The sequence below is a fragment of the Onychomys torridus genome, chromosome 1 (genome assembly GCF_903995425.1).
Source record: "Onychomys torridus chromosome 1, mOncTor1.1, whole genome shotgun sequence".
Lineage (NCBI taxonomy): Eukaryota > Metazoa > Chordata > Mammalia > Rodentia > Cricetidae > Onychomys > Onychomys torridus.
This window is the reverse complement of record NC_050443.1, coordinates 305,270-447,226: the sequence shown is the minus strand read 5'-3', so window position 1 is coordinate 447,226 and position 141,957 is coordinate 305,270. Positions and strand designations below refer to the sequence as shown.

General features: G+C 48.8%; 4 protein-coding genes across 10 annotated transcripts; all 4 read right to left on the bottom strand.

Annotated features, from left to right (window-relative positions):
* Positions 1-5,857: 5,857 nt before the first annotated feature.
* On the bottom strand, positions 5,858-29,285 carry Cacng8 (calcium voltage-gated channel auxiliary subunit gamma 8). 2 transcript variants are annotated; one of them, XM_036186648.1, is made up of 5 exons: positions 28,782-29,285; positions 25,626-26,087; positions 10,829-10,912; positions 9,860-10,000; positions 5,858-7,277 (listed from the first exon to the last, which is right to left on the bottom strand). In XM_036186648.1, the coding sequence occupies exons 2-5, from the start codon at positions 25,801-25,803 to the stop codon at positions 6,520-6,522; spliced, it is 1,161 nt and encodes a 386-aa protein (XP_036042541.1). In that variant the 5' UTR covers positions 25,804-26,087; positions 28,782-29,285; the 3' UTR covers positions 5,858-6,519. The 2 variants fall into 2 exon arrangements, with proteins under 2 accessions (XP_036042541.1, XP_036042549.1); XM_036186656.1 differs by lacking the exon at positions 28,782-29,285 and adding an exon at positions 27,967-28,054.
* Positions 29,286-47,291: 18,006 nt separating this feature from the next.
* Positions 47,292-79,781, bottom strand: Cacng7 (calcium voltage-gated channel auxiliary subunit gamma 7). Its single transcript, XM_036199353.1, has 6 exons — positions 79,678-79,781; positions 76,082-76,306; positions 74,790-74,876; positions 74,296-74,436; positions 48,865-49,010; positions 47,292-48,156 (listed from the first exon to the last, which is right to left on the bottom strand). The coding sequence occupies exons 2-6, from the start codon at positions 76,275-76,277 to the stop codon at positions 47,899-47,901; spliced, it is 828 nt and encodes a 275-aa protein (XP_036055246.1). The 5' UTR covers positions 76,278-76,306; positions 79,678-79,781; the 3' UTR covers positions 47,292-47,898.
* Positions 79,782-81,616: 1,835 nt separating this feature from the next.
* Prkcg (protein kinase C gamma) lies at positions 81,617-110,429 on the bottom strand. Its single transcript, XM_036194214.1, has 18 exons — positions 109,989-110,429; positions 109,604-109,635; positions 108,625-108,707; positions 103,165-103,276; positions 102,871-103,002; positions 101,550-101,706; positions 100,243-100,377; positions 99,850-99,937; positions 99,526-99,555; positions 94,316-94,468; positions 93,413-93,601; positions 90,061-90,152; positions 89,913-89,975; positions 88,727-88,865; positions 84,714-84,794; positions 83,719-83,826; positions 82,748-82,888; positions 81,617-82,563 (listed from the first exon to the last, which is right to left on the bottom strand). Exons 1-18 carry the CDS (start codon positions 110,156-110,158, stop codon positions 82,375-82,377), a joined length of 2,094 nt encoding a protein of 697 aa, XP_036050107.1. The 5' UTR covers positions 110,159-110,429; the 3' UTR covers positions 81,617-82,374.
* Positions 110,430-115,715: 5,286 nt separating this feature from the next.
* Myadm (myeloid associated differentiation marker) lies at positions 115,716-125,265 on the bottom strand. Of its 6 annotated transcripts, XM_036176132.1 has the most exons (5): positions 124,989-125,265; positions 124,201-124,269; positions 123,624-123,909; positions 121,084-121,171; positions 115,716-117,587 (listed from the first exon to the last, which is right to left on the bottom strand). In XM_036176132.1, the coding sequence occupies exon 5, from the start codon at positions 117,583-117,585 to the stop codon at positions 116,629-116,631; it is 957 nt and encodes a 318-aa protein (XP_036032025.1). In that variant the 5' UTR covers positions 117,586-117,587; positions 121,084-121,171; positions 123,624-123,909; positions 124,201-124,269; positions 124,989-125,265; the 3' UTR covers positions 115,716-116,628. The 6 variants fall into 6 exon arrangements, with proteins under 6 accessions (XP_036032025.1, XP_036032023.1, XP_036032029.1 ...); XM_036176130.1 differs by lacking the exon at positions 123,624-123,909; XM_036176136.1 differs by lacking the exon at positions 123,624-123,909 and having other exon boundaries at positions 124,201-124,265.
* Positions 125,266-141,957: the final 16,692 nt, after the last annotated feature.

Here is a 141,957-nt window from a genome sequence, read left to right as displayed (position 1 = left end):
CCAAAGTAATAATTGCTTGGATTCCATTTCCCTCTTCTCCCCTCCCCTACATCCCCCAATGCTGGATCAAGGCTTTTATCTCTTAAATCGGACAGAAGTCACCTCTTAACTGAGCTTATCACCACTGTCCATTTAACATATCTTTTTCCAGCTCTCAGCAGCACTGGGCACAGATGGCTGACTTCTTGCTTCATAAAACATTGTGTACTTTTCACCCTTCTTCCTTTTGTGCTAGGGATTGAACCTAGGGCAAGTGTTCTAGCCCTGAGCCACACCCCAGCCCCTCACTGGGGGATTCTAGGCAGGGGCTCTACCACTGAGCCACACCCCCAGCCCCTCATTGGGGGATTCTAGGCAGGGACTCTACCACTGAGCCACACCCCAGCCCCTCACTGAGGGATTCTAGGCAGGGGCTCTAGCCCTGAGCCACACCCCAGCCCCTCACTGGGGGATTCTAGGCAGGGGCTCTAGCCCTGAGCCACATCCCAGCCCCTCACTGGGGGATTCTAGGCAGGGGCTCCACCACTGAGCCACACCCCAGCCCCTCACTGGGGGATTCTAGGCAGGGGCTCTAGCCCTGAGCCACACCCCAGCCCCTCACTGGGGGATTCTAGGCAGGGGCTCCACCACTGAGCCACACCCCAGCCCCTCACTGGGGGATTCTAGGCAGGGGCTCTACCACTGAGCCACACCCCAGCCCCTCACTGGGGGATTCTAGGCAGGGGCTCTACCCTTGAGCTACACTTCTTTTGCCCTGTAAGAGGGTCTGCCTTGCCGGGCGGTGGTGGCACACGCCTTTAATCCCAGCACTTGGGAGGCAGAGCCAGGCGAATCTCTGTGAGTTCGAGGCCAGCCTGGGCTACCAAGTGAGTTCCAGGAAAGGTGCAAAGCTACATAGAGAAACCCTGTCTCGAAAAACCAAAAAAAAAAAAAAAGAGGGTCTGCCTTTCTGTTTACCCCCAGGTCACTTCCTCTCATAGAGATGACTTAGGTGTTCCCAAATTTCTAGACCAGAGTCATAACTATCCACATTACCTTTCAAAGTTATCCCATTCTGCGGCATTAAATGTCTTCTATGTGCTGATGTTACTAAACTTGCATTTCCAGCCCTGACCTCTGTACCACTCTCATAACCAACTGGCTACCTGATACCCTGACTTGGGTTTCCAGAGGCATCACCAAATGGGCATGTCCAAAAGAGAACCTTTGACTCCTCCCACCGAAAACCTGTCCAATATACAGCAGTGCAACTTCACCTCAGACTCCTCTCCTCTTTTTATCTTGGCTTCTTGATGTCCCCAGGCCCCCAGGCCTAGCTCATCATCGCTGTAGACACTGTCAGTAAAATTCCATGCCCATTATTCTGACTCCCCCTTTTGATTTCGTTGTTGTTGATACAGAGTCCTGTGTAGCTCAAGCTGGCCTTGAGTTCCTGATCCTCCTACCTCCATCTCCCAAATACCTGAGCCACCATGCCATTTATACAGGGGTGAGGATGCAGCAAAGGGTCTCCTACATACTGGGGAAGTGCTGAGTTACATCCTCAGGCCCTCCAGGTTTGTTTGGAAGACAGAGTCTCATGGAGCCAACCTTGAACTCCCTCCTTCTGTGAAATCACTCCCAGCACAGTAACAGGATTCTGTTATTGTTTTGTTTAAATGAAACTATGACCCCCGGCAGGCCTGTGCGTAAAGCTCTCCAGGTGTTTCCCATCAGAGCTGGAACAGAATTTTTTTTTTTTTTTGGCCAGTACTACAAAGACTCATCAGTCTTTTGTACCCTGTGCTTTGGAATTTGTGTGCAACTTGTTCATCCTTGTTCACACCCATCATCTCAAGTGGTGTGTCTTGAATGGCTCTGCCTGTCATATTCGGTTACCTGTCATATACAGAGGTTACCATATCCTCTGTAGCTTTGGTAGTCGGTTGAGAAAGTCTCATGTGCAGCTCACTGTTCCTACCTCAGTTTCTGGAGAGCTGAGGTTTTTAGGTATGCACCAGCATTCCTAGCTCCTGCTTTTCTTTCTTTATAAAACATCTCATGTATCCCAGGCTAGCTCAAATTGTTTTTGTGGCCCACTTCTGATCCTCCTGCCTCCATCTCCCAACTCCTGGGTTTCCACATGTGCAGGCATCACCACACAGTTGATGCAGTGCTAGGGATTGAACTCAGGACCCTGTGAATTCTAAACAAGCTTGCCACCTTCTGAGCCACACCCCCAGCCTCCTGCTTAGCCTTTATTTATGGACCTTAGTATTTACTGCTTGCCCCCTTGGAGAGGTCCCCAAACAGCAGACCCTCATCTACTTGTTACTTGCTATAATTTGAATGTGAACTATCGAACAGGGGATATTAAGAATTCGGTTTTAGATTGTTGGGCTTTGGGGAAGTGACTGGATCCTGAAGGCTCAATCAATGGGTTAATCCCTTCGTGGGTTCATACGGTGGCTTTATAGGGAGGTAGTGGTGAAAGCAGAGGGTGGGATGAATTAAGGAAGTTACTTGGTGTGCCTTAGGAGGCCGTCTGGTCCCAAACCATTCTTCTCTCTGCTGCCTGTCTACCATAGATAGGGTAAAGGGTCTCTTCAGATGATCTAGGACAGATTGCTGCCCCCCCCCCTCATACCAGTGATTGACTAGCTCCTCACACATGGTAGGCTCTACCACTGAGCCACACCCTAGCCCCTCACTGGGGGATTCTAGGCAGAGGCTCTACCACTGAGCCACACCCCAGCCCCTCACTGGGGGATTCTAGGCAGAGGCTCTACCACTGGACTATATCATCAACCTTCTCTTTGCTTTTTGTTTGGAAACATGGTCTCACCAAGCTGGCCCTGAACTCAGTATGCCAAGCAAGCTCTCCTCCTCCTTCCTCAGCTTCCTGAGGTCTATACCACCAGGGCTAGTGTACAGAGTGTTTCTCTTTTCCTAATTGTATGTGCACGTATGCATGTCCCGTGTGCATGAGAGAGAGGGGAGAGAGTGGAAAGAGAGGAGAGAACTCACATGAACTTGTTTGAGGTGGTATATCCATGAAGATCAGAAGAGGGTGCTGGATACCCTGGGTCTGGAGTTATAAGCCACTTGATGTGGATGCTGGGATCTGAACTCTGGTCCTCTGACAGAGCTGTAAACATTCTTAACCACTGAACCACCCCTCCAGCCCAATATTTCTCTGATGTTAAAATAAAAGATAGGCAGTGTATGGCAACACACCTTTAATCCCGGCACTCAGGAGGTAGAGGCAAGCCTCTGTAGGTTCCAGGCCAGCCTGATCTACAGTGATACCCTGTTCAAATAAAAATCAATTTCTTGAAAGATAGGAAATAGCCTGTTCCTCTATGCCTCGTTGACTTCTTACCTGCCTCTGCCAGGATTTGGTTTTCTGTTCCTGTTTTTTGTCTTTGCAACTTCTTACCTTTGGTTGTCAAGCTTTCATCGACCACCCTATGCTTACTCCTCTCTCCTCTCAGGGCCTCCTCTTTTGTCTTTGCCTCTGTCTCCGCCCTCCCTCCTCACCTATCCCTCATTTCACGCCTTCTCCGGCCCACTCCCTACCTCCCTTTTGCTCTGGGTTTGACCTTTGGACTACAGATCCCATCATGCCTCAGGACAGCTGTGTCTTCCATGTTTGTCTCTTTCGCCTCACGTCTCACTATGTCCAGTCTCTTTACCAGTCACCCTCCCTACACCAGCACCCCACCTCACCCCTAGTGCCGCTAATGTATATTCCTTTCCCCGTTCGTTTCCCAGCATCCCTTGCTGAACTGCCCTCTCAGACTTCCTCCCAGGTCCCTGACTCAGCCTCCCCACCTTTAATTCCAGTTCCATCTGAGCCCGGGAGCAAATTTCTCTCCACCTTCTTCTCCCCACCCCCCTTTCTGGACAGTGTTGAACACAGGCTGGCCTCAGGCTCACTATATAGCTGAGGATGTCTTTAACATCTGATCCTCCAGCTTACACCTTCCAAATGCAGGGATTTCAAGCACTCCTTACCATACCTAGTTTATATGATGCTGAGGATGGAACCCAGGGCATCATGAATGCTCCGAAGGACTCTCCCACCTAAGCTACATTCCCAGCTCTTCCTTTACATTTTCTGGAGTCAGCTTCTTAGCCTGGGGCAGCCTCAAATTTACAGTCCTCCTGCCTCAGCCTCAGAAGTACTTAAGATGACAGGTGTGTGCCATTCCTGAGGACTCCCAAAGCAGATTTCTCCCACCCAGCCCCTATGCTTTTCTGCCCCAGTCTACCCCTCCTGTTCTCTCACACTGCCACTTATTGGTACCATTGCTAATCACTTTTCCCCTCATGCCCTCTGAGCCTGTTTTCCCTTCAGCTTGGAAGCCCATTGAGGCAGGGCAAAAAGAAAAGCATGCTTAATTTCCAGCATCCCTAAGTACAGGGCTAGTGTGCAGACCTCAGGGATTATTTGCTGAGCCAATGAAACCAGTAAGTACCTCTCTCTGCCTGCTGAGTGACTGCCAGGTCCCTCCGCTTGTGTCTACCCCAGAACCCCAACCCAGTTCAGCCCCGCTGTCATTCTCTCACTCCCCTTAGAAGTCCTGGCCCCTCAGCCTGGGACTCAGGTCACTGTTAAGACTCTGGTGTGTAGCTCCTCCACTACCTCACCTCCCAGGTTTGCAATTGGACTTCAGCATCCCAGAGTCATCATCCTTGTCCCGCCCCCACCCCCACCTCCCGCACATCATGCTGTCTCGCTTCTATGGGGTTCTTGCCCAAGTGGGTTTCATCTCCATCAGCACATATCAGACTCCTGCTGGTCCTTTAAATGCAGACATCACATACTCTAGGATGTTCTGTTTCCCTCTGCACATATGTGGCGGTGGGTCACTCTGTCCTGTGTTCTCAGGTGACCACTGCGACCCTGATATGGCACTCAATGGCCTTCCTGGATCGCATGTTTTGGACACTGAAAGCAGAACAGTGATCTGTCACCCCCCAGATCTCAACTCACACAGCACAGAATGGTAGTAGTTCAGAGTCAGTAGGTGAGTGGCTGAATGAATGAATGGAAAATGACCTCAGCCTCCCTGGACTCCTGAACATCAAACACTGAGAGTATTCTGCCTCCCACAAGGAGCCTTTGCCTCTTCACTCTTACCTCTGAGTCCCTGTCTCTGTGCTCCATTCCTGCTTAAAGCCACTTCGTGGCCTCCATGTTGACTTATAATAAGTCACTTAGGAGTCCTGAACCAGTTTGTCTGCAGACTCTGTCTTCACTCAGCCTTAGCTGGCTCACTATGCTTCGGGACACCCTGGAAGCTGCGTCCTGTCCCAGGACCTTGGTGTGTTAAATTCTCTGCCTGGGTCACCTCACTCCAGGTCTGACTAGCTAGTATCGTTCTTTGTCAATATACTTGGCTGAGTTAATTACCCTAGCTTCGAGCACTCTGAAGCATCTCATATTCACCCCCACGCCACCCCACCCCACCCTGGGCATGCCTTTTGAAAACTACAGGAGTCTCATAGTCCAGGCTTGCCTCAATCTCAGCGTGCAGCCCGGGGTGGCCTTGCTTGAACCCGATCCTCCAGCTTTCATCTTCCATTTCCCAAGGGCTGGAATTACAGGTGGGCACCACTACACCCAGTTTATGGAATGCTAAGGATGTAACCCAGGGCTTGTGTTATGACAGCACTCTATGAACTGAGAGCTAAAGCCCCAGCGGGTCTCTACATTTCTACGTCTCATTTACTGGGTAGGTACATGATTCTGTGATTAACGGCCGTCTCATGTACAAGATGTAAACTCTCTGAGGACACCAGGGACCCTATTTTCTTCCCTCGTGTACTATGCCTAGCGGTTGCGCGCGCACACACATAAAATTTCCAGGAATGGATGAATGGATGCGCCTGCGTTTATGTCCCCTCCTCCCTAGCACCGCCTTCTGTACCCATCACCTGGTACATAGTAGGTGCTTAATAAGCCCTTGTCGAAAGATGAGTGAAAAAGTGAACTAAATGTCAGCGCGTCCTTCCCTCGGCCTTTGCCTTCTGCTGGCCTGTCTCTTTATACAGAACATGTGTATATATAGTTGTAGATGTAACTCTATATTCATGTGTTATGAGCCCCTCTCCAGGAGTTGGGCTGGGCTGGGCTGGGAGTCCCTCCCTTCCCTCCCCCCGCCCCGCCCCCACATGCACACAGCAAAACATTTAAAAAGAAAACATCTCAAAACTGCAAAAAACACCACGGCCCTCCCTCCCTCCCTTGAAATGCCCCCCACACAAAAATAAAACACAGCGCTCCCACGCCAGAGCCCCTTCTCCCGTCCCGTCCCCCTCCCCAAGGGTCCCTGCTTCGGAGCGTGACCGGGCTTCCCACGCCCGAGGGTAGAGGGTGCGGAGGGGCGCGGGGAGGGGCTAGAAGGCCCAGCGGTGTCCAGCGCGCTCGCGGGGATAGAGCTGGGGGGCACCCCGATCCGGCGGCCTCGTTGCACGCGCGCCCGCGCACGCGCCCCGGACGCGCCCCCCGGCTCCCCGCGAGGGCGCGCGCCCCTACACGGGCGTGGTTTTCCTGTTGAGCGTGTTGGTGTTGGATGCGGCGGCCTCTTTGGACAGGGTCCCAGGCGCGGGCGCTGCAGGAGCGGGCGGCGCGGGCGCGGGCGCAGCGGGAGGTCCGGTGACCGTGACCGTGACGCCAGACGCCGCCTCCTTGGGGAAGGCGTTGTGCAGCGTGAGGAAGCCCGCTGCGCTCCCGCGGTCCCGCTCGGCGCCCGCCCCGCCGCCCCCCGTGCCTCCGGCCGCCCCGCCGTAGGCGCCCACACCGCCGCCGCCGCCTGCCCCGGCGCCCGCCAGCCCCGCAGCCACGCTGCCCTTGGACGGGTCGCGACTGAGCGTGTACATGGAGATGTCCGTGGAGGCGAAGCCCGGGCCTCCGGGGCCGCCGGGAGACGCGTCCCGCGACGGCGATGCCTCGCTGGAGCCTCGGGAGCTGGAGCGGGAGCGGCGGCGGTAGCGGAAGCGGTAACTGGGCAGACGGAGGATGGCCGAGGGGCCGCTCCCGCCACTGCCGCCCGCGCCGCCGCCGGCCTTGAGCAGGTCCGAGCGAGATTGGCAGTGCGCCTCGCGGCTGCGCTCGATGTAGATGTTGACGGCCAGCACGCCGATCACCTCGGCCAGGATGAAGGACAGCCCGCCGAAGTAGAAGGACCAGCCGTAGGAGTAGTGGTTTTTCTTCTCCTCGTCCCTCTTGGGGCCCGGCTCGCCCGCGTTGGCCGATATGTACACGATCACCCCGATGATGTTGCTCAGGCCTGGATGGAGATGGTCATGTGGGAGCCTCGAGGCCGCTGCCGCCAGGGCCCGAGGTCCCCTGGCTGTCTTAAGCCCCTTGGAGTCTAAACCGGGGCCTCCCCTGGGCCAGGCTCCATCCCAGGAGTCTAAGCCGGGTTCCCACTAGGTTAAACCACACCTCAGGAGTCTTAAGTCCTGCCCACCTGGTCTAAGCCCCACCCCATTGGCCTAAACCCCTCTGAGGAGTCTAAACCCGCCCCTGTTCCCACCGGGTTAAATTCTACTCCAGCAGTCTTAGCCTTGCTAACTAAACTCCACCCACGAACTTAAGCCCCACCCATACTGGACTAAATTCTACCCTAAGAGCCTAAGCCCCACTACTACTGGTCTGAACTTCACCCCAAGTACCATTACAATGGGCGAACTCCACCTCAAGAATCTAAGCCGGCCTCCTGTAGTCAAAACTCCACCCGAGGAGTTCAAGCTCTGTTCCCATTGGCCTAAGCCATCTTCAGGAATCTAAGCCTTCCCTACCCTCATTGGTCTAAACCCCCACTTCGGAAATGTAATTAAGCCCCTTCCCCATTGGCCTAAAATACTTCCCTTGGAGGTCTGGCCTCTGCCGTCTGTGTTAACGCCACCACCACCCCCACTTAATCTTGGCCCCACCCTTACCTGGCCCTGGCCCCTTCTCTGTGTACCAGTTCCACAGGCCTTACCTACATGGGTCTAGATTGCACCCCTATGTGGCCAAGGCCTTGCCCCCAAGACTCAGACCTTACTTTGGAGAGTCCTGACAATGGCTGAGAACAGCCCATCCCTGTCCTAATGACCTTGCTTCCTCCCGCGGCCTAGGTTGAACACCCCTAGGAAGTCCAGGTTCTGCCCCTTCTTGTCTGGCCTCATGGCTCCAAACTCTGCCCTAGCACATCTAAGCCCAACACTGACTGGTCTCAAATCTACCCTTGGTGATGTAGTCCTAGGCTTGGTTTGCAGGTCCTGTCCAAAGTATAAACCCGTGTTTTCCACTGCTTCCTCCCTGGGCTCCTTTTTGCTGCTAATGACGTAATCCCTCTTTAAATCTCTAGGCTCCGCCCACTGCTGACCTACCTCTCCCTGCACTATGGAGTGCTGACCTAGGTAACAAGTCTAGTCCGCTCTCGCCAGTCTTACGTTTGCTTTTACTAGGATAAACCTCCCTTCTGCTCCCGGCCCAACCTCCAGTTTTCTAATCCCCAGGCCCTCTGCCGCACACCTCTCCTGGACCTAACCAGCTCCTCCCTGTGCAGGTCTCGACCACCCCTGTCCACAACACACACTCTGCTAGTTAAATATGTTAAAACTTCCTTCTAGGATTGTAAGCCCTGCCCTTATTAATCCAATCTCCACCGTGGTGGGAGGAAGCTAAATCCTGTTACCCATTGGTCTAAACCATCCTGGGGATCTAAAGCAAGCCCCATTTCCATTGGTCTAAACTACATCCCTGTGTAGAAGGGAGCCTTTTCTGCCTTCTACCCCACTCTCCAGCCCTAATCTTACCCTTAGCGAGTGGGTCTGAGCTCTGCTCCATAAGATTCATTATCCTGGTGTCTGCTACCCTAGGCCAGTTTTATTTGGGGTGGGGGATGTCTTTATTTTGATATTTTTTCACAAAGCCTAGGCAGTGCTCAAACTCTTCATGTAGCGGAGGATGACCTTGAACTTCTGATCCTCCTGGATTACAGGCAGGCATTACACTTGGGGTTGTATGTGGCTGGGGATGGGACCCAAGGCTTTGTGCACACTATCGACCCAGTCACATGCACAACCCAAGGCCCTAGCTCTTGCGGTAACCAACTCTACATTCTGGCCTTGGTCTAGCTTCTGTCTTGCGTAACCTCTCTCCTTTTGAATTTTCCAGAAAATGGCCTTCCTCCTCAAACAGACAAAGCCTAGTCTTGCCCACCTTCAGTTTCAGTTTCCAAGGCCTAGAGCAGTGGGTCTCCACCTTCCTAATGCTGCGACCCTTTAATACAATCCCGAGTGCTGTGGTGACGCCACCACCCACCCACCCCCGCACGCACACTCGCCATGAAATTGTTTTTGTTGCTACTTTATAACTAATTTTGCTACCGTTATGAATCATAATGCAGGATATCTGATATATGACCCCTACGAAAGCATCATTCAACCTCTCAAAGGGTCTCGACCCACAGAGAGGCCTAGAGGTTTTTCTTAGGACCAGCCCCTTTTAGTATCCACCCAGGTCAATGTCTTCCTCTTCAGTCCCTGTCTTCCTAAGGCCACCTCCCTATCCTTAGACGCCAAGTGTCTCAGGTCCCCGCCTCCATCCCAGACGTCTCCTTTAGTTCTCCAGGACAGCTAGGGAACTCCCCTCCTTGCCTCCCACTTTACCCACAGACGCTAGTCTGGGCAGGCGCAAACTAAACCTAAACCTACCGTACCGAGCTAGAGGTAGTGCATCATGGGAGGAGCCTAGGAAAGCTCCGGTCCCCAGGGGGCGCTTGGGGCAGGATGGCTTTTCAGTCGCATGCGCCCATGCACACGCAGCCACCCACGCGCGTCCGTGGGTAGCCCGCCGCCCCTTCCCTCTGCCTCTCACCTGCTGCCACGAACAGGATCCCCGCGCCCAGGATGATGTTCCTTTTGGACTTGTAGACGCGGGAGGCAGCCACGCACACGCCCCCGAGCAGCAGCAGGATGGCGCTCAGGATCGGAAAGATGCTGGAGGCCCGGACCACTCCTGAGGGAACGGAAGAATAGAGAAGGAAGGAGAGGAGAGAGCGAGGGCGGTCAGGCGGGCCACTGCGCCCCGGGCCCACCGCGCCTCCTGCCTGCTTCCCTCTTTGCTTAGTTAAATTTAGTTCACTAATTCTGCCTCTCTGGTTCTTTTCTTTTTTGTCTCATTTTCCCTCCTGTTTTTAAAGTTTCTTTCTTTGCGCGCCCCCCATCTTCTCTCCCTTCTCTCTGCACCTTTATCACGTTTCTCTTTCCCACTCTTCATCCCTCTGTCTTCATCCCTCTTCCGCCTGTATCTCCATATTTCATCCCTCTCCCCCTCGCTGTGTGTACGTCCTTCTCTATCTCCCCTTGTTTTGTTTCTCCCTCTCCACTCGTTCTTTCCCACTCGTTCCTACAACCTTGGATGATCAGATTCTGTTATTTCTGAGCTTGATTAAAGCAGCCAATCATAATTAAGCCTCTGCTACGTTCTCAGGATCACAGCCCAATCGCAGCATAGGCTTCCCCGGGGGAGTAGTCCGGCCCGGCCGCAGATTGCTGGACCAGAGCAGCAGCCAATCTACAACTCTTTACTATATAAAGTTGCCCGGCCATAGACATCGAACGACCAATCATCACCCAGGATCCCCCGCTGGGCCTGCCCCTCTGGTCCAGGGAGCAGAGCATCTGGACCTGGATTGGTCGGGAAACTAATACAGGGTAGTGAGGTCCAAGCTCCGCCCAGTCCCCTTCCTCTGCCCCTCTACTTCCGAGCACTTGTACCATCCTTCCTCATCCCACCTGGATCCCCGGACCCCTCCACCCCCCCCCCCACCCCACCCCCACGTACGGAGCAGGTACTCCGCGCTGTCGTGGTCGTAGTCCGTGTCCTCCGGGAAGTGGTTGATCTTCACGCAGACACCTCTTTTCAACCCTGGAGAAGGGGGTGGGGACGGTGGGATCTTCAGAGGTTGGGACGGGCAACCTCAGTGTTCTGAGAAGACCCTCCCCTTCTCAGACGCACACCCCCAGACCCCAAGATATGAGGAGCAAGCCACTAGGTACCCTATTCCATGGTGTCTGTTTCAGTTCCTGCCTCCAGGTTCCTGCCTTGAGTTCCTGCTCTGACTTCCCTTCATGATGGACTGTAAGCTGTAAGATGAAATGAACCTTTCCCTCCCTGAGTTGCTTTTGGTCATGGTGTCTTATCACAGCACTACAAACCCTAGACACTATCCATTGTCCAGATGTGGAAAATAAGGCACAGAAAGGCTCAGCAAATCAGCACTGATGGCTGAAGGAAGCAGAACTCACACCAACGTGTTCAAACACACACCACTGAAGTGCCAGCATCTGGCGTGTCCATCAATGCATGTCCATCTTCTCAAGCACTGTCTCACCTATAGTACATGCTTAATAAATACTTGCAATGGGGGCTGGGTATGTAGCCCCAAATGATAGAGTGCTTTCCTGATATGTACAAGGCCAGAGGTTCTACCCCAGCACAGCATAAACTGGGTATTGTGGTGTACACACGTCTGTATTCTTCGCACCAGGAAAGAGAGAGGCAGGAAATTTAGAAGTTCAAAGTTGTCCTCAGTTACATAGCAAGTTAGAGACTGGCCTGTACTATAAGACAGGAAAAGGTGGGGGGTGGGGAGGAATGGACTTGTAATGAAAGAATGAGTGAAGAGGCCAAGATGAAAATAAAAAGTGTTTGGGGGCCAGCAAGTAGGCTTGGTGGATAAAGGAGTTTGCCACCAAGCCTGGCAATCTGAGTTCCATTCCCAAGACCCACATGGTAGAAGGAGAAAAACAACTCCCAACGTTATCCTCCAAAATTCAGATGTTCACTATGGTGCACATTCTCAAAGGTGAACACACAGGCATGCACACATACAATCAGTAGATAGATAGATAGATAGATAGATAGATAGATAGATAGATAGAAAGATATAATTCAAAAATTCTTTAAAAGATGTCAGAGAGCCGAGCGGTGGTGGCGCACACCTGTAATCTCAGCACTCGGGAGGCAGAGGCAGGTGGATCTCTGTGAGTTTGAGGCCAGCCTGGTCTACAAAGCGAGTTCCAGGACAGACTCCAAAGCTACAGAGAAACCCTGTCTCGAAAAACAAAACAACAATACTAACAAAAAAAGTCAGAGACCAGAGAGATGGCTCAGCAGATAGAGCATGTTGTATTTTTGCAGAGGACCTGAGTTCTATCATCCAACACCCACATCTAGTAGATCACAACCACCTGTAACTCTGGGGGAATCTGATGCCCTCTTCTGGCTTCAGTGAGCACTGCACTCACATGCACATACACAGACACACCTAAATTTAAAAAACATATCCAAAACTGGGCGGTGTTGTCCCATGCCTTTAATCCCAGCACTTAGGAGATGGAGGCAAGCAGATCTCTATGAATTGAAGGCCAGCCTGGTCTACAGAGAGAGTTCCAGGACAGCCAAGATGGTTACACAGAGAAACTCTGTCTTGTAAAACAAAGAAAACAAAAAACCCATATACTCATTGTCACTAATCATTAGGGAAACACAGACAACTATAATGAGATTCTGTCTTCTGGTTTTGTTTTTGTTTGGTTTGATGAAGAAGAGTCTCACTATGTAGCAGGGCTGGTCTCAAATTCATCATCTCCTCTCCTGAGTGCTGGGATGCTAAGTGTGCAGTACCACGCTCAGCCCAAGATACCATCCTGTCATCTGGGATGGCAGAGGGCAGAAAATCAGGTAATGAGTGTTGGCAAAATGTGGAGAAACTGGAAAATTGTGTACACTATTGGCAGGAATAAAGTGTAGTACAGCCACTGTGGGACACAGTATAATGAAGATGGGCCTCAAAAAGTTGAAAAATAGGGGGCCTGGAGAGAGGACTCAGTAGTTCAGAGCACTTGCTGCTCTTGCAAGTGACCTGAGTTCAGTTCCCAACACCAACATGGCAGTTCACAACCGTCCCTAACTCCAATTCCAGTGGATCCCATGACCTCTTTGGACGGCTGAGGGCACACATAATGCTACATGACCCAGCAGCTCCACTTCTGGACTTCAACTTGAGAGAACTGAAAACAGCAATGTAAAGGGGAATTAATGCTCTCATGTTCTTAGCAACATTCATGTAATCTCAGCATCTAGGAAGTGGATGTAGGAAGATCAGGGATTCAGGATCATCCTAGACTACATTTTGAGTCAAGGACAGTCTCGGCTACATAGTACCTTGTAAAAAGGTGAGAACAACCCAAATTCTCTTCTAAGATGAATGCACAAGACAAAGCAAATGTAATGTATACTCAGCCCTTAAAAAGGAATTATACTGGACTGGAGAGATGGCTCAGTGGTTAAGAGCACTGGCTGTTCTTCCAGAGGTCCTAAGTTCAATTCCCAGCAACCACATGGTGGCTTACAACCATCCGTAATGAGATCTGGCACCCCCTTCTGGCCTGCAAGCATACATGTAGGCAGAACACTATGCACATAATAAATAAATAAATGAATCTAAAAAAAATTATACTGATGATGAAGATCAGTGCCTAGAGTGTTGGTCTAGCACACCAGAGGACCTGGGTTTGGTTTCCCAGAACCTCCTAAAGCAGGATGATGACACATAAGCCTGTCATCCCCGGAAGAGCACCATGAGTTCAAGGTCATCTTAGCCAGCTCCTGACTCACCTGGGCTACTACCCAAGACTGTTTTCAAACCCACTCCAAGCGGGGCACGGTGGTGCATGCCTTCCTACTACTCAGAGGGGTAGAGGTGGGAGTATCTCTATAAATGTGAGGCCATCCTCATCTACATAGTGAGTTCCAGGATAGCCAGGGTACACAGACAGACCTTGTTTCAAAAACACAAAACAAAGGAACAACCTCAAACAAGCAAAAAAAAAAAAAAATCAAAACAACCACAACAGCAAATTTCATTCTAAAAATGAAATCGTGACGTGTATGAAACTGTCACAATTAAACCATCATTGTGTATCATTGGTATTTGCTAATTTAAAAAATAAAAGTTTTTAAAGTGAATTATGAAACTTGCTACAACATAGCTGAACTTCGAGGTCATGATGCTATGTGAAATCAGTCATCCACACAGACAAAAACTGTATGATTTGGCTGTTGAGATGGCTCAGCCTGTAAGCCACCACGCCTTAGAATCCGAGTTCAATCCCAGGGACCCACATGGTTAAAGGAGAAAAAATTACTCCACAAAGTTGTCCTCCTGCTTCGTGCCCATGATTGGTACAGGCATACTCACCCACCCACATACACACACATATACATAAACACTAAGAATAAATTTAAAGCCAGGCGGTGGTGGCGCACGCCTTTAATCCCAGTATTCAGGAGGCAGAGGCAGGCAGATCTCTGAGTTCGAGGCCAGCCTGGGCTACAGAATGAATTCCAGGAAAGCCAGGACTATACAGAGAAACCTTTTCTCAAAAAAAAAAAAAAAATCATAAAACAGAAAACGAGGAATAAATTTAAAGTGTAATAAAAATTTCCATGTGACACCCGGGGAAACCAAACTCACAAACACAGGAAGTAGAATAGTAGTGACCAAGAGGAGGGGAGGGGGTCGAGAAAGGTTTGATGAATGCCTTTCAGTTTTTACAAGGTTCTGAGGTGTTGTGGAGATTTGTTATAGAACGACTGCACTCAGCATTACTGATCTGTGTGCTTAACAAGGAGTACGATTGTACTAGGGATGTAACTCAGTGGGTAGAGCACCAGTCTGGCATACCGAAGGACTGGGGTTCGATTCCCCAGGAATCAGGAAGATGGGCCATTCAAGGTCATCCACAGCCTCAACCTGCTCCTGGCCTACCTGGCTGTGTGAGACCTTGTCTCGACGCAAAGCAAAGCAAAACACCACCGTAACAGAAAACGAGATCACTGCTCTCTCTGAACAGAGAGATGGCTCAGTAGGTGAAAGTATGTGCGGTGTAAACCTGCCAGCCTGATTTGATGCCCAGAACCCGTGTAACAGGCCAGATGCAGCTGCACACATTTGTAATCCCCACACTATGGTAGGGAGATAGGAGATGGAAACAGGAAACCACCCAGAAGTTCACTGGCCAGCTAGCCTAGACTATGCACCATGGCAGAAACAAGAAAGACCCTGTATCAGCAAGGTAGGGAAGAACCAATTCCTGAAGGTTGCTCTCTGCCCTCCACTCATGCATCATGACATGCTTCCAGTATGGAAGCAAGCAAGAACACATGTACATATACACACACACAAACACAAATAAGTAAGTAAACTTTTTTGAAACAGGGCCTCAACTCTGTAGCCCTGGTTTTCCTGGAACCCACTGTGTAGACAAGACTGGTCTTGAACCCACAGAGATCAGCCTACTTTTGCTTCCTGAGTACTGGGATTAAAGGCTTCTACCACTGCATCCTTAAGTAAATATTTTTAAATTAGTAAGATGATAAATTTATAACATGTATACTTTGACCCTATTTAGAAAGAAGGAAAAAATGTCTTCTGAATGTAAATTCTCTCTTCCTCCCTTCCTCTCCCTCTCTCTACCCTTCCCTCTCTTCCTCTCCCTCCCTCCCTCCCTCCCCCCCCCCCCCCGTGTGTGTGTGTGTGTGTGTGTGTGTGTGTGTGTGTGTGTGTGTGAGTGAGTGAAGGTCAGAGGTCAACTCTGGGTGTCTTCCTCAATCACTCGCCACCTTATTCTTTAAGACAGGGTCTCTCCCTGCACCTGGAACTCATCAATTCAGGTAGGCTGTCTGGCTAACAAACCCTAGACCCTCCTATCTCTGCCTCCCCAGTGCTGGGATTCTAGTGCTATGTCCATGGGTGCCAGGGATCTGAACCCAGGTCCCAGAGCTTGTGTGGCAAGCACTTAGACAATTGGGCCATCTCCCCAGCTCCTAAATGGTAAATCTTGTCCATCAGCACACCCACGACGGTGCACTGGGTTAAGATGATGGTCTCAGGTTTCCACCTCAGAATGGTAAGAGTCACGTAAGTCTGGTCACTAAAACACACCGAAGGCTGGGCACATAGTTCAGTTGGCAGGGTGCTCAGCTAACTTGAACAAAGCCCTGGGTTCCATCACCAGCACTGTACAAACCAATCGTGTTCACACACACCAGCACTCAGGAGGTACAGAAGAACCACCAAGAAGAGCTCAACCCATCCTCTGCTACACGCCAAGTTCCAGGCCAGCCTGGGATACTTCAATGGTGCTAATGATCAACTGGGCACCTAGGAGGCAAGCCTCTGGGAATAGCTATGAAGGGTTGTCTAGATTAGGGTTAGCCTCCAAGAATATCTGTGAGGGATTTCTGAATTAAATTGATGTAGGAAGACCTGTCTAATTGTGGGTGGGACCACTTCCTGAGCAAGAGATCCTGAACTATAGACAGTGAAGACGGCTCGGCAGGAAAAGGTACCTTCTGTCAAGCCTGGTGACCTGGTTTCCATACCAGGAATCCATGTGGTGGATGGAGAGAACCGAGTCTGACCACGTCATCCTCTGACCTGCACACATGCTCCATGGTGTAAATTCCCCTCCACCCAAATGTAAAGAAACAGACAGACAGACAGACATATGTAATGGGAGAGATCGAGATGAGCACTAGCATGCATGTGTTAATCCATTGCTCTCCGCTCCTGACTTTGGCTGAGATGTGATTAGCTGCCTTCCTGCCTTAAGCCCCCTCCATGACGATGATGATGGACTGAAGCCAAGAGTTGAGGCAAATGAATAAACTTTGCACCCCTTAAGTTGATTTTGTTGAGTATTTTGTCACATCAGATGGGAAGCAAAACCATGAGGTTCTGCCTCAAAACAGGGGGTCATGGATGGGACCTGAGCAAAATGGCTTGGGGTAAAGGCACTTACCACCAAGCCTATTGATCCAAATTTGATATCCAGGGCTCACACGGTGGGAGAGAACTGGCTCCTTCAAGTCGTCCTGACACACTCATGCAAGCACACACAAAGGCAAATTAAAGAATCTAACACATTGTCAGTAACAATACCCTCTCTGCTAACCACGTACCTGTCACTGCTGAGCATTTGACAAGGGGTTCGTTAACTTACTCAATTCTCTGCACAACCCTCTAAAGTATACCATGACAGGCTCATCGTTTTATAAACGAGGAAACGGAGGCACGGGGTGCTGAAGAAGCTGCCCACCTCACACAGATGCAGCATCCTGGGGAGGAGGTTCAATCACAGCCAGGTTTTGGAGGTCACAGAACTCAGGCTCTGAGCCAACTTCTCTGGACTCCCATCCCAGACCTGCCGAGTCCCAGCAATGCAGCTCTAAGGAAACAGAATGCCTCTGAGCCGCAGTCTCCCCACTGAGAAATGAAGATGATACTGTGGCTTTATAAGTTTCTGGTGAGGTTTCAGAGACATGAAACACAGGTCCTGTGATGGTTACAGAATGTACCAATTTCTAGGACCTGAGTCCAGTAGGCGAGGAACTTTTTAAAGATTTTTATTTATTTGTTTGTTTGTTTATTCATTCATTCATCCATTTATTTTGCCAGGTGTTCGTTTTTGTTGTTGTTTGTTTTGGACAGGGTCTTTCTACAAAGCCTTGACTGTCTTCAAACTCACTGTGTAGACCAGGCTGTCTTCAGACTCACAGAGATTCGCCTGCCTCTGTCTCTGCTTCTCAAGCTCTGGGATTAAAGGCGTGAGCCACCACACCTGGCCCAGATGTATTTTATTTTTAATTGGGAACTGGTAGTTATGTGCACACGAGTACCCCTGAAGGCCAGAACAGGGTTTCAGATCTCTTTTGCACTGGAGTTACAGTCATGAGCCACCTGACAGGGATTCTGAGAACTGAACTCTGGTCTCCTGGAAGAGTAGCAAGTGATCTTAACTGCTGAGCCATCTTTCTAATCCTGGGCTAGATAGGAGCTTTTCATGTACAGGGATGTCCCTGAGTCTCTACATCTCCTTCCCTGTGCCCAGGACCAGCCTAACAGACAATGTTGTAATGGTTAAGGGCAGCGCACAGCCGTGGACAGGACACGTGAAAAACAGGTCCAGCACACTTCGTCCTTCACATGCCTCACACTGTGGGTGCCCCAGCCTGAGTCACTTTCCTTTCTCAGGCCTCCAGCTTGCAGATCTGACAAACAGGAGCCATAATAATACCTTCCCTGTGGCACAATTGCAAAGACTCAATGAGATAATAAGGCAGGCAGAGTGCTGAACGCGGGGATTTGCAGAGTCAGCAGCAATAAATAGGGCCGTGGGTCCAGGCTGTTGAATCCCCAGAGAGGATCTGGGAGTGTAGCTGAGAGTTCTCGGGAAGGGGCTGGAACACAGCTGTCCAGTGTGGGTACCACCACCTCAATGCAGCAACAGACATGGGTTATGAGGGGGAAATCCACTGGACTTCATAAAAAGAGGACATGAGGGGAGCAAGGTTTCTCATGGATTACATGAGATATTTTGGTCACACTTGCTTAAATATTAAGTTCACCTGTTTTGGGGTTTTACTGCTGGGAATCAAGCCCAAGTGAAATACGAGGGAGCCCCACTAGTAGATTCTAGGCAAGCACCCTACCACAAAGCCCCACTCTGAGCCTTTCACTGGTGGATTCTCGGCAAGCGCTTTACCATTGAACCACACCACCAGGCCCCTCACTGGTGAATTCTAGGCAAGTGCTCTACCACTGAGCCACCCCACTCCACTCAGCAACCAACCCCTCATTGGTGGGTTCTGTGCAGGTGATTTACCACTGAACTTTGCCCTCAAGCCCTCACAGAAGTGGGAAGGTCTAGGTAGTTGCCCTACACTGAGGCATACCCCCAGCGCTGCCTGCTCCTTTTTGTTTGTTCTAAGGCGTCTATTAGGAAAAAATTAGTTATATATACCTAATATGTTAGGTTTCTGTTGGGCAGTGCTGACTGCTGAGGGAGGAAGGATTCTGGATTTAATCCCTTGAAATAAGAAGAAAACAGTAAGAAGTAAACAATAGTACCTGGGTGGGCAGCACCTGATGGCCTCTGAGCTCTTCACTCATACCAATGCAGACTCCCCCTGACCTTGTGAATAAGAGATTATTTGGGGGGCTGGAGAGATGGATCAGTGGTCAAGAGCACTGGCTGCTCTTCCAGAGGTCCTGAGTTCAATTCCCAGCACCCACATGCTGGCTCACAACTATCAATAATAGGATCTGACTCCCTCTTCTGGCATGCAGGTATACATGCAAAGCACTCAAACATAAAATATAAATAAAAGATTTTTTTAAAGACATAACTATGATCTTCCTTTTGTAATAATGGAAATGAAAATGCAAAAGTTGAAATATACGTACAGCCCAAGGTCACACTGCTCTCAGTGGCAGACGAAAAGCAAGCCCCCTCTGTCTTATTTTAGAGTTTATGCCTCAAGGCAAAATTCTATAACATTTCAGATGTCACACAGGAAGATGAGTCTGAGTCCCAGAATTCCCAGACCCACTCAAGGTCCACCTTCTACGCATCTCAATACCCAGGCAGCTGGAAGCTGATGTTTTGTTGCTTTGTTCTGGACCTAAGTTTCAATCCAGTTGCTACAATGTGTTAACTGTGTGACTCTGGGCGAGCTGCGGTGCTTCTCTGAGCCAATGCCGGTGATGACGGTAGCTCTTTAGCAGGGTTATTTGAGTGACACATGAATGGCAGGTACAGTAACAGTCAAGTCAGCCTTCACAAGCTAGCTCCATGACACACTAACCTCCTTTGGCTTACAGCATACCCACTTCCCCAGTTTAAACTCAACATCCGATCCTTTCTCATCTCTCCTGCGATGCATTTCTCTAGCTCCCTCATGCTTTAACCCTTTGTGAGAGTTGGTTTTATTTGTCAGCTGGACACAACCTAGAGTCACCTGAGAGTCACAACGAGGGATTGTTTAGACAAAGTTGGTGCTTGGGCATGTCTGTGGAGAATCGTCTTGATTGGTTTAATTGAGGTGGCAAGATGTGCCCACTGTGGGTGGTTCCATTCCCTGGGCTTGAGGTCCTGGGTTGTATGAGACAAAAACTGAGCACTACTATACTATGCAAGCAAGCAGCAGCATGCATTCATTTGTCTCAGCTCTTGTGATGTGATGTGTGGATGTGATGTGAAGAGCTATTTGATTTCCCCGCAACAAACCACTGTAAGCTGGTCCAAGTGTGGGAGAGCCGACCCTGAGGGTATGAGAGCAGGAGAACCGTCCCGCCCCTTGCTCATCCCTGGAAGGGGTGAACCAGCTGGTGCAATGCTGAAGAGCTCATCCTGGTGGTAAGGAGCAGGTGGAGCTGGCAGGCTGACCAACCCTGCAACTACTCAGGCCCATTGATGATCTGTGGGAGCAAGTGAAGGGACTGGTCCTGTGGGTCCAAAGCTGCAGGATCTCCACAGCACAAGGCAACAGCAGGCTATCCAAGAGGAGTCCCAGTGAGAGCCCAGGTTTGATAGTGTAGCAGAAGCCAGAGGCCTCAAACCAGACCAATGACTCTCTGCAATGAACACTTGCAAGTAGAGATATGTGGACTAAAGGGTTTATTGTGTGACTCACTGTGTCACCCTCCAGCTTCCACAACGAGATTTTTTTCCTTTTTTCCATTTTTTCTTTTCTTTTTTCTTTTTATCCCCCTCTTAAATTTCATTTTATTGTTGGGGGAGGTTGCAGGGGCCAAGGATGGATACAAAGGGATGGGGAAAGGAATGGAATGGAAATGCATGATGTGAAAGACACAAAGAATAAATAAAAAGAAAGTTAAAAAAAAGATGAAAAAGTTTCTTTCTCCTTTAAGTTATTTTTTGACAGAGTATTTTATCATAACAACAGAAATGAAATTAGAACACCTTTTGACTGTCTTTTTTTTTCCTTTTGAGGCAAGGTCTTGCTATGTAGCGTAGGCCCATCTGGAGCATGGATCCTGCCTTGGAGATCCTGCCCCCAGAGTGCTAGGATCATAGGGTTGGGCCATCCGGCCTGGCTTCCAGTGATTTTTGTCTGATTGTTCTTTTGCTGTTTGAATGTGGTTCTAAGGAACACCACTTCCATTGAGACAGGGCCTCTCGCTAGAGGCTAGGCTGGCCAGCAAGCCCCAGCGATGCCTGAGTCTCTACCTTCCCAACGCTGGGATTACAAGCACTTGCCACCCTGTCTGGCTTTTTTGTGGGGAATTTAACTCAGGTCCTTGTGTTTGCAAAGCAAGCACTTTATGAACTCAGTCGTTGTAGTTCTTCTTTTTCTCTTAGGTAACTCTGGTCCACTCATGCACTGATGCTCAGCACATTGACATCTCCAGCCAGGCTGCTTCCCTGACCCCAGCCTTCCATCCACATCTCTAACAGGCTGAAACAAGAGGAGGGAAGGACGGCAAACGGAACAAACCTAACTGAGGACGGCTTCTTCAGTTTCTAAAGGACGGAGAAAGTGTCAAGGGGGAGGGGTGTCCTGGCATCTGAAATTCTGCCAGACCTTTTGACATAGACCTTTTATTACTTCTACTTGGGAGGCTGAGGCAGGAGGATTGCAAGTTCAAGGCCAGCCAGGGAAACTTGGTGAAACTTTGTCTCAAAATAAAAAGAAAGATGGGGATATAGCTGAGGAATAAAGCGCCTTCCTACTACGCATGAGGCCCTGGGTTCAATCTACTGGGGGAAAAGCTAGGTATGGTGATTCATACCTGTAGTCTCAGGACTTAGGCTGCTGAGGCAGGAGGACTGCTGGGATTGAAGGTTAGCCTAAACTGCATCACATAGTCCTCTCAAAAGCAAAAAAATGATAAGCTAGGTGTGGGGACTCATGGCGTGATCCCAGCGTTTAAGAGACAGAGACAAGAGGATCTTGTCTCGGCCCATAAAATGGCTCCCTGGGTCAAGGTGCTTGCTGTCACATCTGAGTTCTACCCTGGAACTCACATGGTAGGAAGAGAAAAGTAGCTGCCATGAGTGGCTGCTGACTTCAATCTATGTGGCCACGGCATGCATGCATCTCTCTCTCTCTCTCTCTCTCTCTCTCTCTCTCTCTCTCTCTCGCACACACGCACGCACGCACGCATGCACACGCACTAAATAAATATAATAAAAATAAAATTAAAAGAGACTGCATAGACTTCTTATTTAAAAAACAAAGTCCAGCCTTGGCTACATAGCAAGTTAGAAGCCAGCCTAGGCTCCATGAGACCCTATCTCAAAAAGCCCAAACAAACAAAACACACAAAAAGAAGAGACGGAGATGGAGGAGCGGAGAGAAGGAAGGAAGAAGGGGAGCAAAAAGCAGAAGAGCAAAGCCGAGATCATGAAACTCAAACGCTGGTGTCCATGAATGATGCTCAGCTGGACGGCAGCCACACTCAGGTGGAGCATGGGTGTTTTCAGTAGCAGCGGCCACACCGACCCTGTGCTCCACAGAAAGCCTGAAACAATTACCGTTCTGCATGCTGTAAGCCCTTCAGGAATGCTGCCTCTCCCATCACAACTTTTATTTCTTAGCAAACATTCTAGATCTGACATGCTCACAACTGAGCCGGTGATATCCCTCCTTGATCATGAGAGAAATAAGAGAAAACAAAGGAATTTAAACAAAATGCCCGCTCTTCCATCTCATGAGCAGGCGTCCCTCATTGACAAGTGCTCTGGTCAAAGCTTCGTCATCACATGGGATTTCTCACCTAAGGTGATTTTTTTTTTTTTAATTCCCCAGGGGAATGTAGATAATGTATGGAGACAATTTACAATTTTGGTTGTCACAACTGTTGGGGGGTGGGCGGGACTAGACAGAGAATAGAGAAGCAGATCAACATCCTACGGTGCACAGCTCAGCCTCCGCCACACAGAATTCTCAGTTCCAAAATGTCACCAGGGCTGAGGTTCAGAAACCCCGCCTCCAAGACAGCCCTTATCCTCTCTCTCTCTCTCTCTCTCTCTCTCTCTCTCTCTCTCTCTCTCTCTCTCTCTCAGATCCCACAGTTGCTCCATCAGCAATGCCTTCCAACGGGGAACTTTGGAATATACTGTGAATTCAAACCACAGCTCCCAATTCTCCATTTCTACCCTTCCTGTAGCCATTTCTCAAAGCAACAGCAAGAGCCATCCTGTTAGAACTTCAGCCAACTCCCATGGCTTCCCTACTCCAGAGCAGTCAATGGCTCCCACTTCCAAGCAAAAGCTGGATCTTCTGTGGGATACACATGAATCTGTGACATCAAGAGCCTGTTATCTCCTGACCACACATTCCTCTCTCCTCCACTTGTGTCCCAGCCACACTGGCCTCCCATTGGCAGCCAAACGCAGATTCATGATCACCTCAGGGCCTTTGCAACTACTATTTCCACAGCCCATACACCCATGTGTCTCCAACTTCACTTCTTTCAGGCCACCAAGCAATGTTAACTGCGATGTGAAATGCCACCCAGCCTCCTTGATTAACTCACATGTATAACCCTGATATCTCCCTCTCTCCGTTTCTGCTTTTTCTATTTATTTCCGTTAGTCTTTCTCTCTCCTTGCAAAGCAGAAGATACTTAAAGTCAGATATTTGTATGTGTTTGGGCCCCTTATTGCTCTTGAGCCAACAGGGAGAACCTGGGGGCCATGGAGATGGCTCAGTGGGTAGAGACGCTCGCTTCCAAGCCTGACAACCTAAACTCAGTTCTATGAACTTACATGGTGGAGGGAGAGAAATGACTCCCACAAATTCTCCTCTGATATCCACCTGTACACTGTGATACACATTCAGCCCATACTGATACATACACACAAAATTAAAAGGTATAGAGCCTGCTACACAGTTTAAAGCCAATAAAAACTGGTGGATGGATAAATACATGGATAAATGAGTGAGTGAATGAATGGATGGATGGCACACACTGTCATGGAGGGTTCGATTGCAAACTCCCATAGTTGGCTCCGTACTTCATGCCTGGTCAGACCAAAAGAGTGGACGTGAGTGACATGTCCCCCTGGTGGGGGTGGGGGTAACAGAGAACAGGAGAGATGTGGGATGACAGTGAGCAGAGGTGACTGTGACAGCTGATTGACTTTGTAACCAGATCTGAAAAAGTGTCTGCTACTCGTATCGGGCCAGTAGGGGTCAGTTCTGAACACCGGCCCTGGGAATCAGATCTTCTGTGAAAGCTCGCCAGAAGGCAGAAAGCAGTTCTTTAGGGAGCAGTCTTGCTGCTTTGAATCGTTGGTGACTGACTTTGGTTTCCCAGTATGAAACATTTCACAGACTCATCTTCAAAGCCCACCCATTCTTTACTTGAGGTGAGAGGAGTCAGGGGCAACAGAGAAAAAAAAAAAGTGTAAAAACTTCAGCTATTGGTGGTAAGGCAGGAGCTTCCAGGCTGCTGGTCTACTCCTCGATGCCACAGATGAGCGCATAGAGGTTCAGAAAGGTGGAAGGATAGGGGTCACAGGGTAAGGCACCCAGAGTCCTGCTTCCCAGCCCAACACCTCTATACGCATGAAAGGCACACCTGAAATGTGCAGGAGAGAATTACTGGCGTGGAGGGTGGGCTAGAGAAGGAGCTGAAGGGGGAGACAGTGTGTGTCCTGGACAAGAGGGGCCGGGCAAGGAGATAGGTTTGAGCCTGAAAGCAGCAGAGAAAACACTTGGAGGGAGAGAAGGAGTCAGAGACAAAGAAGCACCCCAGGAGTCTGCTGAGGAAGGCATGAGGCCGTGAGGATGAGGTAGAACTGTCCAAAAGAGAACTAGAAAGACCAGGACGTGAGCTTGGGAGAAGTCCTGTGGGGAGAGCAGCTACCGGCTGCAGATGAGGAGAGGAAGACCTCCAAGAAGGAGGGTGAGGAAGAAGGACCAGAGGAAGTCAGAAGGCATAGCTCTGTTTCAGTTCTGGGAACCCACAGAGCCAACAGGAGAGTGACGACAGGGAGAAGGGGCAAGAATGGTCAGGGCTGGTGAGATGGCTCGTGGGTGAAGGTGCTTGCTGCCGAGTGGGACAACCTGAGTCCCATCCCTCCTGGGACCCACACAATGGAAGGAGGTTATTAACGCCTTCAAGTTGCCTTTTGACTTGCAGATTCACACTGGAACTTGCACACACTAGATAAAGACAGATAGGTGGCAGACAGACAGACGACAGACAGATGATAGATGGGATAAGAAATATTTAAGGGGGCTGAAGAAGTGACTTAGCGGTGGAGAGCACTCCCTGCCCTTCCAAGAGACCAGAGTCCAGTTCCCAGCACCCATATCACACAGCTTACAACTTTTTAATGACTCTTAAATCCAGGCACACATGGATACTTGAACACATGCACGTGTGCAAAACACTGACACACACAAATACATATATGGCAATTCCACATGGCTCACAACCATCTGTAACTCTAGTTCCAGAGGATCCGACACCCTCTTCTGATCTCAAAGGTCACCGAGCATGCACGTGGCACAGAGTTGAAACTGCAGGCAAAGCATCCATACCCATCATCAAATAAAATACAAAATCAAAATCAACAGAGAAGCCCAGAAGAGGGTTGGGAGGTAGCACCGAGGAATGCGTGGAATCATAGTACTTCCAGCAGGGAAGCTCGCCCCTGGAGACCTTGGGATGGAGACTCACAACACACTAGCCGTCAATTTGCTGGAGGCACAGGCTTCAGCGAGGGTGGCCAGCCAGGGCCTTCCTGCACCCTACCTTCCAAGCAGCATATCCGCCAGAGACCTGAGTGTGTGAGGCCCCCAGGGTCCTTCTTCTCCGAGGAGCCGCTGCCCCCACGGTGGGGCGGTCCATCATCACCTGCGGTGAGGTTGGTGGTATTGCAGATGAGAGCTCGTGTGTAGAGCCAGTAGTCAGTGCTGATGGCGATGGTCATGAGTCCAAAGGCTGCGAAGGCGCCTACGGTGGTCAGCAGTACCTGAACGCCCTTTTCGCACCACAAACCCCTCTCTTCATTCCAACGTTTCAATGACTCCAGTTTGACCACGGGCAGCCGGGGGGCCGTGGGCCACCACCGGGGCAGCGGAGGTGGGGCCGTGCCTGCGGCTGGGGGGGGTCACAACACAGGCAGAAGCGGGGGGCCTCGAGGGGCCAGAGGGGGGGGGGGCAGCGAGCAGGTGGCTGCAGAGGCGGAGGTCAGAGTGAAGCCATGGTCTCCAGCTGGTGGGGGCAAGACAGAGGGAGTTAGTTCTGTGAGACGGCCTCTTTTGAGGGGAGAGCCAAAACGGCTTTCCTGCTAGACTCTACTGAAAGAGAGTCCACAGACTCAGAGGTCATGACCCAGCACCCTCCATTCCTCTCTTGTGATCACCATTGTCCTTTTGGGAAGCCAACTCTGGGTTCAAACGCCACTGTTATCTCCTCCTAAGAAGGCCCTTGCCTCTGCTCACTCCTTAGTTTTCCCGGTCCCATTACCAGCCTTCTCATATACAGTAACACACACACACACACACACACACACACACACACACACACACACACAGAAGGACCACTGCTCAGGAAAAGCCTATTCTTAGGTCTCCAATTTTGCCTCTGGGACTCCAATTTAGGGGCCACAGTGTCGCTGGGGAAGTAGCTGGTGGGAGTTGGCCTAGCATGGATAAAGCCCTGGGTTTAATCCCAACCAGAATATAAATGGGACAGAATCCCAGCACTCAGGAGGTAAAGGTAGGAAGATCAGCTCAAGGACATCCTTGGCTACATAGCAAGCTGAAGACCAGCCTGGATTACTGGACACCCCCACCTAAAGGAAAACAAACAAAAATTGCCCACTAATTCCACGTTTCTGTTTTTATCCTCCTTGACAGAATACCTCCCTCCCCTAAAGTTTCCGGTTTTGTCACTCACCGACACCTGGCATATCTCCTATAATTTCCTCTACTTAGGAAAAATAAATCTCCCAATCCCTTTAAAAAAAAAAAAAAAAAAAAAAAAACCTTCCCAAGTGAGCCTCACTAGTCACAGGAGTCCTAACACCTCCCCCATTTCCTCTACATAGGCCTGGTGTCTCAGGATTGGCCTTACCACCTTGGACACATCTTTAATGTGCAAGAGGATTAAATAAAGATTCTGATGCAGGACTCCTACCCGAGAAATCCCAATTTAATGGGGCTGAGAAGTAGTCAATCACCTAGGGTGTTTAAAAAGCTCCATGGGGAATTTCCAAATCCCCTAGATTCTGGAAGATGCATATATGTCCTAACTCTGTCATATAGATTCTCACAGTCCCTCCTGTACCCTCGTGCCTCATTCATCCACCTCCCTTCCAACCCCAGCGCCCTGCTAGGTTTTTGACTCAAAGAAAACTCTGCACTTAGTCTTGCTTAAAAGTGTTTGGAACCTGGCCTCTGCTCTCCCTACAACTCACACACACTCATCCTTCCCGTTGCTCTCTCCTCCATTAAGAAAAATTTGCTCTGTGAGCTTCACAAGGTTTCCCACTACAGCCATCGCTTCCTCCAGACCCCAATTTCCTCCCATTCAGAAATGTTCTAATAGCTAACCTGTCCGAAAATATGATCACCCTCCCCTGTTCTGCCCAGCATGCCTTGGCTCTTGCCCTCGGCAGAGACAACTCATCACAGCCTCAGTAGTCTACACTGCAAGGGATCCCCTCGATTCTAGATCTTCTCAGGTAATTCTGAACCCCACACTCTCTTCCACATATTAGAACTTGTCATCCCCAACTTTTTTTTTAACATCACAGAGAATCCCCTTCTCTTTTGCCCACTTCTACCACGCACCACAGCTTCCAGGATCTATTTCACGAAGGAAAATCCCCTCCACAGGCCCGGCAGACTTCTCTGGAAGATCCCCAGTCCTTTCCCATAGCAGTTTCACCTGTGTAGAAACTTAACCCCTATCATCTCCCAAACACACCACACACACACACACACACACACACACACACACACCCCACAAAAAAAAAAGAAAGCTACGAAACTAACTCCGTTATGGATAATTTGTTCCCTGTCCATTCATTTCTCTCTTCGAGAAGATCCATACCATCAGTGCCTCTTCCTGGCTGTGTTTCCCTCACCTGTTTCAACCTCTTCCCCCGACTTCTTTCCCAAATCCCCCTGTAAGTAGGAGTCTGGATGCTCTGAGGATGAGAGGCATCAACTAGAAAACCCGGGTCCCGGCACAGGGTGACCTTGGCCTCCCAGTTTCCTCTCTGGCTCCACCGCCCCCACCAGCTGGCCCTGGACCGGGTCTGCTCCCAGGAGGGGCTGTAGAGAAAGGTTGTCTATGGGGGGTGTCTCCATGGCAACAGGGCCTAGTGCCCCACACGTGTGCTCCTGCCTACACACACACACACACACACACACACACACACACACACACACACTCACAGCCCCTTCCTGGGGGCATTCCCAGCTTTCCCATTTTCAAGGCTGGCCCCTGACCTGGACTGAGTTTCCTTACCTGCCTCTGGACATGCCTGTACCCCTCACCACTACCACAGCAGCCACCTCCACTGTATTAACCAATTGCCGCTTCCACGAACATGAGCTCTGACCCCAACATGTACCTTCTTCCCAAGCCTCATGGGCCCTACAACCTGAGATAGGAGGAAAGGGACCAGGAGCGACTTTCTCCATCATAAAGATTTTAAGAGCTTTTCATTTTTGTCAATTTGAGAGACAATCTGTTTGGCTTTGGGGACTCTTCATTGAGTCCATCTGCAAAGCAAAACGGAATAGAGGACCCCCCCAATTCTAAAGCTTCTGGATAGAAGAGGGTCACAGTCCTTCGTTTGAGAGACTAGATTTTTTTTCCCCCTCAGAATCAGGGGGATTCACGGAACCTTAAATCTACACCCACCCACCTCCGATTAATAAAAAGATCTCTCACCTCAGTTAATGACAGGTCAACTCTCCGATGCACTGGGGAGGGACGTCCAGCCCCTGCTGCCAGCACCCCTCCCCCCAGAAACCCCTCTGGGCTTCCCAATTCTCCCTGCTCCCCCCTCCCCCAGCAGCAAGGGACCCAGGCGTCCGACCTGGTTGAGAGGGGATGGAGATGAGGAGGTGTATGAAGAATGGGGGTGTAGAGTGAGGGGGAGGGGAGCTGGGGGTAGCTCGGAGCTTGGGCCGTCAGAATGAGAGGGTCGGGCTTTTAAAAAAAAAAAAAAAAAGGTGAGGAGACAATTTGGTTCTCGTGTCGCTGGGTAAAGTGCGGAGCTGGAAGAGAGAAGGAGGGAGGAGGGAGGGAGGGGGAGGGGAGCTGCTGAGGGATGGGGGAGCCTCCGAGAGGAGAGGGATGAGGGGGGAAGGGAAGCGGTTGGGGAGCAGGGTCTGAGTGGCAGGAGGAAGCTGAGGAAGAAGAGAGACAGATCCAGAGAGGGAGGGAGACGGAGAGAGACAAGGAGATCGGAAAGAGAGAGAGAGACCCAGAGACTGAGAACAGAGGTGGGGGAGGGAAGAATTTGGGGGAGGCAGTGACTGGTAGCAGAAGGAAGTTGAGGAGACACACACAGAGAGAAATATCCAGAGAGAGAAGGGGGCAGAAGCAGGAGGAGAGACAGAGAGAGAACAGCAAGAGATGAGGGAGAAATAGAGGGTAGGGGGAGGCTGGGGGCGGGTGTGGGGAGGAGAGAAGAAGAGGGGGTCCGGGTCTGGGCAACAGAAGGGAATGCGAGTAATAGTCATCCAGAGAAGGGGGAGGAGAGACAGATGGGAAGAGAGAGACTGAGAGGATGGGAAGGGGAAGACATAGAGGAAGGGGTGAGGAAGAAATTGGGGATGGGGGCCAGGGAGAGCGTGAGGAGGGAGAGAAAGACAGAGACACAGGCCGAGAGAGAGACAGACAGACAGACAGAGACAGAGATTGATTCTGGGGAAGGGGACCAGCTCAGATGCACTGAGGAAGGCAGAGATAGAGGGCACCTCTGCCCCCTCCCACTCGCGCCCCCAGCCCCCTGATCCCTACCCCCACCCCCATTTCAAAGCCACCACCCCCACCCCCACTAGCCTCCATCTCTTCAGCATGGCTTGCCGCCGCCACCGCCTCTTCCTGTTGTCATAGCAACAGGATCCAGGCGCCCAGCCAAGGTTGGCAGCGGCGGCCGGAAATGAGGGGAGGGCCTTTTAAAAAAGACCCCAGGAATGCTCTCCCCTCTTCCCCCCCCAAAAAAAAAAAAAATCAAGGGAAAGCTCAACTTCTCAGGGTCTTTTTTTTTTTCTGTCCCCAAGTAGCGGAGCCAAAGATTTCTTCTAAATGAACTATAATTCATTTACAAGCATAGCAAGCATTTTGAGTTTTACCAACAATTTCCTTTTGCTTGGTACCCTCTGCCTCTACGGTAGTTTAACCCTGATGGAAAAGGAGGATGCAGGTCAGTTCCCATCAAGACAAGAATCAGGTTGGGGAGCAAAGAGGAGAGATAAATGTATCTAGGACTGTACTGGAGAGCTAGGCAACAGTTGTGAACATAGCTGTCACTTCTAGAGCTAACCAGTGAGTATGGGATGGGCCAATCTGAGGTAGAAAATAGATAATTATAATTTTGGCCTTGGTCCTGATTTTGGAGACCGCCTTTTGCTTCTGAGTGACCTTGGGCCAAACACTTCCTGTTCTGAACTCGGCCATTCTGGGGACCCAAGTTACCTTCAGGTAAAAGGAGAGCAACCTGAAAAGTCGCTTTACACGTTTTTTAAAATTAAGCTAGATGTGGTGGTGCACATCTGGGATCCCAGGGAAGTAGAGACAGGAGGATCCGGAGTTCAAGGTTGTCCTTAGCTGCAAAGGGAGTCTGAGTTCAGCCTGAGCTGCATGGTGGAGGCGAACCACAAAAATCTCAAGAGCTAGCCAAGGTTTGTTTCTGTCTTGAGCTAGATAGTTTACAAACCACTTTATCTCATGAAATTCTGACAGAATCTTTGAGAAGTAGGCAAGCTAAGATTCTAGATGTGAGGCCATTCCTTCAAGATCACGAAGGGGATACAGGCAGAGCTGGGATAAAGCAGCCTTTTTGTGGAGAGAGGCCAGCAATGGGTAAGTTTCAGAAACTTTTTTTAAATGTGTGTAAGTGTGATGTGCATGTGAGTGAGGAAAGGTGTGTGCCATGGCTTGCATGAGAAGATCAGAGAACAACTTGCAAGCGTTGATTCTCTCCTTCCATCCTATGGGTCCTGAACATGGAACTAAGGTGGCTTGGCAAGCGCTTAGATGGGCCAAACCATCTCCATCCTGGGGGCTAACAGAGGACAACCTATGTTCCCTTCTACGTCGTTTACCTGATGCATTTTGTATCTCTGAGTACCCAGTTTCTCAAAAATTCCACTACTCTTTCTTTTCTTTCTTCTGTTTTTGTTTTGTTTGGTTGTTTCTCTTCAGTTTTTTGAGACAGCGTCTCAGTTTGTAGGACAGGCTGGCCTGGGACTCACTCTAGAGCCCAGACTGGGCTCAAACTCCAGGCAATCCTCCTGTTTCAGTTTCGATCAGGATACCAGCTTTCCTTGGTGCTGCTTTAGATAGCTCAGTTCACTTCATTCCCACCATGCCCCCTGAGGGACTGAAGTTCAGAAAAACATCCTAACACCCCTGGTTTAGAAGCAAATAAAATAACCCCTCAGGGAAAGAAGGGACCTGGAATCCACTTGTCAGTTCTGGATATATATTTTTTTTCAGCATCATTTGTCTGGGAGAAGGATAAAACAGACGCAACAATGACAACCAATATAAATTGAGCGTTTAATTTGCAGGCTCAGTGTGCTTTGCAGGCATTGGCTCAGTCTTTTCAAAAAGCAATTCAGAGGTTACCCCCATTCTGTTTTATTTCACTATTTTTTTATTTCATTATTTATTTTGTTTGCCTGTTTTTGCATGTGTATACATTTGTGCGTGTGTGTGTGTGTGTGTGTGTGTGTGTGTGTGTGTGTGTGTGTAACAGAGGTCAATGTTGGATGTCTTCCTCAATTGCTCTCCATCATATTTTTTGAGGCAGGGTCTCTCACTGGCTTGGAGCTTGAGGACTGTGTTAGACTGGCTGGCCAGCAGACCCCGGGTATCTTCCTGTCTCCTCCTCCCTAGAACTGAGATTATAGGCATAGCCTGCCACACGTGGGAATCTGAACTCGGGCCTTATAATTTTGCTGCAAGCTTTCCTCTGGCTGTACCCACCTCCACAGCTTCTAGTTATTTCTTTTTCCTTTTCTTTCTTTCTTTCTTTTTTTAAGACAGGTCCTCATGTGTCCTAAGCTGGTCAGAAATTCACTCTGCAGCCCAAGATGACTTGTCTCTATCTCCTGAACTTTGGGATTATGGGTGTACAACACCATACCTAGTTTTTTTTTGGTTTGGTTTGGTTTTTTGAGGCAGGGTTTCTCTGTAGCTTTGGTGCCTGTCCTATCCTGGATCTCTCTCTGTAGACCAAGCTGGCCTTGAACTCACAGAGATTTGCCTGCCTCTGCTCCCAGGTGCTGGGATTAAAGGTGTGTGCCACCACCGCCCAGCTCCATAACCAATTTTTAATTGCTTAATTTATTACATTTTATTTATTTTCTGTTCGATTTCAGGGGTGGGAGGAATATGCATGGCATGATGTTTATGTACACACCAGAAGACAGACAATAGGCATTGGTTCTCTCCACCAGCAGATCCCAGCGATTGAACTTAGATATCAGGCCAGATGGCAAGCATCTTTGACCCAATGAGAGTCATATAGCCAGTACTTTTTTTTTTTTTTTTGAGAAAAGGTCTCATTATGTAGACCAAATGAGCTTTAAACTTATGTCAACCTTCCATCCTAGGTCTCCCAAAGGCTGGGATTACAGTCACATATCACCATATCTAGCTTAACTCCCATTTTATGGATGTAAAGACTGAGGGTGAGAAAGAGAAGCACATTCCATAGCTTGAGCATGATGTTAGCTGACATCAAAGTTGGATTTCAGATAATGAAAAATAAAACCACGGTTTCCCAGTCTTGGTATGAATGACATCCATCCAGATCAGATGAATTTTACCTTGTGGGAGATTGAACAGTAACCCTGACTGGCACCCACTGAAAGCCAGGATCTGCAACCTCTCTCCAGGTCTGACAACCAAAGTCTTCAGACACTGTCCCAAGTCCCTTGAGAGACAAAAATCACCCACAGTAGAGACAAACTAACATAAAATAATTAGCCACTGGGGCCTAATTACCAACTTTATTTTTATTTTAAATTAAAATCAATCCCCTACACAAATCAATATTGCTAGTAACTACTTCCTAAAGGAAAGAACCAAATAGTACATGAGGGATTTTAAGAAAAATAATTCAGCCAATTGTATCTCAAATTCTGTTCCTTATGGAAAGGGCCATTAGTGGGATTTTGTTGCTGTTGTTGCTTTAGAGTTATGTACTTTATTTTACATATCAGTGTTTGGCTTGCATTGATGTATGTGCACCACATGTGTGCCTCATGTGGGAAGAGGTCAGAAGAGGAAGTCTGACCACCTGGAATTGGAGGTACAGATGATTGTGAGTCACTATGTGGGTGCCAGGAATTGAACCTAGATTCTCTGCAGGAGCAACAATCACTCTAAACCACTGAGCCACCTCTCTGGTCCCAATGTGTGTGTGTGTGTGTGTGTGTGTGTGTGTGTGTGTGTGTGTGTACATATGCATTCATGAAACACATGCCAGTGCAAGTGTGGATGTCAAAAGAGGGCATCAGATGTTGTCCATCACTATATATTCCTTTGAAGCAGGGTCTCTCCCTGTACCTGGACTTGGGGCTTACCTCTTCTCTGGAAGCAAGCAAGCTTTAGAGACCCTCCCCGCTCCAGTCTCTACCCATCTTGGAGCTGAGGTTACAGAAGTTTACAAGACACACAGCTTGTTGAGTAGGAGCTGAACTATGATGGTCATGTTTGTTCAGGGAGTGCTCTTAAGTACAGAGCCAACTCTCTGGCTCTGTAAATGTCTTAAATTATGTCTTCCCTTGGGGCCTAGTGTGGCAGCACTCACCTGTCATCTCAGCACTCAAGAGGCAGAAAGGGTCTGTGTGAGGTCCGGGCAGCCAAGAGTACATAGTGAGACCCTGTTTTGAAGGGGGAAAAAAAGAATTTCTTTTCCAACTTTTCTTGACATTTCTAAATAATAATTATTTTTGAATGTATCTACATGATGCATTATCTATTGTTTTTTGTTTCTCTGATAGAAAATTATTTTACTCACATGGAACTCACTTTTTTTCTCCCTTCCTTCACATATAAATAGTTTTACATTGCTGGTTAATTTTTATATTTAAATGATACATAGTTAGAACATTTATTGTTCTGATAACTAAAGAAAATACATTTCATGTTCATTTACTTTAATCTGCTTATGTATTTAAAGAAGCTGTTTTTGTTTGGCTTGGTTTGTTTTTCAAAGACAGTCTCATAGCCTAGGCTTCCCTTGATCATTCTCTGTAGGCAAGGCTAGCCTTGAACTTGTGAGTCTCTTGCCTCCATCTCTCAAAGGTTGGGATTATAGGTGTACACTCCCATACCTGGTTTATAGAATGCTGTGGACTGAATTCACGATTTTGTGCACACCCTATGCAAATATTCTACCTACTGAGCCCCATCCCCTGTGCCTCTAATATCCTTTAAAAAGCACACGATCAGGGCCAGAGAGATGGGTTCCCAGGTAGACACATTTGCCATGAAAACCTGATGACCTCAGTTCAACTCTCAGAACCCACATGAAATTCCAGATGTTGTTCATGGCTCGCATCTGTAATTCCAGCACTCCTGAGGTGAAACAGGAGAATTTCTCAGAAGTTTAGAGACCAGCTGGTATAGACAACCAGAGACCCTGCCTCAACAAGGTAGATGAGCCATCAAAACGGCTCACCTTGTAAAAGCGTTTGCTGCACAAGTCTAACAACCTGAGTTCAAGTTCCAGGACCCACAGTAGAGGGAAAGAAACAACTCAGAGCCGCCCTCTGACCCCCACATGCACACCCACATTCAGACACACGCAAAAAAAGACCAATAAATTTACAGGGAAAAAATAGGAGAGAACTGACTCTCAAAAATGTGTTATTTAACCTCCACATACACGCTGAGGTATATGTGTACCTGCACACACACACACAAACACACACACACACACACACACACACACACACACGTTATACTATAGAGAGAGCCATGGTACAGAGAATTTTGATTGGCAATAAGACAACAAGGAACTTCTTCTGATTACAAGGCAGTAAATTCTGTACAGCTTTCAGGAGTTTGGGTGATCTCTCCCAACCTAAGCTCCAGATAAGAACAAGCCAATCCATGGTTTCAGGTCTGAGAGACCCTGGCCAGATCACCATATCTTGCTCGACCCTCATCTGCAGAAGCTAGGGGACTCTTGGTATGCGTTGTTTGAAGCCGTAAGCCTTCTGCTCTTTGGACAGATGACTAATATACCCTGTCAAGCATCACACTGCGAAGGTCACACAAGCTGTTCAGCCACTGTTGCTTTAGTGCTTCCTTGAAACCTTCTGTTCCAACAGTCAGGCCACATGTAGGTCTATCTGGCCTCCTGGGTAGATGCCCTTTCCTTTCCGGCCCCTTCTGTCTGCCCTGCTCTTCCTTAGACTCTGCCACCAGCCCACACCATGAGCCCGCCCACATCTTCTCCTTACTCAATACCCCAAAGACTGTGCAGCATCACAGCTGGCCCCACCTTTCTGCCTCTTAAATTTCTCCGGGGGTCCCTGTCACCCTCAGGAAAATATCCAGGCCCCTTAACTGAGTCTTCATGACAAAAACATCAGCCTCAAGGCAGGACATCCTCTCTGCTGTATCCTTGGGATGCAGTCACTCCCTTACCCTGCTCAGCCAACAAGGCTTCCGTCCACTCTTTTTGATGTTGTTTGGTTTTCAAACAGGAATTGATTAATGGCATGTGTGCTGCGTGAGCATGTCCTGTTGTAAGCGTGGAGGTCAGAGAACAACTTTCAGGAGTCAGTGTTCTTCTCTAATGTGGGTTCCAAGGAGCAAACTCAGATCGGCAGTTTAGGTGGTAAGTGCCTTCTTAACACACCGAACAATCTCATCGGCCTTCCATCACTCTTTAAAAAATTATTTAAAAAAAAATGATATAGAGGTGTGTCTGCAGATGGGGTGTGTGCAGTTGCTTCTGGGTGCAGTTCCCTGCAGAGGCCAGAAGGTGGCCTTTGATCTCCTGGAGCTGAAGTTCAAGGCAATCTTGAACCAAACTCAGGAAACATAGAAAGTGCTTAACCAGTGAATTGTCTCTCTATCCTCTTTTCCATCCACTCTTAAAACATTAAGCCTCGATGGGGCATGGTGGTGCATGCCTTTAATCCCAACACTCAGCAGGCAGAGGCAGGTGGATCTCGACGTTCTGGGGTAGCCAGGGCTACACAGAGAAACTCTTGTCTCAAAAAAAAAAAAAAAATCAAAACAAAACAAAGAAAGAAAGATTCACCCCTACCCTTGCTGTGATGGTACACACTCTTAATCCCAGAATGTTGGAGGTTGAGGCATGTGAATGAGGAATTTAAAGTTAGCATTAGCTACATAACATCTTTAAAGTCAGCCTGGGCCATATAAGACCATGGTGTCTCAAAAAGAAAAGGGAGTTGGAGAAACTCCTCACTGGTTAAGAGCACTTACAGTGCCAGGCATGGTGGCGCATGCCTTTAACCCCAGCACTGGAGAGGCATAGACAGGTGGACCTTGGTGAGTTCCAGGTCTACAGAACAAGTTCCAGGACAGCCAGGGCTACAGAGAAACCCTGTCCCGGGGGAAAAAAGAAAGAAAAAAAAGAGCACTTATTGCTTTAGTAATGGACACTGATTCAGTTCCCAGCACCCTTATGGTGGTTCACAACCATCTGTAATTCCAGTTCTAAGACATTTAGTACTCTCTTTCTGACCTCCGTGGCCACAAAGCACAGATGTGGTACACAGATATACATACATGTAGGCAAAATATTCATACATAAAATAATTAAGTCTAACTTAATTTTTTTTATAATTTATTTTACTTCATGTGCATTGGGGTAAGGGTGTCAGATCCCCTGGAACTGGAGTTACAGACAGGCATGAGCTGCCATGTGGGTGCTGGGAATTGAACCCATGTCCTCTGAAAGGGCAGCCAGTGCTCTTAACCACTGAGCCATCTCTCCAGCCCCCTAACTTGGAAATTTTAAACAATCAAGAGCTGGTGAGAAGGCTTACCCTGTAGTAGCAATTGTCACCTGATGGTACAATGCTGGAAACCTGAGTTGGACCCCCAGAACCCATGGAAAGGTGGAAAAAGAAAACTGAGTCCATAAAGTTGTCCTTTGACCTTCAAATATGTGCTTTGGCTCGTGCACCACACACACACACACACACACACACACACACACACACAAACACACACACACACACACACACACACAAACACACACACACACACACACACACACACACACACACACACACACACTAATAATAAGTAGTTCAAGTGATTAGAGTACTCATCTAGCATGGATGCAGCCCTGGGTTCAGTTCCCAACACTGCCTAAAACTGGGTGTGGTAGTGACTGCCTGAAATCCCAGCAGTCTAGAGACAGTCAGGAGGGTCAAGAATTCAAGGTCATTCTTGAATCCATATGTGTTCAAGACCAGCCTGGGCTGCATGAGTCCTTCCTTGTCTTAAGAACAAAATAAGGTCCAGTGAGATATCTTGGCAGGAGAACATTCTTACTACAAAGCCTGACAACTTACATTCAGTCCCTAAGGATGCACATAGTAGAAGTAGAGAACTGACTGTCCCAAGTTGTCTTCTGGCCTCCACAGGCATCCTGTGGCACATGCACCTCCCCAAAAATTTATGAATAAGCCAGGCGGTGGTGGCGCACACCTTGAATCCCAGCCCTCAGGAGGCAGAGGCAGGCAGATCTCTGTGAGGTGGAGGCCAGCCTGGGCTACAAAGTGAGTTCCAGGACAGGCTCCAAAGCTGCACAGAGAAACCCTGTCTTGCCGGGCAGTGGTGGCACACACCTGTAATCCCAGCACTCAGGAGGCAGAGGCAGGTGGATCTCTGTGAGTTCGAGGCCAGCCTGGTCTACAGAGCTAGTCCAGGACAGGCTCCAAAGCTACACAGAGAAACCCTGTCTCGAAAAACCAAAAAAGAAAAAGAAAAAAGAAAAAAGAAAGAAAGAAAGAAACCCTGTCTAAAAAAACCAAATAATAATAGTAATAAATTATAGATAAATAAATGTATCTTCACCTTCAATGCTCTTCCTCCCAGGAAGCCTTCCCTGACCACTGCAGCCTGTGTCCCGGCTGTCTGTTTCCAACTTGCCCTGTGCTGTCTCCACCAGCACCCAGGTACCCCACCTAGTGGTTCGTGTGTGGAGTCTCTCTTGCCTGTCAGCGCAGGAGCTGATCAAAGACAGGAAGAGACAGGAAGATCAAAGACACACTTCGCGCCCACCCCCGCAGGCAGTCGATGGAACACCTCTGTCCGGGGCTCCTGACTGGGTGGGTAAGTGAAGGAAAGGATGGAGTCTGAGAATGAGTGGGTCTGTCCTCTGTGGTCCCTACCCTGAAGCATCAGTTCTATCCTCCCATCACCCAAGGCTCCAGGCCCTCGCATCCTCTCCAGGTGTTTGTCATCAGCCACAGCTGGGGCCTTTGTGTTTCTGGAGAGGAACAGAGTGGCGGCTCCGCTCTCCTTCCACCGCATCGGGGAAAGGATGATAATCAGCGCTTCTAGAATGTCCTCATTCGGGGTGAAGTGGAAATGTCCCAGCTCTGGGGAGTCAGGTGGTCTGTGTTTCACAGGCTGTTTTTCCTGGTCTCCGCCCAAGGCACCCAGAGCCAGTGCCTCATCCTCTACCCACTGGGCCTCTTGATCTGTGTCAGGGAAAGGCTGCCTGAGTGAGCCTCCTCTGAGTGGGACATTCTACCACAGAGATTCCAAACAGCAGACCTGGAGAGTGTTGGGAGAGCTGTGCCGATGTCCACAGAGCTCCTGAAATTATGTACAGAATTTTATGAGTATGTGTATTCCCCCAATGTACTGGAGGTTTGTAGCTTTTATCTGATTCTCAGAGGAATCTCTAAAGTCTGCATTCATTTTTTTAAAAAAGCAGAGGTTGGGGGTGTGGCTCAGTTGGTAGAGAGTGGCTGCCTACTATGGATGAAGCCCTGGGTTCAATCCCCAGCACAGCATAAACCAGGCATAAAGGTGTCTCCTCAACCATAATCCTAGTACTTGGTGAGTAAATGCAGGCGTGTTAGAAGTTCAAGGTCATCTTCCCAGTATGAAGTGAGTTGGGGCTAGTTTAGGCTATGTGAGTCCTGTTTAAAAAAAAAAAAAGAGGAAGATAGATACAGACACAGATAGATAGTAGACAGACAGATAGACAGACGACAGACAGATATAGACAGACAGACAGACGACAGACAGATAGACAGACAGACGACAGACAGACAGACAGACAGACAGATAGATAGATAGATAGATAGATAGATAGATAGACAGACAGACAGACATGGCAGGTAGGTAGATTGAAGAGTAGATGATAGATATGGCGACAGAGAAGAATGTAAAAGACAGAGGGACAACAGAGGTTAACAGGTAATGCCTGGAGCCAGTAACTGGAACTTCATTACAATCAGATCCTAGACCAGAAGAATCTTTGCTATGGATGGTGGGCAATGCCTACCCACACCTTTGCAGAATCCTTACAGATGCCAGTCTGCCATCTTAACTTGTACAGAAATCACTTTTTTTTTACCCTGGAGGCAAAATCATCCCAGGTGAGAGCCACTGGCCTAAAAGAAGAAACTGCTAATGGTCATGTCATCTGGGAATGAGGCTGAAACTAAAAAGAATAAAAATAGGAAAGTCATTTTGTTTATCTTTCTTTTCTATTCTTATTTTATTTCCTTTAATAAAATAAAGGATACCAGAGGTCAAACCCAGAACCTTGTGCATGCTAGGAAGTTGTTCTACCGCTGGGTCATATCCCGGGCCTCTGGCGTTTATCAGGCAAGGTGCTCTGCCCTCTAATCCACCATCAGGACATCCCTCACTAGCACATTCTAGGCACTCCACCTCTGAGCCGAGAATCTAGCCCAACTATTGTCTTATAGCCTTCTCTGCTCCTGAAACCCTATCCCCTGACTCAAAAAAAAAAAAAGTTACTTTTTATTACATGTATGCCTGTGTCTGCATAGAGTAAGTGCATGGCCCTCAGAGGCCAGAAGAGGGCGCCAGTTCCCCCCTGGAGTTGAAGTTACAGGCAGTTGTAAGCCACCCAACGTAGGTGCTGGGAACCCAACTCAGTCTTCTGAAAGAGCATTCTTAACCTCTGAGCTCTCTCCAGTCCTAAAAACTTCTTAAGGAAAAAAAAGCATTTTTAAATATTTATTTTTATTTATGTACATGCATGAGTATATGTCCACATTTAATTTAATTTGTATGCCAGTGACTATGGAGGCCAGAAGAGGGTGTCAAATACTTCAGAGGGCTTGTGAGCAGCTCAACATGGGTGCTGAGAATGGAACTCTGGTCCCCATGACTGAACAGTGCCCATTCTTAACCACAGAGCCATTTTTATGGCCCCAGAAAAACTCCCCCCATCCCCCTGTGTGTGTGTGTGTGTGTGTGTGTGTGTGTGTGTGTGTGTGTGTGTGTAGGTCAGAGGACAGTTTCAGGTGTCTCTCCTCAGGCACTGCCCATCTATTTTTACTTTTTAGATATAGTTATTTTTTATGTATGAGTGCTTTGCCCACCTGTATATATTTACACCATGTGCTTGCCTGGTGCCCTCAGAAGTTAGAAGAAGGTGCCAGATCCCCTGGCACTGGAGTTAGAGATGTTTGTAAGCCACCATGTAAGGGCTAGGAAGCAAATCTTGGTCTTTTGCAAGAGCAGTGGGTACTCTTAACTGCTGAACTGTCTCTCCAACCTCGGGATTTCAAGTTTGAAGCTCGCCCAGGCTATTCAGCAAGTCTCCATGCAGCCTGGACTCCACAGTGAGAGATTGTCATAATAAAGAACTAGACCACAGCATGCTTACATAAGCAACTTGCTTTAGTGAAAACTCTCTAGGGGGTTCCAGACCAAAAGAAGCATATGCAGATGCATTATGGAATCTATCAACCTCTGTCCTAGTAGAAGAAGGGGCAACTGGTGTGGCGATGCTGGGACCTCAGCCTGGCTACTTGTAAGACTAGGCAGGAGGATAGTAATTCTGCAGCCAGCCAAGGCTACTGGGTGAATTCAACACAAGTCTGGGCAAATTAGTGAGACTGTACCTCCAAATAAAAATTCAGGAAGGACTGAAGATAGAGTTCAGCTATAGAGCCCTTGCCTGGGATGTGTGAGGGCCTGGATTCAAGCAAAGCTGCACTTCTTTGTCCATTTGATTATCTTCATACTGGCTCTAACACAGCTGTACTCTATATTTCAGAAGGAGATAATAGCATAGGGGGAATAAATTGGTTTAGGCCCTGTTTTACTTTATTTCTTGTTTCCTTAAATCTTTTTTTTTTTTTTTTTTTTTTTTTGGTGCTCAGGATCAAACCCAGGGCCTTGCTCTTGCTAGGCAAGCACTCTACCACTGAGCTAAATCCCCAACTCCCTTAAATCTTTAAAAAGGAGGGTGTGTGTGTATGTGTGTGTGTGTGTGTGTGTGTGTGTGTGTAGTACCTGAGGAGTCCAGAAGGGGGCATCAGATCCCCTGGAGCTAGAGCCACAGACAAGTAATGAACTTGACTCATATGTTTTGGGAAACTGAACTATGATCCTCTGGAAGAGCAGTATGTGCTCTTAGCCACTGAATCATTTCTCCAGCCCTTAGATCTATTGTTGCTACTACTATTGTTATTGTTGTTGTTATTGTTATTATTACTGGAAGTGGGCATGTGGAGGTCAGAACTTTCAGGACTCAGTTCCCTCCCACTCTCTGGGTCCTGGGAACTGATCTCTGGCCTTTAGGCTTGCAATGCAAGAACCTTCACTGACCCCCAAATTACTGCATGTGTGGTTTGTTTGTTTGTTTGTTTGTTTGTTTGTTTGTTTGTATAGAGTCTCTGTGTCAAACTGTCCTCAGACTTCCCTGGACTCCTGATCCTCTGTAATCTACCTCCCACGTGCTGGGGTTATGGGTGTGTGTAACTAACTACACCCAGGTCTGTAGAAAAACTTTGAACTCATAATCCTCCTCCCTCCAGATTCTGAATCTTATAGCTTTTTAAATTAAGTCCCAAGGATCCCACAGGGCCTCTGGGTCACAATTTGAGCACCGCTAATGTGTGACACTCTTCTGTAAATAACATATGATGCAGGACACTGTGAAAAATGCTCTCACAGAGAGAAGTGTGCCTTCCTCCCGTGCATAAAGGCATCCCCTTTCATGGGTGAGTAGGACAGGCTTAGGGACTCCCAGGATTCAATTTTAGCTTGGTGATTTTTCTAGCTGTGTGACAAGGAGAAAGTTAATTAACCTCTCCATGCCCTAGGATCTCATTTACAAAATTAGATGATAATAACCACCAAGCCTCCACGGGTTACGGGACGTAAATGACTTACAGCAAAGTGGCCAGTGACAGGAAGCACTTGCTAAATTATGCAACTGATTTATGCAAACTATTGTTATTAAGTGGCCTTGGAAAATAGTCAAGAAGGGTTACATAACTGATATGAAACTGGCTCCGTTCCACATGTGTAGTTGGAAGGTGTAGAACTCTGTGCCTTCTGTGATCGCTGTTATATAAAATAGACACATACGTGCTTCCTGCCCACCTGTGTGTGCATTTAAACTCACACCTGTATGGGCAAAAAAATACAGAGAGTGTTTCTCAAATGGTTTGCTCAAAGCTCATAGTGCTTGCTGGAGACACAGCTCAGTTGGTAGAATGTTTGCATAGCACTCACAAAGACCTGGGTTCAATCACCAGTGTCATAAGCCAGATTTGATGGCAGATATGATGAATTAGAGGCTAGCCTGGGATACATGAGACTGTCAAAAGAAAAAAAAAAAAAAAGCCAGCAGCAACAAACAGTGTTCTGATAGTACTGTGGCAAAGGTTCTTGCTGATGGCGGCTGTGCTGGATAGTTCTATGTCAACTTGACACAAGCTGAAGTCGTCTGAGAGGAGGACCCAGTTAAGAAAACGCCTCCATGAGATTGGGTTGTAAGCAGGCCTATAGGGAATTTTCTTAATTAGTGGTTGATGGGGGAGGGTGTGGGTGGTGCCATTCCTGGGCTGATGGTCCTGGGTTCTGTAAAAAAAAAAAAAAAAAAAAAAAAAAGGCTGAGAAAGCCAGTAAGCAGTTCTGCTCCACAGCCTCTGCATCAGCTCCTGCCTCCAGATTCCTGCCCTGCTTGAGTTCCTGCCCTCACAGCTTTTGATGATGAACGGGTATATACAGCGAAATCAACCCTTTCCTCCCCAAGTTGCTTTGGCCATGGTGTTTCATCACAGCAACCCTAACTAAGACAGTGGGGGAGACAGCTTGTTGGTTTGCTGTGTGGCCTGACGATCTAGTTTCTATCAAGCTGAAAGGACCCACTAGGCCACCCAGTCTTCCCACCCGAATTAAACTAATCTGGATAATCTATCACAAGCATGCTTGAAGGCCTGTGTTCCGGAAGATGCTAGGTCCCACCAAGGTAACAAAAGTGAACTTAACTTTCTGTTTTCAAGATTTATATCTTTCTTTCTTTCTTTCTTTCTTTCTTTCTTTCTTTCTTTCTTTCTTTCTTTCTTCCGTGTGTGTGTGTGTGTGTGTGTGAGTGATATGCCGTTTTGTGTACGTGTAGACATACACAACTGTGTGCACAAGAGGTGGCCAGAGGAGGGCATGGGTATCTCTGCCGTATTCCTTTGGAAACAAGCCCTCTCACTGGCTCACCAAGCTAGAAACCAGAAACCCCTAGCAACCCTCCTCTCTGCCCCCCCACAGCCCTGGAGTTACAAGCCCATGTGGCATGCCTAGCTTTTTCCGCAACCCACTGGAATCTGAACTCAAGTCCTCATACCTAGATGACAAGCGTTCCTACCCACTGAGCCATCTCCACAGCCCCATGACCTCACATTTTTAAAAATCTTCAGGATTTTAGGTTACTATATTCTGTACAAATAGCAGCAGCCGGCACTTGTACCATCACCTCCCATGCTACAGGCAGGACAGACAGACAGCACCAATTGATCAGCATGGCAGACAGCACCAATTGATCAGCATGGCAGACAGCACCAATTGATCAGCATGGCAGACAGCATCAATTGATCAGCATGGCAGACAGCACCGATAGGTGAGGACATTCTCTCCTCCTGAGCAAACGTATGTTCAGAATCCTTCTAATACTGTGTTCCAAGCCACACTAGGAATCAGTTAGTCTCAACAAAGGCGCTGAACTGTGTTTGCCATTTCGAATCTCAAGCCTGACCTTCAGAAATTCCTGGAATCATGGGGAATGACTCAGAATGTATTTCCCTCCAGGGAGTCTGACCCTGCTGAATCTGAGTTCTTTCCTGAGAACCTCCCGAAGCCATCCTCCCTGTTCCAGAGGGATTTGGAATCATTCTAAACCACCCCCCTCTTTTTTTTTTTTTTTTTTTTTTTTTTTTAGATAGAAAAGGAAACCAAAGCCTCGGAAATTAAAAAGACTTGCTCAAGGTCACAGCATGAGTTTGCATAAAATCCGCAGTGGTAAAACGTAGCAGCTGGGGACAGCAAGATGGCTCAGCAGGTAAAGGGGCTTGCCACCAGGTAACAACCTGAGTCCAATCACTGGAAGCCACTGGGTAGGAGGAGAGAACTGATGCCTGAAAGCTATCCTCTGACCTCCACATGTGCACCTCAGCATGCATCCCCCTCCCTCTCTGGGTTTTTTGGTTTGGTTTGGTTTGGTTTTTTTGTTTTTTTGTCTTTTTTAACTGTTACAGCTAATTGACTGTGACTCAAGGGAAGCCTGGGCATAGGACTTGTTTACAGGTTAATAGCTGGGTAACCTCATCTTCCAGTGCCTCTGCTTCTTCACTTGTAACATGGGACTAGTAGGAATGCTGAGTCTACAGGATGGTGGGAAAAATCTAACGACTGAATAAATAAAAAATGTTGCCTCCGTATGGCTGTGGGTGTGAGCCAGGTGTCATAGTGGCAGGGCCATTATTGCACAGATGAGCCAAAGAACAAGAGGCAGACATCTTACTTCTTTCCAATATTTTTCAAGATTAAGCTTATTGGGGCCACAGGGGAGGGGTGAGGGGAGGGGGTTGTTGCCAGTGGTAGAGCACCTGCCCAGAATCCCCTAGTGAGGGACTGGTGGTGTGGGTTAGCTACTGAGTTCTAGCCTTCCGTTCAGGAGGTCCTTGGTTCCCTGTATTCAGCCTCTAAGGGGGTGGGGGTGGGGGAGACCTCAGTTGTAAACCTGTCAGCTATTTAATATTTTGGCTGTTCTCAGTCTCTCTCTATAGTGGAACTGCAGCTCTTAGAATCCAGTTTTGAGCCAGCCTCCCTTCCATCACCTATACAAACCGTGGGGATTCCTACATACCCACTACTGTGGATGGCTAATGGGATTATGTTCAGATCGGAAGCATCTGCCTCTCGGTAGCTGTCCAATAAATAGCTGGGCTTTCTTTCAACACAGCAAAAGGGCCCAGCATGCGGGAAGCCCACTCTTGCCTTGTACCCGGGAAGGAAGTTCAGGTGTGGGAGCCAGACTGACTTGGTTGCCAGTCAAAGGCTGTTAGATTGAATGAGCACTCTCAAATGAGTCATTCGCCTCGTTGGCTGAATGGGCATGAGGAGGCCGGTAAATTCAGCAGGGGGTCTCGGAAGAAAGTCAGAAGGAGCATCAAAAGGTGGGTTTTTTTGTTTGTTTGTTTTTTGTTTTTTATTGACCTTAACACTGATGTCACTTACTGTCCTCATACAGGAACTGAATTAAGAGGCGACGATTAAACTAAGTAACTTAAATAACTTTTCAACACTCTCCCTCTCTCAGTGAGCCCTTAGGCTCTCTTCACAGCCAATGAGGACCTTGGTCTCCTGGTCCTCCTGCTCCCATCCCCTGAGTGCCAGCATGCCTGGCTGAGAATCAAACTCAGGACCTCGGGTATGCTAGGCAATCACTGTGCCAGCTGACCTACATCCCAAGTCCTCACATAGTTTTGTTTGTTTGTTTTTATTTATTTGGTTTGGTTTTTTGAGACAGGGTTTCTCTGTGTAGCTATGGCTGTCCTGGAACTCTCTCTGTAGACCAGGCTGGCTTCAGACTGAAAGATCTGCCTGCCTCTGCCTTCCAAGTGCTGGGACTAAAGATGTACACCACCACCACCCAGCTTATTTTTAATTTTATTATTATTATGTGGAGAAAGGGAAATAATCTCAAGCATTCCGTTGCAAGAGTGGGTTCTAGGACTCAAGCACAGCCATCTTGGTGGGCTTACTTTGTTTTTTAAGAAAGCCTTGAAAGTTTGCCTAGAACCTGCAGCAATTCTCCTGCCTCTGTCTCCCAAGTCCGGAATTACAAACCTGGTCACGTGGTGTTCTGTTTTTGAAGACAAGGTATCACTTAGTCCTGGCTGTCCTAGAACTCAAGAGATCTGTCTGCCTCTGTCTTCTGAGTGCTAGGATTGAAGGTGTGCCCCACTCGAAATATCAGGTCAGAATAATTAGCACTTTACCCTCAGGAAAAACCAGTACCATAAGCCCGTTGTTCCCCTCCCTTTGGTTAGGCAGAGACGTGTTTGAAATAAAGTTTATTGAAGTTTCTGTCGGTATTTACATATGATACACGGTAAATAACAGAGCCAGGCCCCCCACCCCACCATTTCCCCACCCTTACGCTTCCCTCCCCCTCCCCCAGCCTCATTAAAAATCGCTGCGTAAAGACAGGTTATAACTGCGGCGGTTCCCCCACCCCCCTCCCACCTAAGATGCAAACTAAAAGCCCCGTCCCTCCCCTGCCCCCCTCCCCCCACCCTGGGGCCGTTCTGGTTCCGTGTGTTAACACTGTGCTACCTCTCCCCTCCTCCCCTAATAAAGGGAGTGGGGTGGGCGGTTTTCTGGCGACCCCCCCAATCTGTCCAAGGGGGGCGGACGGGCCCTTGAAAGAGGCCAGAGTTGGGGGATCTGAGATAGGAAGAGGGACATGGATGAGAGGGAGTACCAGAAAATGGAAGACAGAGGTTTTGGGGGGTGTTAACCCCCGCTACTACCCCTCCCTCCCCCGACGGGACCTCGAGGGGGGAGAGGCGGGCACAGGTGTGGAGATAGCATGAGGGAAGGAACCTCCCTCCACCCTGGGGTCCCATCCTTGTTTGGTGTGAGAGGCTGGATGCACCTAGGGGCTTCGGATGAGCAAGTGGAGGAAGGAAAAAGAAAGGAGGAGGAAGAGGAAGAGGAAGGAGAAGAAGGATCCCTTAGAAGGAAGAAAGAAGATCACCTTCCTTCCTTCCGGAGGACAAAAGAGAAGGAAGTCAAGGTAAGCCATAGCCATGTCCCTGCAGCCCCTGACCCGACCAGCAGATGTGAGAAGAGCAAGCTTCTCCCCGCCCCGCCCCACCCCACCCCTGAGACCAGGGCCCTGCAGCTCACGTGGTGGTGTTGTGCTAGGAGAGAATCGATGGGAATTCAAGGGCATTCCTAGTGGCTATCACACCCACTCTCCAGCCCAGCACCCCTGCGCCGAAGCGGTAGTCTGACGGGGTTTCGGGGGAGCTAGATGCAAGATACCACCAGAGGATAGTAAACTGGGTTAGAGATAATGCATGGGGAGGGAGCAGGAGAAGGGCCCCCGAAAGGGGACGGGCTCATGGCGGGTTGGGTGGGTGGCCGAGATCATCTGGAAGTATAATGGACCAATGAGGAGAGGTCGGAGCCATTGAAATGAGGATGATGGGTTGGGGCCTGGAGATGGCACAGCATCCCTCAGCCAAGAGTCCCTTAAGGTATTAGGGAGGCAGGAGGCGCGGGTGAGGGGGAGGAAGGAGGAAGAGAAGGAGGGAGCCCCGCCTCAGCACGGTGAAGTGGAGATGTGGAGGTGGTCGGGGTACTTGATAGCTGGAGGGTAGTTTTGCGTCATCTGGATGGAGACGTCGCTGGAGATGTCGGAAGGGCTGCGGCCTCGACGCCACGCCTCGGGCTGCAGGAACTGGCCCGAGTAGTCAGAGCAGTCGCTGAGACGCGGGCGGTAGAAGGCCGGGTGCGGGCGGTACATCTCTTCCTCCGCATAGCGCTTGGTGAATAAGTACACCGACATGACTCCGGCCCCCTGTGGCAAGGCACCGTCAGAATCCCAGAGGCAGCTTTCTCCCACTTCCCCTCCCAAAACCCAGGAGTCACAGTTGCATGTCACCCCCCAAGACCTCTGCAAAACCCAAGAGGCCCCAATCCTCATCTCCAGGACCCCAAGATTTGGAAAACTCAGATCCCAAGGGTTAGACCCACAGTTTAACGCACCACCCTCATAATACAGGCATACCCCCAGCCTCCTCTTCCTTCTGGACCCCGGAATCAGACTGCCAGACCCTCCCACGTCAAAGCAGAGAGACCGGTCCCCCAGCTCTGCTCTTTCCCGGGACCAAGGGCTCCCTATCCTCCAGAACTTCAAGGGTCCAACCCATAGGCTTTCCCCCAGCTTTTTCTCTCTCAAGACCCCCAAGAGCTAGAACACCCAGACTCTTTCCTCTCTGGGACCCAGAGACTCATAACCTACAGAATTCTTTTCCTCCTGGGCACAGGGATCAGATGTCTTCTCTTCAGGGAGTCCTGTCCCGGGGCTCCTTCTCTCCGAAAAACCAGGACTCCCACCTCTAAGACCTCAGAAGGTCCAATCCTCAGGCTTGTTTGTTTGTTTTCTTGCCACAAACCCAGAAGGCCCTATCTTCAGATCTCATTTGCTTCAGACCCCCAGGAGCTGGAACACCCCGACATCCCCACCTCCTCCTTCAGATTAGTAGTTCTGGGCCCAACACATCACCTCTTTGAGTAGGAAAGAGGAAGCAGCGAAGGCAAACGACCATCCGTATCGATAGTGAAAGTACTGCTCCGAGCTGCTGGGCCTGTTCATGACCTCGTCATTGATGCTGGAGATGTACAGAACCAAACCCACCACCAAGGAGAGACCTGAGGGGAAAGGGTGCCGGGAACATGAGAAGGGAGCACCCCCAACTCCGGTTCACTCCTTTCCTTCCCGCTCTGCCCTGTAACTAGGCTAACCTTCCATGCACATCCTCCACCTCTGAGCAATGGCCCCCATCACTGGGGGACTCTAGGCAGGTGCTTCACCCCTGAGCAATGGCCCCCATCACTGGGGGACTCTAGGCAGGTGTTCCACCTCTGAGCAATGCCCCCCATCACTGGGGGACTCTAGGCAGATGCTCCACCCCTGAGCAATGCCACGCACACACAACTGGAGGACGATAGGCAGGTGCTCTCTTACTGAGGCAAACCCCCAGCCTCACAGTGAAGGATTCTAGGCAAGCATTCTGCTGCTGAATCACAAACCCAGCCCCTTACTGGTGAATCTAGGCAAGAATCTATCACTGAGCAATGACCTTTCACTGGTGAATTCTAGAAAGGTACTCTACCACTAAGCCATGAACTCTGCCTCTCACTGGTTAGATTCTATGGAAGAATTCTACTTTTGAGCCAGGCCTCCACACTGCTCTGTCCATCACTATTGAATCCTAGGCAGGTACTCGGCAGCTGATTCTCAGCCCCTAGTGGGTTCTAGGCTGGAGCTCGATCACCGAGCTCTGTCCCGGGTCCTCTTCTTACTTTTTAAGACAGGGACTCAGAAACTTGCTCAGGCAGGCTGTGAACTTTTGATGCTCCTGTCTCAGCCTCCCAAATAGCTGTCATGACAAGCCTATGTCTCCAGGATGGACCTACTGTGCTTTGAAGGACCTCCTGTTCCAGGCTTCTGTTGGGTGTAGAGAACCCAGAGATGAATCCACCAGCTGCCCTCACCCCACCCCACATCTACTATATGAGACCTCAGGGCAAATGCAAGAGGTAAAAGACAGGATAGTGACCACCCATACTGTGCACGGTGACATGTGCTACATACAAAGTTTGTCCCACTGAACACAATCACAATGGGGTCCACAGGAGGCACAAAGCTGTCTGGGATAAGAAGAACAAGGGGATCAAAAAAATAGGTCCTTGTCCAAGTCCTAGAGGATGAGATCCAGGGCAGAAATAAGGTGGAGAGCAATACCATGTGTCAACCTCTGGTTTCAAGTGCACACACACACACACACACACACACACACACACACACACAGAGAGAGAGAGAGAAAGAGAGAGAGAGAGAGACAGACAGACAGAGAGAGAGAGAGGGAGGGAGGGAGGGAGGGAGGGAGGGAGGGAGGGAGGGAGAGAGTATTCTTAGGAGGCCTGGAGAGATAGCTCAGTGGTTAAGAGCACTGGCTGCTCTTCCAGAGGACCTGGGATCAATTCTCTGCACCACAGTCGAGCTCACAACTATCTATAACCCAGTCCTAGGGATCTGGTAAAATCAGCTAAATGGATAACTGCATAGCCTTGTCTCTACTAAAAGTCATGGTAATATATGAGTTGTGTCTTATGTGAATTATACCTTAAATGTTTAAAGCCGATGAATTCCATGTCTATAAGATGGCTCGGTGGATAAAGGAGCCTGCTGACAGCCCTGAAGACCTGAGTTCAATCCCCAAGATATACATGGTAGAAAGAGAATTGACTCCCACAAGTTGTCCTCTGACCTCTAACCTCTAAATGAGCTTTCTGGCATTTGCACATGCCCCTCAATAATTAAGTAAATGAAAAATATTCAATACACTCATTAGGAAGTGGAGAGATGGCTTAGCCGTTAAGAGCACTTGTTCCTCTTGCAGAGGACCCACATAGTGGCTCACAACTGTGTGTAGCTCCAGTTCCAGGGTGTCTGATGCCCTCTTCTGACCTCCATAGACACTGCACACACGCTGCACAGACATACATGCAGACTTAAAAAATAAACACTTGCAGTCTTAAAAAAACAAAACAAAACAAAAAACTACAAGTGAATTCATCTTTTTAACCCAGTCCTGGCAATATCTCCTCAAGGATATGAATGCCACATGTGCACAAGCAAATCCTTTCCTTCCTTTATTCCTTCCTTGGCATCACTGAAAAATATGCGAAAGTGTTAAGTCTAGGGATAGTGATGCACATCTTTAATAGCTGCACTCGGAAGACGAGATAGGTGGATCTCTGAGTCTGAGGCCAGCCTGGACTACAGAGAGTTCCAGGACAGCCAGGGCTACACAGAGAACCCCTGACTTGAAAAACAAAAAAAAACCAAAAATATGGGAAAGTGTTGGGTATAATTCAGTGGTGGAGTGCCTGCCTAGCATGCATGAAACCCTGAGTTCCATCCCCAGCACTACATATAACCAGGTGTAGTAGTGCATGCCTGTAATCCCAGTACTGGGAAGGTAGAGGCAGAAGGATCAGGAGTTCAAGGTCAGCCTGGGCTATATGAGACTTTGTCTCCAAAATCCACCAGTCATTCCATAAACAAATAAAAGGAAGATGAAAGAAAACAGAAATGCCCATAAGAGTATAGAGAATGAACAGAAATGTGCGTAAGAGTATAGAGAATGAACAGAAATGTGTGTAAGAGTATAGAGAATGAACAGAAATGTGTGTAAGAGTATAGAGAATGAACAGAAATGTGCGTAAGAGTATAGAGAATGAACAGAAATGTGTGTAAGAGTATAGAGAATGAACAGAAATGTGTGTAAGAGTATAGAGAATGAACAGAAATGTGCGTAAGAGTATAGAGAATGAACAGAAATGTGTGTAAGAGTATAGGGAATGAACAGAAATGTGTGTAAGAGTATAGGGAATGAACAGAAATGTGTGTAAGAGTATAGAGAATGAACAGAAATGTGCGTAAGAGTATAGAGAATGAACAGAAATGTGTGTAAGAGTATAGGGAATGAACAGAAATGTGTGTAAGAGTATAGAGAATGAACAGAAATGTGTGTAAGAGTATAGAGAATGAACAGAAATGTGTGTAAGAGTATAGAGAATGAACAGAAATGTGTGTAAGAGTATAGGGAATGAACAGAAATGTGTGTAAGAGTATAGAGAATGAACAGAAATGTGTGTAAGAGTATAGGGAATGAACAGAAATGTGTGTAAGAGTATAGAGAATGAACAGAAATGTGTGTAAGAGTATAGAGAATGAACAGAAATGTGCGTAAGAGTATAGGGAATGAACAGAAATGTGTGTAAGAGTATAGGGAATGAACAGAAATGTGTGTAAGAGTATAGGGAATGAACAGAAATGTGCGTAAGAGTATAGAGAATGAACAGAAATGTGCGTAAGAGTATAGAGAATGAACAGAAATGTGCGTAAGAGTATAGAGAATGAACAGAAATGTGTGTAAGAGTATAGAGAATGAACAGAAATGTGCATAAGAGTATAGAGAATGAACAGAAATGTGCGTAAGAGTATAGAGAATGAACAGAAATGTGCGTAAGAGTATAGGGAATGAACAGAAATGTGCGTAAGAGTATAGAGAATGAACAGAAATGTGTGTAAGAGTATAGAGAATGAACAGAAATGTGCATAAGAGTATAGAGAATGAACAGAAATGTGTGTAAGAGTATAGAGAATGAATTTTTGTTGTTGTTTTCAGACAGCCTCTCTACACACCCTGGTTGTCCTGGAACTCACATGTAGACCGAGCTGGCCTCGAACTCACAGGGATCTGCCTGCATCTGCCTCTCAAGTTTTGACATTAAAGGTGTTCGCCACCATACCTGGCTTAGAATGTACTCTCAAACATGAGAGAAGGGATCTTTTTTTTTTTAAAGATTTATTTATTTATAATGTATACAGTGTTCTGCCTGCATGTGTCCCTGCAGGCCAGAAGAGGGCACCAGATCTCATTACAGATGGCTGTGAGCCACCATGTGGTTGCTGGGAATTGAACTCAGGACCTCTGGAAGAGCAGTCAGTACTCTTAACCACTGAGCCATTTCTCCAGCCCAGAGAAGGGATCATTTTAAAAGGTATTTGTTAAAACAAAAACAAAATCAAAAAGAAGAAAGAAAGAAAAAAAAAGCTGGGCGGTGTTGGCTCACACCTTTAATCCCAGCACTCCAGAGGCAGGTGCAGGTAGATGTCCATGAGTTCGAGGCCAGCCTGGTCCACACAGTGAATTCCAGGGCAGGCTCCAAAGCTACTGAGAAACCCTGTCTCAAATATATATATATATTGTAAATGATCAGATAGTGTTTGAGGGGGATGTTGTGCCTAACACAGTAAACATATGGAGTTTATGGGACAGCTATGTGGAGTCTATTGTGTCCTTCTTCTTTTATGAGATTTCTGGGGACCAAATTCAGATTGCCTTAAGAACAGAACAGGAGGGATGGAGAGATGGCTTAACAGTTAAGAACACTGGCAGCTTTTCCAGAGGACCTAGGTTCAATTCTCCGTACCACAATGGCAGCTCACAAGGTTCTATAATTCTGGTCCTAGGGATCTGACATCCCCTTCTGGCTTCTATGGGCACCAGGCACATAACATATATATAGTCAAAACATCTGTACATACGAAAATATTTTTTTTAAGTACAGTAGGAGGGCTCAAGAGATGGCTCAGGTCAGGGTTTAAGAGTACTTGGTGCACTTGCAGAGAACCCACATCTGAAAGTTCATAACTAGCCTGGGTCATTGTGAGTTCAAAGCCAGCCTGAGTAACCTAGTGAGACTATGTCAAAATAACGGGGGGAAAGAGGGGTGAGAGTATGGCTCAGTGGTAGAGCCCCTGCCTAGAACCCCCCAGTGAGGGGCTGGAAGTGTGGCTCAGTGGTAGAGCCCCTGCCTAGAATCCCCCAGTGAGGGGCTGGAAGTGTGGCTCAGTGGTAGAGCCCATGCCTAGAATCCCCCAGTGAGGGGCTGGGGTGTGGCTCAGTGGTAGAGCCCCTGCCTAGAGTCCCCCAGTGAGGGGCTGGGGTGTGGTTCAGTGGTAGAGCCCCTGCCTAGAATCCCCCAGTGAGGGGCTGGGGTGTGGCTCAGTGGTAGAGCCCCTGCCTAGAGTCCCCCAGTGAGGGGCTGGAGGTGTGGCTCAGTGGTGGAGCCCCTGCCTAGAATCCCCCAGTGAGGGGCTGGGGTGTGGCTCAGTGGTGGAGCCCCTGCCTAGAATCCCCCAGTGAGGGGCTGGAGGTGTGGCTCAGTGGTGGAGCCTGGGGATGTGGAAGCAGAGGAGCACTTGTCTAGCAAGCATGAGGCCCTAAACTCAGTCCTCAGTGTTGAAATGGGAAAGAGAGAGAATACAAGTGCATCTGCTTGTTTTTGCAAAACTAAGCATAAGAAGGAAAACCGGTGAACAAGCGAGGCTGATTGCATTGGGGAGTAGGCACCACAAGGAGACGAGGAAAAGCGCAGTTTTGCATGATTCTGATCTCGGGAATTATGTTCATATTTTATACATTCAAAGAATAAAATCAAAGCCAGGTGTGACAGCAGAGAGCTTGCTGAAGGGAGAGGGACACAGTTGGAGACGAGCCCAAGCTACACAGCAAAACTCCATCTCAAAAGCAAAGCAAACAATAACAAATAAATAAAAATTAAAAAGTGGAGAACGATCCCCGTAACTTTTCTTTCTCTAGCTTTCCTCCTCCCTCCCCACCGCTTTATCTATATATTTGGTTTTTTGAGGTAGGGTAGGCTCTCTCTTGCTATGCAGCCCACACTGACTTCAAACCATTGATCCTTCTGCCTGCAACTCCTAAGTTCAGACCCTATAAGTACACCATGATGCCTACCTGTACCTCTTACTTTCTGAATCCATCCCCACTGAAAGGAAACAGGACTTCCTGAAGAAACATCTTCTCCAAAGGATAGTCACATTAAAAGAGTACTTTGGCCCCAAAAGAAGAAAGTGCTCAAGGGGCTGGAGAGATGGCTCAGTGGTTAAGAGCACCATCTGCTCTCCCAGATGAACTGAGTGCAGTTCTCAGCACCCACATCAAGAAGTTCACAGCCATCTATAACTCCAATTCCAGGTGATCTAACACCCTCTTCTGGCTTCTGTGGGCACTATAAACTGTGTGTGTACACATGCATGCTGATAAACACTCATACACAAAAAATTAAAAATAAAGATATCTTTAAAAAGAAAAAGAATGGGCTCAAAAATGATGGGAACTGGTCAAAAAGGGACATGGCAACGGGTCAAAGAGTTTCCTGAGTCAAAGTGAGGACAATCTGAGCAACAAATGAGTCATTAAAGTGAAGGCTTATCATCCACTGACATATATAATATATATAATATAAATACATAATAATATAGATAGGTGGATGGATGGAGAGAGAGAGAGAGAGAATTTGAGCTGCGGATATGGCTCAAGTTGGCAGAAGACTTGTCTAGTATGTGTGTGGCCATGAGTTTGATTCCACGTTTGTGTGTGTGTATGTTTATGAGTGTGTGAGTGCGTTTGTAATATACACTGATTGCTTGTTTGACATAGGATCTCCTGATGCCGCCCAGATTCTACACAGGTCTTTTTTCTTATTTGAAACAGGGTCTCATCATGCCCAGACTTGGTGGGACTTGCTATGTAGTTAAAGATGACCTTAAACTCCCTGATCTTCCTGCCTCCACCTCCTGAGTCCTGCAGTGACAAGTCCAAACCACCATGCCTGGCTTATGTGTTGCTGGGGAAGGAAAACAGGGTTCATCCATGCTAGACAAGCACTCTACAAACTAAGCCACATTGTCAGCCATGGGTTGGTGTTATGTGTGTGTGTGTGTGTGTGTGTGTGTGTGTGTGTGTGTGTGTGTGGTTTGTTTTGTTTTTTTTTAAATTGGGCAAATTAAATGGCTCACTGGGTCAAAGTACCACCCGAGCTTCATGGCCTGAGCCCAATCCCTAGAACCCATGATGCAAAGAGAGACCTGACTTCTGAAAGTTGTTCTCTGACCTCCACGCTCAAACAGTGGAACAGTCACACCTGAGTTCACGCAAGCACACATACAATAATAATGATGACGACAATGGATAAACAAAGTTAAGAAACAGGCAGGCGAAAAGGTTGGTTTCCGTAGCATACTCATCTACACATGTGCATGGAATGGTAGTAACAAGGTAACACACACTTGACAATGCTAGTTGTGACAGCAGTCGTAAGTAGGAATCACCGGCAGGGGCTGCAGAGACTACTCAGAGGATTAGAGCAGCAAGAGTGCTCTTTCAGAGGACCCTAGTTCAATTCCCAGCACCCACATGGCAGCTCACAACACCTGTAACTACAGATCTAAGAGGTTCCAACACCTCTGGCTTCTGAGGTCACCTGCACTCATGCACACACAACCACACACAGAGATTCACACTATTAAAAACAAATGTGTTTTTAAATCTCCAACAGATATTAAATCGAATGGTAGCAGAATCTCCTCATTGAATACCTACTAATTACCAAGAGATTAAGAGCATTTTTCTCAGCTAAGGATGTAGCTCAACTGGTAGAGTGCTTGTCTAGGGTACACAAAACCTTCGGTTCTGCCCCTAGCACCATATTAACCAGGCATGGTGGTGTGTGTCCGTCATCCTAGTGATAATGTCTACACTAGGGAGGTAGAGGCAGGAGGATCAGGAGTTCAAGGTCATCCTTAAGTACATAGTGAATGCTAGCCCATCCTGGGCTACTATATAAACCCTGTCTCAAAACCAAGCGAAGAAAAAAAACCCACATCATTTATTGTGATTTCTTGATCAGGCAGGTACCACTTTGAGCAAGCTAGTATCACTGATACTGGGCAGACGGACTCCTTACACCAGGTGTTACAAAGTGAGTAAGCCATTACTTCCTTCCTGTGGTGTTCCCGCTGAGAATGTATGACCTGAATCCACTGAGAAGGACATTGTGGGGCTGTCCTCTGCAATACAAATGTCAACATGAAAGAGTAAAGGAAAAGTGACAGAACTTTATAAAAGATGAAGAGAGCCACTGGAGTACTCAGAGCTCCAGAGATGTGGCTGGGGAGTACCGGGTCATCCATCCGGGCACTCTGGAAGACGATGAAACACGGCAAATCAGAGGTGAGGTGTCCCAGGGTTCTGAGTGGCGCTGTCCTTCCTGTCGCAGTCGCTATGGGAGACCAGCAGCCAAGCCACGGTAGGAACTATCCTCCCTCTCAACCCCCGCCCCGCCACCAAGCACTTCAAAGTCGTGGGGTATATGATGCGGGAGGTATGCATGATGCAGGAGATATGCGCCCTACGAGAGGTGGCCACGGAGCATCTCAAGGTGTCCAAGGACGAGAGCATGCTCAAGTTCATCAAGAAGAGAGTGGGCACACACATTCGTGCCAAGAAGATGTAAGAGGAGCTAAGCAACGTGCTGGCGACCATGAGGAAGGCGGCAACCAAGAGGGACTGATGCACGCACTTTTATGCGCGTATGCAGGCACACACACACACACACACACACACACACACACACACGCGCAAAAGAAAAAAAAAACGAATCAGAGGCAGCGTGTCCTTATGTGCATTCTTTGAGCAGATTTCCTGGATGCACAGGAGTTTCTCAGATACTTTGGTCTGATCCAAGTTTCTAAAAAATTGTCCAGTGAGGAAAAGGCTGTGTCTGCTAGAAAGAAAGTCTGAAGGCACAGCCAACGTGGGCAGTCTGGTTAGGAAAGAGAAACGGAAATGGGCCTGCCATGGTGGAGACTGGAGATACGAGGACCTGCCCCCACTCCCTGAGGACTTACAGACAGATAATAGTTGCCAGGGCAGGCAGAGAGAGAGATTCTCTTCAGTGATGTAATCTCTAGTAGGGAGGCCACTCCCAGGTATATAATCCTTCAAGAAGGATGTTGTGAGAAACCCTGATAAAATATATTAGGTCACCACAAATAAACAAACAAATAAATAATAAAAAACATGATTGCATGATGCCCTGGGTTCAATCACCAGCGCCGCATAAAACTATAGTGGAGACCAGAAGATCAGAAGTTCAAAGTCATCCTTGGCTCTATAATGAGTCTGACCTCAGCCTAGGTTACAAGACATGCTGATTCAAAAACAACAAACAAACAAACAAAAATGTTCAAAGATCAAAGGTCCATATTCATCCAAGATACCTCTCTGGCCTTCTTTTCTGTTCTGAGTTTTGCTCTCAAACCCAAGGACAGCTGAGCCTGGCCATGGTGGTGTTGTAAAGAAACCAGGTAAGCTGTGGGCAGTCATGCTGTGGATGATTGGCAGCTACACAAGAAGGCTGCTGAGCTGAAGGGAGAGTATGAAAAGGATGCTGTCCGTGGTGAGGGCTAGCCTGATTCAAGAAGGGGCAACAAATAGAAGGAAGAACCAGGGCATGGTGGTTCCTCAGCACTTGGAAGGCTAAAGCTGTGAGTCAGAAGCCATCTTGAGCAGCAGAATGAGACTCTTAAATCTCTAAAACTTAAAAATAAAAATAATAGTGGAGGGGTTGGGGATTTAGCTCAGTGGTAGAGCGCTTGCCTAGCAAGCGCAAGGCCCTGGGTTCGATCCTCTGCTAATAATAATAATAATAATAATAATAATAATAATAATAATAATAATAATAATAGTGGGCTGCCGAGATGACTCAGCAGGACTGTGGCCAAGCCTGATCACTTGAGTTTGATCCTCAAAACTCACATGGTGGAAGCAGAGGGCTGATTCAAGCAAGCTGTCCTCCGACCTCCACTAAGGTTTCAGCCGCTCCCTCCCTCCCTCCCTGACAGCTGTATGTAATTCTGCTACAGATGTATATGATCTTAGATGATGCTAGGCAGCATACAGAAGTGAGAAGTTAGCTGAAGCTTCATTGATGCAGCTATGGGAAAGCTGCAGGTAACCCATCACCCATCCTCCTGTAAGTAAGCCCAATCAACAAATTCATAAATTCACCAAGCTAGAATTTGGTAACTTCTCTGGTCCTTTGTTGGTGCCCTATCTTGAGAGAATAAACATCTGTTAACATCTGCCCAGAAAAAGTGAATGCAACCCCAACCTGAAGAGAAGGCCACAAATCTCATAACAGCAATTTTTTTTCCCTTTTTGCCAATCATGTTTAACCCAAAAGCCACTCAAGCCTCAAGTCCAGGCACAACTTCCAGATTCGGGGGAGACAGGAAAGAGAACTATGCTAAGCAAGGAAACAGATAAAAATGCAGGGTGGGAGCCCGGCGGTGGTGACACAAGCCTGTAATCCCAGCACTCTGGAGGCAGAAGCAAGTGGTCTCTGTGAGTTCAAGGCCAGCCTAGTCTACAGAGCAAGTTTCAGGACAGCCAGGCCTACACAGAGAGACCCTGTCTCAACAAAACAAAAAATGTAGGATGGGGGGTATTCTACAGAAATCTGCGCTTGAGGTACTGCCTGGATCAGGGATCAACTGTTGCAGGAGAGAGAGAGAGAGACAGAGAGAGAGACAGAGAGACAGAGAGAGACAGAGAGAGACAGAGAGAGACAGAGAGACAGAGACAGAGAGACAGACACAGAGAGACAGAGAGACAGACAGACAGAGACAGAGACAGAGAGACAGACAGAGACAGAGAGAGAGAGAGAGAGAGAGAGAGAGAGAGAGAGAGAGAGAGAGAGAGAAACCAGACAGTGCATTTCCTAATAGAACTTTAACAGCCCCATCTATCTTATAAGCTGCCTGGCCTTGAACTGACTACGTAGCAGCCAAGGATGACCTTCAGTTCCGGATCCTCCTGTCTTTATCTCCTAAATGGTGGGATTACAGAGTGTTCCCCACACACTCAAGTTTAGGAAGTGCTCTTGACAAAACAACAAGAAATCAAACCCACGCTTTCCGGAGCTTCTTCCAAATCCTAGTTCACAAAGATGGCTAGATGGAGTCAACCACTTTCCCAAGCTTCTTCCAAATCCTAGTTCACAAAGATGGATAGATGGAGTCAACCACTTTCCCAAGCTTCTTCCAAATCCTAGTTCACAAAGATGGATAGATGGAGTCAACCACAGCATGGAATGTCTTTAGAAGAACACAGAACACGAAGAATCTATACCACAAACTGCCATGTTTCTCCACCGCAAAAAAATGAAGGGAAAGAAGGGGAGGAAGGAGGGAGAGCATGAGGAGGGGAAAGAGGGTGGCTAGGTAGCTCCAGAGGTAAAGGTGCTTGCTGCCAAGTCTGATGACCCAAGTTCAATCCCTCTAACCCACACGGGGAAGGAGAGAACAGACTACCACAGGCTGTCCTCTGACATGTCCCCTACGCATGTCCCGTGGTGCACACCTGCACAGCCACAGATAAATAAATGTAATAATATCTTTTAAAAGGAAAAAGAGAGACTGTCTGAGTGTAAAGGAGGCTTTGGAGAGCCATCAGCTAAACGCCCGTGCGTCATTTACATACATATTTGCAACCCACTCACAATAAAAAGGCAATTTATGAGACCAGTGTGGGGGAATGAACAGTAAGTAAATATTAGATGGCATTCACTTACTCTCTTTGGTTGGTTTGTTCAGGCTTCATCGTGTAGCTGGCGTAAATACAAGAGTACTTCTTACTCGGAGACATACTAAAATTCGTGAGGACAAAATGAGTTGCCGGTGTCTGAGGCTGGCATTGGAATAAGGCAGCAAAGTATGGAAGGGGGACACGGCAGTGTCTGACTAAAAAAAGATCTGCCATATGCTGGCAATTGTGGGAACCAAATGAAGGGTGCATGGGATTTCCTTATACGATTCTTTCCAAATTTTAAAAGTAAATGTTGGGGGGCAGGGCAAAAAAGAGTGGCAGAGCCAGTAAACACCAAAAAGACTTATTAACAAAATAAAATTCAAGAGGCTGGATGAAGTCCTGGCTGTGAAGGGAAATCTAAAAAACACAGCCTCTCCCCACACACACACACACCCTTTTTTCTTTTTTTTTCTGCTGTTAAACACAGAGCCTCAAGTAGGCATGCTCAGAACCCCTGAGCTACCCAGCCATCCATACCATAGATATTCTTTTCTCCCCACTTTTATTTTATTTGCATTGGTGTTTTGCCTGTGTACACATTTGTGCACGTGTATGCACGCACATGCATGTGTGTGTGTGTGTGTGTGTGTGTGTGTGAGAAATGTTAAGTGTGATGTGTATTGGCATTGTACTCAAGCAAAAGAATGTGTTCTTGTAAGATCCTTAAAACTGCGTGTATGATACATATTTGTACATGTTCATGTTTCTGTGTGCTCAGACACGTGTATGTGTGAGTGTGTGTGTGTGGGGGGGGGTCTGGGTACAGGAGGTCAACACAAGACATCTCCCTCAATCTCCCTCCACCTTAGTTTGTTGAGACAGGGTCTCTCACTGAATTTAGAGATCAAGAATTAGATCAGGCTGACTGGCCAGGGACCCCAGCAATCCTCCTGTCTCCACTTCCCCAGTTCTGTGGTTTCAGCGTGCTGATGTGTGCTCCAAACAAGTCCTGTGTGTAGGGGCTGGGGATTAAACTCGGGTCCTCACTCTTGGGTGGCAAACACTTCCCCCAGTGAGCCATCTCCCCAGCCACTAACTTAAACAAGAAAATGACACAGTCTCTACTATTTATCCCCCCACTCCCTAACCACTCCTGCTTTTTTGAGACAGAGCCTCCGTCTATACCCCAAGCTAGCCTTAAACTTGCAATCTTCTTTTTTGGGGGGTGGGACAATGTTTCTGTATGTAGCCCTGGCTGTCCTAGAAATCACAGAGATCCATCTGGCTCCGCCTCCTAAGTGCTGGGATTAAAGGTGTGCATCACCATGCCAGCTCTACCTCCACCATTTGAGTGCCAAGATTACATGTGTGTACTACCATACCTGGCTCTAAAACTTATTTTGAAATGGTAAAGAAAAAAATATAATTGGTCATCACAGCTACTCAGCAGACAGAGGCAGGCAGATGCCAGGTGTAAGGTTTGCCTGAGCTATAGAGAGTTCACAACATAAGGACCCCATCACATCAAAACTATAAAAATGACTGGGATGTAGCTCAGTGGTAGAGTATTTTTTTTTGGCACATGAAAGATCCTTGCTTCAATGCCCAGCGTTTCGGGGGGTGGAAGGTACATGGTGTGTGGAGAGAAAGGAGGGAAGCTGGAGAGATGGCTTAGCTGTGGAGGACACTTGCCGCTCTTCCAGAGGATTCAGGTTCAGTTCTCATTACCCATGTCAGACTGCTCACAGCCACCTGTAACTCCAGTTTCAAGAGATTTGACACCCTCTTCTGGCCTCCCTTGGCACTGCACCCATATGTGCATGCGCTCACCAGTATAAGGAGGAAGAATAAGGGAAAAGAGAAAGAGGAAGGAGAGAATGGAGAAATATCTAAAAGCTGGATGGTTTGGATAGGTAGATAAAATTATTCCTTATCTTTCATTTTTCTCTCACCTGCCTTATTCTATTAATTAACTAGTTAATTTTGTGAGCAGGGGATGATGGAGGCACACCATGGAATGTGTGGGTCAGGGAAGAACATGAAGGAGGTGGTTCTCCCCTTCCGCCATGTGGGTCCGAAGGACAGAGCCCAGGTTGTGAGGCTGGCAGCAAGCATCTGCACTGCTGAGCCATCTTACTGGCCCCTAAATGGTTCTCACTTCAGCACTCATCACTACCTAAACTGTGTTCTGTATCTGTTACTTTTTTATTGTACATTGTTCCCACCTCCCTAGAAAGGCATATAATTTCATAATGCCAGGAAGGAGCCCACCATCTTTCCTATTGCATTCCTAGGATCTAACCCAGTATTCAATACATGCAAGATGGTAGTGTACTGGCTGGTTTTGTGTGTCAACTTGACACAAGCTAGAGTCATCAGAGGAAGAAGCCTCCGAGGAGGAAACGCCTCAATGAGATCCAGTTGTAAGGCATTTTCTCAATTAGTGATCAATGGAGGAGTGTCCAGCCCGTGGTGGGTGGTGCCATCCCTGGGTGCTGGTCCTGGGTTCTATAAGAAAGCAGGCTGAGCAAGCCATGGGAAGCAAGTCGATAAGCCGTACCCCTCCATGGCCTCTGCATCAGCTTTTGCCTCCGGGATCTTACCCTGCTTGAGTTCCTGTCCTGACTTACTTCAGTGATGAACTAAAATGTGGAAATGTAAGTCAAATAAACCCTTCCCTCCCCAACTTGTTTTTTGGTCATGTGGTGTTTTGTCCCAGAATAGAAACCCTAACTAAGACAAGTAGTATGGAACTTCTGGAGAATTTCATTAACTGGTCTAGTTTCCCTGCTACCCTGGAGTGATGGAGATTGAACCTAGGGGCTCCAGAATTCTAGGCAAGTGCCCTCCCTACCACTGAGCCATACCCCCAGCCTCTCTCTGAGAGAATCTAGGCAGAGATTCTACCACTGAGCCACACCTCATCCCCTCACTGGAGATTCTAGGCAGGTGCTCTACCATTTAGCTATGCCTCCAGCTCCATAGTGGTAAGTTCTAGATAGATGCTTTGTCACTAAGCCCCACCCCCACCTCCCACTAGGGGATTCTAGGATGGGCTCTACTACTAAATCATATCCCTAGTCCTTCATCTGGGCATTCTAGACAAGAAGCACTCTACCGCTGAGCTATATCCATAACCCTTTAAATATGTGTGTGTGTGTGTATGTGTGTGTGTGTGTGTGTGTGTGTGTGTGTGTGTGTGTGTGTGTACAGGAGCTGGAGAAATGGCTCAGAGGCTAAGAGCACTGGCTGCTCTTCCAAAGGACCCAGGTTCAATTCCCAGCATCCACATGGCAGCTGACAACTGTCTATAACTCCGATTCCAAGGGATCTGGTGCCCTCACATAGACCTACATGTAGGTAAAACACCAATGCACACAAAATTTAAAAAAATAATAAAGCATGTACTTTATTAATTACGTGTGTGTGTGTGTGTGTGTGTGTGTGTGAATGTATGAGCACTCGTGCATGTGGTTGCCCGCCAGAAAAGGCCATCAGACCCCCTGGAGTTGGAGTTACAGGCTATGGTGAGCCATTAGATATGGGTGCTTAGAATCAAACTCTGGTCCTCTGGCAGAGCAACATGTTCTCTTAACTATTGAGCCATCCAGCAGGGCGGTGGTGGCGCACACCTGTAATCCCAGCACTCAGGAGGCAGAGGCAGGTGGATCTCTGTGAGTTCGAGGCCAGCCTGGTCTACAGAATGAGTTCCAGGACAGGCACCAAAGCTACACAGAGAAACCCTGTCTCGGGAAAAACAAAAACAAAAAAACAAAAAAAACTATTGAGCCATCTCTCCCAACCCCTCCCCATCACACACATCTCAATCCACTTTTACTTTTTGGTTTGTTTTGAAGCATAGTCTTGCTAAATTGATAAAGTCTCCTTTAAACTTACTCTGTAGCCTGGGCAGTCCTTGAACTTGCCTGAGCCTCCCTAGTAGCTGAAAAGACAAGCCTGCAGTGTCCCTGAAAATGGTGCGCTCTCTCTCTCTCTCTCTCTCTCTCTCTCTCTCTCTCTCTCCCCACCTCTCTCTCTCCTCCATTCCTAAACCTGCTGTGCATATCTCTCATTTCCTTTTCCTGTTCCCTCAAGTTCATCTGTCCACAAATCCCAGCTCACAGTAGAATCGCATGCCAAGCTGAACACAATCATTGTGACTTTAGATCAGAGATTCAGGACCATGGACCACCTCATAGCAGCGGCTGCTGGTCTGATGTTCTCCCCGGCCTCACATGTGCGGTGCATTGCATTGCATTACAAGGCACCTGGCTTTCTTTGGCTGTCTCCCTCTGTGCACTCCCTTAGAAGGGCCTCCTCTGGAAGGCATCGCTGCTGCCCCCCACCACCACACTGTGCCAGGTCAATGCACATTCTTTCTTCTGGGAATACCACATTTGTCATTCATACGCTCATCCACTCTCCAAATACTTCAGTATGTCCTCCCTACCAGAAGCTTATATGGGTTCTTCAGACACAAGTGAGAATACATTTGAAGGTTCCCTGGTGGGCTAGGAGGATGGCTCTGTAGTTCAACTGCTTACTATGCAAATGTGAAGGCCGGAGTTTAGAAGCCCAGAACCTAAGAAAACGCCTGGTGAATGTGGTGGTCTGCCTGTAATTCCAGCCTCAGAAGTGGAAACAGAGGATCCCAGAACAAGCTTTCCAGTACATTAGCCATATCAGTGAGCTCTGAGTGTGACTGAGAGACCCTGCTTCAATGAAAATGAAAGAAAAGTGATCAGGAATTATTCCCAACCTCAGCCTAGGGCCTCAGCCTACATGCACACACATAAACATTCACCTCAACCACACACACACACACACGGGGGGGGGGGGGGGGGGCAGGGGGGAGGAAGGGAAGGGAAGGGAAGGGAAGGATAGAAGAAAAGGTGCATGCCCTTTAGAGTTTATTCTGAAAGAAGCAGGTAAAAAATAATAATAAAACCACCAGGCAGTGGTGGTGCACACCAACACTTGGGAGGCAGAAGCAGGTGGATCTCTCTGTGAGTTCTAGGTCAGCCTGGTCTACAAAGCTTGTTCCAGGATACCCAGGCCTACACAGGAAACCGTTTCTTTAAAAAAAAAAAAGAAAGAAAGAAAGAAAAGAAAAGAAAGGAAGGAAGGAAGGAAAGAGATAGAAAGAGAGAGAGAGAGAGACTAATGATAAGGGATATAAAACCATGCATGTGAGTGGCAATGTGGCTCAGCTGGCAGACTGCTGGTTTCATTCCTAGCGGCACACCCAGCAGACACAGTGGTCCATGCCTGTGATCCCAGGACAAATGATGTTAAGGCACAAGGATCAGGAGTTCACTATCATCTCTGGTTACATAGTGAGTTCTGGGTCAGCCTGGGCTAGAGACCTTGTCTGGAGAAAAATGGGGAGATTGGAGATATGGCTCAGTGGATAAGAGGACCTGCCCTGCAAACATAAGGACCTGAGTTCAAATCCCCTGAGTGTACATAGAAAGTCAACCCTTGCTGCTGTGCCTGTAACCCCAGCACAAGGGTGTGGGATACACATCCATGCTGAGGGCCCACTGGCCATCCAGCGACACCCAAAAGACAAATTTCTACATCAGTCAGAGACCCTGTCGCAAGATAATAACCCAGAGCTGGGTGTGGCGGTGCACAACTTTAATCCCAGCACTCAGGAGGCAGAGGCAGGTAGATCTCTGAGTTTTAGGCCAGCCTGGTCTACAGAGTGAGTTCCATAATAGCTAAGGTTACATTGAGAAACCCTGTTGAAAAATAATCAACCTTTTCTCTTTCCGCTCTCTTCCCTCCGAGTGGTCTCTCTGTTTCTCTGGTCCTTTCTCTCTCTCTCTCTCTCTCTCTCTCTCTCTCTCTCTCTCTCTCTTCCGCTCTCTCTCAATAAAGCTCTAAAAAGGCTTAAAAAAAGAAAAGAAAAACAATCCAAAAATAAAACTTTTGTTTTTAAGATTAAAAGCACAGGAAGCAATAATGAATGCCACTTCACACACACACACACACACACACACACACACACACACACACACGCACACACACGCACACACGCACACACACGAATACAGGGAGTGGTGGCAAGACATCAGAAATTGTTCCTATTGATTCCCTTGGCTTATTTATTTCTCCCCTGCCTGACTTCTTCATTTTTCTTTGCTTACATTTGTTCATGTAGTGTGTTATGTGTGCATGCAGAGGTCAGAGGATGGCATGCAGATCAATCGGTTCTTTCCTCCCATGTGGGACCTGAGAAAAGAACTCAGCCTATCAGTCTTGACGGCAAGCACTTTTATCTCGCAGACCTCGTTTTTCTTTTCTTTTCTTTTCTTTTTTTTGGGGGGGGGGGCGGGGGGAACCACAGGGTTTCACCGTGTGTCCCAGGCCTGCCTTAAATGCATTGTGTAGCCCAGGCTGGTCTCAAACTCAAAACAATCCTCCTGCTTCCTAATTGCTGGGATTACAGGCGTAGACCCAAACCCAGCCAAAAGAGAAAATTTTGCCGAGGCCCTGAGGGTCAGGAAGAGAGGAACCTGCAGGGAGGGATAATGAAGTGCAGAGCCCTGTAGTGAGGCTGAGATCCGCGTCCTCAAGCAATTGGATGAAGCTAGGACAGCCTGAAGCTATGGCAATGTGGAGGGTGTTAGTGGGTCAGAGATGAGGCCACACACCTGAACACCAGCCAGATTCGAAAAGACTTTCTAGGCTAGAGTGAGCAACTTGAGTGTCTTCTGACACGTTGGAAACGCACCGGAGGGATCCAAGAAGATGTCTGACAAGCTGCGAATGACATGGAGATGAGGCAGTCTTTCGATTGTATCTCGGCATTCACCTAAGATTTAGCTGCATGGGACCTGCCACATTGGATAGCTGATGAATGAATCTTTAAGCATATGTGGAGCTTGGGATGTTGCTTGGTTGGTAGAGTGTTTGCCTAGTGGGCATGAACCTAGATGCAGTCCTCAGCAGTGCATACACCAGTGGTGATGCCATGGGCTACAGTCCCAGTGCTGGGGGAAACGGAATGGGAAGAGGCAGGAAGATCAGAATGTGAAGGTCATTCTCAGCTACACTGCAAGTTCAAGGCCATTCTAGGGTATGTATGTTTGTTTGTTTTAATTAAATGTACAGACTGAGCTTGAGAACTGGAGTGAGTATGGGGTGCATGTATGTCTGTTGTGACCTACAAGAAGAAAATCTATGCAAGTTGGGCTGTGGTGGCACACGTCTTTAAAATCCTAGCTATGAAGAGGCACAGGCAGAAAGATTTCTGAGTTCAGCCTGGTCTACAGAGTGAGTTCCATGACAGCCAGGGCTACACAGAGAAGCCCTGTCTCAAAAAAGGAAAGAAAAAAAAAAAGGAAAATCTATGCCACCCTGGCTTCCTCCCAGCTCCCCTCTCCAAACAGTTAGTCAGTCATGGGGTCTATTGATTCTCTGTCAATATCCCTCTCTCACAGCCATGTGACATCTCCAGCCCAGTATACATCTCATCTGCCACTGCCTGGACCACTGCAGACACTGTCCATTTTCAGCCTTGCGATGGATGAAATTGAATGTTAACTTGACGGAATCTACAATCATCTACGCGACAAACTTCCGGGCATATATGTAAGGGAGTTTCTAGATGGGGCTAACTGGGGTGGGAAGAATCACCCTAAACAGGGGTGGTACCATCCGAGTCCAACCTTCATGGCTTCTGATTGCTGACACAATGTGACTGGCTGCCTCACACTCCTCCCACCAGGGTGGACTGCATGCACCCTGGAACTGTGAGCCTCAGTAACCCCTTCCATCCTTAAATTACTTTTGTTAGGTCTTTTGTTACAGCGATGAAAAAGAAATAAAATTAACTAGTCAAGAGCCCTCCAGCTCTTTGCCCAAATAGGTCCGTGAGGGATATTTGACCACCAGAGATGTCCCTTCCTTTCTCCGGCTCCAACCTCCAACACCACTTTCCCCAGCTTTACTGCAGATGTATCAATGGGCCAATGTATCAATGTGCTGATGTATCTATCAATGTGCTGGTGTATCAATGTGCTGATTATCAATGTGCCAATGTATCAATGATAACCTTGGAGGTGACTTGTCTCTGAGCCTTCCTGTCTTCACTGGGAACAAGGAGTTAGACCGGATCATTCTAGTCTAAGATCTAAGGTACTGATACTATATTATGCATGAAGTTCTCTGGTTTGGTTTTGAGGTAAGGACTCATACAGCCTAGGCTGGTCTTGAACTCATTGTGTAGCCTAGGATGACTTTGAACATCTGATCCTCCTGCCTCTACCACCTCCTGAGTACTGGGATAGCGTGTGTGTACCACCAAACCCAGTGTGTACGTTGGGTGTGAGACAAGTTCTCACTGTGTAGTCCTGACTGGCTGAAGTGTTCTAAGTAGATGAGTCTGGCCTCAAACTCATAGAGATCTGCCTGTCTTTATCTCCTGGGTGCTGAGATTAAAGTTGTACGCCACCATGCCCAGTGTTATTATCACTCCTTTAAAACATGGGCTTGCTGTGTAGCCCAGACTGGTCTCAAACTCTCAATCTTCCTTCCTCGGCCTCCTGAGAGCTGAGCTTACAGGCATGTGTCTGGTGGAGTTTTAGAAACCGTGGTTTTGGGGGTGGGGGTGCAGTGCTGTGGTCTGAAGTCCTGGTCTCATTGCTGAACACCTTCACCTCCTAACGCCTCTGCTTTCACAAGGGTAAATGAAGTTACTGGGATTAATCATCGAGAAGGCTCAGTGAGTAAAGGCACCCACTGAGCAAGCTGGATTTCGATTCCTAAAACCCACATAAAGGTGGAAGGAAAGAACTGACTTCACAAGGCTTTCCTCTGACCTCAACATGTATGCCTTTGCACTCATAACCACAGAGACATCATGTACACACACACACACACACACACACACACACACACACACACACAGAGTAATAATGATGATAATGGTAATAATAAAATTTTAAATGGAAATATGAACCATCAAGGAAATGAAATTCACATAAAGCAGAATGTCTCAAGCCCAAACACACCACAAAGCCAGTGGTCACAATACTAACGCCAGTACATTTATTTCTTCATCCATTGATTTCCAATTTATTCTGTTTCAATTTTTTTGAGACAGGGATTCAAGCAGCCCAAGCTGGTCTTGAACTCATTTTGTAGATATAAATGGTCTTAAACTTGTGATGCTCCTGCCTCTACCTCCCTAGGGCTGGGATTCCAGGTATGCACCACCACTTTGTTCATGGGATGCTGAGGACTGAAGGAGGACTTTGTGTATGCTACACAAAGAGTCTACCAATGAGCTACGACTCCAGCCTTTGCTTACTGTCTACCTGCTTTACTACATACAGTTCAACACTTTTTGTTGCATGTTATGTCCATGACTGGGATCGGTTTTGGACAACTGCCTTCTTCTTCTTCTGTCATTTGTTTGTTTGTTTGTTTGTTTGTTTTTCAGACAGGGTTTCTTTGTGTAGTCTTGGCTTTCCTAGAACAGCTCTGTAGACCAGGCTGACCTCCAACTCACAGAGATCCACCTGCCTCCACCTCCCAAGTGCTGGGATTCAAGGCGTGCGCCACCACCAGCTGGCTTCTGCCTGATTTTGTATGGTAGGTTTGCAGGCTAAGGATGGGCTTTACATTTTTACATTTTTAACTTTCTGGTAGAAAAAGAGAGAGAGGAATATTCCACGACACTTTATGATTTGAATATGAAATGTACCCCCACAGGCTCATATATGGAAAGTTTGTTCCCCAGCTGATGGTGTGATTTTGGAAGGCTCTGGGAATTGTAGGAAGTGAGACTTATCTGAAAAGAAGTAGATGACTTGAGGATATGTCCTTGGATATATGTTGTCCTGGCCTGGTCCTCATTCATTACCTCTACTTTCTTCCAACTTTGTCCAACTCAACACTTGGTGTTTATGATGGTGGTGAGGGATGTGTGTGTGTGTGTGTGTGTGTGTGTGTGTGTGTGTGTGTGTGTATGTGTTCACACAGGGGATGGAGAGATAGCTCAGGTATGAGTGTGTACTGCTCTAGCATAGGACCCAGATTCAGTCCCAGCACCCATATAAGGCAGCTCACAAGCTCCTGTAACTTCAGCTCCAGGGAACCTGACACCCTCTTCTGTCCTTCACAGATGTGTGCACTCGTGTACACATACCCCCAAACAGATACACATACACACATACTTAAAAATACAAAAAAAAAAAAAAATTAAGGACAGAGAAAGAACAAGGTGGGAGTGGAAGGTCTGGTGGGAGGTTCCCAATCACTCTCCACCCTATTCTTTGAGGCAGAGCCTCTCACTGAACTAAGCTCAGTATTCAACTAAGTCAATAAGATTGAGGGATCACCTGTCTCCACCTCCCCAGTGATAGGGTTCCAGGCATGCATTGCCATAAATACTGTTTTGTTCTTGTTTTTAATGTGGTGTTATGGATCCAAATTCAGGTCCTCATTCTTACAAGGTAGGCACTTTACCAACTGAGCTGTGCCCCCAGCACAAACCATATACTTTTCCTTCCATGACCATTCTGCCTCACCGAAGGCCCACAACAATGGAGTCAGACAACCCACAAAGTGAAGTAATATTTTCCTCCTGGAAACTGTTCTCTCATCCCTCAGAGTGAGCTTATCCAGGCAGTCAGGGGTTTGAACCCACATTTCTCTAGGTTTATAATATGTGGCTCAGCTACTACAACCCTACAAGCTTGAAAGCACATGAGCAAACATCCTGGTAGGGTAAATACATCAAAATCTACTAAATGAATTCAAGAAAGAGATTCAGTCAAGACATGGTGGTATACACCTAGAATCTGAGTACTAGGGAGGCTGAGGTACGTAGCTTGCCATGAGTTTTACGCCAGTCGGGCCTACATAGAAAAGGCTTGTCTAAGCCCCTCCTGTGTATGTGCTGGTTATTTCACCTGGGAAGAGAGCATTTTTAGATATTTTTTTTTAATTAAGTATGTTCCTTCTGGCCCTTGCAGGCCAGAAGCGGGCACTAGATCCTACAGAGCTGGAATTGGGGGGTGGGGGTTGTGAGCCACTCAATGTGGATGTTGAGAACCAAACTCAGATCTTCTGGGAGAAGAATTAAGAGCGCTTAACTTCGCAGCCTTCTCTCTATCCCTGGGAGGAAGGAAGTATTAATGAAGAATCTAGGCTGGGCCAGCCTAAGCAAACATCTGGGGGTTGGGAAGAATTGTTTGAATATTAATTGAGGTGGGGAGAGCCATTCTGAATATAGGCAGTACCGTTTCATGGGCTGGGCCCTGAGCTCTATGACAGCAGAAGACACTAGCTGAGAAAGCAAGCAGGCAGCATGGGTACATTCATTTTTCTCTGCTCTTGACTGTGGATGTGATATGACTGGCTGCTTGGGCTCCTGTCTTGCTTTTTTGAAGTGGTGAACTGTAAGCTAAAATTTTAAGCCAAATAAACCATTAATTCTTCTAAGTTATTTTTGGTCTGCGTATTTTATCACAGCAAAAGAAATCAAACTAGAACAACACACACACACACACACACACACACACACACACACACACACACACACACACAGAGCTCTGACTTCCAGCCCCAAAGGCATCATTAATCTGTGGTTTGTTTGACCTTGGGCAGACAGTTACTGGTTCTGTGCTTAGAGGGTGGATTTTAGAATCAGAATTCTCTTGGTTCAAAGCCTAGCTCTGCCATTGACTGGCTGAATTGACCAGTTCCAATCCTAGGATCTGCAAACAGTGGGACTTGATACACAGCGTACTGGGTGGATTAAATAAAAGTCCCCACGGGATCCACTCTTGCCCCACTTTCTCTCTCTAGGCTACTCTTTTTCCATCTCAGAAATGATGAGCCCTTTCTGCTCTGACACTCTGGGATCGTGATATCCAACATGTCTTATTTTAGCTCTGTGTCTGGCTCCAATGCCGTGATTTGAGTCTGCACGTAGGCTGCACCCTGCTTTCCCTGGAAAAGGTCTCCTCGGGTTAGGGTGAAGGCTTGGGGAAAGGTTTGGCCTCCAGAGAGCAGGGAGAAGGACCCGGACATCTTTTTGTAACACAGTGAACTGTAAGGATGGACCCACTCATAGGCTGTGGGGAGCAAAGTGAAGGAGAAACACACCGTAGATTGTAAGCATGTGTATATGTATATAGAAAATATCAGCTCAAGGGGCTAGGGAGATGGCTCAGTGGAGAAGAGTGCTTGGTGTTCAAGCATGTGTATCTGAGTTCAAATCTCTAGCACCCATGTACAACTCAGGATGTAGCTACCCATGTCTGAAACCCTAGCATTGGCGGGTGGGGGCAGAGACAAGCAGATCCGACCACACTGAAACCTTCCCAGGTAGGAACACAGCCTTTATCAAGGTAATAAGACAGAGACTGACTGAATGACAGCCAGCATCCTGCTCTGGCCTCTGCATGTACATGCACAGGTGCACGATGCACATGCATCACACACACACACACACACACACACACACACACACACACACACACTAAAATATCTGTCAATTGGAAGGACCTGGTTTGAGTTAAATTAAGAAATGGTGAATTAATTTGGATTAGGTTAGAGAAATGAGTCAGAATGAATTGGGGTTGGACTGGACTGATGGGATGAAATATATTGGAGCTACAGTAAGCTGATCTGGATTGAACTGGATTGGACAGAGCTGGAAAGCTAAGACTCCCCAGAGAATGCTGCTTGGATCTCTGGACACTGACATCATCTAGAAGCAGTTTGCACCAGTGACTTGGGTGTATGGATCTTAGAACCCTTGCTTCATCAGGTGACTGCTAACAATGCCCCATAGAGTTTTTAGAAGAGAGAGTGTGAGATCACATGTGCTAAAGATAAAGAGCCTTGCACCTCAGAAGACAGAGGGAGGTGTAGATGAAACCTGTGCTCCAGCTAATGGCATGCACGGTGAAGTGTTGGTGGTGAAGGACACCAGAAATACACCTTGAAATGCTTTTTAAAAAATGAGATAGATAGATAGATAGATAGATAGATAGATAGATAGATAGATAGATAGAGATAGATAGATAGATATAGATAGACAGATAGCTTAGATAAAGGCTTGGATATAGCTCAGATGATACAGTGCTTGCCTAGGTGCATGAGACCCTGGGTTTAATCTCCAGCACCATATAAACTGGCTATGATGGCATGTGCCTGTATTGTTAGTGCTTGGAAGGTGGAGGCAAGAGGCTCAGAAGTTCAAGGTCATCCTCAGCTACACAGTGAATTTAAAGGCAGCCTGAACTATTTAAGACCCTGTTTCCAAGAATGCAGAAGGAAGAATAAAGAAAGAGAAGAGAAGTGGGAAGAGGAGGGGAAGCAAGGGAAGAAAATGGAAGGGATGGGATGAGAGGAAAGAAAGACAGAGGCAGAGGTACAGATAAAGGAAAATATAAACCCAGTAACAGATCGTCAATTGACTGGAATTGACGGGCCCATGTTGCTCACTGTGAAACTCTGGTCTGTTTGTTTGTGGGAAAAAAAATTAAAATAATAAAATGTTGCACCCAAAATAAAGAGCTCTGTAAACTGCTAATTGCTAAAATAACAGCGCTGGCTAAAAATACAGCTTCTGGAGGCGAACTACGTGAGTTTGATTCCCAGCTCTGCCCCTCACTCTTTTGGCCCCGAGCAAATGACTTCATCCCTCTGTCTAGTTCCTTCCATATCTATAAAATGGGGCTATTAATAGCCCTCACCTCATAGGCTTCTATCAGAACAGAGCCTGGCACCTAATTAAGCAGGTACCTACAGTTTAGCCCACTAAACAACACAGTGCAAGGGCACTGCGCTATCTCTACTTTACACAGAGGTCCTACACGCCTTCTAGGGCACACAGCAAATAAACCACTAGGGGAAGAAGGTCCCTCCCGAGTTCCTGGAAGTCGAAGCAATCTCTCACCCTCCTCACCCTGCCCCAGCCCACAGTTCCTTGGACTCACCTGATAAAATGAAGAAGATGCCAGACACAAAGGCCAGAATGGTCCTCTGAGGTCGGATGTGGCCAATGTTGCTGATGACGAAAGCGGTGAACACAAGGAAGAGACTAACCATAGGGAAGGGAGTAGCTGTGCGCACTGTCTCTGGGGGAGGGGGACAAGGAGAGCAGGGGTGAGGGACAAGTCTCCAGTGAGCCACCTCCCCATGCCCTTCCCTTTAGCATCTCCCCTTTCCCACCTATTCCACCCCATAGTTGTTAGCTACATCATCTGCTGACTGCACTCTCAACTAAACCATACCCTTGGTTCAACTCCATGCCTCTCGTGCAGACCCCTCCCTATCCCAGCCAAGATATTTCTATTTGCTTTCTTCTCTCCCAAAAGTCTTTCTTCTTTCAACCCTCTGCCCTATGTGTGAACCCCCCCTTTCATACATAATCCTGTTCTTTCTCCCCAAACCCTCTCGTTGCCTGGGCCCCTTCCCTGCTCCCCCTCACTCAGAATATTCTCTGTGTTTTCCGTCACCAAGTTGATCTCTGGTTCAAGAAAGTACTCGGAAGCCACACAGCGGCCCTTCTCCCGACCTGGTGGGGAGGAAGATAAGAAAGCATGGGTGGAGGAGAGGCTCCAGGACTCAAGGGAGGCTGTCAGGGGCAGAAGAGGACCCAGGATAAAAATGGGACATTTCACCCAACATTCACAATCTACACTGCTCATGGGCTGAGCCAGTTGAGGCCTGGGCATAGAGGACTGGGGATTTTGAGGCAGGGGGATTGTAAGTGCAAGAACAGCTGGGCTACATACATCATGAGATTCAATCCAGCCTGGTCAATTTAATCAAGTCCTGTCTCCAAATAGGAAGTAAAGAGAAAGCTGGGGATGCAGCTCAGAAGTAGAGCACTTGCCAAGCAAGCATGCAAGAGGCTTTGGGTCCCATCCCAAGTACTGAAGAGTGAATGAACAAGTAGGATGGGAGAGAGCCATAGTATTGGGAGATCTTGATTGCTCTGGAGATTGGAGGGTGGAGGAGGGCGGATTTTAACATCCTACCATGAAACACTGGAACTGTCCAAAGAATAAGTTCTGAATATAAACTCTTTACTGGTTTTGTTTTCTGTGTATTTTTTGTTTGTTTGTTTTTGAGACAGTCGCTTGTATCTCAGGCTGGCTTTGAACTTTCTCCATAGCTGAGGATGACCTTGATCCTCTTGCCTCTGATCTCCCAGATGCCATGATTATAGACATGTACCCTTACTCGTAATTTATGAATTTCCAGGGGTCCATCTCAAAACTTCCTGTGTGCTAAACAAGCATTTGACCAATTGCACTTCCTACAGCTCTAGCCCTAGAATTATGACTTTTTTATTGGTTCTTTAAAAATTATATAGCTAATTTTTAGGGGAGACAGGTGTGATCATGCCAGTGTGCAAGCGTGGAAGTTGGAGAACAACATTCAGGAACAGACTCTCTCCTTCCACCCATGTGGGTCTGGGGATGAAACTCGGGTCATCATAATGATGCTAAGCACCCTATCCGCTGAAGCATCTCCTTCCTGATCCTAGGCTTATGACTTCTAACAGCGTTCTCGAGACTGGGGGAAAGAGTACAGACATGGATTTTGAGTATCTGCGCTTCAGTATCTAGGGAATAAAGGGGTAGGTATGAGGATCTGTGCTGAAATTTAACTTCTAAGATAGGGATAAAAACAGCTACTGGATTACTGGAGTCTAAGATATATGACTACAGATAAAGACTTTGGGATGAGTGAGGGCAGGTGAGGGGCTGGCACCTGCAAAGAAGCAGACTCTCCAGAGGCCAGCGTGCAGCGCCATCTTGACCTCGGTGGTCTGGTTCTGGGGCAAAACGGTCCCCTCCTCCATGTACAGCCAGTAGTCCGTGCTGACCGCGATGCCCACAAGGAGCAGGCCGCAGGCACCAAACACGCTGCTCAGCAGGGTCAGGGCGCGGCTGCTGCAGTGACTCATCCTGAGCGGCGGGGGGCGCCCTGCGGGGCCTGTGGAACCAGAAGCTATAGTAGAGAGTGTCCAGGGTCCCCAAACTCATGCAGCCATTTGGGACATTAGCTCTGGTCAGAGACAGAAACTCTAAAACCAAACACCCAAGTCTGATTTCTGTGCAGTGACCCACCATCCCAGCCCTGAACTCTGAACAGAGATGCCAATGTTGACTCCAAACTTCCATAATGGACTTCCCGGACCCATCACTGAGCTCTGTCTTTATGGATATAGATCCTCAACTTGAGATAAGACTTGCAGCCAATCTTTAAGTCAAACCTGAAGATGACTCTTGACTTGAGCCATGTCTAGACCAGAAATCCAAAGTGTCAGGATTCTGATTAGAATCCAAATTCTCAACCCAAGACAGAGTCCCCTATATCCAACTTCCAATGTTGGCTTGCAACCCCAATTTGAGAAGCTAGACCTTAGCGGAGTCCTTAACCTTTGAAGTAAGCCAGTGTCTCAGAAACTACCCTAATCAACAGCTTCATATTTGGACCTGATACCTCAACCCTGACTCTGTGCCCTGATTAGCCCTCAGCTGTGAGCACTAGACACCACCACCCCCACAAAAGGCCTGCTATCACATTTTAAATACTGGGGTACTAGGTTTTGACACTGAATTATGGACAACTTGATTTATTCAGAAATTCGATCCCATGCTACCCAGCTTTAACTCTGTGCTATGACCTGTATATGTAGAACCTGTTTTCAAAACATATCCGATTATCCCCAAAGTAGGTCACCACTCAAGGCTCCCTAACCCCATACCCTGGACTCACACACTTGACTTCAGGCCTATGAAAGACTTGGAGCACAGTCCTCCTCCTGAGTTGACACTCTTAGATGCTTATCTTCACCCTGACACTCAGTTGTAACTTTTTATGATCACCCCTGTGTGTCTGTGTGTCTGTGTGTCTGTGTGTGTGTGTGTGTGTGTGTGTGTGTGTGTGTGTGAGTTCACATGTATGAGTACAAGTAGACATCTATGGCGGTCAGAGGACAACCTCAGGTGCCTGTCACATTCCACCATATTTGAAATAGAACTTCTTGTTTGCACCTGCATATGCCAAGCTAGCTGCCATGCAAATTTGAGCCATGATTCTTCTGTCTGCATCTCCTATCTCATGATAGAAATGCTTTCACTACAGATACATACTACCACGACTGGCAGCCTTATGTGGGTTCGAGGACTCTGAACTTGGGTCCTCACACTTCTGTGGCTAATGCTTTACCCTCTGAGCCATCTCCCTAGCTCGGAGTCAAATCAGTTGTACAATCGCAGATGCAAACCTCAATCCTATCCTTCCAGATCCAGGCATGCCCCTGAACCTGAGGTGCTGGAATTTCTTCCAGGACATTAGAGCCCAGAGAGCTGAAGCTATGACCTGGGTTAGAGATTCTAGACTATCAAGACCTTGAGCTGGGCCTCTCCAACCCAGCATTCCCAACCAGATAACTCCAGTAAAACCAAGGTCCTGCATCCTGCAAACAAGAAAACAGCACTCTGAACTGACTGTCCTACCAGGAATTCCAGTACACCCCATCCCATTCCCCAAATTCTGCCCAACTCTGGACCTGATTTCCCATGCTAGAACTGTCCAGTCAAGTTCTACTCCAAGCAAGAAATACCTAATCAGTTTATATCTGAGACCTCCCAAATTCCAATTAGGGGCTTGGAAGTGCTAACTAGGGAGGGTCCTGAAGGCTCCCCAGATCTTTTTTAAGTATAGAGGGATCTAACTGAGGTCATCAGCTAGACTGGCCAGACACTCAGAAGCAAGCACCTTTACCCACTGAGCCATCTCAACAGCCCCCAAATTCTTTATCTACACTTACACCCCCCACTCGCCACACAAGAAATCCCTCCTTGTGACAAAATGCCATGCAGGAGTCATCTTGGTGCCCCCAATTTACCTCAGCCAGAGTCTTCTATGACCAGAGGCACTCACTCATTCCCCTTTTTAAAAAAATCTCTCTCTCTCTCTCTCTCTCTCTCTCTCTCTCTCTCTCTCTCTCTCTCTCTGTGTGTGTGTGTGTGTGTGTGTGTGTGTGTGTGTGTGTGCACGCACGTGTGGGTATGTTCAGGAGAATGCAGGTGCCTGAGGAGGCCATAGTTGATAGATCCCAGTGAAAGAGAGGCCAGAGGTAATGGATATTCTGAAACTGGAGTAATAGATGATTGTGAATCACCTAATATGGGTGCTGAGAACCAAACTCCAGTCTTCTGGAAGAGCAGCAAGTATGCTTAACCACTGAGCCGCCATCTTTCCAGCTCCTACCCATCATCTTTTTTTCATTAGAAAGTTTGAAGCAACTCCCCCCAGACATTTCCCCAACAGAGCAATAAAGACGACATGAGACTCCACTTTCCACATTTCCTCATAGTTCTGTGAGCATTGGGAATCTACCTCATCCCAGTAAGACTCTAGAATCAGAGTTACCCACTCACCCACCCACCCACCCCACACACACACCCGACATCCCTGCACTTCAAGCCTCCAGAACTCCTTGCTTCCAACCTCAGCCTCGTGGACGACCCAGAGATCTAGATTCTGTCAGAGCTCTGGCTAGCTTTTCCTCCCATCCCCCTCCAAGTAGCTCTGAAGCTTGACCGCCAGCTGCCTGCTCCGCTTCCAGTCTTCGGCTCCTACAAGCATTATCCACCCAGTCACCCAGTCACTGGACTGTCTCGGTCCAGGTAGCTGACCTCAGCCTCCGGGTCTGCTCCTCCGACTGGTGGGAGAGCTGGACCTTTCCAATTCCCCTCACTTCTCACATGAAGCCCACTCCTTCTCCCGTCCAGTTCATCTTCTTTCTACCCGACCCACTCAGAGCTCCGTCTCTGCAACCATCCCTCCTCTGGGACACCCCCACTCCACCACTACCAGGCCTGGAATCGCCTTCTGGTCTGTTACCCCAGCGTTTCCGCGATCTGGATATTTGAATGGCTGAAGTTTCCTTCCTCAAAACCCAAGCCAAAACTCCATCTCCCAGACCGTAACTCTTCGCTTTTCTAGGGACCCTTTCCCAGACTCACAGCTTGCTCTACCGGCCTGGGTCCTCCGCCTTTATCGGTTACCGCCTTCCTCAAAGACTCCGACTAGACCCTGCCCGGTGGCTACGATCCCACAACTCAAACACCACGAGTTTGCTTTCTTACTCCCGGACGGACCCTCGGACCCCGGTCCTCCGGGATGCACCAGGCCCAAATATCCCTCCATCCACCCAAACCTTCCCAAATCCGACGCCGGAACCCCCAGGATCCCACTCCTGGGGCCCTTCTAACCTCCCGGAGCCCCAACTCCGGCTGAGAGTGGTCTAGTGCGGAGCCCCCTGCCTTGCCGGACCCTCCCCTCGCGCTTACCTCTCTCAGGGCTGGGCGGACGCTCCGGGCCGCGGGCCCCGCAGCCGCATGACCGGCCCCGCGGTTTGCCCCGGCCGCCGCCGCCGCCACCGGGGTCTCCGGTGCCCGCGCCCCCCGCCCCCGCCCCCGAGCCCGGCGTCCCGGCCCCCTCCCGGCCTCCCACCCCCCACCCCCCGCGCCCGCGGCCTCACTCGGCGGACGCAGCCGGGAGCAGGGACCGGCGGCCGCTCATTGGCTACTGCGGAGGAGGGGAGGGGCGGGGAGGTAGGGGGAAGGATGCAGAGAGGGAATGAGATGAGCCTTCAGGATGGGGTGGGGGGGAGGCAGGGAGGGAGAGGGAATAGAAACAGAGGCAGAGAGCCCGAGAGAGAGAGAGAGAGAGAGAGAGAGAGAGAGAGAGAGAGAGAGAGAGAGAGAGAGAGAGAGAGAGAGAGAGAGATTGATTCTGGAACTCACGAGTCCCGAGACTGGAGGAGACAGACAGAAAAGGAGAGACAGAGATGGAGTAGTTTCAGGTGTCCCCACCCCCACCACTAAAGAGGCTCAGATTCTGAGGCCCTGGAAGTGGGGAGGTCAGAGAGCCCCAGAAACCAGCCAAGGAAAGCTCAGAGGCCTTGGACCAAGGGAAACTGAAAGCCAGGGATCTTGAGCTTGGAGATGGGGTGGGGGAGATAGAGAAATAGAGATAGATGATAGATGATAGATAGATAGATAGATAGATAGATAGATAGATGGGTACTCTCTGAGGAGAGACAGCAGGGGCAAGCCGGAATGGGGGTCCCCTGATGAGGACTGGGGCTGTAGCCAGGCAAGGGGCGGAGCCTGGGGTCTGGGCAGCTGGAGAAGGCGGGAAGGGGCGTCCCGGGCCAGGGTCCCTAGAGCAGCGGGCGGGCAGGCGCAGAGCAGAGCCGGGTCCTGCAGCCGCCGCGGAGCCGGGAGCGGGGCCAGCCCCCCCCCCCCGCCGTGATGTCAGCGGGGCCACTCTTAAAGGGGCAGGCCGCCCGCCGAGGGTCGGAATTTGGGCTGGGGCCTTCAGGAGCCGGATAGGGGCACAGAAGTGGAGATGCCGATGAAAGGAAGGGACAGCTTCAGCATCCAGTTAGAGTAGGACTCGGAAATCCAGAGAAGAGGAGATGCCAGGCTCTCAAAGGAACCTGCTAAGCTTTTGAGGCTCTGTCCCCTCCAAACACACTGACAGGCACAACATTCTGCTGCCCTGCCCGATCCAAAGACTACATTCCCCATCAGCCCTGGCGGCCAGAGGCTAGCACCTGGCGTGGGGGGGTGGGGGTGGGAATCAAGGTCTTCTCCAGTGTCTTCTGGGAAACGTAGTCTATCTTGATTGGCCCCCTCCACTCCCCGCTCCCTTCCACACACACTTGCAAGTGGGTCAGGGGAAAAAAGGGCGGGAGGACGCTTCTGTCTTGCTAAGCGTTTTCTAAGCTCCCAGGTTCTGATTGTCTCGCCTTCTGTAACATGGGGTCCTTTCTTCTGATCATGTCTGTCTCTCCCTCCACGGAAGGCCAGCCTTTCATCTCCCTTCCCAGGACTTCTCTGGATCCCGGCGTGTGTGTGTGTGTGTGTGTGTGTGTGTGTGTGTGTGTGTGTGTGCGCGCGCGCGCGCGCGCGTGCGTGCCTTTGCTCTGAGTGAATATGCACGTGCGGTATCTGGGGGAGGGTTGGTCAGTTGCTGACACAGTTAATGGTCAAGGGGTGTTCTTCCTCATTAAGTATGTGACTGAAGTGGTCACATTGGTCTTCTCTGACAAAGTCTCTGCATGTCGCTCACATGCCGAAGGTGTCTTCTCTTTTATTTTATGGGTCTGTGCATGCTCTCTCCCCCACCTCTCTCCACACACCCGTATGTTTGTTTCTATGTACAGCCGGCCCACCTCCGCACCCTCTTCATTCCCCAAGCTTACAAGAAAACATCCAAACATTTTAGCATCAGCATCCCAAATTTATTCTCCAGCAGCTGTCTGGGTGGGGGAGGCTAAAGGAAGGGGGTGGGAGAGAAGAAAGTCCCAGAGAGTGGCAGGCACTGCGGAGGACAAGGGGGAGGGGATGTGATTCCGACCAAGGCTGGAGCCATGCACGGGGCAGGTGAGCAGAGATGGGTTCTGGGACATGTCTAGAACAAACGCTGTCTGACAACAGTCGGGGAAAGAACCCTCTGTGCATGCCAGGAATCCCCAGAGCCTGGAAGGGAGGTGGCCTGGAACACGGAGCCCAGCCTCCCACTTAACTCTACAACTGAAATGGAGGTAGGAGGGGCCTTGAAGGATGCGGGCGGGCTGATCTGGAATCTTAGTGTGGAGCAGGCAATCTCATGAGACTATTTCCCCCAGGGTGGTGGAGGTGGGGAGAAGGCATAAAACTACCAAGATGGAGTCTAGAACCCCACACGGAGTAGGGTTTCTGGGAACAATTGGAACAGCATCCAGATGTTGGGGGGGGGGGTGGGGGAACAAGGCTTGGCACAACGGGATCTAGAACACAGAAAGGCTCTAGAGACTGTATGGCATTTAAAATGCCAGCAATGCTTGGGAACAGCATCTAGAACCCGTTGGGTGCGGGAAAGAGGCCAGAAGGCTGGGGTGCGGGACCTAGAATCCGGGCTAGAGATTGGGTTGAGGTGGGGCTGCAGCCGGCGCGGCGGAGGGGGGCACTGGGGACACCTAGCGGCGTCAGGTGAGATTACATGACAGGCACGGGCACTGGGCTTGTGGGGCTACGGGCGTCTGGGTGCACGAAGTCCGGGTTTACATAGGTAAAGCCCTGGAAATCCGCTTGGTCGATGCTGGCTAGGACCAGGCGGTCTGGCGGGGTCAATGCTGGCGCCGCCCGAGTGAAGAACTTGTCAAAGTTTTCGCCACTGCGCCCACACTGTGATAGGAACGGATGGAAAATTAAGCTCTGATAATCAGAACCTTTGCACATCTCCGTGGTCTCTGATTCTCTCTTTGGGAACATCTCTGCCGAAGGGTTCCCTCCACCCCAACCTCCACATACAAGTACTGAAGCTCTGGAGCCCCAGCCCCCAGGAATGGAAGTTGGGAGAGCAACTGACCGGACGTGGTCTGAACGGGGGCGCTATCTCCAGTCTCTCCAGCCTCTCCCAGTCGATCCAGCGGAAAAAGCCGTGTGCCCGGATGGTGGGTTCACCATCTGGCCCTGAGCCCAGGCGCTTTCCCGGGTGCTTGGTCAGGAACTGCAGAAGACACACAGAGAGGACCTGCCAGATAGCTCAGTGAGCAAAGGCACTTGCCACCATGCCTGATAGATGGATGACCTGAGTTCGAACCTTAGGACTCACATGATGGAAGGGTAGAAATGACTCCCTAAAAGTGTCCTCTGACCTCCACATATGTGCGTACACACACACACACACACACACACACACACACACACACACACATACACATACACAAAATCAAAAGAAAAAAATGCAATTTAAAAGGCCTTAAAATCAGGTTGGGGATTTATCTCAGTGGTAGAGCACAAGGCCCTAGGTTCGGTCCTCAGCTCCAAAACGAAAAACAAATTTTAAAAAAATGCCTTAGAACCAAGTGTGGTGGTATAAGGGTCAGAGAGAATAAAGGAGACTAAAGAAAAATCCCAAAGAAGGAGGAAGAAGGGAGAGGGAGAAACGGAAGAGAGCTATAAATGGAAGAACTTCTGTGGGTCAGGCACTTTCTTCTGCACCAACTGGGGAAGAAGAAACTGAGGCTCACGGTTTGGGCAACCCATCAAGATCCCTGAAGAATAAAAGTCACAGGGATGGGAGGTAATCTGGCCCACCCAGCTCTGGAAAGACTGGCCTTTCCCCTTCAGCATTTCCTGCAGTGTGCCAGGATGTGGGCACTGCAAAGGATGATGAGGTAGAGGCCACCCTTGGCCTGGGATGACAGCAAGGTGGCAAAATATTGCAGCAGATGGCTGTAAAGAGGTTTGAGCAATAGGAACCTTTTTCTAAAAAATGATGGCAACTGGGGTGTATGGGCTGTGGGTCTGGAGAAGCTGGGAGCTGGGGCCTCTCACCCCCTTGCAAATGGCCACAGCTTCCCGAGAAAGTGACTTGGGATAGGTGACAGTTTGCTCCATGATGGCTTGGAACAGCTCCTCCTCATCCTCCCCATCAAAGGGCGGCTGCAAAAGTAGGGAGAGTCACGTCAGAGCTTGCCAGGCTGCCTCTCCCAAACCCGCATCCCTTCATCACCCACTTCAAACAAATGCATTTGATTACGTGTCCCCCAGCCCCAGCCCTATGGATGACTGTCCTGGGAGGGCAATTAGAAAACCATCCCTCCTTCATCTCTTCATCTCCAATTGCCTCTCACACATGCCCCAGTTCTGTGTACCTCTCTACTGTCTGCCTGTCTTTTTATGTCATGCAAACCAACAGAGAGTTAATTAGGCAACGTGTCATTTAATGAGAGAGGGAGGGAAGGAGAGACACGCAGAGAGAGGGACAGAGACACAGTCACAGAAGGAGAGACTGCAGTGAAGACCGGAAATGATTCTTCTCACTGAAAGTGGCTCAGTCTTCTGTGGTTAGGAAAGGCAATACAAAGTAAAAGTTTGTTGTCTTGCTTGCTTATCTGATTGTTTTGAGACAGGGTCTCATGTAGCCCAGGCTAGGTAGCCAAAGATGACCCTGAACTCCTAATTCCCTTATGTCCACCTCCCAAGTGGTGGGGTTACAGGCATGTAATACCACACACAGTTATCTTTTGAATTTGAAGAATTCTTTCCCATATGAATACTATGGCTATCTAATTGTTCTGGAGAGTGTCGATATGGTTCATCAGACCACCAAAGAGGTCCACAGGAAAAAGATGAAACAAAAATCAAACCAGCACGGTTAAGACTATGTTTCAGGACCGTGGACAGCACCGTCCTGCCCCCAGCTTCCCAGCAGATTGGCATGTTTTCTTAGACTGGACTCCCTGTTCTTTCTAGAATAGTGCCACAAAAAAGGGACATCCACTCGATGCGGCCATTAGTCAAGTCAACACACCCCCACTTCCCCTTACCTGTCCTGCCAACATCTCATACAGCAGGACTCCAAAAGACCACCAGTCGACAGACTTCCCATATGGCTGATAGGCAATGATCTAGAAGAAAGAGAAAGTAAAGAGTGTGACTTTTTTTTTGAGACAGGGTCTCATGTAGTTCAGGCTAGCTTTGAAATAACTATGTATAGGAGGATGGCCTTGAACCCTTTATCCTCCTGCCTCCACCTCCTGAGTGCTAGAAATTCAGATACGTGCCACTGTGTCTGGCTGTGACTTCTTTAAGATGTGCAGATTCCTCTGGTCTTTCTCTCTCTGGATCCTGACCCATATTTTCCACACTGAATATTTTAGCGAGAGTTCCTCCCTTTGGAAAATCCAGGAAATGATGTTTATATACTTACAGGGTTCCTTTAGGTCAGATATAAGGGCTACCTAAGGGCTGGCAAGACAGCAGCAGGTAAAAAGGCCCTTGCCACACAAAGCCTGGTGACTGGAATTCAATCCTCAGAACTCACATAGTGGAACAAGGAAACTAACTCCCAAAAGTTGTTCTTTGACCTACATATACGCGCACGCGCGCGCGCGTGCACACACACACACACACACATGTGCGCATGTGTCATACTTTTTTCTTAAGTAGAGAGAACAGACTCCTCAAAGTTTTCCTCTAACCCTCATGTACATACTGTGACATGTGTGCCCATGCATACACAAAGCAATAATAAACTTCATATTTTAAAGCCTATCTAGGCCAGGCATGGTGGCACATGCCTTTAGTCCCAGCACTCAGAAGGGAGAGGCAGGCAGATCTGTGTGAATTCAAGGCCAGTATGGTCTACAAACAGAGAACCAGGACAGCCAGGCAGAAACCCTGTCTTGAAAAACAAACAGGCCGGGAGGTGGTGGCGCATGCCTGTAATCCCAGCACTCAGGAGACAGAGGCAGGTGGATCTCTGTGAGTTTGAGGCCAGCCTGGTCTACAGAGCTAGTCCAGAACAGGCTCCAAAGCTACAGAGAAACCTTGTCTTGAAAAACTAAAATTAAAAAAAAAGAAAGAAAACAAACAAACAAACAAAAAAGCCTATCTAAGGAACAAATCACAAGTCCCACCCACCCACGTAGAATATTTGAGTAACTACACCTTCTGTTTGAATGCCAAGCATATAGAGCTAAGTCTTATTTTTATAATGCTTTCTTTATTTATTTACTGGGGAGAGTGGATGCGTATGGTGGTTTCTATGTGGAAATCAAAGAATGGCTATCAGGAGTCAGTTCCCTGCTTCCACTATGTGGGTCCCAACCCAGGATAAAACTCAAGTCATCGGTCTTGGCAGTAAGTGCTTTACTGACTGAGACATCTGGCTGACCTTCAGACTAAATTTTGAAGACTAGATAATTTTAAGACAAAAGTTCGGGGTTGGGGATTTAGCTCAGTGGTAGGGCGCTTGCCTAGCAAGTGCAAGGCCCTGGGTTCGGTCCTCAGCTCTGGAAAAAAAAAAAAAAAAAAGACAAGAGTTCTTGTAGCCCAGGTTGACTGTCTCTGTAGCCAAGGATGACCTTGAACTTCTGATCCTCCCGCTTCCACCTCCTGCATGCTAGGATTACAAGAATGAGTTACCATACCCGATTAGATTCTTTTCTCTTTTCTTTTATTCGCTGTTTTTCTCCTAAGCAAGACAGGGTCTCGCTAGGTATCTCAAGGTGTCCTCAAACTGGAGATCTTCCCACTTCAGCCTCCCAGGTGCTGAGGGTAAAGATATGCACTGCCACCCTTGGCTAAGACAGGAGATTCCTGTTTTTGTTTGGTTTGGTTTTTGGTTTTTGTTTGTTTGTTTTGTTTTGTTTTTGAGACAATGTTTCTCTGTGTAACAGCCCTGGCTGTCCTGGAACTCACTCTGTAGACTAAGCTAGCCTTGAACTCACAGAGATCCTCTGGCCTCTGCCTCCTGAGTGCTGGGATTAAAGACATGCACCACCACGCCCAGCTAAAACAGGATAGTCTTAAGCCTGGAGGATTCTTGCCTTGATAACCCAGAGTCAGAGTCAGGATTGTGTGTGTATTTTTCCACCTTGCTTCAGGTCACCAGGAAGGTTTTGTGGCCAATGACACTGACTGCTTGGGCCCTAGTGCTGATCCACTGTGAAGGTCAAGAGACAGTACCCCCAACACAATGGCCTCCATGGTTTAGAAAACTCAGTTCATGCATACTACCCACCTACGGTATGAACCTTCCAAATATTAGCTCTGCCCCTTTACACCAGGGCATTCATCTATCCATTGAAAAGATCCAAGGGTCAGTTTTCTACTCCCCTAGGAAGCTCACGGGTCTGACATTGCCCTCTCAGAATATAAGGAGGGTGATCTACATATACTACAGAATCACGTGTTAAGTTGAAGGCCTGTGTTCAATTCCCAACACCAAAAAAACAAAAAACAAAACAAAAAAACACCCAATTATTATGGGAGCTGGAGAGATGGCTCATCAGTTAAGAATATTGGCTGCTCTTCCAGAGGACCCGGGTTCAATACCCAGCACCCATATGGCAGCTCAAAACTGTCTGTAATTCAAATTCCAGTGGATCCAACTCCCTAACAAAGACACGCAGCTCAAACACCAATATGTGTGTGTGTGTGTGTGTGTGTGTGTGTGTGTGTGTGTGTGTGTATACAAGTATACAAGTGCATGGGCTTGGGGTTCAGCTTAGTAAAGTGTTTGCCTAGCATACATGAAATCTTGGGTCTGAACCCCAGTAACACATAAACCCCGGTGTGTTGTCAAATGCCAACTGTTCTTCCAGCACTAAGGAGATAGGCAGAATGGTCATAAGTTCAAGGTCATCTTCAGTTATACAGTGAGTTCCAGTCTGGGATACTTGACACGCTGTCTTAAAAACAAAAAGGGGAAGTGGGGGGAAAAGCCAGGTGGTGGTGGTGCACACCTCTAATCCTAGCACTCAGGAGGCAGAGGCAGGTGGATCTCTGAGTTTGAGGCCAGCCTGGGCTACAGAGCGAGTTCCAGACCGCCAGGGCCACACTGAAAAGAGGAAACAACGAAAGGGGGAGGGTTTGTGGGAATGGCTCAGTGGTTAAAACTGCTTGCCACAGAAGTGTGAGGACCAGCGTTTGGATCCCCAGAACCCACATAAAATGCCTGGTGGGTGTATTGCCCCACCTGTAACTCCAGCCTTGGAAGGTGGGTGCAGAGGATCCTTAGTGCAAGCTGGCTAGGGAGACTAATCAGATCAGTAAACTCTGGGTTTGACTGAAACAATTTGCCTCAATGAATAAAATGGAAGAGTGGAGGGAGAGTCCTAACGTAACCCTAGGCCTCCACAGGCATGCGCAAATGTGCCCCTCATGCACAAACATGCACACACATGTACACCACACACACACACACACACACACACACACACACACACACGCACGCACGCACACATGTGCACGAAAAACGGAAAGCTTTCCTTAAAAATCAACAACAAAGCTACATGTACTATCCATGAGCTGCCATTCAATTCTCTACTAAAGGTTTAGCCCCATCCAGCAGCATACAGAAGAGACAAAGCCCCATAGCAGGCATAGTGTTCTCAGGCCTTCCCACTCAAAACACACTAGAAATAGTCTCCACCTTCTCCACTTTGGAATAGTGCATGCTCTACTCACGCTCCTACAAGCTGATCCTACTCCTGCACACTGCTCATTCTCTGGTCCTTCTGGCTTTACCCATTTGAAGTAGGGAGATCTAGCCCACTGTGAGTGGTACCATTCCCTAGGCAGGACAGCCTGAAGTGTATGAGCTGAGCACTAGACACGTGTTAATTCGTAGCTTTCTGCTGTTAACATGAATGTCACCAACTCCTTGACTTAAAGTGCTCTGCAAATGGGTCTTTCCACTCAGGGCATTGGTGGAGACTACCATAGATAGGGGCTGGTAAGATGTCCACAAATCAAGGACAAGCCTTACCTACTGTGACTACTAGACAATTGCACCCCCTGAGAGATGTCCACAGAGCAGCAGGCTCAGGGTTACCTCCGGTGCTATGTAGTCTGGGGTCCCACAGAAGGTTCGGGTTGTGGACCCTGGGAAGACATTCTCTTTACACATGCCAAAGTCTGTGATCTTGATGTGTCCTTCAGCATCCAGCATCACATTATCCAACTTGAGGTCCCTGGAGGATGAAAGTACAAGCGAGAATTGCAGAATTGTGATGATTAGTGTTTCATGTGAACTTGATACAATCCACTATCTCCCAGGAAGAGAGAGTCTCAATGAGGGATTGTCTAGATCAGATTGGCCTATAGACCTGTTGTAGAGGACTTCCTTGATTACTTCCACTGGAATAGGCAGGCCTAGTCTACTGTAGGTGATATCATTCCCTAGGCAGGAAAGCTTATAGAATACGAGAGCTGAGCACTAGCTCTGTGAATTAATGCATTGCTCTCTGGTCTTTGTTTGTTTGTTTGTTTGTTTGTTTGTTTTGAGACAGGGTTTCTCTGTGTAGTCCTGGCTGTCCTGGTACTTCCTCTGAAGACCAGGCTGGCCTTGAACACAGAGCTCCCCCTGCCTCTCACTCCCCAGTGCTGAGATAAAAGGCATTTGCCACTACTGCCATGAATGTTTTCTACTCTTAATTGTGTGTGTGTGAATAGCCCTGACTTCTTCCCAATGATAGAAACTGTGAGCCAAACCAAACTTTTCCTCCTTTGGTTGTTTTCGTTAGGTTCAAAAGTGTGTGTGTGTGTGTGTGTGTGTGTGTGTGTGTGTCCAGGTGTCTGAGGCAGGGTGCAAAAGAGGATGTCATGGCCAGCCGAGAAGTGGTAGTAGTGCACACCTTTAATCCCAGCACTCCGGAAGCATAGGCAGGTGGATCTCAGTGAGTTCGAGGCCAACCTGGTCTACAAAGTGAGTTCTAGGACAGCCAGGGCTAGGACACCTTGTCTTGAAAACCAAAACCAAAACCAAAACAAACAAACAAACAAAAAGAAGATGTCATATCTCCTGGAGCTGGAGTTACAGGCAGTATACTTCAGTCTTCTCCAAGGGCTACAAGGAACTGCTGAACAAGCTTTCCAGGCCACTGGTGGTGTACTTTAGAACAGCAATGGGACACAAGACACAAGGCAACTAGCATTCAGCAATCTGGAGCTGTGTGTTGGAATCCCATCCCCTCCAAGGAACCTATTTTCCTTCCAGGGAAAGTGCTGGAGCTACTGACCTGTAGATGATGCCCTGGTTGTGAAGGAAAAAGAGGCCTATGGCGATCTCTGCAGCGTAGAATCTGGAGGAGCACGGAGAAAGTTGGAAGGTCAATGACGAGACCACTCCTCCCACCTCCCACTCCCTTCACCACTGCTGAGACTTACGCTGCGTGGGGCTCCTTAAACTTGCCCAACTGCTGGATGTGGTACATTAAATCGCCTCCAGTGACATACTCCATCACGAAATACAGGCGATCCTGAGGAGGAGTAGGTGTGGCTTAGTGTCAGGGACAAACCTCACCTGGACAGAAAAGCTTTTTTGGTTTGGTTTTGGTTTTTTGAGACAGGGTTTCTCCATATAGCTCTGGCTATCCTGGAACTCACTCTCTAGAGCAGGCTGGCCTTGAACTTACAGAGATCTGCCTGCCTCTGCCTCTCAAGAGCTGGGATTAAAGGACTGGGCCACAACCGCATTTTTTTTTCTAGTGTTTTGGCTGCATGTGTATATGTCACCACATGTGTGTCTTGTGCCTTTGAGTGTCAGAAAAGGACATTCAGTGCTCTGGACCTGGAGACTCAGATAGTTGTAGCCACCATGTGGGTGCTGGAAACTGAAACTGAGCCATCTGCAAGGACAATTAATGTTCTTAACTGCTGGGCCATCTCTCTAGCTCCAAGGTTTTTTGTTTTTGTTTTTAAAGACAGGGTCTAAGCTAGTGGTGGTGCTTGCCTTTGATCCCAGCACTTGGGAGGCAGAGTCAGGCAAATTTCTAAGTTTGAGGTCAGCCTAGTCTACAGAGCAAGTTCCAAGATGACCAGGGCTACACAGGGAAACCCTGTAATGAAAAACAAACAAGACAAGGAAGGTCCCGTGTAGTCCAAGTTGGCCTTGAACTCACTGTGTAACTGAGGACAACCTTGAACTCATGATCTTCCAAGTGCTGGAATCACAGGGATGGTCTATCACAGCTGTCTAAGAACAGTTCTTTCCTCCTGCCCACTTGGGACAGACATGGATACCTCCTGATCCACTCAGCCAGTAATCCCGAAGAATTGGACAAACACACAGGAAGGTTCTGAGATTCTAACACTGATCCCTGAGAATCTCCTCAGCACTATCTCTGTTACTCTGGTTACCCAATTTTCTAAGAGACCCACAGGACTGGACTGAAACCCAGAAGCACTGAATCTCATACTACACACACACACACACACACACACACACACACACACGCACACGCACACGCACACGCACACGCACACGCACGCACGCAATTCTGGCTGCCTGGGACCAAAAGTGGTTAGGTTTCACTTGCAACTATTAGTTTTTGTTTATTTAGGGGGAAAATGTAGATGGTGCATACATGTATGTGTATATGTGCATGGATGGGATCAGAGGACCACAGGACGCCCACCTCAACCACTTTCTGCCTTATTCCCTTGAGACAGAGTCTGTTAGTGAACCCAGAGTTAAGGTGGCAACCAGTAAAGACCCTGTGACACTGTTCCCCATCCCCACAGCACTAGTGTTACAGTTTGTTCATGAAGCCACACTTGGCTTTTCATGTGGGTGATGGGGATTCAAACTCAGGTCCTCATGTGTGCACTGCAAGTGTTCCTACCCACTAAGCCATCTCTCTAGACCCTGCTACTATTTTTAGGATCTTCACTCTGTAGGTTGGGTTTAGCTCAGGCTCATGGCAATCCTCCTGCCTCAGCTCCCAAGTGCCAGGATGACAAATATGTGCCACTACACTCGGTTGCCTGCAATTAATTTTTGCTTGGTCAGAGACCAGCGAAAGTGAAGTCATACTTCCCCAAGCCCTGAGGATTCTAACTTCTTGTTCAATCCCTCAGTCTCGGGGAAACACCCTTTTATGACTCATCCTTCAGTTAGACTCCAAAAGTGATGAGCTCACCCTGGAAACCCAATCATTCTGGGCATGTCCAATTAGAGACGTCCCTAAGGGCTGGGGATACAGTTCGGTTGGTAGAATGCTTGCCTAGCATTCACAAAGCCCTGGTTTGAGCCCCAGCATGGTATAAACAGGCTTATCCTCCAATACATAGCAAGTTCAAGACCAACCTGGACTACATGAGACACTGTCTTAAGGAAAAAGAAAGAGAAGAAAACATTCCCATCTAACTCATTCCTGGGATCAAAGCCACAGAACACTGGCTACAGGCATAGGATTGAGTTCACAGGAACCATAGACATTCTGACCAATACCCACTCAGATCCCATCCTCTGGCCATGCCCTGCATGAACCCCTACCCCCCACCCCACTGAATCCCACTTGTCTGACCACATTCATTCATTTTTAAAATTTTTTTATGGTATGTAGTGGCACACACCTTTTGTCCCAGCACTCGGGAGGCAGAGGCAGGTCGATCTCTGAATTCTAGGCCAGCGTGATCTACAAAGTGAGTTCCAGGATAGCAGAGCTACACAGAATAACCTTGTCTTAAAAAAACAAAACAAAACAAAAAACTGGGCGGTGGTGGCTCACGCCTTTAATCCCAGCACTTGGGAAGCAGAGTCAGGCGGATCTTTGTGAGTTCGAAGCCATCCTGGTTTATAAAGTGAGTTCCAGGACAGGCTCCAAAGCTATACAGAGAAATCTTGTCTCAAAAAAACAAAACAAAGAAGTTAAAAAGTAGATAAAATTAACTTTAAAAATCACTTTAGATCATGGGGGCAGGTATGTGCTTATATGGGGATCCTAAGAGACCAGAAGCATCGGATCCTCTGAAGCAAGAGCTACAAGTGGTTATGACCATGGCACATTTGACGCACATAGGATCCAAATTCAGGTCTTCCTCAAGAGCGGTAAGTGCTCTTCACTACTGAGCCATCCTTCCACATTACTCACTTATTTTATTTATTTTTATTTTATTTTATTGAGACAGTGTCTCACTTTGTAGCCCTGGCTGTCCGGGAACTCTCTCTGTAGACCACGTTGGTGTCCAACTCACAGAGACCCACCTGCCTCTGCCTCCTGACTGCTGATATTTAAGGCATGCGCCACCACCCCAGCCTTATCCATTCATTTTAACAATTTCTTTGTAGTTTTACGTGGCATATATATATATATATATATATATATGTATATGTATATATATATACATATGTATATATACATACATATGTATATACATGTATATACATATGTATATACATGCATGTGAGTGTGAGGGTATGTGAACCCATGTGTCCCGTGTGGAAGTCATGGTGTCTTCCTAGCTCTCTTATTGCCCTGAGACAGGGTCTTTCACTGAACTGGAAAATCACCAAAATGACAAGGCTGGCTAGCCAGAGAGCTCTTGGGACCCACTTGTCTCTGACCCTCATTGCTGAGGTTACAGAACACGCAACCATATCTGACTTCTTAAGTGAGGGCTGGGATTCAGACTCAGGCCCTCACACTTGTGAAAGCAAGCACTCTTACCCACAGAGCCATCTCTCAGCACTGGCCACATCCTCTCTAAACCATGAGCCCACCCCATCCTTCCTCACCGGTGTCTGAAAGGTGGAATGAAGCTGTGTAAGAAAATGTGGCCGGCCTCCCGGACCTCGGCCTCCCAGGGCCAGCACACGCTTCTCCACTAGGGTGCAGTCCACATCGTCATCCTGGACTATGACATCTTTTTTCAGGATCTTGATGGCATAGAGTTCATCAGAACCTCTGCGTTCAGCCAGCATCACCTGCAGACAGATGTCCGAAAGGGCCAGTCCATCTGAAACTCCATGCTGCAGGGACCTGCCCCCCTCGTCACATAGAAGACAGGATCCGAGTCCCCTTCCTCCTCTCCCAGGGGCCCGGGTGAGTTCTAAAACTGCATCTACCCCTCTCAAGAAAAGTACTGGCAGACTTAATTTTTATTACAATTACTTGTTGTGGGTAGGGTGTGAGTGCCACAGTGAGTGCGTGGAGGTCTGGGACAACTTGGGGGAGTTGATTCTATTATTCCACCACATGGGTCCTGAGAATCGAACTCAGATAGTCTGGCTTGGTGGCCAGAGCCTTGATCTGCTTTGCTATCTTGGTGGCAAATGCCCTTACCTGCCGAGCCATTTCACCAGCCCAGTATTGAGATATTTATAGGAGAAATAGCTAGATACCCAAGTTGTTTTCTTTCTTTTTATGTGCATTGGTGTTTTGCATGTCTGTGTGAGGGTGTTAGATCCCCTGGAACTGGAGTTATAGATAGCTGTGAGCCATCATGTGAGTGCTGGGAATTGAACCTGGATCCTATGGAAGAGCAGCCAGTGCTCTTAACCACTGAGCCATCTCTCCAACCCTCAGATACCCAATCTTAACCCAATCTTAATTCATCTAGGGACACAGGAGCCTAGAGAGTCTGCCTAAGGAATAGAAATCCAACCTCTCCCCTCCCGCCAGAACCCCAGGAATCGGACCTTCCCAAAACTGCCTTTCCCTAGAACCATAAGGAAGCTGAAGTCAGAGATGTGCAGGCGTCCTGGGCTGGCACTGAAGAAGCATCGCTTGGAGTCCGTGGGACTGGGGGATGGAGAAGGGATGGGGGAGGAAGAGGGGCCCATCCGCACTCTCTGTGAGAAAGGAGAGAGAGAGAGAGGTCCAGAGACAGTCAGAACCTGGAGATGTCCCCAAGAGACACAGCACCCCAAAATGAAAGGATCAAGAGAGACAGAATGGAGAGAAAATGGCATTGTCCTGTGTTTAGCTTAATAACTTTCTCTGACTAGGCTCACCTCTAACCCCAGCACTAGGGAACCTGAGACAGGAGGCTGAAGAGTGTAAGACCAGTCTGGCTACACAAGACCTTATCTCAGAAAATGAGAGAGAGAGAGAGAGAGAGAAAGAAAGAAGGAAGGAAGGAAGGGAAGGAGAGAGGGAGGGAGGGAGGGAGGGAGGGAGGGAGGGAGGGAGGGAGGAAGGGACTCTCTATAGCCTGGTGGACCTATTATTTAACTCACACCTAGTCAGATCCAAAGAAGTCGCGTCTATAGATTTGCACCTGTTAGCCTCTAAACCAGAACTCCTTAAGGGATAGACAAAAAACAGCAGGGTCTCATTCCTAGGTTTTCTGGAGATGAGACTTAAGAACTTAAAACAAGATCCAAGGGGACACCTCCTGCTATTGGTCTGAAGACCACACTGAGTTTCCAATGATGGCATGTTCTCATCTTTTCCTACCTCCACCTCTGTTGGGGGGAGGCGGGGGGGGGGGTCCCATGACTAAACTGCAGCAGCTGCCACACATGTCCCTCTGCATCCACTGCCATCCTGTCTGGTACGTTCTCTGCTCTGCAGGCAGAAGGACCAATTTAAAAATAAATAAATCAGGTCATGTCTTCCTTTGCCTTCAAAGCCTCTCACAGCTTCTGTGTATTAAGATTTATTCCCTGCAGCTTCAAAACCAGGCTCTGACCAGTCCAGAGTGGCCCTCTTCTCTCTGCCCTCCCTCTCCTACCATGATACAGACCCTGGCCTCATTCACCTGATCCTCTGTCTCCCCTTCAGGTCTGGGGAAGTGACACTGAGTTTTCTTGCAGGATGTCCTGTCCCATCTCTGCAAACTGTTTCTCCTTTAGACCAGAATCAAGCATCTCCTTCACAGGTGTCTCCTGATGGTTTTATCAGGGTCAGACGCCTCTCTTGAGGCCCCCTGTGCTACCATGGACAGCTCCTGAGTGGCCCTGAGTAATTAGCATCTCTCCACCAGTGTGACTGCTGGCTTACTCCCTAAGAGATCCTGCAGCAGCCTGTATGTTCTTTAAGATACAGTGCCTGGAACAGAGGTGGGGTTCAAGGAAAAATGCATATGTAGCTGTATATGAGATAGATAGATAGATAGATAGATAGATAGATAGATAGATAGATAGACAGATAGATAGATAGACAGATAGATTGACAGACAAACGGATGGATGGGTGGGTGGGTGGATGGATGGATGGATGGATGGATGGATGGATGGATGGATGGATGGATACAGAAAGACAGAAAGAGATAGAAAGTCAGAGTTTTTGTTTTTTCATATGAAGATCTCATGTAGTCCAGACTAGCCACAAACTTGCCATGTGCCTTGAGTTCCTCATCTGCCTGCCTCTACTTCCCAAGTACAGGTACAGGTACAAGCCATCCAATGTGGCTTCAAGAAGCATTTCCTATAGGATGTGTTCTTGTGAAGAACAGCAGTCTGACCTTCTGGATTTGGGACCCAGTCACCAAGGGGGGGGAGGTGTCTTCATAACCTTATCACAATGTAAGTTCAATAGGTATGATTTCCAACAGCGTTAGCAAGAGTTGGTGATTAACATCTGCAAATCACTTAGAACAGTACCCAGCATGCACCTTTTCACCTAGTACTGGGCCTGGACAAGCTAGGCAAGCAAGCATGCTAACACTGAGCTATGTCTCCAGCCCTCTCAGGGACTCTTTTTGTTTTTTCTTTTTTTGAGACAGGGTTTCTCTGTGTAGCTCTGACTATCCTGGAACTCACTTTTCAGACCAGGCTGACCATGAACTCAGAGATCCACCTGCCTCTGCCTCTGGAATGCTGGGATTAAAGGCATGCATCACCACTGCTTGGCTTCAGAGACTTTTATATGGTGCTGATGAGTGAATCCAGGTCCTTTGGCACCCTAGGCAAGGAGCTGAATTACAGCCCTAGTCATTCATTAACTAATTTAATATTTACTCATTCACTGTGAGAGGGAGCTTCACACTGTAGCTCATCCTAGCACGAAACTTGTTTTGTACCCTAGGAACTCATTATGTAGCCAACACTAGCCTTGAACTGTAGTGGTCACAGCAATCCTCTGCCTCAGCCTTGTGAGTGCAGGGATTATAGGTCTAGACTGCCATTCTCAGGTTATCAAGGATTCTTGTGTCTTCTATTACTATTCTACCCCACCAGGACCCAGCTCAGGGTCTGTAACATAGTGGGTCTGCATGGTAACATGAATGAATGCTTACTGGTTGTGGAGACAGCTGTGGACAACACCACACACAGTCATAGCCAACCATTGGTACTCAGACTAAGCAGCTAGTCCACACTGGTTATGGTGACACATGCTTATGACCCCAGCACGAGGGAGAGGGAGGCAGGAAGCTCAGAAGTTTAAGGTCAGCCTCAGCTATATAGTGAGTTTTTTGTTGTTGTTGTTGTTGGGTTTTTTGTTTGTTTGTTTGTTTGTTTGTTTTTTCAAGACAGGGTTTCTCTGTGTAGCTTTGGCGCCTTATGTGGAACTCACTCGGTAGCCCAGGCTGGCCTTGAACTCATAGAGATCCACCTGCCTCTGCCTCCCAAGTGCTGGGATTCAAGGCATGAGCCACCACTACCACCACCCCTTTTCTTTAGATAGTCTCACTGCACAGCCTTGGCTGGCCTGAAACTTTCTATGTAGACCAGGCTGCCCTCAAATTCACAAAGATCTACCTGTCTCTGTCTCCAGAATGATGGGATCAAAGGCATGTGCCACCATGTCCAGTTTAATATCCAAATTATCTCAGGATACAACACAGCTTTGCCCACAACCCTCCCTTCTTGCTTGTGTTAAAAACAGACGTCCTCAGGTTGGGGATTTAGCTCAGTGGTAGAGCCCTTGCCTAGCAAGCATGAGGCCCTGGGTTCAGTCCTCAGCTCAAAACAAAACAAAACAAAACAAAACAAAACAAAACAAAACAGACGTCCTCTTGAGGGATGACAAGGCCTCCTCTCTGATGCCGTCTCCTTTCCTTCCCCTACGCCCTTGGACCTGACTTCACTGTCCTTGTTTCTCCTAACCCTCCTATCTGGCTCCTCCCTCGGGGTCTCACACATGCCCCTCCCTCTGATGCAAGGTCCTTCTCTAGGGGTTCTCATTCGTTGTCCTGTTTAATGTAGATCTTTGCCCGACAATTCCTTTTTCAGAGAAGCCTTCTTATTACCACAAGCTCACATTATTATCAGCAGAATTCCCAATGCTTCTCAAAGAAGAGTGCAGTATTACCAACAGAATTCCCAGTGCTACTCAATGCTCATGGTTTTCCTTATCACTTATAACTTCCTAACATATTGTCATGCACTTTTAAAAACAAAATAATAAGAGGGCTGAATCTGGGGTTTTGTGGATTCCAGGCAGGGGCTCTATCTCTGAGCCACACCTCCAGCCCTCACTGGGGGATTCTAGGCAGAGGCTCTACCACTGAGCCACACCCCAGCCCCTCACTGGGGGATTCTAGGCAGGGGCTCTACCACTGAGCCACACCCCAGCCCCTCACTGGGGGATTCTAGGCAGGGGCTCTACCACTGAGCCACACCCCAGCCCCTCACTGGGGGATTCTAGGCAGGGGCTCTACCACTGAGCCACACCCCAGCCCCTCACTGGGGGATTCTAGGCAGGGGCTCTACCACTGAGCCACACCTCCAGCCCTCACTGGGGGATTCTAGGCAGGGGCTCCACCACTGAGTCACACCTCCAGCCCTCACTGGGGGATTCTAGGCAGGGGCTCTACCACTAAGCCACACCCCAGCCCCTCACTGGGGGACTCTAGGCAGGGGCTCTACCACTGAGCCACACCCCAGCCCCTCACTGGGGGATTCTAGGCAGGGGCTCTACCACTAAGCCACACCCCAGCCCCTCACTGGGGGACTCTAGGCAGGGGCTCTACCACTAAGCCACACCTCCAGCCCTCACTGGGGGATTCTAGGCAGGGGCTCCACCACTGAGCCACACCTCCAGCCCTCACTGGGGGATTCTAGGCAGGGGCTCTACCACTAAGCCATGCCCCCAGCCACTCACTGGGCGATATTAGAAAAGAACGCAACTGCTAAGCTATAATTTCAGCATGCCTCTCCCCTTTACTTTCTATTTTGAGACAAGACCTCACTAAGTTGCCCCAGCTGTCTTTGAATTTACTCCATCGCTTGGGCTGTTCTTGAAATCATTCTGTGATCTTCCTGCCTCAGCCTTCAGAGTAGCTGGGATGGCTGGCCTGCGCTACTAGTCCAGATGTCATGTCTTACATCGTGGGTGAGTTGTATGGAGGAGGGACTCTTTCGTCTTCTCAGCTGCACAGAGATCTCGCCCCTTGCCTTGTGTACAGAGATGTGCTCTTTTTTTAAAGCAGCAAAGGAAGGAAAGAGTTTTACTGCCCCTTCCCCGTGTTCTTCTCTTCTTCCTCCCATCTGCACTCTCTAGGAAGTTGTCCTGACTCTCGGGCTGTGCTGGCTCCCTGGTGCCTGAAGCTATTTCCACCATCAAACACATTCCTGTTCTGATGTCTCAGGCTGCCTCCTTCATTAGAGAGGAGCCCCAGGGAATGGCCTGATTCTATGCTGGCACCATGCTTCAGGAAATCGTGCTCAATGAGCAAGTGAGTGAATGGAGGGAACAGTGTCCTGACCACAGAGAGACAGCACAGCTCAAAGGCCAATTCAAGGAAAAGTCTTCACTGTCCACTCAAATGCCTCCTCCAGACCTTTGAGGTTCCCCGAGCTACCAGTAACTGAGCTCTAATACCTATGATGGTGGCCCTGCCTCATATAGACACTGATATTGTTCAACAAACACAAAGTAGGTGCTCAATTTCTGTGTGCAGAATTGAAGACAGGAAATCAAAGGATTAGATCCAAAGATGTCTCTGTCTGAGTGAGACTCACCTCATACAGTTCCAATGGGTAATTACAGGCCTGGAGGAGAGGAAAAGCCACAGTTAGGGCCCCTCGAGAGGTAGGTAATTGCCCTAGAGTAAAGGCCCACAAGGGCCCCTAAGACCCCAAAGCCGTGGGGACGGGGAACTACAATTCCCATGAGACCCTGTGGCCTAGACCCCTAAGAATAGTTGAGGAAGGGGCCCTGGAGTCTTCTGGGAATTGTAGTCCCAGTACCAGCAGTAGCCCAAGGATAGAGGGCAAAGCCAGCTTTGAAGTTGGGGAAGCTGGGCTGGGCTCCCCTGGGGGATGCCAATCAGTCGGTCAGGGTACCTCAAACTTCTGGAGGAGGCTGCAGTTGTCAGCATCGGCCACCGGTACATTGTAATACTCGCCCTCCTCCTGGTTCAGTAACTTGTACCTGACATACAGACGGAGACCAGGGCCGGGCAGGGATAGAGGGGGAAGCAGGGCACCCATGGGAGAGGCAAAGACATCCAAAGGGAGGTAAGTGACACAGAAAGACGGACACGGAGATGGAGAAAGAGAAAGAGTGAGATACGGAGAGAGGGGAGGAGAGAAGAGGAAGAGGAGGAGGAAGAGGAGAAAGGGGAGGAGCCATGTCGGAAGGTAAAGGGGGGAAAAGATGGTGGCCTAAAAGAGAGACCACACATGGAGCGAGAAGGTGACACCCAGGTCCACCGCCAGCCCAGCCCTGCTCCTCACCATCCGTCCACCGGGGCCTTGAGTAGCTCCGAGACGCCGAAGGACATGGCACCCATGAAATCATTTCGGGATGTCCTGTCCCAATCCCACACCTCCACACTGAGCCGGCGCTCCACGTCCCCTGGCTTCAGGTTGCTGTGAGAAGAGTGGGGGCAGAGTGAGGAGCCCAACTCATGGCTCCCCGCTTCATTACCCCGGGCACTGGAGGCTCTCCCACCTCCGACCCTCAGAGAGTCTCCCCCACTGGCAAACTGGGCGGTCAGAGGCTATAAACAGCTACCACAAGTCTCTCCATCCATTCCTCCCAAAGTCCTGATCCCTTCCGATCAGTTCCCTGGTTCTTGTCTCTCTTTGCTCTGAGTTTCTGAGCTCCTCCTCTGAGTCTCTGTCCTCATGTCCTGGCTTCTCTTTCTGTCCTTGTCACTTTCATACCGCCCTCCCCTCCTCTCTCCCTCCTTCCTCTCTCCCTCACCTACTCCCTCCCTCCCTCCTTTTCTTTCTTTCATTTGTTTGAAACAAAGTCTCTCCATGTAGTCCCAGCTAACTTTGAACTTGCCTCAGCCCCCAAGTTACTGCCATTGCAGGCATGCACCACCACTACGCCCAGCCTCTTGTTGGTTTTGTCGACCGACCTAATTGCTTTGGTCTGTCTGTCTGTCCCTCTGCCCTTCTCTTCTGTGCCACCCCACTTCTTTTCCTTTTTTTTCCTCTGGACTCTTCTCTAGACCTCCCTCCCCCACTACTCCCCCTACCCCTTATTCTGACTGCCTATCTGAGCACCCGTGTGTCCACCAGCCTCTCTCATTCCCTGATTGCTTCCTTAACAATTTAAAGATTTTGTATGCATATAAGTATTTTGCCTGCACGTGCCTAAGCACGACATATGTGCCTGATGCCTGTAAAGGCCAGAAGAGGACATCAGGTCCCTTGGAACTGGAATTACAGGAGGCTGTGCCCTGCAGGTGCTGAGGTCCCAGGTCCTCGACAAAATCAGTCCTCATGCTTCACGACTGAGCCCTCTCTCTAGCTCCTCGGTCTGCTTCTTAAGAGTCCTGTCTTCCTCACTCTGTCTCTCCTTTGATCTCCTCACTCTGACATGTAGGGCACTGAGGGGAGTAAACACCCAGAGCCCTGTCTCTCACCTCCTGAATGCCCAACCATTCCATTTCTGTTTCCCACCTTCTCCTGTGTCTATTAGAGGTTTCCTCTGTCCTAACATCTACCCCACACGCAAGCACTCCAGGGTTGTATGGGCTACTAGGACCCTCAGATCCTGCTCTGTCAGTCATCACAGCCCCAGAGCTCACAACACGAAGGTCTCGTTCCACACGGGATTCAGTGTGGCTTTCACAGTCCTCGTCTTCTGTTTGGTCAGGTTCCGAGGGTCTGGGATGAGCTTCAGTTTCACGTAGGGATCAGACAGACCATTGGGATCCATAGGAATGAGGTTTCGGGCCTCGCCAACTGAAGGTAGAAAGCAAGGGAGGATGACTTGAGTTAGAGATCCAGGAAATAGCTCCCAGCCCCCCCACAGCCAGTAATCAGGAATTCAGGATCACAGCTGGCAAGATGGCTCCAGTGGTAAAGGTGCCTGCCACCAATCCTAATGATCTGACGCAGCAAGAGAAAATGACTTCAGCTGGTTGTCTTCTGACCTTCATACACTCGATGTAACACACACACACACACACACACACACACACACACACACAGGCACCCAATAGATTAAGAAATGTTGAAAAGTAATAAAGAGGCTAGAGAGATGGCTCAGTCATTACGAGTACATGTTGTTTTGCAAAATGCCTGAGTTTGATTCCCAGCACCTACATTGTGGTTCACAACCATCTATAGCTCCAGTTCCAGGGTATCTGACATCCTATTATGGCCTCTGTGGGCACAAGGTACACACACATGGTCCTCATCCATATATTCAGGCAAAACAGTCACATACAGAAAACAAATATATCTAAAAATATTTTTTAAATAATTCAAGGTCAGTCTCCTTTCTCTGTGACTTATTTTTCTACCATCTATATGCAGGATGTAAGGGCTGTTGACTGGAGCGTGTGCCCAGAACTCAGTGTATTTCTTCTGATAGGATTCAGGAGTCTGGAGTAGGACTCTGCTGGGTAAGTCAGATTTTGCCTCTCATCCCATCTTCTCAGTGGTCACTAATTAGAAATCTGAGATGGGGGTGAGGGGATATAGCTCAAGGATAGAGTGTTTGATAAGCATAATGAATTCCTCGGTTCAATACACAGTGCTAGCACAAACTCACACACACACACACACACACACACACACACACACACATCAAAATCTGGCATGGTGTTGCATGTCTGTAAACCCAACATTTGGGAAGTAGAGTCCTGCAGGTCACAAATTATAGACCAGCCTCTGCTGCATATCTAGTTTGAGGGTAGCCTAGGCTAATGAGATCATAACTGGAGGCAGAGGTTCTGCTAGAAAGGGGGTGGATAGAAGGAGCCCAGTGGGGATGGGGTCAGGGATGTGGACGGTGGTTTGGGGGGGGGGGCATCCTGGCTCTCAGCATAGAACACCCTGGGTGAGTTCAGCCATCCTCAGCTCCAGGTTGAGGGCGTGGCGAGTGAAGAGGCGTAGCCTCACCAGTGATATGGATCTCATCTGACGTGGGAGCCCGGATTTCCAGTTGCAGACGTCCACGGCGCTCTGTGTGGTCCACGCCGCACAGGGAGGGAACGCTGCGCACACAGCGTCGGTGCACGTTCATCTCGCAGCCTGGAGCGACAAAACTGGAGATAGCATTTCAGGCCCAGGCGCTCACCAACCCCACCTTAAATCCCCCCCTGCGCCCCAGACATTGTGCTGTGGTGGAAGAAGGAGCGCCCTCTAGTGCCCGATCTGGGCTGGGGCTGCAGACATCCTGCCTGGCACACTCACAGGAACATTTCATGCCCTGGTGCACCAGCCCGTAGAGGAGAGAGCCACAGTGGTCGCAGAAGGTGGGGCTGCTGTAGCTGTGCAGGCGGAACTTGTGCTTGTTGCGAGGGTCCTGGGGGGCGGGGCAGAGAAGAGTCATTTAGGGAAATAGGGTTGGGGGAGGGTCCTAAAACCTTAAGAGAGGTGATTTTTAAAAATGGTTTGGGCCTGGAGAGATGGCTCAGAGGTTAAGAGCACCGACTGTTCTTCCAGAGGTCCTGAGTTCAATTTCCAGCACCTACATGGTGGCTCACAGCCATCTGTAATGAGCACCCTCTTCTGTGTACATAGTAATAAGTAAATCTTTTTTAAATGATTTATTATTATTATTATTGCATATGCATGCCTGCAAATGAAAGCAAGTGCAGGTAGAGGCCAGAAGAGGGCGTCAGATCCCCTGGAGCTGAAGTTACAGGAAGTGTGAACTTTCCCGACATGGGTGTTGGGAACGGAACTCAGATCCTCTGGCAGTGCAGCAAGTGTTTTAAACTACTTTGCCATCTCTCCAGCTTTAGAATTTTTTTGTTTTCATTTTTAGGCTATGAAACAGGGTTTCATTTAGTTCAGGCCAGCCTTAAACAATATGTAGTAGAGGATGACCTTGAGCTCCTGATCCTCCGGGCTCCATGTTTGGCATTGAACTACCAACAGAGAAGTGTCTCCAGCCGGAAAGAAGAAACCCTTTTACGTTTTCTTACTTTGGCCTTGCTCTCTGTCAGCTTAGAGCTCTATCTCACTCCCTTCATTCTACACAAATTCACTGAGATCCTGCTGTGTGCCAAGCCCAGCACGGAATAAATACAATTAGAAATCTGTCAAATGTAGGGACTGGAGATGTAGCTCTATAAAATGCCTGTCTGGTATTCGTGGAATCCTCTGGTCCCCAACACCCCATAAACAGGGTGTGGTGGTGCATGCCAGACGGTGAGGAATTGAAGAGCATCATCCCTTGGCTGCAGGGCAACTTCAAGACCCTCTCTCAAAAAACAGAACACCCTTGTCATAAAATGAAACAACAGAAAACAAAAACACTCCGGGTGGTGGCAGGGACAGCTGCGGCAGCAGCGCACGCCTTTAACCCCAGCATTCCGGAGGCAGAGCCAGGTGGATCTCTGTGAGTTCGAGGCTATCCTGGTCTACAGAGAGAGAGGGAGAGATCTAGGACAGGCACCAAAACTACACAGACAAACCCTGCCTCAAAATATACCAAAACAGAAACAGAAACAAAAACCACCCAGGTCAGCTGACATTTTGCTTTCCAGGGGAAGGAGGCGGAGTAGTAAACACAGTCAATAATAAATAAAAAAGATGCCAAGACAACTGGCCATGGCTGCTTTGGAGGGAAATGAAGCAGGGGTGGAGACCATCAGAGGCCTGACAGTGCAAGCCTGTCATCCCAGCTATTCTCGAGGCTGAGACAGATGGATCAGAAATCCAAGGCTAACCTGAGCTACACAGGGAATCCAAAGCCAGCTTGGGTAACTTAGTGATACCCCGTCTAAAAATTTTAAAGGGGCTAGGGGTGTTGCCTGGTGATAGAGCACTTCGTCTGGTATGCACGAGGCTCTGGGTTTGGCCCCGTATTTCAAAGAGAAGGAATGGTTGGAAAGAAAGAGGAGGCAGGGGAGGAGGGGGAAGAGGTGGAGGAGGAGGGGAACAAGGAGAGTGGAGAGGAGAAGGAGGGAGAAGACAAGAAGAGAGGGGTGGAAAAGGGAGGAGAATGAGGAGGGGGGGGAGGAGAGAGGGGTGGAGGAGGGTGAGAATGAGGAGGAGGGAGAGGAAGGAAAGAAAGAAGAGAAGGAGAAAGAGGAAGAGGAGGCAGGAACAGAGGAGCAGGAAGGAGAAACGGAAAGGAAAGGGAGAGGAGAGAGAAGAGTGGAAGAAAGAAAAGTGGAGGAAGACAAGGAGAAGGAAGATGTGAAACTGGAGGCTCCAAAAGGGATGTGCACAAAGGGACATTTGGTCGGAGCGTGCAGATGAGAGCTCCCAGGAGCCTTCCCGCGTCCACACCTCCCCAACTTGCCGAGGACCTGTGAGCCACCCTTAGCCCCAGGCCTCCACTCACTGCCTTCGCTGGCCCCCACTCGAGAAGAAGAATCAGTTACAGCAGGCACCAGAGGGCCTGACTAGATTAAGGGAGGCTCGCAGCAGAACTTAGTATGTGGGACAAGCCCGTTGCTGCTAGTATGACCACAGTTATTGCGGGGCTGTGGTTATTAGGAGGGGTTTTATTGCTGGCCCTGAAGAACCCTGAGTTCAAATAATAGCCAGGTCACTTCCCAGATGTGTGATTTTTTTTTTTTTTTTTTGAGCAGATTCATTTCCCAGTTTTGAGGCCCAACCTCCTCTGCCAAATAGAAATAAATATTCTTTCTATGTCTTAAAGCAACATTAAATGCCCAGGGTCTGATTATGCAGGAATTTAGGCCATCAGCCAGTACCTTCCCACCCACACACTACCCTACAGGGTAATGCCTGGTTCTTAGAAAATTATTTCCATTTTCTCTCCTTCCTCCCTGCCTTCCTCCTCACTTCCTTCCTTCCTCTCTTCTTCCTCCCTTCCTTCCTTCTCTACTTCCTCCCTTCCTCTCCTCCTTCCTCCCTGCCTTCCTTTCTCTATCCCTCTGCCCCATTTTTTCTTTTCCTTCTTTTTACAGGCTGGCTTGGAACTTATTGTGTAGGTCAGGATGGTCTTGAAGTCCTGATCCTCCCACCTCTACCACTGAGATTCCAGGTATCTCACGGTTACCCTCATATACACCATGATAAACATCACCGTGGTCAGTTTACTCAGCGTTGGGGATAGAACCCAGGGCTTCTAGGCAGGCGCTCTGCCACCCGAACTACCACCACAGCATCAGATTGAACTTTCTCCGAGCAATCATTGAAAGAATTGTCCCGAAGGGAGGAAAATTAAGATAATCTCAGGCTTTCGTTTGTTTTAGTGAGATTTCTATCTTTACTTTTTTAGATTTATGACTGTGTGTGAATGAGTGTCTTGCCTGTATGTATGTATGTGCACCATGTAAGTACCTGGTCCACAGAGATCAGAAGAGAGCATCTGATTCCCTGGAACTGGATGGCTGTGAGCCACCATGTGGGTGCTTGGAACTGAGCCCGTGTTCTTTGCAAGAGCAACAAGCACTCTGAACCATGAAGCCACCTCACCAGCCCCGAGTTTTCTGTTTTGAACTCAAGAGAGAGAAAGAGAGAGAGAGAGAGAGTATGCGCGCACGCGCGCACATGTGGAAGTCAGGACAACTTTCAGGAGTCCATTCTCTTCCTCCACTGTATGAGACCCAGGGATGAAATTCAGGATGCTAGACTTGGCAGCAAATGCCTTTTCCAGCTAAGCCATCTCGATGATCCAATCTTTTACTTACTAGGTTCCAGATACTATCCCAAGTGTTTGACCAACTGAACTGGGAAATGATCCCCTAAGTAGGCACAATTCTCACCTCACTTTATAGCCTAGGAACTCAAGATGTACCATAGGTAATTAAGTCATCTGATTTCACACACACCTGTCATCTCAGCATTTGGGAGGCTGAATCCTCAGTAGAATGGGGGAGTTTGAAGGCACCCTGGACTACATAGAGAGACCCTATCTAAAATAAAAAATAAAAATAAAAATAAAAAACAGAGAGAAAAACACGGGGCATGGTAGGGCATACTTTTAATCCCAGTACTCAGGCGGCAGAGGCAGAGGGATCTCTATGTGGCTAGCCTGGGCTACATAGCAAGTTCCCGGTCATCTAGGACTATATAGTAAGATGTTGTTTCAAACAATACAATAAAAACAAGACCTTTAAAAGAAGCCAAAAAGACTTTTGATCTCTCCCAAAGGAACAGAAAAGACTTTAAAATATATTTAAAATTTTTAAAAAAGGAAAAAGAGCTGCAAGAGATAATTCCTCATTTGAAGAGGGACTGACATTCAGATCATGTGTTCTAGTTCACTTGTCTCTGCTCAGATGGGAACAGAAGAAGAAGAAGCAACTAATCTAATCTTATGAGCAATTATCCGGATTCAAGCCTACACTGGGTTTAAAACAGTTGATGAGTATGTATGTAATCAGGACCTCATAAAACACAGCTAGCGTTGGAGGCAAGCAGGTGCACAGGCAGGCAACAACAGACCCTGGCACTGGTACACAGTGGTGCTCAATACATGTTCTACGTGGTCACATCCTCTAAGCAAATTTCTGTTTTCTTCAGCTAACAAGGAGGCAGGTGCCTCGTGGGCCTCTGTGGATCGTTCCTCCTGCTTTTTCTTTGAGATGGCGTCTCGCTAATTAGCCCAGTCTGGCCTCGAACTCATGACCCTCCTCCATCAGCCTCTCAATTGCTATCTTCCCTCTCTATGAATCATATGACTATCTCTTGCCTTGTACCAAACTCTGGGAAGAAACACTCTGCTGAACTGCTAACATAAGATTGGAAACTTCTGGATTTATGCCACCCCATTCAGCAACGTAGCTGTTCGAATTTAAATCAATCTGAGCAAAACTGGAGTTGAGGTTTCTTCTCCTCAAAGCATCCCTGTTTTGTGCCAGCTGTGTGCTGCTGGTGGCAGCCGTTTAGAAATAAACCATCTCCGTCACCACAGGCAGTTCCACTGGTCACTGCGCAACGGTTACAGCCCCTTTTGACAGGGGAGGAATCAGAGATTCCATGAAAAGGAGAAGGAGGGGATGGGAGCAAGTGCCCAGAGTCGACTGTGCTCATCAGCCCCTGCTGTGCAGAGGGTCAGGGCAAGGTGGATATGGATCTGACTGCATTCACGTGTGCGACTGCATGCTGTCTGTGCACAGTGGGGTCCCTCTGAGCTTCCCTGAACATCTAAACGTCTTTTCTCTCTACCACTTCACTTCCTATTTCACACACACACACACACACACACACACACACACACACACACACACACCCTTAAGACAGATCCAGGCTTGCCAGGAACTCGCTATGTAGACAAGGTTGGCTTTCAATTCCAGATCCTTCTGCCTCCACCTCTTAAGTGCTAGGATACCTGGCTTGTGCCATGACACCCGGCTTCGAATTTCTCTTTTCCTGCATCTCTGACCATCTTCTGGGATTCTCTCTACCTATTTTACTATTTTGGTACTGGCATGGATAACTCTCTTGGCCGATGGCAACTTCATCCTTCCAATGATGACTTTTGGTCCCTTCATCCCCTGCTTCCTTTCTGTCCCCTCACCTGTGTCCCTAGCCTCTTCCGGGCCCCTTCTCAGTCCCCCTTTTCAGGCCAAGGGCAAGGAATCTGGGCCAGACTAGCTCCCCCTATCTCTCCAGCCCCCCTCCCCTCCCAGCCTTAAAAATAGCAAGAGAAATTGGGACGGACGCCGAGGGGGTGAGGGCGGGGACATGGCCTGAGGAGGAAGAACCAGGTGTCTGGGCACTCACGTCCGTCTGGGGGCCCTTCCCAGCTCCTGGACACTCGAAGGTCACAAATTCGTGGCATCGGCGGTGAACCACGAAGCTGCAGACTAAAGATGAGAATGCAAAAGACACCGAGGCAGGAGAGACCCCCAATAGACACAAATTCAGAGCTATACATTCCAGCCCACAGAAAACCACGAAAAGAGGAGTTCCCACGTAGAGAGTCCAATGGAGAGAAATCAGAGAGACCCAGACCACATGGAGAGGGACACAGAGACAGAACCCAAGAGATAGACTTGAAGGAAAACAAAAAGAGACAGAGAAACACAGTGACACTAGCCCCTAATGCGCACACGTGCACATACAGAGAGAGAGAGAGAGAGAGAGAGAGAGAGAGAGAGAGAGAGAGAAGAAAGCAAGGAGAGAGGGAGACAGGTTTTGAAGAGAAACAACAGAGATATCCTTAGACATAGCACAGAGCAGCAACTTGAACAGAAGTGAGTCTGGGGGCGCTGCTTCGGCCCGCCCCCCACCTTGAGTCACTCTGCTCTCAGCCAAGTGGCAGCTGGTGTTTTAGGACTCGCCCCCTTCGCCCGGCCCCCATCCGCCCATTAGTGACCCCACCCGGCCTGCCCCTGCTTTAGGATGGATGGTGTTGTCATAGCAACGGCAGTCTGGGAGGGGGGCTCTGACTTTGCATCGTCGAGCCCCTTCCCCCCTTCGGCTCCCCTTTTCCAAATCTCCCTGTTCCCATGGAAACAGATTCTCCAAATATCTGTCCCCACCTGGAGCCGGCCGAGGGAGGGGCCCCCAGCACCACCTCCGCGGTGGCCCTGCCATCAAGAGTTTCCTCCCCACCACAGGCTGTGTCTCTGCCACACCCCCCGCCCAGGGCTCCCCCGCGCCTCTCTGGGGACCACAGAACACGTGTGTCAGCCGCCTCAGCTGTGAGGCCCCAGCCTCCACCCTCGGGGGTCCCAGGAGTCCAGGTCCCGGCTCTTACCTTGACATTGCAGGCCCTGTTTTCCAATGCCCCTGGAAGAATCAAGGATCTAAGGTCAGTGCAGAGAGGGGTACAGGGCCCTCTCACCTTGGCAAGACAAGTTTGTGGCTTCCCACCTTCACCCAGGTGTGTGAGTGAGTCTCAGTCTCCTTCTACTAGAACCCAGAAATTCTAGTCCCAGCTCCTTTTCCCTTGGACTCTGGAATCCAGCTCTCAGCCCCTCCTCCCTCAGACCCAAGAACCCAGGCTTCACTCCCCCCCCATCCTTAAGCCCAGGAGTGGGGGCTGCAGCTCCTCTCTGCTCAGTCGCTTGGGGGCCAGTGTGACATGACGACCCCCAAGCCCCCTCTGTCTCCAGCCCTCTCCCCCAGCCCGCTTCCCTCACCAAATGAAGTCGGTACAGTGACTGCAGAAGGTTGGCTGCTTGAAGAAACGAGCGGTGAACTTGTGGCTCTTCACCTCGTGGACCACCTTCTGCCTCAGCGCCCCCTTCCTGCAAAACAGGGGTCGGGGTCCCCCCTCTGAGTCGCCTCCACCGGGGCCCAGACCCGCCATAGCCCCAGGAACGCAGCAGGGACCACGATCCGGCCCTTTTTCTGAAGAAACAGGTGGACGGGAAAGGGGGACTCCGTAGACTCAGAGATGGGAAGGACAGGGGCGAGGCACCTAACGGTGCGCAGCGCAGGGCAGAAAGCGGCACCCCGGCACCGGCTGCACCGAGGCGGGAGCAGGCGGGTGAGGTCAGAGCAGAAGGCAGGGGCACCGAGGAGCCGCAGGCACGGGCGGCGGCGGCGGGAGCTCCGGCTCCCGGCACCTGCTGAAATGTAGAAGCTGGGGGGGGGGGGGGGGGGGGAGAGGCGTTGCCATGACGACCAAGGGGGCGGGGTTTCAGCTTAAAGGCGCTCCCTGCCCCCCCCCCCCCCGAGAACCCAGGACAGACGCCCCTCCCTCCTCTCCACGTGCACACACCCATTCCGCAGGCGGTATGCAGGGAGGGGACGTCCTCTGAGCCTTGTCCACCCCCCTTCCCCTCAAATACGTTCCAATCTGTCATCCTGGCCCCGGCATCCCCATCTTCCTCCCCACTCAGTTGCATGGCTCTTGAATCTGGGCTAGATCTGTGTGTCTCTGGCCATATTATTCATATTAATCAAGAAACTTGGTGTTCAGTGCTAAGGACTTCCGGATGAACGGAGAGGCTAGTGTCTCACTCTCCGCGATGCTGCGGGCTCTTTTATCGCTGTGGGAGCCTCTGGCTTTACTGACGTGCCTCCCTCTGGGTGTGTCTCTCCTCTCTCTCCCACTTCTTGTCTCTCCTTTCCTCTGTGTTCTCTCTCCGTTCCTCCCCTCTACCTCTCTCCTTTTCTTGCTGACGTCTCTGCTCATGCACTACATGGTGCAATGTTTTCGTATCCATCTCCCTGCCTTTCCCGGTCTTTTCTCCACTAGTCTGTGTTCCGTATTTCACCTCTGCCAGTTAAGTTCAGCATTTCCCGATGTCCGTCTTTCTCTGCTTTTGTATTTCTCCTCTACAGTCGCTAGGGGATGCTCTCCCTGAAGAGTTGCCTGTCCCTCCTTTCCTGTGCCTCTTTCCTTGTGTCCCTTTCTCTCGGACCCACTCAGGGTTTTTCTTTTTGGCCCCGTGACCCTCTTTGTCCTTGGGCATCCTTGTGGCTCTGTCTCTAGTGGTCTCTTCGCCCTCCCCATCTCCCTGTAACTGTCTCTGGGAGACTCCCTCCTCAGTGACTCCCGGGGAATCTCGACCTTCCGCAGTGTCTCCCTGTGACCGCCCCCTCTCGGGTTTCTCCCTCCTGTGCCTCCCCGTCTCTGTCTCAGAGACTTCTCACTGGAGGTTTCTCCCCAGTCTGTGTCTCCCTGTAACTCTCCATCTCCGAGGGCCTGCCCCTCAATGTCTGCCTATGACAGTATCTAGCTGTGTCTTTTTTGACTCTGGATCTCCCCGTGACTCTCTCTCTGGGGTCTCACATGTCTCCCTGTGACTCTATCTGGGTGGGGGCTTCTCCTGACTCTGTGTCTCCCTGGGATTCCCTAGGCACCTTCCAAGTTTACTCCCCTGCGTTCCTCCCCCAGGTCACGCCCCATGGTGCGCCTTTTCCGCAGTTCTGGCACTTCAATGGGTCGGTTCTAGCAGGAAGCCAGCCGTTCATAGGCCACGGGGAACCCTGGCCCGCCAGAGGCTGTCGAGCTCAGTGCACTCTGGGACTTATAGTTGAGGTCTTCGCACAGGCTATTCTTAGGAAGCAACAGAGAACTACTTTTCCCGGCGTGCCCTGCGTTGGCGAGGGTGGTCTATAGTACCACGCCTTCTTTGCGGTTTTGCCTATCTCGCGGTTGCATCTAGATTCCAGAAGGTGCAAGGGAGGTGGAGGAGTTCGAGTCAACTCCTCAGCACCCTTCGCCAAACGCAGAGTTCCCTGCCCACCCGGCAAGCCACCTCTAAATGTCTGTGGTTCTCTGGGGCGACGGGTGGAAGGCACTAATGAGTCCAACTTCGTCCTCTGCTGCTTTTCCGAATCGCTGATACAGCAGGTCACTGGATGCTACAGCTGTGTTTAGTTTTGTTTCTTCTTTTTTGGGGGGAGTGGGGGGCTGGGAAGCGAGACAGAATTTCTCTGTGTAACAGCCTTGGCTGTCCTGGAATGCACTCTGTAGACTATGCTGGCCTTGAACTCACAGAGACCCGCCTGCCTCTCGAGTGCTAGGATTAAAGGCGTGAGCCACCACCGCCCGGCTTCGTGTTTTAAAATAGGGGCTTGCACACCTTTTATCTCAGAAAGAGCTCTGTGAGTGTGATGTCAGCCTGATCTACATAGCAAGTTCCAGACCAGCCAGGGCTACACAAGGAGACTCTTGTCTGATAAATACATACTTACATACTACATGGGTCTCGTGTATTTCTGGCTGGCTTCAAACTTGCTAGGTAGTCTGAGCTTCCTGCCTTCACTCCCCTCCCCCGCCAAACAAACAAACTGGGTATGCCGGCATGCTTCACCACAGCCTGGGGGCTCAGATGCTGAGGATTAAACCAAGGGCCTTGTAGCAACTGATTGGCACCCACAACCTTCTAGTGTTCTTTCTGGTGTCTTCCAGAAGGTATTCTTGAACCAGGTAGGGGAAGGAGTGGGTGCAATGCCCTTCTGAGAAGAAGGATTCATGCAGATAGGTCTTGGTAAACACTGAAAAATATAAGACATTCCTTACCCATGAATGTGTGTGCTAACTGGCCCTTCTCCCATGTACTTCCTGTTAAGACTCAAACCTGGGACAAAAGGCTGATTGACCTGCCTATTTAACATATCAAAACAGACCTGCCTGCCAGGTTCTTCCTGCCTCCCTCAGTCCCTACCTGTTCCAGAGTCTGGCTGGCACAGCCATCCCTTCCCTAAACTACGCCAACTCAGGGGTCGGGCTGCCCGTCTCCCGGTTGCCCTTTCCTATATAATCCAGCTATTTTGGCTACATGGTCCTTCTGTTTACCTTTTACCCTCCTGGCCTCTTGGTCTCCTGGTTCTCCCCTCTCCCTCCCTGCTTTTCTCAGGTGGCCCAGCTCAGGGTCATATTCACTCTGGACTCTCCTAGATATCTCTTTGGCTATGCTCTCCATGCTGTCTACAATAAACCTTCACCTCCACCATACCTAAAAGCAGTCATGTCCTTCCTTTTTTTTTTTTAATTTTTTATTCATTTCCAAATTTTGCAATGTTTTCCAAGTTACAGTTGCAAAAAAAAAAAAAAGGTTCCATATGATCCTGGAATTTTTTTAATGATTTATTTAATTTTATGCATTGGTTTTTTGCCTGTGTGAGGGTGTCAAATGCCTGGAACTGGAGTTATAAGCAGTTCTGAGCTGCCATGTGGGTGCTGGGAATTGAATCCGGGTCCTCTGAAAGAGAAGCCAGTGCTCTTAACCACTGCCAGCCAGATCCTGGAATTTCTGTGTGTGTGTGTGTGTGTGTGTGTGTGTGTGTGTGTGTGTGTGTGTGTGTTTTATGTGTGTGATGTTCAGGTGAATTTCACAGGGAGGGGCAGGATCAGATCTGGATGGAGTGGGTCCTTCCGGGACAAGGGTAAGTTGGACAGAGGATAGTCAAGGAGAAGGCAGCTATGAATGGTACTTAGGAGATAGAACAGTGTTGCATGAACTGTCAGGAGACTGTGCTGGGAAACACGGGGAAATGAGTGCATTTTGGAGAAAACTGTTGCACCCAAATTGGAATATATATACATATTTGGTTTTCTGAGATAGGGTTTCCCTCTGTAGCTGTGACTGTCCTGGAACTAGCTATGTAGACTAGGCTGGCCTTGAACTCACTGCCTACCTCTGCCTCCCAAGTGCTGGCATTAAAGGCAAGGGCAACCATACCCAGCTTGGACGTTGTATTTTTTTTGAACTTACTTTTGTGTATCTGTGTCTGGTTGTGGAGGCCAGAGGGTGTCAGCAGTTTTAACCTCAGAGCTATCTCTCATGAAACTGGAGTTGTGATCTGCTAGTGTGGGTGCTATGAACTGACCTCCGGCATTTTTAACTGCACCCCCTCCGTGGCCAGGACATTGTACTGCTGGGTTGCCAAGGTGAGATTTTCCTCCTGAATCCCTGTGTGTGTTGCTAGGGATAGGACTGCTAGGGCCTTGTACATGCTAGCAAGCACTCTCCCTCTGCGGGACTTGCCAAGCCACGGTGGCTTCTATTTCTCAAGTACTCATGGGACTCTCTGGGGGAGAAATCATGTTCATGTCTTTCCTAGCCAACCTTCCTGGTTTCTTCCCTCTTTTTAAAAAGATTATAAAATGTGTTGGGAGGGGGTGGCGTGCGCCTTTAATCCTAGCACTCAGGAGGCAGAGCCAGGCAGATCTCTGTGAGTTCGAGGCCAGCCTGATCTACAGAGTGAGTTCCAGGACAGGCATCAAAGCTACACAGAGAAACCCTGCCTCTAAAAAAACCAAAAACATTACAAATGTCTGTATATGTCTGTGTGAATGTAGGTATAGAGGCCAGAAAAGGGTGTCATATCACCTTTCTTCACCCTGAGGCAGGAACCAGCAATCCCCAGTGACCTCTGTCCCCCAACCTGAGGGCATGCATGCTCAGCCTGTTCCATGGGTACTGGGATGCAAGCCCTGATGCTGAAGCGTGTGCTTTTAACCAGCTTCTGAGCTCTCTCTCTTGGTTTTAAAGAATAATTTAGAAAACTAACAGGCTATGGTAAAGAGCTCAGTAGGTAAAGTGCTGGCCCAGCATATGCCAAGCCCTGGGTTCCGTCCTCCTCAGCGCTGCATAAATGGGGTGTGGTGGCTCATACCTGGAATCCCAGCACTGGAGGTGGAGACAGGGCTTAAATTTACCCTTGGCTACATAGTGAGTTTGAAGCCAGCCTAGGCTACGTGAGACTGTCTTAAAAGAAGGGGAGGGGGGATCCTGACGCTGCCACTGCTTTCTGATGAGGCCAAGGTTCTTCGTCTCAACCCCCTTCTGCCATCAAACCAAAGAATCTGGGTCCCGACCCTCTCTTGGAGTCCTCCCCACCCACCTACCCACACTCCCCCTCCCCACCCATCTACCCTCACTCCCCCCTCCCCTCCCGTGATAAAGAAAGCATGAGTCTTCCTGTTATCTTTATATTGAGATTTTAAAAAAAGAACATTATGGATGTGGGGGGCGGGAAGAGAAGATTGACAGGAGGAGCTAGAGGAACCTAAAGCTCCAGAAAAATTTAAAAAAAAAATAAAATATATATTTATACATTTATATATATCTATATATACCAAGTAATGCATGTGAGTCCCAGAGAAGCAGAAAGCAGCAGCAAGAAGCAACTAACATTAAGACACACAGACCCGGTGCGTGTGCAGCACACACATGCTATCCCAACCCTGACAATGCCCCCCCCCCAAGAAAAGATGGTTAAGAAACGTCCCTCTTGAATGATTCACACAGCTGGATTGGTAGCACACCTGTGATCTCAGCACCTGAGAGGTGGAAACGGGAAGACCAAGGGTTCAAGGGCAGCCACCAGCTACATAGTTAAGTTCGAGACCAGCATGGGTTACATGAGACCCTGTCTCAAAAGCTTTAAAAAAAAAAAAAAAAGAGCTTCTTAGTCGTTTTGGTTTTTGCTTTCATGTTCAGGAAAAAAAATAAGAGGCCAAGAATGCCTCTAAGGCCAGCAGAGGCCATTTTTCTTCCCATCTGTGCTAAAGCAGGCCATGTTATTTTTAAACACTGAGATGGAGGGCCACCATTACTGTCCCTCAGAAATACTTCAGAGTTGCCTTTAAGACCATGTGGGTATTTTTGGTGGGTTTTTGGATAGAACAGAGAATAAATAATTCAGCAAAAGGCATCCATTCTTTGCTTCATCTAGGATAGCCTCTAGGCAGTGGGTCTTCAGTAAGCCTGGTAAAAAATTCTAGAGTCAATTTTAGGCAAAGTTGAGTGACAAGGTAGAGACAGGGATTCTCTGCTTATAGACTCCTGGCTACCGGGAATTATTGACCTCCAGGGTTTTTTGTTTTGTTTTGGTTTTGGTTTTGAACTTAAAGGAGAGGTGCGTTATGCGCCCGGTCCCCAACCCCTTTAACACACACGCACATACTAAGGCACAGCTAAGGCAGGCAGGCAGGCAGGCATGCTTTGGCAATGAGGGCCCTAAAGACGCCCATGGGGTGAAGATCCGCAAAGGAGTGTGGGATGAGTGGAGTCAGCACCTTTGAGGGGTGAGGGAGAGAGAGCAAGAACTCAGGGCTCCCAGGGAAACTATGGGAATAGGAATAGGAGAGAGGTGAAGCAGAGGGCTGTGGAGACAGCTCTGGGGCAGCAAAACAGGAGATAGATAAGCAAACAGGAAGTGGGAAGGGAAGAAAGTGAAACAAGGAAAGAGAACAATGAGTCAGGAAGAATATGAGGAAGAGGAAATGGGAGGGAGGAAACAGGACGGTACCAAAAACTTGGGCAATAAGATGAAGAGGTTGCCTGAAGGGATGGGGAGGGGAACCCCTTGTTAACCTTAGACCTTGACAAAAACCAGACGGGCAGAGTACACCAGATCAGACACATAGGCCAGCAGGTTGACACCCGTCAGGATGGCCACCGCCAGTCGGCGGTCCCAGTAACACACAGAGTGGGGGTGTGTATACGTGCAGCTGGAATCCGATGCCCGCCGGGGGTAGTTATTATACCTCTGATCAAACTGGTAGAGGGGCCAGAGGACAATGGCGGTGGCATACAAGAGGACAGACAGTAAGGCCAGGCCTGACAGGAAGGTGGGGAAAGGGATGGGCAACATGTTGGTACAATCCCCCAGGTTGAGTAGGATGGTCACCGCAGCTAGTATGAAGCAGATGGCATAGACGGCCACACACCACTCCAGGGCCGGCTTTTGCTGGTACAGGGATGGCTCGCTGATGAAGGCAAAGATGATACAGGCTACGAAGGTCTCGAAAACCTTCAGCAGCCCCGGCACGGTAGCCATGTAGCCAGTGATCTCACCCGGCCTTGCACGAGTCCAGGCCACTTCGGTGGCGTAGGCCAAACAGGCGACACAGGAGAAGGTGGTGGCGGCGATGGCGTGGTCCCGGGTACGTCCGTGAGCCATGAACTGCACATAGGTGGTGGGGTAGATGATGGAAGATGACAGGCAGAAGAGCGCCGCGTAGCAGGCGTAGGTGATGGGGAAGTTGCGCCATGACAGGGGGAAGTGGGCCTGGAGTCCGCCTAATTCCACAATCAGGATGATGAGCGTCACGGCAAAGCAGAAACACCAGGTGAACATGGCCCAGTTACCCATGGGCCCAGTCCAAGCAGCCACACTGGCCACCAGTGAGAAAGCCACACAAGTGGATATTAGCTGCAGGAGGCGGAGGAGGCCCAGGGGCTGGGTCAGTGCCCGAGGGGACCCCACAATGGTGGAGGAGGAGGATGTTGTTGTAGTCGTGATGGTTGTGCGGGTCACTGATACCGGCATGGCTGAGGGAAAAAAAAAAAAAGAAACCATTTGGATAAGGTCTCATACTGAGGAATCCACACACCCAGCCCCTCATCTGTCTTGGAACAAATTATCTTGAACTCAGAAAAGGGTATGTCTCAAAATATGGAACTTGTAACTCAGGCAGTGGTGGCGCGCGCCTTTAATCCCAGCACTCAGGAGGCAGAGGTAGGCAGATCTCTCAGTTCGAGGCCAGCCTGGTCTACAGATTGAGTTCCAGGACAGCAAAGGCTACACAGAGAAACCCTGAGAACTGAAAAAAAAAATTGAAGAAAAAAAAATAAATAAAAGGAACCTGTTTATAAACTATAAGAACGGATTGGTCATCTAGGTTCTAGGCTCATCTGCCCATGAGATAACTCAGAATCCAGAAACCCAAAGCAGTGCTTCTTGCTCTTCCCACCCCCCAGGGACTCAGCAACCTCTCAACTGCTGGAGTATGGTGGGCCAGCCAGATGCCTCAGTGGACAAAGAAACTCGTTGCCATGCTGAACAACCTGAGTTGGATCCCTGGGGCCCCGCTCACCTGGTGGAAGGAGAGAACCAACTCCTCCAAGTCGCCTCTGACCTCCCCCACATATGTGCATACAGACCCACCCCAAACTCACACGTAGGCAGGGCTGTGGTTTTGGGGATGTGGTTCAGTTGATAGCATGCTTGCCTACTGACTCTGATCCCAGCACCGCATAGACCAAATGCACACCTGTGATCCTAGTATTTGAGAAGCTGAGGTAGGATTACCATGAGATGGAAGCCAGCCTGGGTTACAATAGTGAATTCTATACAGAACGAGATTCTGCCTTAAAAAAAAAAAAAAGATTATGGTCTAAGATCCTGATATAAGTGTGAGTTATATCACTTCCTCCTTTGTGTGACCTAGGGCTTTATACCCCAGGCTCTATGAACAAAGTTCCCCCTTTTACCCTGCAGCAACTCAGTCATATCTAGCTTCTCCACAGCCAAGACTCCAACTTCCTCAAACCTTAGGCCCAATGAGTAGATTTTTTTTTTTTCTTTTTTGGTTTTTCTAGTTTAACACAGGGTTTCTCTGTATAACAGCCCTGGCTGTCCCAGAACGCTCTTTCTAGACCAGGCTGGCCTCTAACTCACAGAGATCTGCCTGCCTCTTCCTCGAGAGTGCTGGGATTAAAGGTGTGTGCCACCATGCCCCGCAAAAATAATTCTTTTATGGTAGACATCAGCAGCCCCTATACATCCAATATTCCATCTTCCATTCCAGCTCCCACATCTAACCAGAGCACTGGACCTCCATCCTTCTACTTAGTCCTCTCCCAGAGATCTCTGATCTGGAACGTTAAACTTTCTTTCTGCCCTCCTTTCAAGTTTCACGAATCCTCCCCCTAATCCTACTTCAGACATGGAAGAAAGAAAAAAAAAAAAAAAATCAAAGGCAGCTCAGTTTCCTCTTTCCTATCATGGAGCCTATCAATTCCTATAGGGACTAGGCCAACAGGTTCCTCAAGTTCAGGAAAATTCAACTGCCTCTGCTCTCACTGTTCAGCAGCCCAGCTCCATCCACTGAAATTTCTATCTTTCAAGGCCGGTCATGCAGGGCTGGACCTCCGGACGTGCCTCTCAGCCTCCTAATCCCCTATGACCCAGACATAGGATAGGGGTAGAAGGACTAACTTTTGTTTTTCCACTGACAAACCTTGTCTTAGACTCAGACCTGGAGTCTGATGCCAGCTCCCTCCTCAAGATGCTAACTGTCTGACCTCTCAGCTGATGCCCCCCAAAATATGGGGAGGTGGTTCCCAGACCCAGGGAAATAAAACTTCCTTATTGCTATTTTCAGTTCTGCCGTCATTTCCTCTGAACTGAACATCAGCTGCTGGAGGGAACGGAAAGGTTCAAATGACTCAAAAGCTATAAAGACCTGGGCCAATTACAGTTCATTTGGCAAAGGAACTTGCAACAGAGCTTGACAAACCTGAGTTCAATCCCCAAGACCCACATGGTGCACAGAACTGAACTCTGAAAATTGTCCTAATTGTCCTCTGACCTCTGTACCCTTGCCACGAGGTGCGTGCGCACACGCACACATGCACATGCACACATACACACACACACACACACACACACACACACACACACACACAGATAATTACATGTTAGAAAGAAGAAAGATCATAAGAACTTCCAAGGCTCAGGAAACATACTCAGAAAGTACAAGGTTTTGGTATGAGGCCCCTTCCCAAAGCTGAATCCCCAGCACAAGGATATATGAACATTGATTGAGCAAGTAAGAGGATGGGGTGGCAATGAGGGGTATGTGGGTGTGTGGGGGTGAGGGTGGAGGGATGGATATTTCATTTAGCTGGGGGGGGTGTGTGTGCATGCCTGTAATCCCAGCACTCAGGAGGCAGAGGCAGGTGGATCTCTGTGAGTTCGAGGCCAGCTTGGTCTACATAGCAAGTTCCAGATGGGCAGAGCTACACAGAGAAACCTTGTCTCGAAAAACCAAGGTGTGGTGGGGTGGGGGGGTTGGAAGGCTCTTCTGCCCAGCTAACTACAAGTTGGGCAGTATGCTCCACAAACGTATCTTTCATGAGTCATTACCCCGGCTGCGGTGGGCTTTTCAGTGATGCCCAGGCCCTTGCAAGTATCCTAATCAACTCATTGGCTCAACAAGCTGTACTCTGGTTAAGTTTATTTAGTCTGTCATCCTCCTTTTTTTTTTTTTTTTTTTTTTTTTTTTGGTTTTTGAGACAGAGTTTCTCTATGTAGTCCTAGGTGTCCTGGAACTCACTCAGGCTGGCCTCAAACTCACAGAGATCTGCCTGCCTCTGCCTCCCAAGTGCTGGGATTAAAAGTGTGCGCCACCACCACGTGGTAGTATGTCATTTCGTGCTCTGAGATGAGCATAAGTTATTCATTACGTTCCCCTAGGAAAAGTCATGCTAAGGTCAGTCCCATGGAAGACAAAAGGGCAGGCTTTAACCTCTGGAAGCTCACGCTGTCCCAGAACAGCTCCCAAAGTACACAGGAGCCAGCTCCTGGATACAACTTCTTAGGCACATGGATAACTGATTCTATCCTCTGGAATCCTTTCAAGTTCCTCCTGTATCAGGATCTAGGAATCTAGGCACCATTCCCCTCCTCCCTCATACCCAGAGATCCAGGCCCTGGCCCTTTCTGTACATAACAATTCAGTATTCCTGGCCAACCTCCCTTAGTCAGACCCAGGAATCACCAGCCCTCCTATCATTGACCCCAAAATTCTGGTTGCAAGCACTCCACTCTTAGACTCAGGGATCCAGGCTCCAGGTCCTCTTCCATCAGACTCAGAATAGGACCCTCCTCTCTTAAGACTCACGGTCCAGAACCTCAGCCCTCTTCCCTTAGACTTCGGGCTCCCCCTCACCCAGCCCTTCACCTTCAAGAACTGTAATTACAGTCCAGACCGCAGCCGCTCCACCCTCAAGAACTAGAAAATAGGGCCACTAGCTCACTCACCTGCAGTCTTAACTGACGACCGGAAGGAGAAAGATCCCGCTGCAAAGGCGAAGAAGGTTGCGCACCTGGAAAAGGTTGACCAGAAGCCCTGAGGAGGAGAAAGGCAGTCAGGGCGGATCTCAGACGGTCCTCCCTCGCAGCACCCTGACCCCGAGCCCTAGACTCTACAGTTGGGACCTATCTCCTTGTGGGGACGCATACTTGGCGGCGAGCCCGAGAGCGAGGTCTCAGAGGTTACCCCGAGGAAGCACCGCCCTCTTCTTCCTCCCCTAGGACTTGCCCCTGGGCGGAGTGGAAGCCAGTGTGGACAAAGGGCCGGCCTTCAGGCCCGCTAGGGGCGTGAGTGACGTTAACCAAGCCCCAGCCTGGCAGTCGGCGGAGGGAGATCCCTGGGCGGTGATTGCAGGGGCGGGAGGCCCAGCCTGGCCGCGCGTCTCCGCTCCTTATAAGGGCTTTAAGTCGCCTCCGCCAGGGCAATGTGGCAGGGACCAGGAGGTGGTGCCAGGACCCTCGAGGCCCGCTCAGAGGCTGCCCGCCCCTCTCCAGGACACCCTGGCTGGAAACTGGGTGTGGGTGTGGGGCGGGGTGGGGGTGAATCCTGGGTTCTAGGAGAAGGCGGGAGGGTTCGATTTGTGGTTCCTTGAAAAGTCTGAGTTGGGAGCCAGGCAGAACCGACTCCCACAAGTTGTTCTCTGACTTCCACACGTGCCCTATAGTCCGTGCGCCCCGACCCCACCCCCTGCAAAGTAAATATATTTTAAGTCTATTTTGAGACAAGCTCTTACTATGTAACCCTCGCTGGCCTAGAGCGTGCCAGCATGAAGACATCGAGCTCACAGAGATCCGCATGCCTCTGTTGCCCAAGTGCTGGGTTTTGTTTGTTGGTTGGTCTGTTTCGTTTTTGGATTTTTGTTTGTTTGTTTGTTTTGTTTTTTGCTTTTTTAGTTCCGAGTCCCGAATGGAATGGGGATGAGTCTGGCCTGGTAGTGCAGGACTGTATTCCCAGAACCCCAGGAGAGGCAGGATTGGAAAATTCAAGGCCTTCCTGTAGCCATAGTCTTCAAGACAAGCTAAAATTACAAAAAAAAAAAAAAAAAAAAAGGGGGGGGGGGGGGGGGGGGTGGTGGTGAGGTAAGTGGAGTATTTGACTAGCATATGGAGGTACTGGGTTCAACCCCCGATACCCAATACCAGGTGGGGATGCGGTTAGGGGAATTAAACTCTCTGACTACAGACAGAAACTCCTTTAAAATTCTTCAAATCGCCTTGCTAAGCTCGAGGACACATCGCTTCCCTTGCTTCAGGTTAGAAAACTCATGCTAAATTAGAATTAGGCACACACAGTTAATGTAGGCTCCCAGGTCAGTGGTAGGGCCTCCAGTGCACCTGGTAGGTGTCACAGGAAGGCAGAAATCTCAGATCCCACCGGGATTGGTTAAAGGGAAGCCAGGACTAGTTTCACACCCAGCACTATAAAAAGTGGGCTATTGATAGTCTTTAATCCCGACACTCAGGAAGCAGAGGCAGGAGGATCTCTGTGAGTACAAGGCCAGCAAGGTCTACACAGCAAGTTCCAGGACAACCAAGAGACCCTGCTTTAAAAAAAAAAAAAAAAAAAGTGGGCTACTGCCCAGCCATCCACACAAGGCGGAGGAGGGAAGAGCATAAAGCGTCGTTCTGGAGGAAAGTTGGTTAGGAAAGGAGGAAGAAAAGAAAGGGAGAGCTTCAGAGAGATGACGTCCTTGCCAGTCCAGAGGGCCTCCAGCACCATTTCAAGTCAGAGCTCAGGAATGCTCAGCCAAAGACCTAAGCAGGGCGAGGAAACGCCCCTTGAGCTTCCTCCTAGTTCCACTCTCTGGGCCACACCCAGCACCCCTACTGCCATCTCCTGAAGTCATCCATCACTCCACAGACTCAGACTCGGCCACGCCCCACACCAGCGGTGGACACAGCTCTAATCCCACATGGCTCCCCAGCTCCCCCCACACTCCAAGTGCCCGTATAAGGCCTCTGGAAGGAGGGTCACACCAAGGACTTCTCTCCTGAGCACCTCTGGGCACCGGATGAATGCCTCGCGTCCACGAGCCCCATCTCCCCTCAGATTCAGGGATCTATACTCCATCTCTCCAGGTCCTCAAACCCAAGAGTCCAGATCCCAATCGCACCCGCCTCCTTCAGTCCAAGTTCAGAGCCCAATCCCTCCTCCTTTAGAACAAACTCAGACCCCCGCCCTCCTCCAGACTACGCCCAAAATCCAGCCCTCGTCCCCCAAAACCCATCTAAGTCCAGATCCCAGGCCTGTTCGGTCTGACCTAGGATTCCAGACCCCATCCCACCTCTCTCAGCCTCTGGGGTCCAACCCCAACCGTCCTACCTCAGACCCAGGTGCCCACTCTCTAAGACCTGTATGAGCTCAGAGAGTTCTGGCCCAAATGTTGTGTTTCTAGGGACCCAGACATCTGAGTCCCTGCCCACTTCTCTTTCTAGACCCAAGGATCTTGGGCCACTACTCCTCCCCTTTGGGGTCCCTACAGCCTCACCTCTCCAGCCAGTGGCGTCGGCAGCAGAAACAAGAAAGACAGCTGCAGACCAGAAGAAGGGTCTTAGGGCTGGGTGGAGTTGGCCAGCTGAGGAGCGTGCGAGGGCGGGGCTGAGGGCGGGGTTTGGGGCTGGCTTGGGCGGTGAAAAGGTATCTTCCCTGGGTTCGGGCTATCCCTGGTCGGCCCCCAAGGCGGGGCTAGTGTCACACCACGCCTCTCTAAAGACTAGAGTGTCGTGGATCCTTAGCCCAACCAGTGAGGGGGTGCAGGGCTGAGGTCACCGTTGCTGTGGAGACAAAACAGGAAGACACAGCAGCTGGCGGCGCGGGGGTTCCCAGGGGCTATCCTTCCAGACATAGCTCTAGAAAGAAATCTCCAGGGTTGGCCCGAGAATGCCGTTGCCTTAGAAACCTACATGTTTACGGATTGTTTTAGATGGAGTCCCCTTCCCCCCAAGCTCGGGTCCCCACGCCTAGTCTTACCCCTCATTCAATTCTCCTTCTCTCCGCTTCTGCCCTTGTCTATCTGATCCCCAACGCTGGACAGGATTAAAAAAAAAAAAAAAAATCTTACACACCCAGGTGGCAGCGTATTTCGGACCAGACCTCTCAATTTAACGGAGTCTGTGGGCTAGGGTCTTGTCTACCTGAAAGAGAAAGGAATTTAGGATGCCAGGCCTTGAGCTTTTAGGAGTTCTGAGCAAGCAACCTTGACTAGCAAGGCCCCACCCTCAAGGAACAAAGACCAGATTTCTGTGGGGTTTTGGGGGGAGATTTTCCTAGAGGGGAGTGGGACGTATCTCAATCACTCTGTAATTGCAGCGTGTGCAGACTGCTGGACCACGCCTCAGAAATCACAGTCAATAGCGGCGAAAGGATGACGGATGGTAGCTAAATTCCTGGAAATTTAGGGGTCCCAGATTTCTGAGCGATCAGACAGTTTTCAGAACAGATGTGGCTGGTCTTTTGCCGAGCTTTCTGGGTCTAGAAGGGCGAGCTATTTTTGGCTTGCATTCCTGCCTTCAGGACAAAGGGAGGGACTCAATCTTTATGAGCACGGGCTTGGGGCCCGGAGCTCTGGATTCCGGGTTCTACCATATGGTAGGGATACGGTGGACCCCGTGGTGCAGCGAGGAGGGGGGCAAAAGCAGGGGAGGGGTTTAGGGTTGGGCTTTTTTTTTTTTTTTTTTTTTTTTTTTTTTTAATTGGTTGGATTTGAGGATCCGAAAGGACTGGACTGAGCCAAATGGGAAAGGGAGCTGAAGGTCGCGAGGCGGAAGGGAGCTGAAGGTCTCGACGCCGGCCCCCTGGGCAGGGCGGGGACCCGGGATACCTGGCTCCCTCCCTCCTCGCCGCACTCACTCACCCCGCTCTGCAGCGGTCCCGGGCGCGGCCCTGCTCCGCTGCTGCTGGGCGGGGCCTAGTGGCGGCTGCGGATGCTAGGCTCTTCCCCGCAGCTGCTTCTGGTGGTCTTCCAGGAGGACTAAGGAGTCTTAGAGGCCCAGCCCCAGAGAGGAAGCCGCCAGCGTCGCGAAAGGAGGGGTCCGAAGGGGTCCAGGAGCTCAGAACTGCCGGCAGCGCGCCCTACGGAGGAGGGAGGAGCTGGAGGGGGGGACCTGGCGCTTGCTTAGTGCTTTCCTGAAGTGGGGGTGGGGACCAAGGTATAGGGAATGGGTAGGTGAAGAGCAGCGGGCTCTCTTTGCATTCCTGGGAGGAGACACAGAAACAGACCCTCTTTATCGTTCTGTGCCCTGCATAAAGGAGGGTTTTAGTTGGCTTATTTTTTGCTAGAATGCAAATGTGGAAGTCAGAGAACACCTTGGTTTTATGTGTCGGAATGTTTTGCCTTCATGTGTGTATGTGCACCACGTGCAAACCTGGTCTCCTCAGAAGTCAGAGGAGGGACCCTGTAGATGATGGGAATTGAACCCTGGTCCCTCTGCAGGATAAATGCTCTTAACTGCTGAGCCATTTCTTCAGCTACCTAAGGAGTTTTTAATATGCCCAGCATGAGATATTTCACACACACACACACACACACACACACACACACACACACACACACGAGTATAAGTCTATATAGTGTATAGATAGTGGGTTGGGTTTCCTACATATTCTATTTACAAGCCTCCTTCTACTAAGTCACCCCACCACCAAGAAGTATTAGGCATCTCAAGTGGTCTACAGAGGTCTTGGCTTATGCAGCTTACCAGGCTGTATCCTGTGGTAGAAGTATTTTCTGTGCAGAGATGGCTCAGTAGGTCAAGCCAAACCTGATGACCTGAGTACCACCTTCAGGGCCCAAGTGGTGGAAAGCAAGAACTGATTCCCCAAAGTTTTCTTCTGATTGACACAGGTCCACTGTGGCATGCATTCCAACACACACACACACACACACACACACACACACACACACACACACACAAATGTAAAACAAACAATCAAAAAACAAAACATCTCAGTGTTCAGAGTAACATGAACATGATACATCTGGAGTGTGTATATGTACGATGCTAAAGATCGAACCCCCAGCCTTAAACATACTAGGTGAGCTCTGTACCACGGAGACCTTTCCCCAGCCCAATCTGCAAACATTTGAAGAGTGAGTCACAGGGTGTGATTTTTGAGAAATGTTACTCTTGGGTTCCCAGGTCTGTGTAACCTGACATCATGTATCTGCTACTGGTTCAGTGTTTACCCATCTTCTAGGACAGAACTCCCACCCAATTGTCCCCAACCTATCACTATTACCCCCTTTCCAATAGCCTGTGCCTGTGTTCTAGGAGGCTGACTGCTTTGGGAGTGTGGCGATACATGAACAACACCCCCTCCAAACTTGTACCAACTTCTAAATAAACGGTCCCTTGGTCAGAAGCAGCACTGTGTGGTTTAACACGATGGTGAATAGAGCATTCATTGTGCACACACAGGCTGCTTTTGGCAGAAGTGCAAAGGGCAAGAAAAGCAAATAAAAAGCACAGAGTAACTTATTCCATGGTAGAAAAACGTATTGCCCAACCCATGATAGGAGAGGTCCAATGTAGCCCTCGGAAGACTGGGCGTTTGGCTGGCCTTCCTAGTACGGTACTTCCTTGGGGGCTAAGCAAGTATTGCTGCCACCAGCAAGGTAGGCATTCATTGATGATATGGCTGGCTAAGGTTGGTGAGTTGAATCCGCCATGATCGATCATGGCCATTTTTGCTTAGAAGCTCACAAGCAAGCCCTGAGGTATCGAGAGAAGAGCTGACCAAGAGATACCAAGCAGCCATCTGGTCTACCATATGAGATAATAAAATTCCCTCTAGTTGAGGTGGTTATGGGAGAGTATGAGATATAAACTGCGAGGTGATTTTCATTCTCACAACTTCTAACACCTACCATGTAAGTTTTACTTTCTCAACTAACAATCAAGTCTATCTCTATCTTACACTTCAACTAAAAGATTTTTTTTATTCTAATGTGTGTGCTTGCATGAATTTATGTGCACCACATGCATCCCTCAGAGACCAGAAAGAGGAGTCAGATCCTCCTTCAAATTAACAGATGTTTGGGAGCTATTATGTGGGTACTAAGGCCACAACTCTGATTATCTGGAAGAATAAGTTTTGTTTTGTTATCCCAGGATGGCCTTGAACTTGCTGTGTGTAGTCAGGGGTGACCTTGAACTCCTAATCCACCTGTCTCCAATTCTCCAGTGCTGATATATCTAGTGTGTATCACCTAGACCAGTTATGTGGTTCTGAGCATCAAACGAAGGGCCTAAACAGCTAGTAACAACACAACAGTAAAAACCAACAGCAGCAAACAGCTCTCTTCCTGGGAAAGAAGGCTCAGAGAACAAACGTGCTGGCTGAACAGGCCTCAGTTCAACCTCTGGAATCCACGGTGGAAGGAGAAAACTCCCAAAAGACATTCTGACCTCCACACTTACATCTAGGCATGCACATGCATGTACACATGTGTATACACACACATACATATAATAACTTTTTTAAAAATTAAGGGGTTGGGGATTTAGCTCAGTGGTAGAGCACTTGCCTATCAAGCACAAGGCCCTGGGTTCGGCCCTCAGCTTCGGGGGGAAAAAAAAAAGTATACAGCAGCATAGTGAATTCCAAGTCACCTTGGGCTACAGGAGAGCTCCCCTATGAGACAGGTTTTCTCTGTGTTGGCTGTCCTGAAACTGACTCTGTAGATCAGGCTGGCCTTGAACTCACAGAGATCCACTTGCCTCTGCCTCTTGAGTGCTGGGGTTAAAAGTGTGCACCACCACTCAGCTACATGAGATCTTATTTAAGGAGGGAAAAGCTTCCATGGGGCTGGCGAATGCTCTGCAGTTAATAGCACTTAACCACTCTTGCAGAAGTCCTGAGTTCAGTTCCTAGCATCCATATTTGGTGGCTCACAATCAACCATGACTCTTGCTCCAGGAGATCTAATGCCCTCTTCTGGACGTGGGGGACTTTGCACTCACATATGCACAGACACACATAGATCACACAAAATTTTTAAAAGTAACAAAAATAAATCTTTAAAAAAAATTAGCTTCCCATTTCTTTTGGCTCTATGCGATGGACATATTTGGTAGTTGCTGACTTCAGTGACCTGCATCCCTAACTGAGGTGACTTTCTCAGAAAAATCAGATGTCACACAGTCAACTCTGTTATCCATAGCCCTACCACATGAACCACTTCACTTTTGTCTCTTAGATCTTCAACAAGAATGCTTTCTTCCTTCCTTCCTTCCTTCCTCCCTCCCTCCCTCCCTTCCTTCCTCTCTCTCTCTCTCTCTCTCTCTTTCTTTTTTTATATCTGAAACTCCTAGTTCCTCAGCTCTCTCCTTCCACTTTTGTCTTACTTGGGAAAGAATCCAAAGTCCTTGTCTTCATTGACATGCTTACTCCATCAGGGTACCTGACATCCTTCTGCCCATCCATCAGGGTACCTGACATCCTTCTGCCCGGCCATCATTGTTAGAGAGGAGTAAACCCACCTATTGCTATTGATGCTTTGACGTCTTTGCCTCTTAGCAGAAATTCCAGTTGGGGACCAGTAAATGTTCTATGGCTTGGATTTTTTTTTTTTTTTTTTTTTTTTGCGTTTGCATGGCTTTAATTTTTTGGGGAGGCTGGAGTGGGTGTTTCAAGACAGGATTTCTCTGCTTAGCCCTCACTGTTCTGGAACTTGCTCTGTAGACCAGGCTGGCCTCGAACTCACAGAGATCCACCTGCCTCTGCTTCCCAAGTGCTGGGATTAAAGTCGGGCACCACTACTGGCCCGATGGTTTTTTTGTTGTTGGTGGTGGTAGTGTTGATGTTGTTTAATTTTATGATCATTGGTGTTCTGTCTGCATTCGTGTCTGTGTGGAGGTGTCAGATCCCCTGGGACTAGAGTTACAGACAGTTGTGAGCTGCCATGTGGGTGCTGGGAATTGAATCCAGGCCCTCTGGAAGATCAGCCAGTGCTTTTAACCACTGAGCCATCTCTCCAGCCCCTTGGCTTTTTTTTTTTCTTTTTCACACACAGGAGGTTTACTGAGGGGAGGGGAGAGAAAGGGGCAGAGACTGGTCCCTGGGGACAAGAGTGAAGAGAGAGAGAGAGAGAGAGAGAGAGAGAGAGAGAGAGAGAGATGGATGGGAGGTGTACAAGGTCTGCCTTTTATAAGGACACATAGCAAATGCGCACAGGGGGTGCTCTTAGTGGCTGCAGCTGAGGTATATCCTGTCAGGACCCTAAGGGCAGGCCAGTACAGATGCCTGAATGCTAACATTCCCACCTTCTGTTTATCATAAAAAGGTGAGGAGTTAGAAAGAAGTAGCAGATGAGGCGGGCATGAGGGCACCGTTTTCTGGAGACTGCTTCCTGCTGGCCAGGGGTGGGGGGTGGGGTGGGGAGGTAGAGGGGGGGGTCTCGATCATCTTTGTGGGACCTGAGAAAACTAGGGTGCTGGCCACATCCTGGGGTAGCTGGCTGTTTCACTTTACTGTCCAGCACTGCTTGGACCTGGCAAGATGCTGTTCAGATGGATCCAAGTCGACTTGCTGGAGCTCATAAGAAATCATGATGAGGTCACCAGCCTCATGGAGGAGAGCCACGTGGTTGCAGTCATTGGTGTCGGATGGAGAGTCCCAGTGACCCGTTAGGTGGGAAAACAGGGCTGTCACTGGTGGACCAGGGTCCAGCAAGTCTCAGACTGCCGGGAGAGTCTATCCGAGTCAGGGCACCAAATGCTGTATTTTAAAAGCAGTGGGAAGGAGTCACACCATACAAGGCCCACGTGGGAGGTTTGTTGAGGAAAGGGCAGAGAAGGGGGAAGAGGCAGGTCCCTGGGGAGGGCTTTGGTTTTTGTTTTGTTTTTAAAAAAAATTCTCCTCCACCCCCTTCCTCTCTCTCTCTCTCTCTCTCTCTCTCTCTCTCTCTCTCTCTCTCTCACTCTCGTGTGTGTCTGTGTGTATGTGTATCCAAACTTGTGGGTACAATGTGGAGCTCAGAGGACAGCTTCCAGGTGTCAGTCAGTTCTCTCCTTCTATTATGTGGGTCTCAGGGTTCACACTCAGATCATGAGACTTGCAGGTTAAGGCATTTACTAGAAAAACCATCTCCACGGCCCTGTTGGTGTTCTTAAAATAGGGTTTCATGTAGCCCAGGCTAATCATGAAACCATTACATAGCCTAGGATGACCTTGAATTCCTGATCCTCTTGCTTCCACCTCCTGAATGCTGGAATTATCCGTGAGTTCCACTTTCCCTGGATTTTTTTTTTTTTTTTTTTTTTTAATGTTTTGAGACAGGTTCTATGGTTTAGATCCTAAATGTCCCACAAAGTTCTGTGTATTAAGCAGGCTTGATCCCCTGCTGGCATTACTTTGGGGGAGACTCTGGAAACTTTGGGAGGTGGGCAGAGCTGGAGGAAATAGGTCAGGGAGGGCACATATTTGGAGATTATACCAAGTATCCAATCTCCTCCCTGTTAGTATTCTGACCTGCCCCCTGGAGAGCCGCCCAGCAACCTGACTTCATCTTACGTTAAAGCCCCCTTAAGAAGAAAAACCCTCCCTCTCCCCTCTCACCAGAGGTAGTGTGCACCTCCCTCTCTCTCTCTCTCTCTCTCTCTCTCTCTCTCTCTCTCTCTCTCTGTCTCTCTCTCTCTCTTCCGCCCCCACCACAGCCACACCTGCATGGCGGGTCTCACCAGCTGCCGGGCACCTTGGTCCAAACCTCCAAAGCTTCCCTAGTGAGCACTGTATGATAACACTCCCCATTTCCCATTTCCTCATCACCTTGCTAGGAACAGCTTCAACACCCCTTCTCTGCCCCGGTGGACAGTACCCCCTGAACACATGCAGGGCCAGTCCGGGGGCACATGCCTTTAGTCCCGAGACTCAGGAGACAAAGACAGACAGATTTCAAGTGAACTTACAGTGAGTTCAAGGCCAGCCTGTCTACATAATGCGTTCCAGGACAGCCAAAGCTATATTGTCAGACTCTTGTTTCAAACAAAACAAAAAGCAAAGTGTGGCATGTGTGTGTGCGTGTGTGTGTGTGTGTGTGTGTGTGTGTGTGTGTGTGTGTGTGTGCTTTCATAATAAATAAATGTAATTTAAAATAAAAAAATGAAGAGATGACTCAGTGGTTAAGAGCACTGGCTGCCCTTCCAGAGTTCCTGAGTTCCCAGCAATCACATGGTGGCTCACAACCATCTGTAATTTGATCTGGTGACTTTTTCTGGCCTGCAGGCATATCACTGTATACATACTAAGTAAATCTTTAAAAAAAAATAAAAGTGAATGAAATAAGCTATTTAAAAATAAATTAAATTAAATAAAAAAAGTAGTAAAGAATACTGGGAACATAGCTCAATGGCAGGGCACTTGCCTAGTAATATGTGAGGCCTAAGCTTTAATCTCCAAGACCAGAGTGGGAATCTACTTGCTTACTTTCTTGTTATAACTTGATAATCTATTTAAGGAAATGTCTTTTCCAGTTGCCCAGTACCTCTCCCTTTTTGTTTTTACTGGTCTATTTTGTAACTTTCCAGAAATATCCATTGTGTAATAGCCATTATTTGTGTTTCCAGAAATAGCCATCCACATGTATTCAAGGGGTGTAGGTGCCCATGTCAGAATATCCTGAGGTAAGCTACTGTTAAATATTTATATGATGGCTTGATTGAGAAATGTGCCTTGTGATGTCAGGCGTTTGCAATCTTTGTTCCCCGTGTGTGGAGCTGTTTGGGGAGGTTTCGGAAGTGTCTTAGGTAGGGTCACTATTGCTGTGATAACCCACCATAGCCATGTGCAACTTGGGAAAGAAAGTTTTCATTTCATGCACACTTAAATATAACAAGCAGTGAGGGCAGGAACTCAAGCAGGGCAGGAACCTAGAGAGAGGAGCTGATGCCATGGAGGAGTGCTCCTTCCTGGCTTGCTCAGCCTGCTTTCTTTTTCTTTTGTTGTTGTGGTAGTTTGCTTATTTGTTTCTTTGTTTCAAGACAGGGTTTCTCTGTGTAGCCCTGGCTGTCCTGGAACTCACTCTGTAGACCAGGCTGGCCTCGAACTCAGAGATCCACCTGCCTCCCCCCCCCCCCCCCAGTGCTGGGATTAAAGGCGTGCGCCACCACCGCCCGGCTCCAACCTGCTTTTTTAAAGAACCCAGGTCTACTAGCCCAAGGATGGTATCACCCGCAGCAGGCTGGACGCTCCCCCGTCAGTCACTAGTTTAAAAAATATGCAACAGTCTTGCTTATAGCTATATCTTACGGAGGCATTTTCTCAATTGAGGTTCCCTCCTCTCAGGTGACTATAGTTTGTATTAAAATGATGTGAGAAGTAGCTGGCACAGGAGGTGTGGCCTTGCCTGAGGAAGTACATCAGTGGCACGATGGCCCTGCAGCTCACCCTTTCTTTTCATGCTTGCTGTTAAAAATGCGATCTTTCAGCTTCCTATTCCTGCCATCGTGCCTACCGCTTGCTGCCGTGCCTACCGCTTGCTGCCGTGCCTCCCCACCTTGATGGATTCATCCCTCTGGAACCATAAGCCAAAATAAACACCTTCTTATACAGGTTACATTAGGTCATGGTTGACTACTGCAATAGGACAATATTTTATGTGCATGGAATTGGGTAACATACATGACAATGTACTTTTTTTTTCTTTTAAGTTTTTTGAGACAGGGTTTCTTTGTGTAGCTTTGCGCCTTTCCTAGAACTTGCTTTATAGACCAGGCTGGCCTCAAACACACAAAGATCTGCCTGCCTCTGCCTCCTGAGTGCTGGGATTAAAGGAATGTGCCAACACCGCCCAGCGACAATATACTTTTAAACATATAGTGTACCGACACATTTAAAATCAAAATATTAGACTGTGACCACATAATTAATGCACTGAGGTTCCAGGTTTATAGTTTATACACATACTCACAAATGGGGGTGGGGTGTGTCCTTGGACTCCTAAATAGCCAAAAAGTCACCATGAACTTCTGACTTTCCTGCCTGTATCTCTCAAGTGTTGGGATCACAGGCATATGCTACCATATCTGATTTAGGGAATAAATATTCCTAAATTGCTTATAACTATATTTTAGAGGTTGAAGAGATACTTCAGCATTTAAGAGCACTAGCTTTTGCAGAAGACCCAGGTTCCATTCCCAGAACACATATAGCAGCCACAACCATCTGTAACTCCAGTTCCAAGAAGTCCAGCTTCCCATCTGGCCTCCAAGGGCAAGACACCCATACACATAAAATAAGCAAATAAAATTTTAAGTGACATTTTATTTGTTGACATTGTTAGGGAGAGGTATAAGAGCACATCTATGGAGGATGTTGTTTCTAAGAGTTGTTTTCTTCTTCCTCCAACTCGGGTCCTGAGACTCACACTCCGGCTGTCTTTCTTGGCTGCAATCGCCTTTACCAGCTGAACCGCCTCAAATATTCTCAGTTTTCTCACAGATAATAATTGTGTCTTGGTACCCCATCCTACACCATGCCATTTTAACTGAAGACTCTGTCCCAAGATTTTTTTTCATTTATGTCAACGTAATTTCCTGATTCAGCCGGGTGGTGGTGGCGCACGCCTTTAATCCCAGCACTCGGGAGGCAGAGGCAGGTGGAACTCTGTGAGTTCAAGGCCAGCTTGGTCTACAAAGCGAGTTCCAGGGAAGGCACAAAGCTACACAGAGAAACCCTGCCTCGAAACCCCCCCACAAAACAAAATTTCCTGGTTCTATTGTTAAGTCATGAACATTGCCAGGGGTTGTGGGGCACAGTCATACCTGTACTCTCAGCACTCAAGAGGCTGAGGCAGAAGGATTATCATGTTTCTGGGGTTCCAGGTCATCACTATGTACCAGAGAAAGAAAGAGAAATAAAATGTGTCCATCATTCTGGGTTTTTTTAATTAATTAATTAATTTGCATTTTTCCAGACTGGGATTCCCTAAGTAACCCTGGCTGTCCTGGAACTCACTTTGTAGACCAGGCTAGCCTCAAACTCAGAAACCCACCTGCATCTGCCTCCCAAGTGCTGGGATTAAAAGCATTTGCTACCATCGCTCAATATAAAAACTTTTAAATGCACACCTTTAATCACAGCACTCGGGAGGCAGAGGCAGGTGGATCTCTGTGAGTTCAGGCCAGTCTGATCTACAGAGCGAGTTCCAGAACAGCCAGGGCTACACAGAGAAAAAGAAAAGGAAAGGAAAGGAAAAGGAAAAGAAAGAAAAAAACAAAAAAAAGGAAAATATTTTATTGCTTCTGTTTGTGTCCAGGGTGAAGGACGTAAATGTGTGGAAGTCAGAGGAAAATCTATGGAAGTCAGTTCTTTCGTGATCCACTGTTTGGATCCTGGGAACCGAACTCAGGAAGTAAGGCTTGGCAGCAAGCACCTTATCCAGTGAGCCATCTCAGTGGCTCACATTTTTAAGTGTGTGTGAGTGTGTATGTGTATGGGTGTGTGGTATGAGTGTGTGTGTGTGTGTGTGTGTGTGTGTGTGTGTGTGCCATTTGTGGGAATGTTAGTTCTCTTCTTCCATCATTTAGATTCTGAGGTAGTCGGGTTTAGCTGCAAGGACCTTGACTCACTGAGCCATCTCAAAAGCCCCAGTTACGTTATCTAACTCTTCATTGTGAACCCAGTTCACTTAATGTGGAGGCTTGACTCATTTCCAATATGATAAATGCATTTAGCAACTTTAGAAATCAAGTAGATTTCCTTCCTGCTCTGTCCCCCAATGCAGCCCACGCCTTCAAAACAGACGACTTCATCCTCTTTGGTTTAAGGATGACAAAGCTGCCATCTGTTAATCCAATCTGCATTATGAAGAAAGGAGACTCACTTCACCATGTGAAAGCCCCTCTCCTGCTTCATCAGGGGGAATTTCCCAGGGTCTCACCGGGGCAAAGCGGCCACCGGAATATGTGCCTATCCTGGCTTTTGGCAAATTATGAATTTGCAAACCAGGAAAGGAGAAATGTGTCTGAGGATGCTGAGTAAATCACAGGAAGCCTCTGGAAGACTAGAATCAGGCCCAGGAATTTTGTCAGAAAGCCAAGTATAGACAGCCAAAGAAACGCTTCCTAAGTCACATTGCAACCCCAGCTGGCTCATGAGGCTGCCTGTCAAGAGCAGCTCTGTTCACAAGGCCCCGGTGACACTGGCCTGTCATACTGTCACCCTGCAACTGCTCTCCAATTCTGACTTCTCTGCACCTTCCTTCTCTAATTGTCATGGTTCGGATTACAGCTTGAGTGTGTCCCCCAGAGTCATGCACTGAGTGAGGTTTTAGGCCTCTTAGGTGGGTGTGGCAGAGTTGAGAGGCCGTGGACTATTAAGGGACTAGTCACCTGGGATGCTGTCTTCAGAAGAGATGAATGTGGAGCCTCTTCTCAGTTCCCCTGAGAGCATCGCTGTGTGGAGAGAAGGAGCATGGTGTAGCTCAGGTCTGTGATTCCAGCCCTCAGGAGGCTGAGGCAGTAGGATCAGTAGTTCATGGTCAGTCTTACCTACAAAGAGAGCTGAAGGTCAATCTGAGCTACATGAGACCCTGTCTCAAAAACAAAACAAAAATTGTAAGTAAAAACACCACAAGAGCCGGGCATTGGTGGCGCACGCCTTTAATCCCAGCACTCGGGAGGCAGAGCCAAGCGGATCTCTGTGAGTTCGAGGCCAGCCTGGTCTACAGAGCAAGATCCAGGAAAGGCACAAAACTACACAGAGAAACCCTGTCTCAAAAAAAAAAAAAAAAAGGAACAAAACTTGAAAGAAAGAAAGAGAAGGGGAAAGACAGAGAGGGAGAGAATGAATCTTAAAGCCAGCAGAAGCTGACACCCTCGTAGTAATTTCCTTTTCTTTTTTTTTTCTTTTTTTCTTTTTTCCCGAGACAGGGTTTCTCTGTGTAGCCCTGGCTGCCCCAGAACTTGCTCCATAGACCAGGCTGGCCTCAAACTCAGAGATCTGCCTGTCTTTGCTACCTGAGTGCTGGGATCAAAGGCATGCAGCGGCTACTTAGCAATTTTCAACAGTGTCAATCATTGTTAGTAGCTACAGTTACCCTGTTACTCCCTTGGACTTTTCTTCTCCTGAGTCTCACTGAAACTTTGTGTCCTTTGAACACCAGTGCCCACAATTCCACCTTCTTCCCGCCGCCCCGGTGCCAGCCTTTCACTCCTAGCTTTCCTGAGTTGAACTGTTTTTCATCTCCACACGTAAGCGATCTGTTCTCTGTCAGATGTATTTCAGCTCCCGTAAAGTCTTGCAGGTTCATTCGTCTTGTGACAAGTGAGTGGAACCTGTGGCCGGATGTGGTCGTTCATGCCTTTAAGCCCAGCCTTTGTAAGAAAGAGGCAGGGGGCTCTATGTGAGTTTAGACTGACCTATTCTACATACTGAGTTCTAGGACTAGCCAGGGCTGCATAGAGAGACCCAGTCTCAAAAAAACAGACAGACAGACAAACCAAACCCTAAAAACATGGCAGGAACTCTCCCCTTCCTTCCTCCCCTCCTTCCCTCTCTCCTTCCTTTTCTTTCTCTCTGTACTGAGGATGACCCCCAAACCTTGCATACTCTAACCAAGCACTCTACCAGTGGAATGTATCCCCAGCTCAGCTTCTTTTGGTAAGGCCGAATAATAGCCCATTACAAATATATATCTCTGTGATGTTAATGCACTCATCACTGGCTCTCTTGGCTGCTGAGACTAGGGTCTACACAAACATAGGATGTAGATGTCTCTTCCATCCACTGCTTTCATTTCCTTTGGATATACACCCAGAAGTCGGATTGCCTCATCATATGGTGGTTCTATTTTTAATTTCTTAAGGATTCGGAAATGATAACATTTAAGGCAAGAACTGAAAGATAAAGGAAAGCCAGCTATGGGGAAGATCTCAGGAAAGGTTGGGCATCCCAAACACAGGACAGAGTTGACATAAGGGTCCAGAATGTGGAATCCAGAATAAAAAGCCCAATAGCCCAGAGATGAGCGTAATGGAAAGCAGAGAGGGAGATATGGTGAGGGGGCTGAATAAAAGGCAGGCTAGTACATGGTTAGACATCTGGCTTTTGTTCAAGTCCAAAGGGAAGTAATTAGAGGCAGGAAATGACACAAGTCCATTTCTGGTTTTGAAAGAACCTGTTTTTTTTTTTTTTTTTTTAGTTTTGTTTTGTTGGTTTTTCGAAACAGGGTTACTCTGTGTAGTCTTGGCTATCCTGGATCTGGATATGTAGCCCAGGCTGGCCTTGAACTCCCAGAGATCCACCTGCCTCTGCCTCCCAAGTGCTGGGATCAAAGGTGTGTGCCACCACCGCCCCGCTGAATGAATCTTGCTGTAGCAAAGAAGAGAGTGGAAAGATGGAAGGGAGGAGGCCGATGTGCTGGGGCACTTGGGACCATTGCTGGTGGTCTCCCATGGGTGGCCAGAGGGCAGCCTGGCTCTGTAAGCAGTAAGGAAATTCCTTTTCTGGAAGTGTCTATTATAGGGACGTCTGGCTCATTGTAAGCACTGAAACTACGAAGAAAATGAAGTTCCTGTCCTGGTAGTCCCAGGGAAGGCTGATGACAAGCAGCTGTGTGGCTAAGCCTTTTCCTCCTCTCTCCTCCCCTTCCCTCCTCTCCCCTCTTCTCCCCTGCCCTCTTCTCTCCCCTCCCCTCCCCTCCCCTCTTCTCCCCTCCCCTCTCCTTCCCTCTTTGCCCTCCCCTTCCCTCCCCTCCTCTCCTCTCCTCTCCTCTCCCCTCCCCTCCCCTCCCCTCTCCTCCCCTGACCTCTTCTTCTCTCCCCTCCTCTCCTCTCCCCTCCCCTTCCCTCCCCTCCCTTCCTCTCCCCTCCTCTCCCCTCCCCTCCCCTCCCCTCCCCTCCCTTCCTCTCCCCTCCCCTGACCTCTCCTCCTCTCCCCTCCCCTCCCCTCCCCTCTCCTCCCCTGACCTCTTCTCCTCTCCCCTCCCCTCCCCTCCCCTCTCCTCCCCTGACCTCTTCTCCTCTCCCCTCCCCTTCCCTCCCCTCCCCTCCCCTCCCCTCCTCTCCTCTCCCCTCCCCTCCCCTCTCCTCCCCTCCCCTCTTTTCCCTTCTCTTACTTTCTCCCTTCCTCCGTATTCTTCCTTCTTCCTTCTTTATTTCCTTTTCTGTGTCTGGGATAAACACCACAAACACGGATCTCTGTGAATTCAAGGCCGGCCTGGTCTACAAAGCGAGATCCAGGACAGCGGGACTGTTACACAGAGAAACGCTGTCTCAAAAAACCAAAAAAAAAAAAAAAAAAAAAAAAAATTAACAAAACAAAACAAAAACACCACAGACAAAAGCAACTTAGGGAGAAGAGGGTTTATTTCTCTCACACTTCCACGTCACAGTCCATTATGAAGGGAAGTCAGAACTTGATGCAGAGGCCATGGGAGACCCCTGATTCCTGGCTTGCTCCATTTGTTAACACTACCCAGGATCACCTGCCCAGGGATGGCCTCACTTACAAGGGACTGGGCCTTCCCACATCAATCACCAATCAAGAAAATGTTTTACAAACTGGCCTACAGGCCAATCTAATGGAGACATTTTCTCAATTCAAGTTTCCTCTCTTCAGATGACTCCAGCTTATGCCACATTGACAAAACAAACAAAGCACTCACACTTTCTCTTCTTCCTTCCTTCCTTCCTCTCGCTCTCCTTTCTCTTTCTTTCTTTCTTTCTTTCTTTCTTTCTTTCTTTCTTTCTTTCTCTCTTTCCTTCTTCTTTCTTTTCATGTGTACATGCAGATCTCCTGCATTCCTTGAGGCTGATTTCAAACTAAATATGTAATTTAGCTAAGGATAACCTTTCACTTATTGGGGGGAGGGGGGTAGAGAGACAGGGTCTCTCTGTGTAGCCCTGGCTGTCCTGGAACTCACTCTGCAGACCAGACGGCCTTGAACTCACAGAGATCACCTGCTTCCGCCTCCCGAATGTTGGAGTTACAGGCACCACTCCACTCCAGGTTTGCACATTTTATCCCTTAGCTTCCACTCGCTGAGCACTAACTTGCCCCCAGGCTAGCTTTACACAGTGATGAGGGTGGCAAACACCTACCAACTGAACTACAGGCCCCAACATGTTTGTTTGCTTTTCTCTTAGTTTGGAAAATTATGGGCATTTAACTCAGTGGTAGAGCCCCTGCCTAGAATCCCCCAGTGAGGGGCTGGGGTGTGGCTCAGTGGTAGAGCCCCTGCCTAGAATCCCCCAGTGAGGGGCTGGGGTGTGGCTCAGTGGTAGAGCCCCTGCCTAGAATCCCCCAGTGAGGGGCTGGAGTGTGGCTTAGTGGTAGAGCCCCTGCCTAGAATCCCCCAGTGAGGGGCTGGGGTGTGGCTCAGTGGTAGAACCCCTGCCTAGAATCCCCCAGTGAGGGGCTGGGGTGTGGCTCAGTGGTAGAGCCCCTGCCTAGAATCCCCCAGTGAGGGGCTGGGGGTGTGGCTCAGTGGTAGAGCCCCTGCCTAGAATCCCCCAGTGAGGGGCTGGAGATGTGGCTCAGTGGTAGAACCCCTGCCTAGAATCCCCCAGTGAGGGGCTGGAGTGTGGCTTAGTGGTAGAGCCCCTGCCTAGAGTCCCCCAGTGAGGGGCTGGGGTGTGGCTCAGTGGTAGAGCCCCTGCCTAGAATCCCCCAGTGAGGGGCTGGGGGTGTGGCTCAGCAGTAGAGCAATTAGTTTAAAACCCACCAGTAGGAGCCTGGTGGAGATGGCGCATACCTTTAATCCCAGCACCTGGGAGGTAGAGGCAGGTGGATCTCTTGAGTTCAAGACGACCCTGGTCTACAGAGCTAGTTCCAGAATAGCCAAGGCTACACAGAGAAACCCTGTCTCTAAAAACAAAAAAACAAAAAAAAGAAAAGAAAAGAAAAACAAAACAAAACCCACCAGTAGGATGCTGGGAGTGTGGCTCAGTGGTAAAGGACCTGCCCATAACTCACCAGTGAGAGTCTCAGTGGTAAGCACTCACCTACAACCCACTACTGAGGGGTTAAAGATGTGGCACAGCAGTATAGTGTCTGTCCTAAGATCCAATCAGTAGGGGCTTGGAGCGTGGCTCAGTGTTCTATTGCTGACTTCATGTCTACCAGTAAGAGACTGGGAATGTTGCTTACTGGTAGATCTCTTGACTATAATCCACCATAGAGGGCCATGGGCCTGGCTCATGGGTAGATAACATCCGTCAATGAATGGCTTGGGGCCTGGCTCACTGGTAGACCATTTGCCTAGCATGAGTGAATCCTGACTTCCATTCCCAATATCACACACACACACACACACACACACACACACACACACACACACACACAGAGAGAGAGAGAGATGTAGTATCACTCTGCTTACATACACACTGTGAGAATTCATGTGGAAATTAGACTCTGTGAGTTATGGAAGCTGGCTGAATCATCCTTACATGTGTTCCCCACATGTGAAGACAAAGGGACCAGCTGCAAAAATGGGTGTGATGTGGGAAAGCCACGGATGAAACCATATCTTGTATCTCACTATCTCTATTGTTTTTTTGGTTTTTTGTTTTGTTTTGTTTTTTCGAGACAGGGTTTCTCTGTGTAGCTTTGCACCTTTCCTGGATATTGCTCTGTAGACCAGGCTGTCCTCGAACACACAGAGATCCACCTGCCTCTGCCTCCCAAGTGCTGGGATTAAAGGCGTGCGCCACCACTGCCCGGCTCTCTATTGTTTTTTAATGTGATTTGTTGTATAACATACACATCACGGGACTGTTCAGGAACTGAAGGATTTAATGAGCATAAAACATATAAACCACTGCCTGACCTCCCAGGCAAAGCTAGACTCCCGCCAGAGCTCTGCCTCAGGACACATTAAATCTGGGAACTAGGGAGGGATAATAAGGGCTGGTGAGACAGCTCAGCCATAAGAACACTGGCTGCTCTTGTGCAGGACTGGGGGTTCCGTTCCTAGTACCCACATTTGAGGGCTCCCAATAACCTTTCACTCCAGTTCTAATGAATCTTTTAGCCTCTTCTGCACCCCAGAGACATTGCACACAGACATACTTGCAGGCAAAACACTCATACATATAAAAGAGAAACAAATCTTTTTTAAAACGAATAATAAAGTTGGGCATTGTCCATGCCTGTAATCGCAGCACTCTGGAGGCTGTAGTAGAAGGATCACGAAGAGTTTAAAGCCAGCCAATTACTGACACATCACCCCCACCCCCCAACCCATGGCTAGCCTGGGAACCACTATGTAGAATGGGCTGGATTGGAAATCAGAGATCCACCTGCCTCTACTTCCTGAGTGCTGGGATTAATGAGTGCCCACCACATCTGGCCTTACACAGTTGTAGAGCATATGGTGTGCACCAGCACACCTAATCTTACATAGTCCAAAGGATTTGGTGTGCACCACCACACCTGACCTTACACGGTGCAGAGCATTTGGTGTGCACCACCACACCTGACCTTACACGGTGCAGAGCATTTGGTGTGCATCACCACACCTGGCCTTATACAGTGCAGAACATGTAGTGTGCCCCACCACACCTGGCCTCACACAGTGCAGAGCATTTGGTGTGCACCACCACACCTGGCCTTATACAGTGCAGAACATGTAGTGTGCCCCACCACACCTGGCCTCACACAGTGCAGAGCATTTGGTGTGCACCACCACACCTGGCCTTATACAGTGCAGAACATGTAGTGTGCCCACCACACCTGGCCTCACACAGTGCAGAGCATTTGGTGTGTACCACCACACCTAGCTAGGTAGTGAGTGTGAGGTCAGTCTGAACTGCATAGTAAGACTCTGTTTCAAAGAAAAGAGCCAAAGAAGAGGCAGGAAGAAGAGATCTTTCTTTGGGATG

Excerpts from the sequence above, each read along its gene's own strand:
- Cacng8 (XM_036186648.1), bottom strand. The coding sequence starts at position 25,803 with ATGACCATCGCCATCAGCACTGACTACTGGCTCTACACACGAGCTCTC. Across the intron at positions 10,913-25,625 it reads GCGGATATGCTGCTTGGAAG|GGTTGAAAAGAGGTGTCTGC; the intron begins GTAGGGTGCAGG and ends CCCCTTCTCCAG. Across the intron at positions 7,278-9,859 it reads GATCCTGTTCGTGGCAGCAG|GCCTGAGCAACATCATCGGG; the intron begins GTGAGAGGCAGA and ends ATCTCCATCCAG.
- Cacng7 (XM_036199353.1), bottom strand. The coding sequence starts at position 76,277 with ATGAGTCACTGCAGCAGCCGCGCCCTGACCCTGCTGAGCAGCGTGTTT. Across the intron at positions 74,877-76,081 it reads GAGAGTCTGCTTCTTTGCAG|GTCGGGAGAAGGGCCGCTGT; the intron begins GTGCCAGCCCCT and ends CCTCCCCACCAG. Across the intron at positions 49,011-74,295 it reads CATCTTCTTCATTTTATCAG|GTCTCTCCTTGGTGGTGGGT; the intron begins GTGAGTCCAAGG and ends CTTTCCCCTCAG.
- Prkcg (XM_036194214.1), bottom strand. The coding sequence starts at position 110,158 with ATGGCGGGTCTGGGCCCCGGTGGAGGCGACTCAGAGGGGGGACCCCGA. Across the intron at positions 101,707-102,870 it reads AGATGAGATCCATATCACTG|TTGGCGAGGCCCGAAACCTC; the intron begins GTGAGGCTACGC and ends TTCTACCTTCAG. Across the intron at positions 82,889-83,718 it reads CTGTGGCCATTTGCAAGGGG|TTCCTGACCAAGCACCCGGG; the intron begins GTGAGAGGCCCC and ends TGTCTTCTGCAG.
- Myadm (XM_036176132.1), bottom strand. The coding sequence starts at position 117,585 with ATGCCGGTATCAGTGACCCGCACAACCATCACGACTACAACAACATCC.